This window comes from Scyliorhinus torazame, unplaced genomic scaffold (assembly GCF_047496885.1).
Source record: "Scyliorhinus torazame isolate Kashiwa2021f unplaced genomic scaffold, sScyTor2.1 scaffold_583, whole genome shotgun sequence".
Lineage (NCBI taxonomy): Eukaryota > Metazoa > Chordata > Chondrichthyes > Carcharhiniformes > Scyliorhinidae > Scyliorhinus > Scyliorhinus torazame.
Window position 1 is genome coordinate 1 of NW_027308310.1, and position 131000 is coordinate 131000.

A 131000-nucleotide genomic window follows, 5' to 3' on the forward strand; every position below is an offset into this window, starting at 1 on the left:
GGGTGGTTTATATAGAGATAACAGATACCCGGGAGTGAGTTACAGACTGGAATCTAATCGAGGCGTTCAGGGTGGTTTATATATAGCATAACAGATACCCGGGAGTGAGTTACAGACTGGAATCTAATCGAGGGGTTCAGGGTGGTTTATATATAAAATAACAGATACCCGGGAGTGAGTTACAGACTGGAATCTAATCGAGGGGTTCAGGGTGGTTTATATATAGAATAACAGATACCCGGGTGTGAGTTACAGACTGGAATCTAATCGAGGCGTTCAGGGTGGTTTATATATAGAATAACAGATACCCGGGAGTGAGTTACACACTGGAATCTAATCGAGGGGTTCAGGGTGGTTTATATATAGAATAACAGAAACCCGGGAGTGAGTTACAGACTGGAATCTAATCGAGGCGTTCAGGGTAGTTTATATATAGAATAACAGATACCCGGGAGTGAGTTACAGACTGGAATCTAATCGAGAGGTTCGGGGTGGTTTATATATAGAATAACAGATACCTGGGAGTGAGTTACAGACTGGAATCTAATCGAGGGGTCAGGGTGGTTTATATATAGAATAACAGATACCCGGGAGTGAGTTACACACTGGAATCTAATCGAGGGGTCGGGGTGGTTTATATATAGACTAACAGATACCCGGGAGTGAGTTACAGACTGGAATCTAATCGAGGGGTTCAGGGTGGTTTATATATAGAATAACAGATACCCGGGGGTGAGTTACAGACTGGAATCTAATCGAGGGGTTCGGGGTGGTTTATATACAGAATAACAGACACCCGGGAGTGAGTTACACACTGGAATCTAATCGAGGGGTTCGGGGTGGTTTATACATAGAATAACAGATACCCGGGAGTGAGTTACAGACTGGAATCTAATCAAGGGGTTCGGCGTGGTTTATATATAGAATAACAGATACCCGGGAGTGAGTTACAGACTGGAATCTAATCGAGGGGTTCAGGGTGGCTTATATACAGAGTAAGAGATACCCGGGAATGAGTTACAGACTGGAATCTAATCGAGGGGTTCGGGGTGGTTTATATATAGAATAACAGATACCCGGGAGTGAGTTACAGACTGGAATCTAATCGAGGGGTTCAGGGTGGTTCATATATAGAATAACAGATACCCGGGAGTGAGTTACAGACTGGAATCTAATAGAGGGGTTCAGGGTGGTTTATATATAGAATAACAGATGCCAGGGAGTGAGTTACAGACTGGAATCTAATCGAGGGGTTCGGGGTGGTTTATATAGAGAATAACAGATACCCGGGAGTTACAGACTGGAATCTAATCGAGGGGTTCGGGGTGGTTTATATATAGAATAACAGATGCCCGGGAGTGAGTTACAGTCTGGAATCTAATCGAGGGGTTCAGGGTTGTTTATATATAGAATAACAGATACCCGGGAGTGAGTTACAGACTGGAATCTAATCGAGGGGTTCGGGGTGGTTTATATATAGAATAACAGATACCCGGGAGTTACAGACTGGAATCTAATCGAGGGTCGGGGTGGTTTATATATAGAATAACAGATACCCGGGAGTGAGTTACACACTGGAATCTAATCGAGGCGTTCAGGGTGGTTTATATATAGAATAACAGATACCCGGGAGTGAGTTACAGACTGGAATCTAATCGAGGGGTTCGGGGTGGTTTATATAGAGAATAACAGATACCCGGGAGTTACAGACTGGAATCTAATCGAGGGGTTCGGGGTGGTTTATATAGAGAATAACAGATACCCGGGAGTTACAGACTGGAATCTAATCGAGGGGTTCGGGGTGGTTTACATATAGAATAACAGATACCCGGGAGTGAGTTACAGTCTGGAATCTAATCGAGGGGTTCAGGGTTGTTTATATATAGAATAACAGATACCCGGGAGTGAGTTACAGACTGGAATCTAATTGAGGGGTTCGGGGTGGTTTATATATAGAATAACAGATACCTGGGAGTTACAGACTGGAATCTAATCGAGGGTCTGGGTGGTTTATATATAGAATAACAGATACCCCGCAGTGAGTTACACACTGGAATCTAATCGAGGGTTCGGGGTGGTTTATATAGAGAATAACAGATACCCGGGAGTGAGTTACAGACTGGAATCTAATCGAGGGGTTCAGGGTGGTTTATATATAGAATAACAGATACCCGGGTGTGAGTTACAGACTGGAATCTAATCGAGGGGTCAGGGTTATTTATATACAGAATAACAGATACCCGGGAGTGAGTTACAGACTGGAATCTAATCGAGGGGTTCAGGGTGGTTTATATAGAGAATAACAGATACCCGGGAGTGAGTTACAGACTGGAATCTAATCGAGGGGGTTCAGGGTGGTTTATATAGAGAATAACAGATACCCGGGAGTGAGTTACAGACTGGAATCTAATCGAGGGGTTCAGGGTGGTTTATATATAGAACAACAGATACCCGGGAGTGAGTTACAGACTGGAATCTAATCGAGGGGTTCGGGGTGGTTTGTATATAGAATAACAGATACGCGGGGGTGAGTTACAGACTGGAATCTAATCGAGGGGTCAGGGTGGTTTATATATAGAATATCAGATACCCGTGAGTGAGTAACAGACTGGAATCAAATGGATGGGTTCGGGTGGTTTATATATAGAATAACAGATACCCGGGAGTGAGTTACAGACTGGAATCTAATCGAGGGGTTCAGGATGGTTTATATATAGAATAACAGATACCTGGGAGTGAGTTACAGTCTGGAATCTAATCGAGGGGTTCAGGGTGGTTTATATAGAGAATAACAGATACCCGGGAGTGAGTTACAGACTGGAATCTAATCGAGGGGTTCAGGGTGGTTTATATATAGAACAACAGATACCCGGGAGTGAGTTACAGACTGGAATCTAATCGAGGGGTTCGGTGTGGTTTATATATCGAATAACAGATACCCGGGAGTGAGTTACAGACTGGAATCTAATCGAGGGGTTCGGAGTGGTTTATATATAGAATAACAGATACCCGGGTGTGAGTTACAGACTGGAATCTAATCGAGGCGTTCAGGGTGGTTTATATATAGAATAACAGATACCCGGGATTGAGTTACACACTGGAATCTAATCGAGGGGTTCAGGGTGGTTTATATATAGAATAACAGAAACCCGGGAGTGAGTTACAGACTGGAATCTAATCGAGGCGTTCAGGGTGGTTTATATATAGAATAACAGATACCCGGGAGTGAGTTACAGACTGGAATCTAATCGAGAGGTTCGGGGTGGTTTATATATAGAATAACAGATACCCGGGAGTGAGTTACAGACTGGAATCTAATCAAGGGGTCAGGGTGGTTTATATATAGAATAACAGATACCCGGGAGTGAGTTACACACTGGAATCTAATCGGGGGGTCGGGGTGGTTTATATATAGACTAACAGATACCCGGGAGTGAGTTACAGACTGGAATCTAATCGAGGGGTTCAGGGTGGTTTATATATAGAATAACAGATACCCGGGGGTGAGTTACAGACTGGAATCTAATCGAGGGGTTCGGGGTGGTTTATATACAGAATAACAGACACCCGGGAGTGAGTTACACACTGGAATCTAATCGAGGGGTTCGGGGTGGTTTATATATAGAATAACAGATACCCGGGAGTGAGTTACAGACTGGAATCTAATCGAGGGGTTCGGGGTGGTGTATATATAGAATAACAGATACCCGGGAGTGAGTTACAGACTGGAATCTAATCGAGGGGTTCAGGGTGGCTTATATACAGAGTAACAGATACCCGGGAATGAGTTACAGACTGGAATCTAATCGAGGGGTTCGGGGTGGTTTATATAAAAAATAACAGATACCCGGGAGTGAGTTACAGACTGGAATCTAATCGAGGGGTTCAGGGTGGTTCATATATAGAATAACAGATACCCGGGAGTGAGTTACAGACTGGAATCTAATAGAGGGGTTCAGGGTGGTTTATATATAGAATAACAGATGCCAGGGAGTGAGTTACAGACTGGAATCTAATCGAGGGGTTCGGGGTGGTTTATATAGAGAATAACAGATACCCGGGAGTTACAGACTGGAATCTAATCGAGGGGTTCGGGGTGGTTTATATATAGAATAACAGATACCCGGGAGTGAGTTACAGTCTGGAATCTAATCGAGGGGTTCAGGGTTGTTTATATATAGAATAACAGATACCCGGGAGTGAGTTACAGACTGGAATCTAATCGAGGGGTTCGGGGTGGTTTATATATAGAATAACAGATACCCGGGAGTGAGTTACAGTCTGGAATCTAATCGAGGGGTTCGGGGTGGTTTATATAGAGAATAACAGATACCCGGGAGTGAGTTACAGACTGGAATCTAATCGAGGGGTTCGGGGTGGTTTATATATAGAATAACAGATACCCGGGAGTGAGTTACAGACTGGAATCTAATCGAGGGGTTCGGGGTGGTTTATATATAGAATAACAGATACCCGGGAGTTACAGACTGGAATCTAATCGAGGGTCGGGGTGGTTTATATATAGAATAACAGATACCCGGGAGTGAGTTACAGACTGGAATCTAATCGAGGGGTTCAGGGTGGTTTATATATAGAATAACAGATACCCGGGAGTGAGTTACAGACTGGAATCTAATGGATGGGTTCGGGTGGTTTATATATAGAATAACAGATACCCGGGAGTGAGTTACAGACTGGAATCTAATCGAGGGGTTCAGGATGGTTTATATATAGAAGAACAGATACCCGGGAGTGAGATACAGTCTGGAATCTAATCGAGGGGTTCAGGGTGGTTTATATAGAGAATAACAGATACCCGGGAGTGAGTTACAGACTGGAATCTAATCGAGGGGTTCAGGGTGGTTTATATATAGAACAACAGATACCCGGGAATGAGTTACAGACTGGAATCTAATCGAGGGTTTGGGGTGGTTTATATAGAGATTAACAGATACCCGGGAGTGAGTTACAGACTGGAATCTAATCGAGGGGTTCAGGGTGGTTTATATAGAATAACAGATACCCGGGAGTGAGTTACAGACTGGAATCTAATCGAGGGGTTCAGGGTGGTTTATATAGAGAATAACAGATACCCGGGAGTGAGTTACAGGCTGGAATCTAATCGAGGGGTTCAGGGTGGTTTATATAGAGAATAACAGATACCCGGGTGTGAGTTACAGACTGGAATCTAATCGAGGGGTTTGGGGTGGTTTATATAGAGAATAACAGATACCCGGGAGTGAGTTACAGACTGGAATCTAATCGAGGGGTTCAGGGTGGTTTATATAGAGAATAACAGATACCCGGGAGTGAGTTACAGGCTGGAATCTAATCGAGGGGTTCAGGGTGGTTTATATATAGAATAACAGATACCCGGGAGTGAGTTACAGACTGGAATCTAATCGAGGGGTTCGGGGTGGTTTATATATAGAATAACAGATACCCGGGGGTGAGTTACAGACTGGAATCTAATCGAGGGGTTCAGGGTGGTTTATATAGAGAATAACAGATACCCGGGAGTGAGTTACAGACTGGAATCTAATCGAGGGGTTCAGGGTGGTTTATATAGAGAATAACAGATACCCGGGAGTGAGTTACAGACTGGAATCTAATCGAGGCGTTCAGGGTGGTTTATATATAGAATAACAGATACCCGGGAGTGAGTTACAGACTGGAATCTAACCGAGGGGTTCGGAGTGGTTTATATATAGAATAACAGATACCCGGGTGTGAGTTACAGACTGGAATCTAATCGAGGCGTTCAGGGTGGTTTATATATAGAATAACAGACACCCGGGAGTGAGTTACAGACTGGAATCTAATCGAGGCGTTCAGGGTGGTTTATATATGGAATAACAGATACCCGGGAGTGAGTTACAGACTGGAATCTAATCGAGGGGTTCGGAGTGGTTTATATATAGAATAACAGATACCCGGGTGTGAGTTACAGACTGGAATCTATTCGAGGGGTTCAGGGTGGTTTATATAGAGAATAACAGATACCCGGGAGTGAGTTACACACTGGAATCTAATCGAGGGTCGGGCTGGTTTATATATAGAATAACAGATACCCGGGAGTGAGTTACAGACTGGAATCTAATCGAGGCGTTCAGGGTGGTTTATATATAGAATAACAGATACCCGGGAGTGAGTTACAGACTGGAATCTAATCGAGGGGTTCGGAGTGGTTTATATATAGAATAACAGATACCCGGGTGTGAGTTACAGACTGGAATCTATTCGAGGGGTTCAGGGTGGTTTATATAGAGAATAACAGATACCCGGGAGTGAGTTACACACTGGAATCTAATCGAGGGTCGGGCTGGTTTATATATAGAATAACAGATACCCGGGAGTGAGTTACAGACTGGAATCTAATCGAGGGGTTCAGGGTGGTTTATATATAGAATAACAGATACCCGGGAGTGAGTTACAGACTGGAATCTAATCGAGGGTTCGGGGTGGTTTATATATAGAATAACAGAAACCCGGGAGTGAGTTACAGACTGGAATCTAATCGAGGCGTTCAGGGTGGTTTATATATAGAATAACAGATACCCGGGAGTGAGTTACAGACTGGAATCTAATCGAGAGGTTCGGGGTGGTTTATATATAGAATAACAGATACCCGGGAGTGAATTACAGACTGGAATCTAATCAAGGGGTCAGGGTGGTTTATATATAGAATAACAGATACCCGGGAGTGAGTTACACACTGGAATCTAATCGAGGGGTCGGGGTGGTTTATATATAGACTAACAGATACCCGGGAGTGAGTTACAGACTGGAATCTAATCGAGGGGTTCAGGGTGGTTTATATATAGAATAACAGATACCCGGGGGTGAGTTACAGACTGGAATCTAATCGAGGGGTTCGGGGTGGTTTATATACAGAATAACAGACACCCGGGAGTGAGTTACACACTGGAATCTAATCGAGGGGTTCGGGGTGGTTTATATATAGAATAACAGATACCCGGGAGTGAGTTACAGACTGAAATCTAATCGAGGGGTTCGGGGTGGTTTATATATAGAATAACAGATACCCGGGAGTGAGTTACAGACTGGAATCTAATCGAGGGGTTCAGGGTGGCTTATATACAGAGTAACAGATACCCGGGAATGAGTTACAGACTGGAATCTAATCGAGGGGTTCGGGGTGGTTTATATATAGAATAACAGATACCCGGGAGTGAGTTACAGACTGGAATCTAATCGAGGGGTTCAGGGTGGTTCACATATAGAATAACAGATACCCGGGAGTGAGTTACAGACTGGAATCTAATAGAGGGGTTCAGGGTGGTTTAGAAATAGAATAACAGATGCCAGGGAGTGAGTTACAGACTGGAATCTAATCGAGGGGTTCGGGGTGGTTTATATAGAGAATAACAGATACCCGGGAGTTACAGACTGGAATCTAATCGAGGGGTTCGGGGTGGTTTATATATAGAATAACAGATACCCGGGAGTGAGTTACAGTCTGGAATCTAATCGAGGGGTTCAGGGTTGTTTATATATAGAATAACAGATACCCGGGAGTGAGTTACAGACTGGAATCTAATCGAGGGGTTCGGGGTGGTTTATATATAGAATAACAGATACCCGGGAGTTACAGACTGGAATCTAATCGAGGGTCGGGGTGGTTTATATATAGAATAACAGATACCCGGGAGTGAGTTACAGACTGGAATCTAATCGAGGGGTTCAGGGTGGTTTATATATAGAATAACAGATACCCGGGAGTGAGTTACAGACTGGAATCTAATGGATGGGTTCGGGTGGTTTATATATAGAATAACAGATACCCGGGAGTGAGTTACAGACTGGAATCTAATCGAGGGGTTCAGGATGGTTTATATATAGAAGAACAGATACCCGGGAGTGAGATACAGTCTGGAATCTAATCGAGGGGTTCAGGGTGGTTTATATAGAGAATAACAGATACCCGGGAGTGAGTTACAGACTGGAATCTAATCGAGGGGTTCAGGGTGGTTTATATATAGAACAACAGATACCCGGGAGTGAGTTACAGACTGGAATCTAATCGAGGGGTTTGGGGTGGTTTATATAGAGAATAACAGATACCCGGGAGTGAGTTACAGACTGGAATCTAATCGAGGGGTTCAGGGTGGTTTATATAGAGAATAACAGATACCCGGGAGTGAGTTACAGGCTGGAATCTAATCGAGGGGTTCAGGGTGGTTTATATAGAGAATAACAGATACCCGGGAGTGAGTTACAGACTGGAATCTAATCGAGGGGTTCAGGGTGGTTTATATAGAGAATAACAGATACCCGGGAGTGAGTTACAGACTGGAATCTAATCGAGGGGTTCAGGGTGGTTTATATAGAGAATAACAGATACCCGGGAGTGAGTTACAGACTGGAATCTAATCGAGGCGTTCAGGGTGGTTTATATATAGAATAACAGATACCCGGGAGTGAGTTACAGACTGGAATCTAATCGAGGGGTTCGGAGTCGTTTATATATAGAATAACAGATACCCGGGTGTGAGTTACAGACTGGAATCTAATCGAGGCGTTCAGGGTGGTTTATATATAGAATAACAGATACCCGGGAGTGAGTTACAGACTGGAATCTAATCGAGGGGTTCGGAGTGGTTTATATATAGAATAACAGATACCCGGGTGTGAGTTACAGACTGGAATCTAATCGAGGCGTTCAGGGTGGTTTATATATAGAATAACAGATACCCGGGAGTGAGTTACAGACTGGAATCTAATCGAGGCGTTCAGGGTGGTTTATATATAGAATAACAGATACCCGGGAGTGAGTTACAGACTGGAATCTAATCGAGGGGTTCGGAGTGGTTTATATATAGAATAACAGATACCCGGGTGTGAGTTACAGACTGGAATCTATTCGAGGGGTTCAGGGTGGTTTATATAGAGAATAACAGATACCCGGGAGTGAGTTACACACTGGAATCTAATCGAGGGTCGGGCTGGTTTATATATAGAATAACAGATACCCGGGAGTGAGTTACAGACTGGAATCTAATCGAGGGGTTCAGGGTGGTTTATATATAGAATAACAGATACCCGGGAGTGAGTTACAGACTGGAATCTAATCGAGGGTTCGGGGTGGTTTATATATAGAATAACAGATACCCGGGAGTGAGTTACAGACTGGAATCTAATCGAGGGGTTCAGGGTGGTTTATATATAGAATAACAGATACCCGGGAGTGAGTTACAGACTGGAATCTAATCGAGGGGTTCAGGGTGGTTTCTATATAGAATAACAGACACCCGGGAGTGAGTTACAGACTGGAATCTAATCGAGGGGTTCAGGGTGGTTTATATATAGAATAACAGACACCCGGGAGTGAGTTACAGACTGGAATCTAATCGAGGGGTTCAGGGTGGTTTATATATAGAATAACAGATACTGGGAGTGAGTTACAGACTGGAATCTAATAGAGGGGTTCGGGGTTGTTTATATATAGAATAACAGATTCCCGGGAGTGAGTTACAGACTGGAATCTAACCGAGGGGTTCAGGGTGGTTTATATATAGAATAACAGATACCCGGGAGTGAGTTACACACTGGAATCTAATCGAGGAGATCGGAGTGGTTTATATAGAGAATAACAGTTACCAAGGAGTGAGGTACAGACTGGAATCTAATCGAGGGGTTCAGGGTGGTTATATATAGAATAACAGTTACCCGAGAGTGAGTTACAGACTGGAATCTAAGCGAGGGGTTCGGGGTGGTTTATATAGAGAATAACAGATACCAAGGAGTGAGTTGCAGTCTGGAATCTAATCGAGGGGTTCAGGGTGGTTTATATATAGAATAACAGATGCCCGGGAGTGAGTTACAGACTAGCATCTAATCGAGGGGTTCAGGGTGGTTTATATAGAGAATAACAGATACCCGGGAGTGAGTTACAGACTGGAATTTAATGGAGGGCTCGGAGTGGTTTATATCTCGAATAACAGATACCCGGGAGTTACAGACTGGAATCTAATTAAGGGGTCAGGGTGGTTTATATATAGAATAACGGATACCCGGGAGTGAGTTACAGACTGGAATCTAATCGAGGGGTTCAGGGTGGTTCATATATAGAATAACAGATACCCGCGAGTGTGTTACAGACTGGAATCTAATCGAGGGGTTCAGGGTGGTTTATATAGAGAATAACAGATGCCCGGGAGTAAGTTACAGACTGAAATCTAATCTCGGGCTCGGAGTGGTTTATATATAGAATAACAGATACCCGGTAGTGAGTTACAGACTGGAGTCTAATCGGGGGGTCAGAGTTGTTTATATATAGAATAACAGATACCCGGGAGTGAGTGACAGACTGGAATTTAATGGAGGGCTCGGAGTGGTTTATATCTCGAATAACAGATACCCGGGAGTTCCAGACTGGAATCTAATTGAGGGGTCAGGGTGGTTTATATATAGAATAACACATACCCGGGGGTGAGTTACAGACTGGAATCTAATCGAGGGGTCGTGGTGGTTTATATATAGAATAACAGATACCCGGGAGTGAGTTACAGACTGGAATCTAATCGAGGGGTTCGGGGTGGTTTATATATAGAATAACAGATACCCGGGAGTGAGTTACAGACTGGAATCTAATCGAGGGGTTCGGGGTGGTTTATATATAGAGTAACAGATAACCGGGAGTGAGTTACAGACAGGAATCTAATTGAGGGGTCAGGGTGGTTTATATATAGAATGACAGATTCCCGGGAGTGAGTTACAGGCTGGAATCTAATCGAGGGGTTCAGGGTGGTTTATATATAGAATAACAGATACTCGGGAGTGAGTTACAGACTGGAATCTAATCGAGGGGTTCGGGGTGGTTTATATATAGAGTAACAGATACCCGGGAGTGAGTTACAGACTGGAAACTAATGGATGGGTTCGGGGTTGTTTATATATAGAATAACAGATTCCCGGGAGTGAGTTACAGACTGGAATCTAATCGAGGGGTTCAGGGTGGTTTATATATAGAATAACAGACACCCGGGAGTGAGTTACAGACTGGAATCTAATCGAGGGGTTCAGGGTGGTTTATATATAGAATAGCAGACACCCGGGAGTGAGTTACAGACTTGAATCTAATCGAGGGGTTCAGGGTGGTTTATATATATAATAACAGATACCCGGGAGTGAGTTACACACTGGAATCTAATCGAGGGTCGGGCTGGTTTATATATAGAATAACAGATGCCCGGGAGTGAGTTACAGACTGGAATCTAATCGAGGGGTTCAGGGTGGTTTATATATAGAATAACAGATACCCGGGAGTGAGTTACAGACTGGAATCTAATCGAGGGTTCGGCGTGGTTTATATATAGAATAACAGATACCCGGGAGTGAGTTACAGACTGGAATCTAATCGAGGGGTTCAGTGTGGTTTATATCAAGAATAACAGATACCCGGGAGTGAGTTACAGACTGGAATCTAATCGAGGGGTTCAGGGTGGTTTATATATAGAATAACAGACACCCGGGAGTGAGTTACAGACTGGAATCTAATCGAGGGGTTCAGGGTGGTTTATATATAGAATAACAGACACCCGGGAGTGAGTTACAGACTGGAATCTAACCGAGGGGTTCAGGGTGGTTTATATATAGAATAACAGATACCCGGGAGTGAGTTACACACTGGAATCTAAGCGAGGGGTTCGGGGTGGTTTATATAGAGAATAACAGATACCAAGGAGTGAGTTGCGGTCTGGAATCTAATCGAGGGGTTCAGGGTGGTTATATATAGAATAACAGATGCCCGGGAGTGAGTTACAGACTAGCATCTAATCGAGGGGTTCAGGGTGGTTTATATAGAGAATAACAGATACCCGGGAGTGAGTTACAGACTGGAATTTAATGGAGGGCTCGGAGTGGTTTATATCTCGAATAACAGATACCCGGGAGTTACAGACTGGAATCTAATCAAGGGGTCAGGGTGGTTTATATATAGAATAACAGATATCCGGGGGTGTATTACAGACTGGAATCTAATCGAGGGGTTCAGGGTGGTTTATATATAGAATAACAGATACCCGCGAGTGAGTTACAGACTGGAATCTAATCGAGGGGTTCAGGGTGGTTTATATATAGAATAACAGATACCCGCGAGTGAGTTACAGACTGGAATCTAATCGAGGGGTTCAGGGTGGTTTATATATAGAATAACAGATACCCGGGAGTAAGTTACAGACTGAAATCTAATCTCGGGCTCGGAGTGGTTTATATATAGAATAACAGATACCCGGGAGTGAGTTACAGACTGGAGTCTAATCGAGGGGTCAGGGTTGTTTACATATAGAATAACAGATACCCGGGGGTGAGTTACAGACTGGAATCTAATCGAGGGGTCGGGGTGGTTTATATAGAGAATAACAGATACCCGGGAGTGAGTTACAGACTGGAATCTAATCGAGGGGTTCAGGGTGGTTTATATAGAGAATAACAGATACCCGGGAGTGAGTTACAGACTGGAATCTAATCGAGGGGTTCAGGGTGGTTTATATAGAGAATAACAGATACCCGGGAGTGAGTTACAGACTGGAATCTAATCGAGGCGTTCAGGGTGGTTTATATATAGAATAACAGATACCCGGGAGTGAGTTACAGACTGGAATCTAATCGAGGGGTTCGGAGTCGTTTATATATAGAATAACAGATACCCGGGTGTGAGTTACAGACTGGAATCTAATCGAGGCGTTCAGGGTGGTTTATATATAGAATAACAGATACCCGGGAGTGAGTTACAGACTGGAATCTAATCGAGGGGTTCGGAGTGGTTTATATATAGAATAACAGATACCCGGGTGTGAGTTACAGACTGGAATCTAATCGAGGCGTTCAGGGTGGTTTATATATAGAATAACAGATACCCGGGAGTGAGTTACAGACTGGAATCTAATCGAGGCGTTCAGGGTGGTTTATATATAGAATAACAGATACCCGGGAGTGAGTTACAGACTGGAATCTAATCGAGGGGTTCGGAGTGGTTTATATATAGAATAACAGATACCCGGGTGTGAGTTACAGACTGGAATCTATTCGAGGGGTTCAGGGTGGTTTATATAGAGAATAACAGATACCCGGGAGTGAGTTACACACTGGAATCTAATCGAGGGTCGGGCTGGTTTATATATAGAATAACAGATACCCGGGAGTGAGTTACAGACTGGAATCTAATCGAGGGGTTCAGGGTGGTTTATATATAGAATAACAGATACCCGGGAGTGAGTTACAGACTGGAATCTAATCGAGGGTTCGGGGTGGTTTATATATAGAATAACAGATACCCGGGAGTGAGTTACAGACTGGAATCTAATCGAGGGGTTCAGGGTGGTTTATATATAGAATAACAGATACCCGGGAGTGAGTTACAGACTGGAATCTAATCGAGGGGTTCAGGGTGGTTTCTATATAGAATAACAGACACCCGGGAGTGAGTTACAGACTGGAATCTAATCGAGGGGTTCAGGGTGGTTTATATATAGAATAACAGACACCCGGGAGTGAGTTACAGACTGGAATCTAATCGAGGGGTTCAGGGTGGTTTATATATAGAATAACAGATACTGGGAGTGAGTTACAGACTGGAATCTAATAGAGGGGTTCGGGGTTGTTTATATATAGAATAACAGATTCCCGGGAGTGAGTTACAGACTGGAATCTAACCGAGGGGTTCAGGGTGGTTTATATATAGAATAACAGATACCCGGGAGTGAGTTACACACTGGAATCTAATCGAGGAGATCGGAGTGGTTTATATAGAGAATAACAGTTACCAAGGAGTGAGGTACAGACTGGAATCTAATCGAGGGGTTCAGGGTGGTTATATATAGAATAACAGTTACCCGAGAGTGAGTTACAGACTGGAATCTAAGCGAGGGGTTCGGGGTGGTTTATATAGAGAATAACAGATACCAAGGAGTGAGTTGCAGTCTGGAATCTAATCGAGGGGTTCAGGGTGGTTTATATATAGAATAACAGATGCCCGGGAGTGAGTTACAGACTAGCATCTAATCGAGGGGTTCAGGGTGGTTTATATAGAGAATAACAGATACCCGGGAGTGAGTTACAGACTGGAATTTAATGGAGGGCTCGGAGTGGTTTATATCTCGAATAACAGATACCCGGGAGTTACAGACTGGAATCTAATTAAGGGGTCAGGGTGGTTTATATATAGAATAACGGATACCCGGGAGTGAGTTACAGACTGGAATCTAATCGAGGGGTTCAGGGTGGTTCATATATAGAATAACAGATACCCGCGAGTGTGTTACAGACTGGAATCTAATCGAGGGGTTCAGGGTGGTTTATATAGAGAATAACAGATGCCCGGGAGTAAGTTACAGACTGAAATCTAATCTCGGGCTCGGAGTGGTTTATATATAGAATAACAGATACCCGGTAGTGAGTTACAGACTGGAGTCTAATCGGGGGGTCAGAGTTGTTTATATATAGAATAACAGATACCCGGGAGTGAGTGACAGACTGGAATTTAATGGAGGGCTCGGAGTGGTTTATATCTCGAATAACAGATACCCGGGAGTTCCAGACTGGAATCTAATTGAGGGGTCAGGGTGGTTTATATATAGAATAACACATACCCGGGGGTGAGTTACAGACTGGAATCTAATCGAGGGGTCGTGGTGGTTTATATATAGAATAACAGATACCCGGGAGTGAGTTACAGACTGGAATCTAATCGAGGGGTTCGGGGTGGTTTATATATAGAATAACAGATACCCGGGAGTGAGTTACAGACTGGAATCTAATCGAGGGGTTCGGGGTGGTTTATATATAGAGTAACAGATAACCGGGAGTGAGTTACAGACAGGAATCTAATTGAGGGGTCAGGGTGGTTTATATATAGAATGACAGATTCCCGGGAGTGAGTTACAGGCTGGAATCTAATCGAGGGGTTCAGGGTGGTTTATATATAGAATAACAGATACTCGGGAGTGAGTTACAGACTGGAATCTAATCGAGGGGTTCGGGGTGGTTTATATATAGAGTAACAGATACCCGGGAGTGAGTTACAGACTGGAAACTAATGGATGGGTTCGGGGTTGTTTATATATAGAATAACAGATTCCCGGGAGTGAGTTACAGACTGGAATCTAATCGAGGGGTTCAGGGTGGTTTATATATAGAATAACAGACACCCGGGAGTGAGTTACAGACTGGAATCTAATCGAGGGGTTCAGGGTGGTTTATATATAGAATAGCAGACACCCGGGAGTGAGTTACAGACTTGAATCTAATCGAGGGGTTCAGGGTGGTTTATATATATAATAACAGATACCCGGGAGTGAGTTACACACTGGAATCTAATCGAGGGTCGGGCTGGTTTATATATAGAATAACAGATGCCCGGGAGTGAGTTACAGACTGGAATCTAATCGAGGGGTTCAGGGTGGTTTATATATAGAATAACAGATACCCGGGAGTGAGTTACAGACTGGAATCTAATCGAGGGTTCGGCGTGGTTTATATATAGAATAACAGATACCCGGGAGTGAGTTACAGACTGGAATCTAATCGAGGGGTTCAGTGTGGTTTATATCAAGAATAACAGATACCCGGGAGTGAGTTACAGACTGGAATCTAATCGAGGGGTTCAGGGTGGTTTATATATAGAATAACAGACACCCGGGAGTGAGTTACAGACTGGAATCTAATCGAGGGGTTCAGGGTGGTTTATATATAGAATAACAGACACCCGGGAGTGAGTTACAGACTGGAATCTAACCGAGGGGTTCAGGGTGGTTTATATATAGAATAACAGATACCCGGGAGTGAGTTACACACTGGAATCTAAGCGAGGGGTTCGGGGTGGTTTATATAGAGAATAACAGATACCAAGGAGTGAGTTGCGGTCTGGAATCTAATCGAGGGGTTCAGGGTGGTTATATATAGAATAACAGATGCCCGGGAGTGAGTTACAGACTAGCATCTAATCGAGGGGTTCAGGGTGGTTTATATAGAGAATAACAGATACCCGGGAGTGAGTTACAGACTGGAATTTAATGGAGGGCTCGGAGTGGTTTATATCTCGAATAACAGATACCCGGGAGTTACAGACTGGAATCTAATCAAGGGGTCAGGGTGGTTTATATATAGAATAACAGATATCCGGGGGTGTATTACAGACTGGAATCTAATCGAGGGGTTCAGGGTGGTTTATATATAGAATAACAGATACCCGCGAGTGAGTTACAGACTGGAATCTAATCGAGGGGTTCAGGGTGGTTTATATATAGAATAACAGATACCCGCGAGTGAGTTACAGACTGGAATCTAATCGAGGGGTTCAGGGTGGTTTATATATAGAATAACAGATACCCGGGAGTAAGTTACAGACTGAAATCTAATCTCGGGCTCGGAGTGGTTTATATATAGAATAACAGATACCCGGGAGTGAGTTACAGACTGGAGTCTAATCGAGGGGTCAGGGTTGTTTACATATAGAATAACAGATACCCGGGGGTGAGTTACAGACTGGAATCTAATCGAGGGGTCGGGGTGGTTTATATATAGAATAACAGATACCCGGGAGTGAGTTACAGACTGGAATCTAATCGAGGGGTTCGGGGTGGTTTATATATGGAGTAACAGATACCCGGGAGTGAGTTACAGACTGGAATCTAATCGAGGGGTTCGGAGTGGTTTATATATAGAATAACAGATACCCGGGAGTGAGTTACAGACTGGAATCTAATGGATGGGTTCGGGGTTGTTTATATAGAGAATAACAGATACCCGGGTGTGAGTTACACACTGGAATCTAATCGAGGGGTTCGGGGGGGTTAATATAGAGAATAACAGATACCCGGGAGTGAGTTACAGACTGGAATCTAATCGAGGGGTTCAGGGTGGTTTATATAGAGAATAACAGAAACCCGGGTGTGAGTTACAGACTGGAATCTAATCGAGGGGTTCGCGGTGGTTTATATATAGAATAACAGATACCCGGGAGTGAGTTGCAGTCTGGAATCTAATCGAGCGGTTCAGGGTGGTTTATATATAGAATAACAGATACCCGGGAGTGAGTTACAGACTGGAATCTAATCGTGGGGTTCAGGGTGGTTTATATAGAGAATAACAGATACCCGGGAGTGAGTTACAGACTGGAATCTAATCGAGGGGTTTAGGGTGGTTTATATAGAGAATAACAGATACCCGGGAGTGAGTTACAGACTGGAATCTAATCGAGGGGTTCGGGGTGGTTTATATATAGAATAACAGATACCCGGGAGTGAGTTACAGACTGGAATCTAATCGAGGGGTTCAGGGTGGTTTATATAGAGAATAACAGATACCCGGGAGTGAGTTACAGACTGGAATCTAATCGAGGGGTTCAGGGTGGTTTATATAGAGAATAACAGATACCTGGGAGTGAGTTACAGACTGGAATCTAATCGAGGGGTTCAGGGTGGTTTATATAGAGAATAACAGATACCCGGGAGTGAGTTACAGACTGGAATCTAATCGAGGGGTTCAGGGTGGTTTTTAAATAGAATAACAGATACCCGTGAGTGAGTTACAGACTGGAATCTAATCGAGGGGTTCAGGGTGGTTTATATACAGAATAACAGATACCCGGGAGTAAGTTACAGACTGAAATCTCATCTCGGGCTCGGAGTGGTTTATATATGGAATAACAGATACCCGTGAGTGAGTTACAGACTGGAATCTAATCGAGAGGTTCAGGGTTGTTTATATATAGAATAACAGATACCCGGGAGTGAGTTACAGACTGGAATCTAATCGAGGGGTTCAGGGTGGTTATATATAGAATAACAGATACCCGGGAGTGAGTTACAGACTGGAATCTAATCGAGGGGTTCAGGGTGGTATATATATAGAATAAGAGATACCCGGGGGTGAGTTACAGACTGGAATCTAATCGAGGGGTTCGGGGTGGTTTATATATAGAATGACAGATACCCGGGGATGTGTTACAGATTGGAATCTAATTGAGGGGTTCAGGGTGGTTTATATATAGAATAACAGATACCCGGGAGTGAGTTACAGACTGGAATCTAATCGAGGTGTTCAGGGTGGTTTATATATAGAATAACAGATACCCGGGAGTGAGTTACAGACTGGAATCTAATCGAAGGGTTCAGGGTGGTTTATATATAGAATAACAGATACACGGGTGTGAGTTACAGACTGGAATCTAATCGAGGGGTTCGGGGTGGTTCATATATAGAATAACAGATACCCGGGAGTGAGTTGCAGTCTGGAATCTAATTGAGGGGTCAGGGTGGTTTATATATAGAATAACAGATACCCGGGAGTGAGTTGCAGTCTGGAATCTAATTGAGGGGTCAGGGTGGTTTATATATAGAATAACAGATACCCGGGAGTGAGTTACAGACTGGAATCTAATCGAGGGGTTCAGGGTGGTTTATATATAGAATAACAGATACCCGGGAGTGAGTTTCAGACTGGAATCTAATCGAGGGGTTCAGGGTGGTTTATATATAGAATAACAGATACCCGGGAGTGAGTTACAGACTGGAATCTAATCGAGGGGTTCAGGGTGGTTTATATATAGAATAACAGATACACCGGCGTGTCCATAAGACCATAAGACATAGGAGCAGAATTATGCCACTCGGCCCATCGAATCTGCTCCGCCATTCAATCATGGCTGATATTTTCTCATCCCCATTCTCCTGCCTTCTCCCCATAACCCCTGATCCCCTTATTAATCAAGAACCTGTCTATCTCTGTCTTAAAGACACTCAGTGATTTGGCCTCCACAGCCTTCTGCGGCAAAGAGTTCCACAGATTCACCACCCTCTGGCTGAAGAAATTCCTCCTCATCTCTGTTTTAAAGGATCGTCCCTTTAGTCTGAGATGGTGTCCTCTGGTTCTAGTTTTTCCTACAAGTGGAAACATCCTCTCCACGTCCACTCTATCCAGGCCTCGCAGTATCCTGTAAGTTTCAATAAGATCCCCCCTCATCCTTCTAAACTCCAACGAGTACAGATCCAGAGTCCTCAACTGTTCCTCATACGACAAGCTCTTCATTCCAGGGATCATTCTTGTGAACCTCCTCTTGACTCTCCAGATGTGATACAGCAGAAATGGACAAGTGGTTTTTAAAACAAAACAATGTTTATTCTATGAACTCAAGTTAACCTTTTAAAACACACATTGAATATCTTAACACCCATTACTTCAAAGATAACCCCAAAAGACTACAACACTAAATAATCCTTCAAACTGTTCCTTTAAACATCCAAAAGACTTCAAACCTTCAAAAATAGGAGCACATTAGGTTACATTCAATATATTTATAGTCTTTGGATTGCAGAAATCAACAGATCAGCTCTGTGTTTCTTCATGCAGCTCACAGCAAAACACACAGACACTCCCAGCTGCCTTCTCAAACTGAAACTCAAAAAGCAGAAGTGAGCTCAGCTCCCCCCACCCTCTGACATCTCTTCAGTAATATGATCAGCTCCATTTCTTAAAGGTACATTGCTTAAACATCCATTTCTTAAAGGTACTCTCACATGACACCTCCCCCCAAGAAAAAAAAACCCATCAACTTCAAGATGGTTTAATTTTTCACCTTTGCACCATCAATTAAGAAATGCACACAGTAAAAACACTTTACCGGTTCAAAAAAAATAACACACGCAAACAGGTATAATAATATAGTCCATTTTTTTTTTTTCCGTTCTTCTCCCTCCAACCAAAATCCTTCTCGATTGACCGTCTCTTTGAACAAGAAGGTCTCTGCATGATCTATCAATTCCTCTATGCCTCGGCATTTCTCTTTAAAGTTAGATACTTCAGTTCAATCTGATCACAGAGTCCCTTGCAATTCTCCAATACAGGAGCATCGGTTACCACAGCTTTCAGGCAGTCAAATGCCTGTTGAAACTCCGCTGTCCATTGAAATTTTTTAACGTTTCTTCAGCAAGTCCATCAGTGGAGCAACCACGCTACAAAACTCTTGCACAAATGTTCGATCAAATCCACTCATGCCAAGAAATCAAATTATTTCCCGTCGTGTCAAGGCTATTGGAAACCCCAATAACTTTTGTTCTCACATCCCGTGGGACCAATCAACCCTGTCCGATTGTATGGCAAAGGAAAGTGATTTTGACTTTTCCAAATTCACTTTTGGCTCGGTTTATCACCAAACCCGCCTCCTGAAGTCAATCGAATAACTCCAGCAGATGTTTCAAATGTTCTTTCCATGTCTGGCTGAAAACTAACTTAACAATTCATCCCAATTTTTAAGAACATCCTCATTTTCCAATTTAATTTGAGGTATGTCAAATTCACAGTCATCTGGATTTGGTTCGTCACTTTGAGTTAGAATCATTAAAACCTCCTTTTTCTCTCCTTCCCTTTCAAAGTACCTTTTAAGCATATTCACATGACACACTCGGTGAGTCTTCCTTCTATCTGGTGTTTTTACCACATAATTCACCTCACTGAATTTAATTTCAATCTGATACAGTCCACAAAACCCTAGCTTTTAAAGGCTCCCCTACCACTGGTAACAACACTAAAACTTTATCTCCCCTGGCAAAACTACGAACTTTGGATTTCTTGTCCGCTACTCGTTTCATCACATTTTGTGAAACTTTCAAATGTTGTCTAGCCAATTCACCTGCTCTATTTAATCGTTCCCTAAAATTTGAAACGTAATCCAAGAATGTAATTTCCGATTTCTCACCCACCAATTTTAAAAAATCAATTTAAGTGGTCCTCTTACCTCATGTCCAAAAAGTAGTTCAAAAGGACTAAATTTGGTTGACTCAATAGGTGCATCCCTAATTGCAAACAGTACGAATGGAATTCCTTTATCCCAATCCTCTGGATAATCTTGACAATAAGCCCTCAACATTGTCTTTAATGTCTGATGCCACCTTTCTAACGATTCTGGATGGTACGCAGCTGATTTAAATTGTTTTATTCCTAAGCTATCCATAACTTCTTTGAATACTTTGAGGTAAAATTTGATCCTTGATCCGATTGTATTTCTGTGGGTAGTCCATATCTAGTAAAGAATTTAAGTAACTCCTCCACAATCTTTTTAGCTGTAATATTACGTACTGGAATGGCCTCTGGAAAACTAGTAGACACATCCATTATAGTCAAAAGATATTGATTCCCACTTTTTGTTTCAGGAAGCGGTCCGACACAATCAATTAGGACCCTTGTAAAAGGTTCCTCAAATGCTGGAATGGGTATTAAGGGCGCTGGTTTTATCATTGCTTGAGGTTTCCCGATCACTTGACATGTGTGACATGATCGACAAAATTTAACTACATCTTTATGTAGTCCAGGCCAATAAACATGTTTCTGGATTTTAGCTTGAGTTTTCCTTTTCCCCAAATGACCTCCCACTGGTACCTCATGCGCCACTCGCAACACCTCCTTTCTATACCCTACCGGCAATACTACTTGATAAACCTCTGCCCACTTTTCATTCGCCTGCATATGTAAAGGTCTCCATTTTCTTATCAAGACATTACTTTTACGGTAATAACACTCTGGTATACACTCAGATTCCTCTTCCGTGTATGCTTTCTGATACATCCATTTTATTTCTACATCTTTCTGTTGTAACTCCGCCAATTTTCCTGAACTAAAAATATCCACCTCATCCTCCACCTGTTCTTGTTCTTTTTCCAACCATCTGATCGAAAATCATTTCTGATAATTGCACTTCAACTTCATCTTCACTCTTTGATTTCTCCTCTTGACTTAACCTGTGACTTTGCGACCTTGTTACGACACAATCCAGAAAAATCCCAGGATATTCGTCCTTCAACACGTCAGTTGTCTGATTTTCCACTGGCTTATAAACCACAGTAGGCATCACTCCCACTTGCGATCCAGCTATATCATTACCCAAGATAAACTATATTCCTGGACAAAATAGTTTCTCTATTACTCCGACTACCACTTCACCACTCTTCACTGGACTTTCCAACCTTACCTTATATAATGGAACGCTACTCCTCTCATCCTGAATTCCACATATTACCACCTTTTCTAGCAACATTCTTCCCAAACTACATAATTCCTCATCTCTTACCATTAAAGATTGACTAGCTCCTGTATATCTTAAAACTGTGACTTCTTTACCTGCTCCTCCTGATACACATGAGTAAACTTTACCCACACAAGTAAATTCTTGAAAGAGATCTGGCACCTTCTTATCAATCACCTCTTGAACAGGCTGTACAATCTTTTGCATCTCCTTCGCTTCCCTTGGGCTTTCCTTTACCACTCTAACAAACCCCACTGTCTTATCCTGTTTTACCACATCAGCCTTCCCAGTGCTTTTCTTCAACCACCAACACTGTGACTTTACATGGCCTAGTTTATTACAGTGAAAACATTTGAAACTTTTCATTTCTTTTCCACCCTCCTGGATTTCTTTTTTAATCTGAGGTACTCTCTCTTTATTATCTCCCATCAGATCACCTTTATCGTTACCACTTGAGTATTTCTCTTTTCCCCAGTTTCTATCCCTCACAGGCTGAAATTGATGTCGGAAACCAAACTTTGATTTATGAACTAATTCATAATCATCTGCCATTTCTGCTGCTAATCTCGCAGTTTTAACCCTCTGCTCTTCCACATGAGTTCTCACTACATCAGGAATTGAAGTTTTAAACTCCTCCAAAAGTATAATTTCTCTGAGAGCTTGATACGTTTGGTCTATTTTCAAAGCCCTTACCCACCTATCAAAATTACTCTGTTTGAGCCTTTCAAACTCCATGTATGTTTGACCAAATTATTTCCTTAAATTTCTAAACCTTTGTCTGTAAGCTTCAGGCACTAGCTCATATGCACCTAAGATGGGTTTTTTCACCTCCTCATACGTTCCAGATACCTCCTCCGGTAGTGATGCAAACACTTCACTAGCTCTACCTATCAGCTTTGTTTGAATCAGTAACACCCACATGTCCTGTGGCCATTTCATTTGTTTAGCTACCTTCTCAAATGAAATGAAAAAGGCTTCTACCTCCTCGTCAAACCTTGGCAATGCTTGGACATATTTGAATAGATCCCCCCCACGTCTTTGACTATGACGCTCTGTCTCACTATCCTCATCCATCTCATCCAACTGTATGTTTCCCTTTGCGTCTGCCAATTTTAACTGATTTTCATGTTTCACAGCCATTTTATGAAGTTCAAACTCTCTCTTTTTCCCTTTCCTTGCTATCTCTTTCTTTGTTTCTTTCTTCTCTCTCCTTTTCTTTTTCTCTCATTGCATATTCAAGCTGCTTTAATTCTTTTTCATGTTCAAATGGGTTAATCTGCAACTGGACCTTTGCCATTTCTAATGAGTCAGAATGTATCTCAGGCAAAATTAAATGCTCAGCTACCGTGGTAAGTACCTCATCTTTTCGCATTTTGCCAGGCAATGTTAATTGCAATGCTTTTGCCAAATCTAACAGTCTGCTTTTAGTCTCTGTCCGTAAGGTATTGCGTGTTACCATGTCCACCCCCAAAACCTCCTGAGTCTCTGAAAGAGCCATTGTCCACAACACCCCCCCCCCCCACTTAAACTAATATACCACACCTGAAAAGCAACCACAACATGCTCACCTCTCACTGTCTTTCAGTTCGTTAAGCCAATCCAATCGATAGACTTTTATCCCCCTCGAGCCCCCAATTGTTATGGGTCCGGGTTTACAGAACCCCAAAGAGTTTCATGGAGTTCAACCGACCCACAACTTTTAATAGATTGTGGTGTGGGAAGCACACGGCGTACTCTCCAGGTGTGATTCCCACACCACAATCTATTAAAAGTTGTGGGTCGGTTGAACTCCATGAAACTCTTTGGGGTTCTGTATCTCTAACTAAAATTAGTGGTAAAGCAAAAAGTGCAGAGGATACTGGAAGTCTGCAGAGGGATTTGGATAGTTTAAGTGAATGGGCAGATGGAATATAATGTTGACAAATGTGAGGTTATCGATTGTGTGCCTAAAATTGGCCGACTTCTGTTCCTAATTCTTATGTTCTTATGTGATACAGCAGAAATGGACACGTGGTTTTTAAAACAAAACAATGTTTATTCTATGAACTCAAGTTAACCTTTTAAAACAAACATTGAATATCTTAACACCCATTACTTCAAAGATAACCCCAAAAGACTACAACACTAAATAATCCTTCAAACTGTTCCTTTAAATATACAAAAGACTTCAAACCTTCAGAAATAGGAGCACATTAGGTTACATTCAATATATTTATAGTCTTTGGATTGCAGAAATCAACAGACCAGCTCTGTGTTCCTGCAGCTCTCAGCAAAACACACAGACACTCCCAGCTGCCTTCTCAAACTGAAACTCAAAAGCAGAAATGAGCTCAGCTGCCCCCCACCCTCTGACATCACTTCAGGAATATGATCAGCTCCATTTCTTAAAGGTACATTGCTTAAACATCCATTTCTTAAAGGTACACTCACATGACAAACTTTTGGAGTTCACCTATTCGTTCCATTGGACAGACGCAGCATGGGTTCAAAAGGGCAGGTTATGCCTAACTAATTTAGTGGAAATTTTGGAATTACCAGTGCGGTAGATAACGTGGAGCCAATGGATGTGGTATATCTGGATTTCCAGAAAGCTTTTGACAAGGTGCCACACAAAAGGTTGCTGCATAAGATAAATATGCATGGCGTTAAGGGTAAAGTAATAGCATGGATAGAGGATTGGTTAATTAAGAGAAAGCAAAGAGTGGGGATTAATGGGTGTTTCTCTGGTTGGCAATCAGTAGCTAGTGGTGTCCCTCAGGGATCAGTGTTGGGCCCACAACTGTTCACAATTTACATAGATGATTTGGAGTTGGGGACCAAGTGCAATGTGTCCAAGTTTGCAGACGACACTAAGATAAGTGGTAAAGCAAAAAGAGCAGAGGATACTGGAAGTCTGCAGAGGGATTTGGATAGGCTAAGTGAATGGGCTAGGGTCTGGCAGATGGAATATAATGTTGACAAATGTGAGGTTATCGATTTTGGTAGGAATAACAGCAAAAGGGATTATTATTTAAATGATAAAATATTAAAACATGCTGCTGTGCAGAGAGACCTGGGTGTGCTAGTGCATGAGTCGCAAAAAGTTGGTTTACAGGTGCAACAGGTGATTAAGAAGGCGAATGGAGTTTTGTCCTTCATTGCTAGAGGGATGCAGTTTAAGACTAGGGAGGTTATGCTGCAACTGTATAAGGTGTTAGTGAGGCCACACCTGGAGTATTGTGTTCAGTTTTGGGCTCCTTACCTGAGAAAGGACGTACTGGCACTGGAGGGTGTGCAGAGGAGATTCACTAGGTTAATCCCAGAGCTGAAGGGGTTGGATTACGAGGAGAGGTTGAGTAGACTGGGACTGTACTCATTGGAATTTAGAAGGATGAGGGGGGACCTTATAGAAACATATAAAATTATGAAGGGAATAGATGGGATAGATGCGGGCAGGTTATTTCCACTGGCGGGTGAAAGCAGAACTAGGGGGCATAGCCTCAAAATAAGGGGAAGTAGATTTAGGACTGAGTTTAGGAGGAACTTCTTCACCCAAAAGGTTATGAGTCTATGGAATTCCTTGCTCAGTGAAGCAGTAGAGGCTCCTTCATTAAAAGTTTTTAAGATAAAGACAGATAGTTTTTTGAAGAATAAAGGGATTAAGGGTTATGGTGTTCGGGCCGGAAAGTGGGGCTGAGTCCACAAAAGATCAGCCATGATCTCATTGAATGGCGGAGCAGGCTCGAGGGGCCAGATGGCCGACTCCTGCTCCTAGTTCTTATGTTATGTTCCTTGAATGCCTGTCATTGCCTGTCCACTGCACTTCCTTTCAGTAATGATGTGGAGATGCCGGCATTGGACTGGGGTGAGCACAGTAAGAAGTCTTACAACACCATGTTAAAGTCTAACAGGTTTGTTTCGAATCACGAGCTTTCGGAGCGCTGCTCCTTCCTCAGGTGAATGAAGAGGTGGGTTCCAGGAACATTTATATAGACAAAGTCACAGAAGGAATACGATACTTTGAATGTGAGTCTTTGCAGATAATTAGCAGCACGGTAGCATTGTGGATAGCACAATTGCTTCACAGCTCCAGGGTCCCAGGTTCGATTCTGGCTTGGGTCACTGTCTGTGTGGAGTCTGCACGTCCTCCCCGTGTCTGTGTGGGTTTCCTCCGGGTGCTCCGGTTTCCTCCCACAGTCCAAAGATGTGCAGGTTAGGTGGATTGGCCATGATAAATTGCCCTTAGTGTCCAAAATTGCCCTTTAGTGTTGGGTGGGGTTACTGGGTTATGGCGATAGGGTGGAGGTGTTGACCTTGGGTAGGGTGCTCTTTCCAAGAGCCGGTGCAGACTCGATGGGTCGAATGACCTCCTTCTGCACTGTAAATTCTATGATAATCTATGATAAGTCTTTACAGGTCCAGACGGCGCGACTGGAGATAGGGGTAACCCCAGGTTAAAGAGGTGTGAATTGTATCAAGCCAGGACAGTTGGTAGGATTTCGCAGGCCAGATGGTGGGGGATTAATGTAATGCGACATGAATCCCAGGTCCCGGTTGAGGCCGCACTCATGTGTGCGGAACTTGGCTATAAGTTTCTGCTCGGCGATTCTGCGTTGTCGCGTGTCCTGAAGGCCGCCTTGGAGAACGCTTACCCGGAGATCAGAGGCTGAATGCCCTTGACTGCTGAAGTGTTCCCCGACTGGAAGGGAACATTCCTGCCTGGCGATTGTCGCGCGCTGTCCGTTCATCCGTTGTTTCAGCGTCTGCAATGTCTCGCCAATGTACCACGCTTCGGGACATCCTTTCCTGCAGCGTTTGAGGTAGACAACGTTGGCCGAGTCGCACGGGTATGTACCACATACCTGGTGGGTGGTGTTCTCACGTATAATGGTGGTACCCATGTCGATGACCTGGCATGTCTTGCAGACATTACCATGGCAGGGTTGTGTGGTGTCGTGGTCGCTGTTCTGAAGGCTGGGTAGTTTGCTGCAAACAATGGGTTGTTTGAGGTTGCGCGATTGTTTGAAGGCAAGTGGGGGGGGGGGGGGTGACCTTGGCAAGATGTTCATCTTCATCAATGACGTGTTGAAGGCTGCGAAGAAGATGTCGCAGTTTCTCCGCTCCGGGGAAGTACTGGACGATGAAGAGTACTCCGTCAGTTGTGTTCCTTTCAGTAATGTTTCCCAGTCCACCATAGCAGGCTCATGCCTCGTACCATCATAGTTACCTTTATTAAAGTTCAGGACCCTGGTCTCTGAATCAACTACCTCACTAATCACCTTGATAAAGAATTCTACCATATTATGGTCACTCCTCCCCAAGGGTTCTCTCACAACTAGATTGCCAACTAATCCTTTCTCATTGCACAACATCCAGTCCAAGATGGCCTGATCCCTTGTTGGGTGGTGGTTAAGATCTCATGCCCAGCCGTGATTTTCAGCAAGAGGTTTTGAGTATAGAAGCAGGGATGTGTTGTTACAATTGTACAGGGCCTTGACAAGAGGAGATCATTTCTGTTATAACTGGCAGCATTGTTGTATCTGACAACCCCCTCCCATGCCCGATGATCTGCACCAACACTTTTACCGAAGTCACTAAGAATGATTCTCTTGTCTGGCTTTGGCATAGTGCCAATCAAGAAGTGGAGGTCATCAGTGAATTTAACCTCAAATTCATCAGGATGGTGATACATAGATACATAGCTATGTAGAAGATAGGAGCAGGAGGAGGCCTTTTGGCCCATCGAGCCTGCTCCGCCATTCATCACCATCATGGCTGATCATCCAACCTAATCCTGCTTTCTCCCCATAGCCTTTGATCCCATTCTCCCCAAGTGTTATATCCAGCCGCCTCTTGAATATATTCAAAGTTTTAGCATCAACTACTTCCTGTGGTGATGAATTCCACAGGCTCACCACTCTTTGTGTGAAGAAATGTCTCCTTATCTCTGTCCGAAATGGTTTACCCTGAATCCTCAGACTGTGACCCCTGGTTCTGGACACACCCACCATCGGGAACATCCTTCCTGCATCTACCCTGTCCGGTCCTGTTAGAATTTTATACGTCTCTATGAGATCCCTCCCTCCTCATTCTGCTGAACTCCAGCGCGAACAATCCTAACCTCGTCAATCTCTCCTCACATGACAGTCCCTCCATCCCTAGAATCAGTCTGGTAAACCTTCGCTGCTCTCCCTCGAGAGCAAGAACATCCTTCCTCAGAGAAGGAGACCAAAACTGCCCACAATACTCCAGGTGTGGCCTCACCAAGGCCCAGTATAATTGTAGCAACACATCCCTGCTCCTGTACTCGAAACCTCTCGCAATGAAGGCCAACGTACCATTAGCCTTCTTTACCGCCTGCTGTACCTGCAGCTTACCTTCAGCGACTGGTGCACAAGGACACCCAGGTCCCGCTGCACACTCCCCTCTCCCAATTTACAATCATTCAGGTAGTAATCTGCCTTCCTGTTTTTGCTTCCAAAGTCAATAACCTCACACGTATCCAAATTATACTGCATCTGCCATTGGTTTGCCCACTCGCCCAACCTGTCCAGATCATGCTGCAGGATCCCTGCATCCTCGTCACAATTCACCCTCCCACCTAATTTGGTATCATCTGCAAAGAACAAAGAAATGTACAGCACAGGAACAGGCCCTTCGGCCCTCTAAGCCTGTGCCGACCATGCTGCCCATCTAAACTAAAATCTTCTACACTTCTGGGGTCTGTATCCCTCTATTCCCATCTTTGAGATGTTATATTTTATTCATGCATTTTATGATGGTAGTGGTATCCACACTAATGAGAGTTACTTGCCTGTTGCCATCTAAAGGGAATTTAAGCACCATCATTCGATCATTAACACCCTTGAGAAGGAAGTCAACTGGCTGTCGAGATGGTTCATGACCACCAAAGGCCACACCAGCTTCGCACCCTTCCACAGCTGGGAATGTGTAACCTGCACCAATGTGCTTGAGCTGATCCTCCTCAAGTAGGTAAGCCTCGCTGAGGGTGGTCATCCTCAACGTAGCTAGCTCGCGACCAACAGGAGAAGTTCTCTCAGCGCTGTGGGCTGTGGGGTTCTCCATGAGGGTGCACATATTCCATGCACCCAATGGTGACCAGTGTCACTAACGAGGGCATTTGGACACATACACAGACAGGCAGGCGCAGAGGCAGACAGACACTGAAGACAGGTACAGGCACCAGATACAGACAGGCAGACACTGGAAGACAGGCAGACACAGACGGCAGAAAGTTGCCACCCAGGTTGAGAGGGTTGTTAAGAAGGCGTACGGTGTGTTAGCTTTTATTGGTAGAGGGATTGAGTTCCGGAGTCGGGAGGTCATGTTGCAGCTGTACAAAACTCTGGTGCGGCCGCATTTGGAGTATTGCGTGCAATTCTGGTCGCCGCATTATAGAAAGGATGTGGAAGCATTGGAAAGGGTGCAGAGGAGATTTACCAGAATCTTGCCTGTTATGGAGGGAAGATCTTGGGCGAAATTCTCCGACCCGCCGCCGGGCCCGGATGGGCCGAAGTCCCGCCGCTAAAATGCCTGTCCCGCCGGCGTAAATTAGACCACCTACCTTACCGGCGGGACAAGGCGGCGCGGGCGGGCTCCGGGGTCCTGGGGGGGGCGCGGGGCGATCTAGGCCCAGGGGGTGCCCCCACGGTGGCCTGGCCCGCGATCGGGGCCCACCGATCCACGGGCGGGCCTGTGCCGTGGGGGCACTCTTTCCCTTCCACCTCCGCCACGGTCTCCACCATGGCGGAGGCGGAAGAGACTCCCTCCACTGCACATGCGTGGAAATGCTGTCAGCGGCCGCTGACGCTCCCGCGCATGCGCCGCCCGGAGATGTCATTTCCGTGCCAGCTGGCGGGGCACCAAAGGCCTTTTCCACCAGCTGGCAGGGCGGAAATTCGTCCGGCGCCGACCTAGCCCCTCAATTTTGGGGCTCGGCCCCCAAAGATGCGGAGCACTCCGCACCTTTGGGGCGGCGCGATGCCCGTCTGATTTGCGCTGTTTTGGGCGCCATATTCGGCGGATATCGTGCCGTTTCCGGGGAATTTCGCCCCTGATGAGGAAGGCTGAGGGACTTGAGGCTGTTTTTGTTAGAGAGAAGAAGGTTAAGAGGTAACTTAATTGAGGCATACAAGATGATCAGAGGATTGGATAGGGTGGACAGTGAGAGCCTTTTTCCTCGGATGGTGATGTCTAGCACGAGGGGACATGGCTTTAAATTGAGGGGAGATAGATATAGGACAGATGTCAGAGGTAGGTTCTTTACCCAGAGAGTAGTAAGGGCGTGGAATGCCCTGCCTGCAACAGTAGTGGACTCGCCAACACTAAGGGCATTCAAATGGTCATTGGATAGACATGTGGACGGTAAGGGAATAGTGTAGATGGGCTTTCGAGTGGTTTCACAGGTCGGCGCAACATCGAGGGCCGAAGGGCCTGTACTGCACTGTAATGTTCTATGTTCTAAGATACTGACAGACACAGACAGGCAGACACTGACATACAGACACAGACAGGCAGACACTGACAGGCAGACACCGACAGACAGACACAGACAGGCAGACACTGACAGGCAGACACTGACAGGCAGACACTGACAGACAGACACAGACAGGCAGACACTGACAGGCAGACACTGCGGTAATAGTTGGGGACTTTAAACTTTCCCAACATTAACTGGGACAGCCATAGCACCAGGGGTTTGGATGGAGAGAAATTTGTTGAGCGTATTCAGGAGGAATTTCTCATTCAGTACGTGGATGGGCCGAATGGGGAGGGGGCAGGTGACAGAAGTGTTAGTGAGGGATCACTTTGGGACCAGCGACCATAATTCCATTAGTTTTAAGATAGCTCCGGAGAATGATAGTTCTGGCCCAAAAGTGAAAATATTAAATTGGGGCAAGGCCAATTTCGGGGGTATTCGGCAGGAACTTTCAGAAGTTGATTGGGGGGGAGCCTATTTACAGGCAAGGGGACAGCTGGGAAGTGGGAATCTTTCAAAAAGGTGTTAACTAGGGTTCAGGGTGAGCACATTCCTCTTAGAGTGAAGGGTAAGGCTGGTAGAGGGAGGGAACCTTGAAGACTCGGGATATTGAGGTCATCGTCAAAAAGGAAGGAGGCAGCACGGTAGCACAGTGGTTAGCACTGTGGCTTCACAGCTCCAGGGTCCCAGGTTCGATTCCCGTCTTGGGTCGCTGTCTGTGCGGAGTCTGCACGTTCTCCCCGTGTCTGTGTGGGTTTCCTCCGGGTGCTCCGGTTTCCTCCCACAGTCTAAAGATGTGCAGGTTAGGTGGATTGGCCGTGATAAATTGCCCTTAGTGTCCAAAAAGGTGAGGTGGGGCTACTGGGTTATGGGGATGGGGTGGAGATGTGGGCTTGAGTCTGCTGCTCTTTCCAAGAACCGGTGCAGACTCGATAGGCCGAATGGCCTCCTTCTGCACTGTAAGTTCTATCTTCTATATGGCATGCATAGGCAGCTGGGATCAAATGGATCCCTTGAAGAGTATAGGGCTTGTCGGAGTAGAGTTAAGAGAGAAATCAGGAGGGCAAAAAGGGGACATGAGATTGTCTTGGCAGATACGGCAAAGGAAAATCCAAAGAGCTTTTCCAGATGCATACTGGGTAAAAGGGTGACTGGGGACAGGGTGGGGCCTCTTCAGGATAAACAAGGTCATCTATGTGCAGATCCACAAGGGATGGGAGAGGTCCTAAATGAATATTCCTCGTCAGTATTTACTGTTGAAAAAGGCGCGAATGTTAGGGAAATTGGGGAAATAAAAGTGATGTCTTGAGGAGTGTCCATATTACAGAGAAGGAGGTGCTGGAGGTATTAAAGCTCATCAAGGTAGACAAATCCCCGGGACCTGATGAAATGTATCCCAGGACGTTGTGGGAGGCTCGGGAGGAAATTGCCGAGCCCCTGGCTGAGATATTTAATTCATCGACAGTCACAGGAGAAGTGCCTGAAGATTGGAGGGTTGCAAATGTTGTGCCCTTGTTTAAGAAGAGCTGTAGGGATAAGCCTGGGAATTACAGACCGGGTAGCCTGACTTCTGTAGTGGGTAAGTTGTTAAAGGTATTCTGAGGGACAGGATCTACAGGCATTTAGACAGGCAAGGGCTAATTAGGGAAGGTCAGCGTGGCTTTGTAAGGGGAAAGTCATGTCTCACCAATTTGAGTTTTTTGAAGGGGTAACCAAGAAGGTAGATGAGGGCAGTGCGGTCGACGTTGTCCAAATGGACTTTAGCAAGGCCTTTGACAAGGTACCGCATGGTAGGTTGTTGCAAAAGGTTAAATCTCACGGTATCCAGGGCGCAGTAGTCAATTGGATACAAAATTGTCTTGGCGACCGAAGCTAAAGGGTGGTTGTGGAGGGTTATTTTTCAAACTGGAGGCCTGTGAGCAGCGGTGTGCCTCGGGGATCGGGGCTGGCTCCACTGTTATTTGTTGTATATACTATTGATTTGGATGAGAATGTAGGAGGCATGGTTAGTAACTTTGCAGATAACACCAAGATTGGTGTCATAGCGGACAGTGAAGGTTCTATAAGATTGCAACAGGATCTTGACCAATTGGGCCAGTGGGCCGATGAATGGCAGATGGAGTTTAATTTGGATAAATGTGAGGTGATGCATTTTGGTCGATCGAATCGGGGCAGGACCTACTCAGTTAATGGTAGGGAGTTGGGGAGAGTTACAGAACAAAGAGATCGAGGGGTACAGGTTCATAGTTCCTTGGAGGTGGAGTCGCAGGTGGACAGGGTGGTGAAGGAGGCATTCAGCAAGATGGGTTTGATTGGTCAGAATATTGAATACAGGAGTTAGGGCGTCTTGTTGAAGTTGTAGCAGACATTGCAAAGACCACACATGGAATAATGTGTTCAGTTCTGGTCACCCTATTATAGGAAGGCTATTGTTAAACTAGAAAGAGTGAGAAGAGATTTACGAGGATGCTACCAGGACTTGATAATCTGAGTTATAAGGAGAGGCTGGAACTTTTTTTCCTGGAGCGTAGGAGGCTTAGGGGTGATCTTATCGAGGTCTATAAAATAATGAGGGACATCGATAAGGTAGATAGTCAACATCTTTTCCCAAAGGTAGAGGAGTCTAGAAAAGTCCAAAGACGTGCAGGTTAGGGGGATTGGCCTTGATAAATTGCCCTTAGTGATTAGGAGGGGTTATTGGGTTATGGGGATAGGGTGGAAGTGAGGGCTTAAGTGGGTCGGTGCAGACTCGATGGGCCGAATGGCCTCCTTCTGCACTGTATGTTCTATGTCTATGTGTAGAGGGCAGAGGTTCAAGGTGAGAGGGGAGAGATACAAAAGAGACCAGAGGGGACATTTCTTCACACAGAGGGTGGTGAGTGTCTGGAACGAGCTGCCAGAGGCAGTGGTAGAGGTGGGTACAATTTTGTCCTTTAAAAAACAGACAGTTCCATGGGCAGGGTGGGTAGAGAGGGATATGGGCCAAATGCGGGCAAGTGGGACCAGCTTAGTGATAGAAACTGGGCGGCATCAACAAGCTGGGCCGAAGGGCCTGTTTCCGTGCTGTAAACATCTATGACTCTATGACTGACAGGCAGACGCAGAGAGGCAGACGCAGAGAGGCAGACGCAGAGAGGCAGACGCAGACAGGCAGACGCAGAGAGGCAGACGCAGACAGGAAGACACTGACAGGCTGACACAGAGAGGCAGACACAGAGAGGCAGACACTGACAGGCAGACACAGAGAGGCAGACACAGAGAGGCAGACGCAGACAGGCAGACACAGAGAGGCAGACGCAGAGAGGCAGACGCAGAGAGGCAGACGCAGAGAGGCAGACGCAGAGAGGCAGACGCAGAGAGGCAGACGCAGAGAGGCAGGCACAGAGAGGCAGGCACAGAGAGGCAGACACAGAGAGGCAGACACAGAGAGGCAGACACAGAGAGGCAGACGCAGAGAGGCAGACGCAGAGAGGCAGACACAGAGAGGCAGGCACAGAGAGGCAGACACAGAGAGGCAGACACTGACAGGCAGACACAGAGAGGCTGGCACAGAGAGGCAGACACAGACAGACAGACACTGACAGGCAGAGGCAGAGAGGCAGACAGACAGGCAGACACAGAGAGGCAGACGCAGAGAGGCAGATACAGAGAGGCAGACACAGAGAGGCAGATACAGAGAGGCAGACACAGAGAGGCAGACGCAGAGAGGCAGACGCAGAGAGGCAGATGCAGAGAGGCAGACACAGAGAGGCAGACACAGAGAGGCAGGCGCAGAGAGGCAGACACAGAGAGGCAGACACAGACAGACAGACACAGACAGGCAGACACAGAGAGGCAGACACAGAGAGGCAGACACAGAGAGGCAGACACAGAGAGGCAGACACAGAGATGCAGACGCAGAGAGGCAGACACAGACAGACAGACACAGACAGGCAGACACAGAGAGGCAGACACTGACAGGCAGAAACTGAGAGGCAGAAACTGACAGGCAGAAACTGACAGGCAGACACTGACATGCAGACACAGATGGCAGACACTGACAGGCAGGCAGACAGCGTCAGGCAGACACCGAAGGCACACACAGATAGGCAGATACTAACAGGCAGACACAGACAGGCAGACACAGACAGGCAGACGCGGAGAGGCAGACGCAGAGAGGCAGACGCAGAGAGGCAGACGCCGAGAGGCAGACACAGAGAGGCAGACACAGAGAGGCAGACACAGAGAGGCAGACACAGAGAGGCAGACACAGAGAGGCAGGCACAGAGAGGCAGGCACAGAGAGGCAGGCACAGAGAGGCAGACACAGAGAGGCAGACACAGAGAGGCAGACACAGAGAGGCAGACACAGACAGGCAGACACAGAGAGGCAGACGCAGAGAGGCAGACACAGAGAGGCAGACACAGAGAGGCAGACACAGAGAGGCAGACACTGACAGGCAGACACAGAGAGGCAGACACAGAGAGGCAGACGCAGAGAGGCTGACACTGAGAGGCAGACGCAGAGAGGCAGACACTGACAGGCAGACACAGAGAGGCAGACACAGAGAGGCAGACACAGAGAGGCAGACACTGACAGGCAGACACAGAGAGGCAGACACAGAGAGGCAGACGCAGAGAGGCAGACGCAGAGAGGCAGACACAGAGAGGCAGGCACAGAGAGGCAGACACTGACAGGCAGACACAGAGAGGCTGGCACAGAGAGGCAGACACAGACAGACAGACACTGACAGGCAGAGGCAGAGAGGCAGACAGACAGGCAGACACAGAGAGGCAGACGCAGAGAGGCAGATACAGAGAGGCAGACACAGAGAGGCAGACACAGAGAGGCAGACACAGAGAGGCAGACGCAGAGAGGCAGACGCAGAGAGGCAGATGCAGAGAGGCAGACACAGAGAGGCAGACACAGAGAGGCAGACGCAGAGAGGCAGACACAGAGAGGCAGACACAGACAGACAGACACAGACAGGCAGACACAGAGAGGCAGACACAGAGAGGCAGACACAGAGAGGCAGACACAGAGATGCAGACGCAGAGAGGCAGACACAGACAGACAGACACAGACAGGCAGACACAGAGAGGCAGACACTGACAGGCAGAAACGGAGAGGCAGAAACTGACAGGCAGAAACTGACAGGCAGACACTGACATGCAGACACAGATGGCAGACACTGACAGGCAGGCAGACAGCGTCAGGCAGACACCGAAAGGCACACACAGATAGGCAGATACTAACAGGCAGACACAGACAGGCAGACACAGACAGGCAGACGCGGAGAGGCAGACGCAGAGAGGCAGACGCAGAGAGGCAGACGCCGAGAGGCAGACACAGAGAGGCAGACACAGAGAGGCAGACACAGAGAGGCAGACACAGAGAGGCAGGCACAGAGAGGCAGGCACAGAGAGGCAGACACAGAGAGGCAGACACAGAGATGCAGACGCAGAGAGGCAGACACAGACAGACAGACACAGACAGGCAGACACAGAGAGGCAGACACTGACAGGCAGAAACTGAGAGGCAGAAACTGACAGGCAGAAACTGACAGGCAGACACTGACATGCAGACACAGATGGCAGACACTGACAGGCAGGCAGACAGCGTCAGGCAGACACCGAAAGGCACACACAGATAGGCAGATACTAACAGGCAGACACAGACAGGCAGACACAGACAGGCAGACGCGGAGAGGCAGACGCAGAGAGGCAGACGCAGAGAGGCAGACGCCGAGAGGCAGACACAGAGAGGCAGACACAGAGAGGCAGACACAGAGAGGCAGGCACAGAGAGGCAGACACAGAGAGGCAGACACAGAGAGGCAGACACAGAGAGGCAGACACAGACAGGCAGACACAGAGAGGCAGACGCAGAGAGGCAGACACAGAGAGGCAGACACAGAGAGGCAGACACAGAGAGGCAGACACTGACAGGCAGACACAGAGAGGCAGACACAGAGAGGCAGACACAGAGAGGCAGACGCAGAGAGGCTGACACTGAGAGGCAGACACTGACAGGCAGACACAGAGAGGCAGGCGCAGAGAGGCAGACACAGAGAGGCAGACGCAGAGAGGCAGACACAGAGAGGCAGACGCAGAGAGGCAGACGCAGAGAGGCAGACGCAGAGAGGCAGACACAGAGAGGCAGACGCTGAGAGGCAGACGCAGAGAGGCAGACGCAGAGAGGCAGACGCAGAGAGGCAGACGCAGAGAGGCAGACACTGAGAGGCAGACACTGACAGGCAGACACAGAGAGGCAGACACAGAGAGGCAGACACAGAGAGGCAGACACAGAGAGGCAGGCGCAGAGAGGCAGGCGCAGTGAGGCAGGCGCAGAGAGGCAGGCGCAGAGAGGCAGGCGCAGAGAGGCAGGCGCAGAGAGGCAGACACAGAGAGGCAGACACAGAGAGGCAGACACAGAGAGGCAGACACAGAGAGGCAGACACAGACAGGCAGACACAGAGAGGCAGACACAGAGAGGCAGACACAGAGAGGCAGACACTGACAGGCAGACACTGACAGGCAGACACTGACAGGCAGACACTGACAGGCAGACACAGAGAGGCCGACACAGAGAGGCAGACACAGAGAGGCTGACCCAGAGAGGCAGACACAGAGAGGCAGACACAGAGAGTCAGGCACAGAGAGGCAGGCACAGAGAGGCAGACACAGAGAGGCCGACACAGAGAGGCCGACACAGAGAGGCCGACACAGAGAGGCCGACACAGAGAGGCAGACACAGAGAGGCAGACACAGAGAGGCAGACACAGAGAGGCAGACACAGAGAGGCAGATACTGACAGGCAGACACAGAGAGGCAGATACTGACAGGCAGACACAGAGAGGCCGACACAGAGAGGCAGACACAGAGAGGCCGACACAGAGAGGCAGACACAGAGAGGCAGACACAGAGAGGCAGACACTGAGAGGCAGACGCAGAGAGGCAGACACAGACAGGCAGACACAGACAAGCAGACACAGAGAGGCAGACACAGAGAGGCAGACACAGAGAGGCAGACACAGACAGGCAGACACTGACAGGCAGACACAGAGAGGCAGACGCAGACAGACAGACACAGACAGGCAGACACAGAGAGGCAGACACAGAGAGGCAGGCACAGAGAGGCAGACACTGACAGGCAGGCACAGAGAGGCAGACACAGAGAGGCAGGCACAGAGAGGCAGACACAGAGAGGCAGGCACAGAGAGGCAGGCACAGAGAGGCAGACACTGACAGGCTGACACAGAGAGGCAGACACAGAGAGGCAGACGCAGAGAGGCAGACACAGAGAGGCAGACACTGACAGGCAGACACTGACAGGCAGACACTGACAGGCAGACACTGACAGGCAGACACAGAGAGGCAGACACTGACAGGCAGACACAAAGAGGCAGACACAGAGAGGCAGACACAGAGAGGCAGACACAGAGAGGCAGACGCAGACAGACAGACACAGACAGGCAGGCACAGAGAGGCAGACACAGAGAGGCAGACACAGAGAGGCAGACACTGACAGGCAGACACTGACAGGCAGGCACAGAGAGGCAGACACAGAGAGGCAGACACTGACAGGCAGACACAGAGAGGCAGACACAGAGAGGCAGACACAGAGAGGCAGACACAGAGAGGCAGACACAGAGAGGCAGACACTGACAGGCAGACACAGAGAGGCAGACACAGAGAGGCAGATACTGACAGGCAGACACAGACAGGCAGACACAGACAGGCAGACACAGAGAGGCAGACGCAGACAGACAGACACAGACAGGCAGACACAGAGAGGCACACACAGAGAGGCAGACACAGAGAGGCAGACACAGAGAGGCAGACACAGAGAGGCAGACACTGACAGTCAGACACTGACAGTCAGACACTGACAGGCAGACACAGAGAGGCAGGCACAGAGAGGCAGACACAGAGAGGCAGACACAGAGAGGCAGGCACAGAGAGGCAGACACAGAGAGGCAGGCACAGAGAGGCAGACACAGAGAGGCACACACAGAGAGGCAGACACAGAGAGGCAGACACAGAGAGGCAGACACAGAGAGGCAGACACTGACAGTCAGACACTGACAGGCAGGCACAGAGAGGCAGACACAGAGAGGCAGGCACAGAGAGGCAGACACAGAGAGGCAGACACAGAGAGGCAGGCACAGAGAGGCAGGCACAGAGAGGCAGGCACAGAGAGGCAGACACTGACAGGCTGACACAGAGAGGCAGACACAGAGAGGCAGACACAGAGAGGCAGGCACAGAGAGGCAGACACAGAGAGGCAGACACAGAGAGGCAGACACAGAGAGGCAGACACAGAGAGGCAGACACAGAGAGGCAGACGCAGACAGGCAGACACAGAGAGGCAGACGCAGAGAGGCAGACACAGAGAGGCAGACACAGAGAGGCAGGCACAGAGAGGCAGACACAGAGAGTCAGGCACAGAGAGGCAGACGCAGAGAGGCAGACACAGAGAGGCAGACACAGAGAGGCTGACACAGAGAGGCAGACACAGAGAGTCAGGCACAGAGAGGCAGACACAGAGAGGCAGACGCAGAGAGGCAGACACAGAGAGGCAGACACAGAGAGTCAGGCACAGAGAGTCAGGCACAGAGAGGCAGACGCAGAGAGGCAGACACAGAGAGGCAGACACAGAGAGGCTGACACAGAGAGGCTGACACAGAGAGGCAGACACAGAGAGTCAGACACAGAGAGGCAGACACAGAGAGTCAGGCACAGAGAGGCAGACGCAGAGAGGCAGACACAGAGAGGCAGACACAGAGAGGCTGACACAGAGAGGCAGACACAGAGAGGCAGACACAGAGAGGCAGACACAGAGAGGCAGACACAGAGAGGCAGACACAGAGAGGCAGACACAGAGAGGCAGACACAGAGAGGCAGACACAGAGAGGCAGACGCAGAGAGGCAGACGCAGAGAGGCAGACACAGAGAGGCAGACACAGAGAGGCAGACACAGAGAGGCAGATTCTGACAGTCTCAAAACAGGGAGGTGTAGAGCTATCGGTACACAGGCACAGAGGGACACACAGCTCTTCTTTCACATTCAGCCTGGCACTGGTTATGATCGCAGATAACAATGAGTAACAGATCAGTCTCGGAGTAACTGAGGAGCTGTAGCACAGTGGTTAGCACTATGGCTTCACAGCGCCAGGGTCGCAGGTTCGATTCCCGGCTTGGGTCACTGTCTGTGTGGAGTCTGCATGTTCTCCCCGTGTCTGCGTGGGTTTCCTCCGGGTGCTCCGGTTTCCTCCCACAAGTCCCGGAAGACGTGCTGTCAGGTGATTTGGACATTCTGAATTCTCCCTCTGTGACCCGAACAGGCGTCGGAATGTGGCGACTAGGGGCTTTTCACAGTAACTTCATTGCAGTGTTAGTGTAAGCCTGCTTGTGACAATAAAATTATTATAATTATTGATGAGCCAATGATGAGACAATCAGGAGGTTAAAAGCTGAAGATATTTATTGCTTCAGCATTTCCCATGAGAACATTAGATAGTGCTGATGTGGAGAGCTGACAGAGCTACTCCCAGCAACATACATTCTTCAAACGTCAGAAAACGTTTTGGGCATTTGAATATTAGAAACAAACCAAGCGATTCTCTGAGCCAATTCTGACTCTTTGACATTAACGGACAATTAAAGGCTGAGATTACGCCTTCCTCATTCATGTTGCAGGTGGTTTGAGGCCAGCCGGCTTTCAATAAGAAATTTACAGCTCTCTGGGCAAACCACAGAAAATTGCGGCTATGTGGATCGTTCCTTCAGAGACTGAGCACAGTCAATATGGGCTGAATGGTCACCTCCTGTTCTGTAGCATTCAGTGATTCTGCATTATCAGCACTGCACACTGCAGATAACGGAATACAGTCCCACACACACTGCAGATAACGGAATACAGTCCCACACACACTGCAGATAACGGAATACAGTCCCACACACACTGCAGATAACGGAATACAGTCCCACACACACTGCAGATAACGGAATACAGTCCCACACACACTGCAGATAACGGAATACAGTCCCACACACACTGACTCTCACTGGGGTACAGTTCCACACACACTGACTCTCACTGGGGTACAGTTCCACACACACTGACTCTCACTGGGATACAGTTCCACACACACTGACTCTCACTGGGATACAGTTCCACACACACTGACTCTCGCTGGGATACAGTTCCACACACACTGACTCTCACTGGGATACAGTTCCACACACACTGACTCTCACTGCGAAACAGTTCCACACACACTGACTCTCACTGGGATACAGTTCCACACACACTGACTCTCACTGGGATACAGTTCCACACACACTGACTCTCGCTGGGATACAGTTCCACACACACTGCAGATAACGGAATACAGTCCCACACACACTGCAGATAACGGAATACAGTCCCACACACACTGCAGATAACGGAATACAGTCCCACACACACTGCAGATAACGGAATACAGTCCCACACACACTGCAGATAACGGAATACAGTCCCACACACACTGCAGATAACGGAATACAGTCCCACACACACTGCAGATAACGGAATACAGTTCCACACACACTGCAGATAACGGAATACAGTCCCACACACACTGACTCTCACTGGGGTACAGTTCCACACACACTGACTCTCACTGGGGTACAGTTCCACACACACTGACTCTCACTGGGATACAGTTCCACACACACTGACTCTCACTGGGATACAGTTCCACACACACTGACTCTCGCTGGGATACAGTTCCACACACACTGACTCTCACTGGGATACAGTTCCACACACACTGACTCTCACTGCGAAACAGTTCCACACACACTGACTCTCACTGGGATACAGTTCCACACACACTGACTCTCACTGGGATACAGTTCCACACACACTGACTCTCGCTGGGATACAGTTCCACACACACTGACTCTCGCTGGGATACAGTTCCACACACACTGACTCTCACTGGGGTACAGTTCCACACACACTGACTCTCACTGGGATACAGTTCCACACACACTGACTCTCACTGGGATACAGTTCCACACACACTGACTCTCGCTGGGATACAGTTCCACACACACTGACTCTCGCTGGGATACAGTTCCACACACACTGACTCTCACTGGGGTACAGTTCCACACACACTGACTCTCACTGGGGTACAGTTCCACACACACTGACTCTCACTGGGATACAGTTCCACACACACTGACTCTCACTGCGAAACAGTTCCACACACACTGACTCTCACTGGGATACAGTTCCACACACACTGACTCTCGCTGGGATACAGTTCCACACACACTGACTCTCACTGGGGTACAGTTCCACACACACTGACTCTCACTGGGATACAGTCCCACACATACTGAGTCTCACTGGGGTACAGTTCCACACATACTGACTCTCACTGGGATACAGTTCCACACACACTGACTCTCACTGGGATACAGTTCCACACACACTGGCTCTCACTGGGATACAGTTCCACACACACTGACTCTCACTGGGATACAGTTCCACACACACTGACTCTCACTGGGATACAGTTCCACACACACTGAATCTCACTGGGATACAGTTCCACACACACTGACTCTCACTGGGGTACAGTTCCACACACACTGACTCTCACTGGGATACAGTCCCACACATACTGACTCTCACTGGGATACAGTTCCACACACACTGACTCTCACTGGGATACAGTTCCACACACACTGACTCTCACTGGGGTACAGTTCCACACACACTGACTCTCACTGGGATACAGTTCCACACACACTGACACTCACTGGGATACAGTTCCACACACACTGACTCTCACTGGGATACAGTTCCACACACACTGACTCTCACTGGGGTACAGTTCCACACACACTGACTCTCACTGGGATACAGTTCCACACACACTGACTCTCACTGTGGTACAGTTCCACACACACTGACTCTCACTGGGATACAGTTCCACACACACTGACTCTCACTGTGGTACAGTTCCACACACACTGACTCTCACTGGGATACAGTTCCACACACACTGACTCTCACTGGGATACAGTTCCACACACACTGACTCTCACTGTGGTACAGTTCCACACACACTGACTCTCACTGGGATACAGTTCCACACACACTGACTCTCACTGTGGTACAGTTCCACACACACTGACTCTCACTGGGATACAGTTCCACACACACTGACTCTCACTGGGATACAGTTCCACACACACTGACTCTCACTGGGTTACAGTTCCACACACACTGACTCTCACTGGGATACAGTTCCACACACACTGACTCTCACTGGGGTACAGTTCCACACACACTGACTCTCACTGGGTTACAGTTCCACACACACTGACTCTCACTGGGATACAGTTCCACACACACTGACTCTCACTGGGATACAGTTCCACACACACTGACTCTCACTGGGGTACAGTTCCACACACACTGACTCTCACTGGGATACAGTTCCACACACACTGACTCTCACTGGGGTACAGTTCCACACACACTGACTCTCACTGGGATACAGTTCCACACACACTGACTCTCACTGGGGTGCAGTTCCACACACACTGACTCTCACTGGGGTACAGTTCCACACACACTAAGTCTCACTAGGGGACAGTGACTCACACTCACAGGAATATAATTATCATCCTAATTGACCCAGGGTCTCACCATAGTCACTGATGGGTAAAGTGCCCTCTTCACTCAGCCTGTCTCTGCTGATGTTGTCCTTCAGCCGGGTGATAGCAGCTTAAAATGGTAGAAAACATCAGTGTGGATCCTGAGAGTGACGAAGCTGGCAGTTCTACTGTTGGCCAGCCTGCCCTCTAATCTTCGTGCTCTCCTTCCCTTCCTTCGCTCTCCCACCTTGTTCCCTCCTTCGCCCTCCCTCGACACTCTCACCGTTGTACTGTCTTCCCTCCCTCTCCTCTCCCGGCTGAAGGAGAAAGTCAGGTCGATTTGAGGCAGCGAACTGAGTTGATTCCTCTGCTGACCGAGGTGGGGACTGTCTAGAGACGGGAGACGCACCAGGATTGGCCGGATCGATGGAAGAAGCCTTGGCCTTTGCCAGATCAATGGGAGTGTCCTGTGATTGGCGGGGTCAATGGGAGAATCCTGGGATTGGCCAGATGGAGAGGAGAGGTTGTGGAATTGGCTGGGTCAGTGCCTCTTCCTCCATTGCCGGAAAGCCTTGCTGTTGTGCGCAGACAATTCCAACACCTCACACCCGCCAAAAACCTTCTCCTGCAGCATGAAGAAGATGGCCACGATGGAGAGGTACCACCTGGCCAGGTTGTACGACCAGATCACCACAAACATGGTCAGCACAAAGACGGTCCAGTACACAATGGATAAGAACTTGATGAGGAACACTCGGCCTCTGGACTTACAGGGAGGCAGGGGCGCCTGACCTTCACCCCTGCCCTGACCCCAATCGTGAGCCGAAACTTGGACCCGACGCTGACGCCGGCTCCAGGCATTTCCCAGGAACGGCAATCGGAAAGGGCGTTTAGCCTGAACCCGGCTCTGATCGGGAATTTGACTCAGAACCTGGACCTGGCTCTGAATCAGGATTTGGGCCTGGCTCTGAATTTCGGCCTGATCGCTGAATGAGCGGTTGCCTTGGTAATAAGTGCGCAGCAGTTTCTCCTTGTCCTGCCACCTGAGGCAGCACCACTCCTTCAGCCCCTCCACCGAGGTGGGCAGGTAGGCGGCCGGGTACCGTCGGATGTGGAAGTGAATCTCCCTGGGAAAGTTGCCAGTGAACAGGTCCCTCTCATTCTGCGGGATGTTGTATGGATAAGCGACTGTCACGTCATGGATGGCATCCAGGTTGCAGCCTAGGACAGAATCAGAAACAGTTATTACCTTTTTCTGGAGACAGATGTTGCGGTTTCAAACTGGAATGTGTCCTGCAGAAATGGGAGAGGGCATTGCAATCTCAGAGGGTCAGGACTGAGGGAGTGCTGCACTGTCAGGGGGTCAGTACTGAGGGAGTGCTGCACTGTCGGAGGGTCAGTACTGAGGGAGTGCCGCACTGTCAGAGGGTCAGTACTGAGGGAGTGCTGCACTGTCAGAGGGTCAGTACTGAGGGAGTGCTGCACTGTCAGAGGGTCAGGACTGAGGGAGTGCCGCACTGTCAGAGGGTCAGTACTGAGGGAGAGCCGCACTGTCAGAGGGTCAGTACTGAGGGAGTGCCGCACTGTCAGAGGGTCAGTACTGAGGGAGTGCTGCATTGTCAGAGGGTCAGGACTGAGGGAGTGCTGCACTGTCAGAGGGTCAGTACTGAGGGAGTGCCGCACTGTCAGAGGGTCAGTACTGAGGGAGTGCTGCACTGTCAGAGGGTCAGGACTGAGGGAGTGCTGCACTGTCAGAGGGTCAGGACTGAGGGAGTGCCGCACTGTCAGAGGGTCAGTACTGAGGGAGTGCTGCACTGTCAGAGGGTCAGGACTGAGGGAGTGCCGCACTGTCAGAGGGTCAGTACTGAGGGAGTGCTGCACTGTCAGAGGGTCAGGACTGAGGGAGTGCTGCACTGTCAGAGGGTCAGTACTGAGGGAGTGCCGCACTGTCAGAGGGTCAGTACTGAGGGAGTGCTGCACTGTCAGAGGGTCAGTACTGAGGGAGTGCCGCACTGTCAGAGGGTCAGTACTGAGGGAGTGCTGCACTGTCAGAGGGTCAGGACTGAGGGAGTGCTGCACTGTCAGAGGGTCAGGACTGAGGGAGTGCCGCACTGTCAGAGGGTCAGTACTGAGGGAGTGCTGCACTGTCAGAGGGTCAGGACTGAGGGAGTGCCGCACTGTCAGAGGGTCAGTACTGAGGGAGTGCTGCACTGTCAGAGGGTCAGGACTGAGGGAGTGCTGCACTGTCAGAGGGTCAGTACTGAGGGAGTGCTGCACTCTCAGAGGGTCAGGACTGAGGGAGTGCTGCACTGTCAGAGGGTCAGGACTGAGGGAGTGCCGCACTGTCAGAGGGTCAGTACTGAGGGACTGCTGCACTGTCAGAGGGTCAGTACTGAGGGAGTGCTGCACTGTCAGAGGGTCAGTACTGAGGGAGTGCTGCACTGTCAGAGGGTCAGTACTGAGGGAGTGCTGCACTGTCAGATGGTCAGTACTGAGGGAGTGCCGCACTGTCAGAGGGTCAGTACTGAGGGAGTGCTGCACTGTCAGAGGGTCAGTACTGAGGGAGTGCTGCACTGTCAGAGGGTCAGGACTGAGGGAGTGCTGCACTGTCAGAGGGTCAGTACTGAGGGAGTGCCGCACTGTCAGAGGGTCAGTACCGAGGGAGGGCCGCACTGTCAGAGGGTCAGTACTGAGGGAGTGCCGCACTGTCAGAGGGTCAGTACTGTGGGAGAGCTGCACTGTCAGAGGGTCAGTACTGAGGGAGTGCCGCACTGTCAGAGGGTCAGTACTGAGGGAGTGCTGCACTGTCAGAGGGTCAGTGCTGAGGGAGAGCCGCACTGTCAGAGGGTCAGTATTGAGGGTGTGCTGCACTGTCAGAGGGTCAGTACTGAGGGAGTGCTGCAATCTCAGAGGGTCAGTACTGAGGGAGTGCTGCACTGTCAGAGGGTCAGTACTGAGGGAGTGCTGCACTGTCAGAGGGTCAGTACTGAGGGAGTGCTGCACTGTCAGAGGGTCAGTACTGAGGGAGTGCTGCACTGTCAGAGGGTCAGGACTGAGGGAGTGCTGCACTGTCAGAGGGTCAGTACTGAGGGAGTGCTGCACTGTCAGAGGGTCAGTACTGAGGGAGTGCTGCACTGTCAGAGGGTCAGGACTGAGGGAGTGCTGCACTGTCAGAGGGTCAGTACTGAGGGAGTGCTGCACTGTCAGAGGGTCAGTACTGAGGGAGTGCCGCACTGTCAGAGGGTCAGTACTGAGGGAGTGCTGCACTGTCAGAGGGTCAGTACTGAGGGAGTGCTGTACTGTCAGAGGGTCAGTACTGAGGGAGTGCCGCACTGTCAGAGGGTCAGTACTGAGGGAGTGCTGCACTGTCAGAGGGTCAGTACTGAGGGAGTGCTGTACTGTCAGAGGGTCAGTACTGAGGGAGTGCTGTACTGTCAGAGGGTCAGTACTGAGGGAGTGCCGCACTGTCAGAGGGTCAGTACTGAGGGGGTGCCGCACTGTCAGAGGGTCAGTACTGAGGGAGTGCTGTACTGTCAGAGGGTCAGTACTGAGGGAGTGCTGTACTGTCAGAGGGTCAGTACTGAGGGGGTGCCGCACTGTCAGAGGGTCAGTACTGAGGGAGTGCTGTACTGTCAGAGGGTCAGTACTGAGGGAGTGCTGTACTGTCAGAGGGTCAGTACTGAGGGGGTGCCGCACTGTCAGAGGGTCAGTACTGAGGGAGTGCTGTACTGTCAGAGGGTCAGTACTGAGGGAGTGCTGTACTGTCAGAGGGTCAGTACTGAGGGAGTGCCGCACTGTCAGAGGGTCAGTACTGAGGGAGCGCCGCACCGTCAGAGGGTCAGTACTGAGGGAGCGCCGCACTGTCAGAGGGTCAGTACTGAGGGAGTGCTGTACTGTCAGAGGGTCAGTACTGAGGGGGTGCCGCACTGTCAGAGGGTCAGTACTGAGCGAGTGCTGTACTGTCATAGGGTCAGTACTGAGGGAGTGCCACACTGTCAGAGGGTCAGTACTGAGGGGGTGCCGCACTGTCAGAGGGTCAGTACTGAGGGAGTGCTGTACTGTCAGAGGGTCAGTACTGAGGGAGTGCTGTACTGTCAGAGGGTCAGTACTGAGGGGGTGCCGCACTGTCAGAGGGTCAGTACTGAGGGAGTGCTGTACTGTCAGAGGGTCAGTACTGAGGGAGTGCTGTACTGTCAGAGGGTCAGTACTGAGGGGGTGCCGCACTGTCAGAGGGTCAGTACTGAGGGAGTGCTGTACTGTCAGAGGGTCAGTACTGAGGGAGTGCTGTACTGTCAGAGGGTCAGTACTGAGGGAGTGCCGCACTGTCAGAGGGTCAGTACTGAGGGAGTGCCGCACTGTCAGAGGGTCAGTACTGAGGGAGCGCCGCACTGTCAGAGGGTCAGTACTGAGGGAGTGCTGCACTGTCAGAGGGTCAGTACTGAGGGGGTGCCGCATTGTCAGAGGGTCAGTACTGAGGGAGTGCTGTACTGTCAGAGGGTCAGTACTGAGGGAGTGCTGTACTGTCAGAGGGTCAGTACTGAGGGAGTGCCGCACTGTCAGAGGGTCAGTACTGAGGGAGCGCCGCACTGTCAGAGGGTCAGTACTGAGGGAGCGCCGCACTGTCAGAGGGTCAGTACTGAGGGAGTGCTGCACTGTCAGAGGGTCAGTACTGAGGGAGTGCCGCACTGTCAGAGGGTCAGTACTGAGGGAGTACTGCACTGTCAGAGGGTCAGTACTGAGGGAGTGCCGCACTGTCAGAGGGTCAGTACTGAGGGAGTGCCGCACTGTCAGAGGGTCAGTACTGAGGGAGTGCTGCACTGTCAGAGGGTCAGTACTGAGGGAGTGCCGCACTGTCAGAGGGTCAGTGGTGAGGGAGTGACGCACTGTCAGAGGGTCAGTACTGAGGGGCTGCGGCACTGTCAGAGGGTCAGTACTGAGGGAGCACTGCACTGTCAGAGGGTCAGTACTGAGGGAGTGCCGCACTGTCAGAGGGTCAGTACTGAGGGAGTGCTGCACTGTCAGAGGGTCAGTACTGAGGGAGTGCCGCACTGTCAGAGGGTCAGTGCTGAGGGAGTGCTGCAGTGTCAGAGGGTCAGTACTGAGGGAGAGCCGCACTGTCAGAGGGACAGTACTAAGGGAGTGCTGCACTGTCAGAGGGTCAGTACTGAGGGAGTGCCGCACTGTCAGAGGGTCAGTACTGAGGGAGTGCCGCACTGTCAGAGGGTCAGTACTGAGGGAGTGCTGCACTGTCAGAGGGTCAGTACTGAGGGAGTGCTGCACTGTCAGAGGGTCAGTACTGAGGGAGTGCTGCACTGTCAGAGGGTCAGTACTGAGGGAGTGCCGCACTGTCAGAGCGTCAGTACTGAGGGAGTGCTGCACTGTCAGAGGGTCAGTACTGAGGGAGTGCCGCACTGTCAGAGGGTCAGTACTGAGGGAGTGCTTTACTGTCAGAGGGTCAGTACTGAGGGAGTGCCGCACTGTCAGAGCGTCAGTACTGAGGGAGTGCTGCACTGTCAGAGGGTCAGTACTGAGGGAGTGCCGCACTGTCAGAGGGTCAGTACTGAGGGAGTGCTGCACTGTCAGAGGGTCAGTACTGTGGGAGTGCTGCAGTGTTAGAGGGTCAGTGCTGAGGGAGTGCTGCAGTGTCAGAGGGTCAGTGCTGAGGGAGTGCTGCACAGTCAGAGGGTCAGTACTGAGGGAGTGCTGCAGTGTCAGAGGGTCAGGACTGAGGGAGTGCTGCACTGTCAGAGGGTCAGGACTGAGGGAGTGCCGCACTGTCAGAGGGTCAGTACTGAGGGAGTGCCGCACTGTCAGAGCGTCAGTACTGAGGGAGTGCAGCACTGTTAGCGGGTCAGTACTGAGGGAGTGCTGCAGTGTCAGAGGGTCAGGACTGAGGGAGTGCTGCACTGTCAGAGGGTCAGTACTGAGGGAGTGCCGCATTGTCAGACGGTCAGTACTGAGGGAGTTCTGCAGTGTCAGAGGGTCAGTACTCAGGGAGTGCCGCACTGTCAGAGGATCAGTACAGAGGGAGTGCCGCACTGTCAGAGGGTCAGTACCGAGGGAGTGCCGCACTGACAGAGGGTCAGTACTGAGGGAGTGCTGCACTGTCAGAGGGTCAGTCTGAGGGAGTTCCACACTGTCAGAGGGTCAGTCTGAGGGAGTTCCACACTGTCAGAGGGTCAATATTGACGGAGTGCTGCACTGTCAGAGGGTCAGTACTGAGGGACTGCCACACTGTCAGAGGGTCAGTACTGAGGGAGTGCTGCACTGTCAGAGGGTCAGTACTGAGGGAGTGCCGCACTGTCAGAGGGTCAGTACTGAGGGAGTGCTGCACTGTCAGAGGGTCAGTACTGAGGGACTGCCACACTGTCAGAGGGTCAGTACTGAGGGAGTGCTGCACTGTCAGAGGGTCAATATTGAGGGAGTGCTGCACTGTCAGAGGGTCAGTACAGAGGAGGTGCTGCACAGTCATCGGGTCATTACTGAGGGAGTGCCTCACTGTCAGAGGGTCAGTCCTGAGGGAGTGCCGCACTGTCAGAGGGTCAGTACTGAGGGAGTGCCGCACTGTCAGAGGGTCAGTACTGAGGGTGTGCCGCACTGTCAGAGGGTCAGTACTGAGGGAGTGCCGCACTGTCAGAGGGTCAGTACTGAGGGAGCACTGCACTGTCAGAGGGTCAGTACTGAGGGAGTGCCGCACTTTCAGAGGGTCAGTACTGAGGGAGTGCCGCACTGTCAGAGGATCAGGACTGAGGGAGTGCCGCACTGTCAGAGGGTCAGTACTGAGGGAGTGCTGCACTGTCAGAGGGTCAGGACTGAGGGAGTGCTGCACTGTCAGAGGGTCAGTACTGAGGGAGTGCTACACTGTCAGATGGTCAGTACTGAGGGAGTGCCGCACTGTCAGAGGGTCAGTACTGAGGGAGTGCTGCACAGTCAGAGGGTCAGTGCTGAGGGAGTGCCGCACTGTCAGAGGGTCAGTACTGAGGGTGTGCCGCACTGTCAGAGGGTCAGTACTGAGGGAGTGCTACACTGTCAGATGATCAGGACTGAGGGAGTGCAGCACTGTCAGAGGGTCAGTACTGAGGGAGAGCCGCACTGTCAGAGGGACAGTACTGAGGGAGTGCCGCACTGTCAGAGGGTCAGGACTGAGGGAGTGCTGCACTGTCAGTGGGTCTGTACTGAGGGAGTGCTGCACTGTCAGAAGGTCAGTACTGAGGGAGTGCGGCGCTGTTAGAGGGTCAGTACTGAGGGAGTGCCGCACTGTCAGAGGGTCAGTACTGAGGGAGTGCTGCACTGTCAGAGGGTCAGTACTGAGGGAGTGCCGCACTGTCAGAGGGTCAGTGCTGAGGGAGTGCTGCAGTGTCAGAGGGTCAGTACTGAGGGAGAGCCGCACTGTCAGAGGGACAGTACTAAGGGAGTGCTGCACTGTCAGAGGGTCAGTACCGAGGGAGTGCCGCACTGTCAGAGGGTCAGTACTGAGGGAGTGCCGCACTGTCAGAGGGTCAGTACTGAGGGAGTGCTGCACTCTCAGAGGGTCAGTACTGAGGGAGTGCCGCACTGTCAGAGGGTCAGTACTGAGGGAGTGCCGCACTGTCAGAGGGTCAGTACTGAGGGAGTGCTGCACTGTCAGAGGGTCAGTACTGAGGGAGTGCTGCACTGTCAGAGGGTCAGTACTGAGGGAGTGCTGCACTGTCAGAGGGTCAGTACTGAGGGAGTGCCGCACTGTCAGAGCGTCAGTACTGAGGGAGTGCTGCACTGTCAGAGGGTCAGTACTGAGGGAGTGCCGCACTGTCAGAGGGTCAGTACTGAGGGAGTGCTTTACTGTCAGAGGGTCAGTACTGAGGGAGTGCCGCACTGTCAGAGCGTCAGTACTGAGGGAGTGCTGCACTGTCAGAGGGTCAGTACTGAGGGAGTGCCGCACTGTCAGAGGGTCAGTACTGAGGGAGTGCTGCACTGTCAGAGGGTCAGTACTGTGGGAGTGCTGCAGTGTTAGAGGGTCAGTGCTGAGGGAGTGCTGCAGTGTCAGAGGGTCAGTGCTGAGGGAGTGCTGCACAGTCAGAGGGTCAGTACTGAGGGAGTGCTGCAGTGTCAGAGGGTCAGGACTGAGGGAGTGCTGCACTGTCAGAGGGTCAGGACTGAGGGAGTGCCGCACTGTCAGAGGGTCAGTACTGAGGGAGTGCCGCACTGTCAGAGCGTCAGTACTGAGGGAGTGCAGCACTGTTAGCGGGTCAGTACTGAGGGAGTGCTGCAGTGTCAGAGGGTCAGGACTGAGGGAGTGCTGCACTGTCAGAGGGTCAGTACTGAGGGAGTGCCGCATTGTCAGACGGTCAGTACTGAGGGAGTTCTGCAGTGTCAGAGGGTCAGTACTCAGGGAGTGCCGCACTGTCAGAGGATCAGTACAGAGGGAGTGCCGCACTGTCAGAGGGTCAGTACCGAGGGAGTGCCGCACTGACAGAGGGTCAGTACTGAGGGAGTGCTGCACTGTCAGAGGGTCAGTCTGAGGGAGTTCCACACTGTCAGAGGGTCAGTCTGAGGGAGTTCCACACTGTCAGAGGGTCAATATTGACGGAGTGCTGCACTGTCAGAGGGTCAGTACTGAGGGACTGCCACACTGTCAGAGGGTCAGTACTGAGGGAGTGCTGCACTGTCAGAGGGTCAGTACTGAGGGAGTGCCACACTGTCAGAGGGTCAATATTGAGGGAGTGCTGCACTGTCAGAGGGTCAGTACAGAGGAGGTGCTGCACAGTCATCGGGTCATTACTGAGGGAGTGCCTCACTGTCAGAAGGTCAGTCCTGAGGGAGTGCCGCACTGTCAGAGGGTCAGTACTGAGGGAGTGCCGCACTGTCAGAGGGTCAGTACTGAGGGTGTGCCGCACTGTCAGAGGGTCAGTACTGAGGGAGTGCCGCACTGTCAGAGGGTCAGTACTGAGGGAGCACTGCACTGTCAGAGGGTCAGTACTGAGGGAGTGCCGCACTTTCAGAGGGTCAGTACTGAGGGAGTGCCGCACTGTCAGAGGATCAGGACTGAGGGAGTGCCGCACTGTCAGAGGGTCAGTACTGAGGGAGTGCTGCACTGTCAGAGGGTCAGGACTGAGGGAGTGCTGCACTGTCAGAGGGTCAGTACTGAGGGAGTGCTGCACTGTCAGATGGTCAGTACTGAGGGAGTGCCGCACTGTCAGAGGGTCAGTACTGAGGGAGTGCTGCACAGTCAGAGGGTCAGTACTGAGGGAGTGCCGCACTGTCAGAGGGTCAGTACTGAGGGTGTGCCGCACTGTCAGAGGGTCAGTACTGAGGGAGTGCTACACTGTCAGATGATCAGGACTGAGGGAGTGCAGCACTGTCAGAGGGTCAGTACTGAGGGAGAGCCGCACTGTCAGAGGGACAGTACTGAGGGAGTGCCGCACTGTCAGAGGGTCAGGACTGAGGGAGTGCTGCACTGTCAGTGGGTCTGTACTGAGGGAGTGCTGCACTGTCAGAAGGTCAGTACTGAGGGAGTGCGGCGCTGTTAGAGGGTCAGTACTGAGGGAGTGCCGCACTGTCAGAGGGTCAGTACTGAGGGAGTGCTGCACTGTCAGAGGGTCAGTACTGAGGGAGTGCCGCACTGTCAGAGGGTCAGTGCTGAGGGAGTGCTGCAGTGTCAGAGGGTCAGTACTGAGGGAGAGCCGCACTGTCAGAGGGACAGTACTAAGGGAGTGCTGCACTGTCAGAGGGTCAGTACCGAGGGAGTGCCGCACTGTCAGAGGGTCAGTACTGAGGGAGTGCCGCACTGTCAGAGGGTCAGTACTGAGGGAGTGCTGCACTCTCAGAGGGTCAGTACTGAGGGAGTGCTGCACTGTCAGAGGGTTAGTCGTGAACACCGCCCAGTCCATCACACGAACCTGCCTCCCATCCATTGACTCCATCGACACCTCCCGCTGCCTGGGGAAAGCGGGCAGCATAATCAAAGACCCCTCCCACCCGGCTTGCTCACTCTTCCAACTTCTTCCATTGGGCAGGAGACACAGAAGTCTGAGAACACGCACGAACAGACTCAAAAACAGCTTCTTCCCCACTGTCACCAGACTCCTAAATGACCCTCTTATGGACTGACCTGATTAACACTACACCCTGTCTGCTTCACCCGATGCCGGTGCTTATGTAGTTACATTGTATACCTTGTGTTGCCCTATTATGTATTTTCTTTTTTTTTCATGTTCTTTATTACAAACATGCATCAAAAGAGCAAATAAACACCCCGGAAACATATCTTATGTATTTCTTTTTATTTTATTTTCATGTGTGAAATGATCATTTGAGCTGCTCGCAGAAATTTTTTTTTCATTATACCTCGGTACACGTAACAATAAACACATCCAATCGAAATGGAGCAGGGCCTGGACAATCCAGGCTTGACAGTGTAGAGTGGCTTTACTCTGTATCTAACCCCGTGCTGTACCTGTCCTGGGAGTGTTTGATGGGGGCAGTGTAGAGGGAGCTTTACTCTGTATCTAACCCCATGCTGTACCTGTCCTGGGAGTGTTTGATGGGGACAGTGTAGAGAGAGCTTTACTCTGTATCTAACCCCGTGCTGTACCTGTCCTGGGAGTGTTTGATGGGGACAGTGTAGAGAGAGCTTTACTCTGTATCTAACCCCGTGCTGTACCTGTCCTGGGAGTGTTTGATGGGGACAGTGTAGAGGGAGCTTTACTCTGTATCTAACCCCGTGCTGTACCTGTCCTGGGAGTGTTTGATGGGGGCAGTGTAGAGGGAGCTTTACTCTGTATCCAACCCTGCGTTGTCCCTGTCCTGGGAGTGTTTGATGGGGACAGTGTAGAGAGAGCTTTACTCTGTATCTAACCATGTGCTGTACCTGTCCTGGGAGTGTTTGATGGGGGCAGTGTAGAGGGAGCTTTACTCTGTATCTAACCCCGTGCTGTACCTGTCCTGGGAGTGTTTGATGGGGACAGTGTAGAGAGAGCTTTACTCTGTATCTAACCCCGTGCTGTACCTGTCCTGGGAGTGTTTGATGGGGACAGTGTAGAGGGAGCTTTACTCTGTATCTAACCCTGTGCTGTACCTGTCCTGGGACTGTTTGATGGGGACAGTGTAGAGAGAGCTTTACTCTGTATCTAACCCCGTGCTGTACCTGTCCTGGGAGTGTTTGATGGGGACAGTGTAGAGAGAGCTTTACTCTGTATCTAACCCCGTGCTGTACCTGTCCTGGGAGTGTTTGATGGGGACAGTGTAGAGGGAGCTTTACTCTGTATCTAACCATGTGCTGTACCTGTCCTGGGAGTGTTTGATGGGGGCAGTGTAGAGGGAGCTTTACTCTGTATCCAACCCTGCGTTGTCCCTGTCCTGGGAGTGTCTGATGGGAACAGTGTAGAGGGAGCTTTACTCTGTATCTAACCCCGTGCTGTACCTGTCCTGGGAGTGTTTGATGGGGACAGTGTAGAGGGAGCTTTACTCTGTATCTAACCCCGTGCTGTACCTGTCCTGGGAGTGTTTGATGGGGGCAGTGTAGAGGGAGCTTTACTCTGTATCCAACCCTGCGTTGTCCCTGTCCTGGGAGTGTCTGATGGGAACAGTGTAGAGGGAGCTTTACTCTGTATCTAACCCCGTGCTGTACCTGTCCTGGGAGTGTTTGATGGGGACAGTGCAGAGGGAGCTTTACTCTGTATCTAACCACGTGCTGTACCTGTCCTGGGAGTTTTTGATGGGGACAGTGTAGAGGGAGCTTTACTCTGTATCTAACCCCGTGCTGTACCTGTCCTGGTCGTGTTTGATGGGGACAGTGTAGAGGGAGCTTTACTCTGTATCTAACCCCGTGCTGTACCTGTCCTGGGAGTGTTTGATGGGGACAGTGTAGAGGGAGCTTTACTCTGTATCTAACTCCGTGCTGTACCTGTCCTGGGAGTGTTTGATGGGGACAGTGCAGAGGGAGCTTTACTCTGTATCTAACCCCATGCTGTACCTGTCCTGGGAATGTTTGACGGGGACAGTGTAGAGGGAGCTTTACTCTGTACCTAACCCCGTGCTGTACCTGTCCTGGGAGTGTTTGATGGGGACAGTGTAGAGGGAGCTTTACTCTGTACCTAACCCCGTGCTGTACCTGTCCTTGGAGTGTTTGATGGGACAGTGTAGAGGGAGGTTTACTCTGTATCTAACCCCGTGCTGTACCTGTCCTGGGAGTGTCTGATGGGAACAGTGTAGAGGGAGCTTTACTCTGTATCTAACCCCGTGCTGTACCTGTCCTGGGAGTGTTTGATGGGGACAGTGCAGAGGGAGCTTTACTCTGTATCTAACCACGTGCTGTACCTGTCCTGGGAGTTTTTGATGGGGACAGTGTAGAGGGAGCTTTACTCTGTATCTAACCCCGTGCTGTACCTGTCCTGGGAGTGTTTGATGGGGACAGTGTAGAGGGAGCTTTACTCTGTATCTAACCCCGTGCTGTACCTGTCCTGGGAGTGTTTGATGGGGGCAGTGTAGAGGGAGCTTTACTCTGTATCTAACTCCGTGCTGTACCTGTCCTGGGAGTGTTTGATGGGGACAGTGCAGAGGGAGCTTTACTCTGTATCTAACCCCATGCTGTACCTGTCCTGGGAATGTTTGACGGGGACAGTGTAGAGGGAGCTTTACTCTGTACCTAACCCCGTGCTGTACCTGTCCTGGGAGTGTTTGATGGGGACAGTGTAGAGGGAGCTTTACTCTGTACCTAACCCCGTGCTGTACCTGTCCTCGGAGTGTTTGATGGGACAGTGTAGAGGGAGCTTTACTCTGTACCTAACCCCGTGCTGTACCTGTCCTGGGAATTACTTAAAAACACATTGTTATGGTAGTGGCCCTTGCTGGCTCGGTCACCATTAATTGCTGTTGAGAAGGTGGGGGTGAGCTGCCTTCTTGAACCCGCTGCAGTCCATGAGGTGTAGGTACACCCATTGTGCTGTTAGGGAGGGGTTCCAGGAGGTTGCCCCAGCGACAGTGAAGGAACGGCGATATATTTCCCAGTCAGGGTGGTGAGTGACTGGGAGGGGAACCTCCAGGTGGTGGGGTTCCCAGGTATCTGCTGCTCTCGTCCTAGAGGGTAGAGATCGAGGGTTTGGAAGGTGCTGTCTAAGGAACCTTGGTGAGTTACTGCAGTGCATCCTGTAGATGGGACACACGGCTGCGACTGTGTGTCGGTGGTGGAGGGAGTGAATGTTTGTGGAAGGGGGAGCAATCAAGCGGGGCTGTTTTGTCCTGGATGGTGTCGAGCTTCTTGAGTGTTGTTGGAGCTGCGCTCATCCAGGCAAGTACACTCCATTACACAGGTACATTAAATTCCATTACACTCCTGACTTGTGCCTTGTAGATGGTGGACAGGCTTTGGAGGGGTCTACTCGCTGTAAGATTCCTAGCTTCTGGTCTGCTCTTGTACCCACAGTAGTTCTCTCTCGAACTGCTCCAGTTCAGGTTCTGGTCAATGGTCACCCCCAGAGAGACATGTTGCGGAAGTTTTTTATCTTGCACTCATTGGAACAAACACAAGAATACCAAATTTCAAACACAGCAATTTATTTTTGAGGAAGAAAGGGTGCTGATTGGTTGGCATGTCGACTCTGATTGGCTGAGGTGTTGCCGTGGAGAAACCCAACAGGCCACCATTGACTTCCCAAACTTCTGGGTATTTCAAGAACTGCTCAAGGCTTGCTTATATTCCTTTTGTTTGTGGAAAAGCTACTTGAATATCTATGTATGTCGCTTCCAGTAAACAGGAATGAGCTTCACCACGCTCAGTGGGTGGCTTTCCAACCTCTGCTTCTGGCTCATTCTGTTCCTGGTGTCGACTGAGGGGGGTATTGCCTGAGCCAATAGGCTGTCCCCCCCACCCCCCCTGAACAGATTGTTTACCGCCTGGGCCCGGTCCCATCACCAGGCTGCAAGTAATGAAGCTCATATTCAGATTGTTGTTGAAATCCTGGGAGATCCTGGAGAATGGTCTGTTTCAGATGCTGCTTTAACCTTGATGTATACATGGCCAATCCACCTAACCTGCACATCTTTGGACTGTGGGAGGAAACCGGAGCACCCGGAGGAAACCCACGCACACACGGGGAGAACGTGCAGACTCCGCACAGACAGTGACCCAAGCCGGGAATCGAACCTGGGACCCTAGAGCTGTGAAGCAATTGTGTTATCCACTGTGCTACCGTGCTGCCCTTATACAGCCTCAGAAGTACATCCCTGGTCTTGTATTCTAGCCCTCTTGACATGAATGCTAACATTGCATTTGCCTTCCTAACTGCCGACTGAACCTGCACGTTAACCTTAAGAGAATCGTGAACAAGGACTCCCAAGTCCCTTTGTGCTTCTGATTTCCTGAGCATCTCCCCATTTAGAAAATAGTCTATGCCTAAATTCCTCCTTCCACAGTGCATAACCTCACACTTTTCCACATAGTATTCCATCTGCCACTTCATTGCCCGCTCTCCTAGCTTGTCCAAGTCCTTCTGCAGCCCCCTTGCTTCCTCAATACTACCTGTCCCTCGACAGATCTTTGTATCATCTCCCAACTTAGCAACAGAGCCTTCAGTTCCTTCTTCCAGATCATTCATGTATATTGTGAAAAGTTGTGGTCCCAGCACAGACCCCTGAGGCACACCACTAGTCACCGGCTGCCATCCTGAATAAGACCCCTTTATCCCCACTCTCTGCCTTCTGCCAGTCAGCCAATCCTCTATCCATGCCCGGATCTTACCCTGAACACCATGGGCTCTTAACTTCTTTAACAGTCTCCTATACGGCACCTTGTCAAAGGCTTTCTGGAAATCTAAATAAATCACGTCCACTGGTTCTCCTTTGTCTAACTTCCGTGTTACTTTCTCAAAGAACTCTAACAGATTTGTCAGACACGACCTCCCTTTGACGAAGCCGTGCTGACTCAGTCCTATTTTACCATGCACTTCCAAGTACTCCACGATCTCATCGTTAATAACAGACCAATCTTACCAATGGCCGAAGTCAGGCTAACCGGCCTATAATTTCCCGTCTTCTGCCTCCCTCCCTTCTTAAACAGTGGTGTTACATTAGCCACTTTCCAGTCCTCTGGGACCCTTCCTGTCTCCAAAGATCATCACCAATGCCTCCACAATTTCCTCAGCTATCTCTTTTAGAACCCTGGGGTGTAGTCCATCTGGTCCAGGTGACTTATCCACATTCAGACCTTCCAGTTTCCCCAGAACCTTCTCCTTAGTGATGATCACTGCACTCACCTCTGCCCCCTGGAGCTCTGGCATCCCACTGGTGTCTTCCACCGTGAAAACTGATGTAAAGTAACTATTCAGTTCCTCTGCCATTTCTTTGTTTCCTATTATCACTTCTCCAGCCACATTTTCCAGTGGTCCAATGTCTGTTTTTGCCTCTCTTACCTTTTATATATTGAAAGAAACACTCTTCCTATCTTCCTTTATATTACTAGCTAACTTACACTCAGATTTCATCTTCTCCCCTATTGCTTTTTTAGTTGTCCTCTGCTCACTTTTAAAGGCTTCCCAATCCTCTGGTTTCCCACTAATACTCGCCACTTTGTCTGCTTTTTCTTTTTCTTTTATGCTGTCCTTGACTTCCCTCGTCAGCCATGGATGCCTTGTCCTCCCCGTAGCATGTTTCCTCCTCCTTGGGATGAATTCCTGTTGGGCTTCCCGAATAACCCCCCAAAAAACTACTGCCATTGCTGTTCCACTGTCTTCCCTGCTAGGCTCCTTTTCCAATCAACTCTGGCTCATTACACATCACCAAATCCAGAATTGCCTGTTCCCTAGTGGGCTCTGTCACAAGCTGCTCCAAAAAACATCTCTTAAACATTCCACAAATTCCTTTTCTCGGAATCCACGACCAACCTGATTTTCCCAGTCCACCTGCATATTGAAGTCCCCCATGATTATTGTAATATTGACTTTTCTATCTCCTGATTTATTTTCTGCCCCACATCCTGACTACTGCTCGGGGGCCTGTACATAACTCCCATCAGGGTCTTTTTACCTTTGCGATTCCTCAACTCTACCCAGAGTTCTATGCCTTCTGATCCTATATTGCTCCTTGCTATCGATTTAACTTCATTTCTTACTAACAATGTGACCCCACCCCCTTTTCACATATCCTGTCCTTTCGATAGGACACATATCTTGGATATTTAGATCCTAGCCCTGATCCCCTTGCAGCCACGTCTCTGTGACGCCCACAACATCGTACCGGCCAATTTCAATATGTGCAACAAGCTCATTTACCATGTTCCGTATACTGCGCGCATTTAGGTCCAACACCCTCAGTCCTGCATTGACCACCTCCCGTCTCACACTCGTCACCTTTTCTGCTCTGCCTGAGGTTGATGTTCTATTAGTTTTGTTCTCTATTTCCCCTTCAGTTCTGGCACCTTCTAAGCTCACGCTCTGGTTCCCTCCCCCTGCCATATTAGTTTAAATCCTCCCGAGTGACACGAGCAAACCTCCCAGCCAGGATATTGTTGCCTCCAGTTTAGATGTAACCCGTCCTTCTTGTCCAGGTCCCACCTGCCCCGGAAGAGATCCCAATGGTCCAGAAATCTGAAACCCTCCCTCCTACACCATCAGTTTAGTCACGTGTTTAGCTGCTCTATCCTCCTATTTCTAGCCTCACTGGCACGTGGCACAGGGAGTAATCCTGAGATTACAACCCTAGAGGTTCTGCTTTTTAGCTTACTGCCTAGCTCCCTGAACTCCTACGTCGTTAGGACCTCTTGTGTTCTGCGGCCTCTGGCTGTTCACCCTCCCTCTTCAGAATGTACTGTGTTCGTTCAGAGACATCCTTTACCCTGGCCCGGGTCCTCGGCACCGTGAGGCAGCAGTGCTAATCACTGTGTCACCGTGCTGCCCCGAGTCCCTGCCACCGCGAGGCAACAGTGCTAACCACTGTGTCACCGTGCTGCCCCGGGTCCCTGGCGCTGTGAGGGAGCAGTGCTAACCACTGTGTCACCGTGCTGCCCCGAGTCCCTGCCACTGTGAGGCAGCAGTGCTAACCACTGTGTCACCGTGCTGCCCCGGGTCCCTGGTGCTGTGAGGCAACAGTGCTAACCACTGTGTCACCGTGCTGCCCCGGGTCCTCGGCACCGTGAGGCAGCAGTGCTAATCACTGTCACCGTGCTGCCCCGAGTCCCTGCCACCGCGAGGCAACAGTGCTAACCACTGTGTCACTGTGCTGACCCGGGTCCCTGCCACTGTGAGGCAGCAGTGCTAACCATTGTCACCGTGCTGCCCCGGGTCCCTGCCACTGAGGCAGCAGTGCTAACCACCGTGTCACCGTGCTGCCCCGGGTCCCCGATGCTGTGAGGCAGCAGTGCTAACCACTGTGTCACCGTGCGGACCCGGGTCCCTGGTGCTGTGAAGCAGCAGTGCTAACCACTGTGTCACTGTGCTGCCCCGGGTCCCTGGTGCTGTGAGGCAGCAGTGCTAACCACTGTGTCACCGTGCTGTCCCGGGTCCCTGGCGCTGTGAGGCAGCAGTGCTAACCACTGTGTCCCCGTGTTGACCCGGGTCCCTGGCGTTGTGAGGCAGCAGTGCTAACCACTGTGTCCCCGTGCTGACCCGGGTCCCTGGCGCTGTGAGGCAGCAGTGCTAACCACTGTGTCCCCGTGCTGACCTGGGTCCCTGGCGCTGTGAAGCAGCAGTGCTAACAACTGTGTCCCCGTGCTGACCCGGGTCCTCAGTGCTGTGAGGCAGTAGTGCTAACCACTGCGACACCATGCTGCCCCAGGGTAGGTCTGAATGTTGAGCCCACTCTTTAGCCTTGGGTAATTCTTCCTGAGATGGGTCGACGTGACTTTTGGCTGCCCTCGTCTTTCTCTTGTCCGAATAATATGGATCCGAGGGTGAAGATGCTTTTCATCTTCATATATCTTCGGACTTGCCGAGGTGCCACGGGCATTATCTATGTTCCTCTTAATTTTGATGCCTTTGCGGGTTAGCAGTGGAACTGTTGTTGGTGGGCCTGGGTGGCACTGACAAACGGAGATGAATTTTTGTTGGCTTTTGTTAGTGGTTAACCTGCCGCTGTGCTGTGGGTTTCCCCCGTCCTTACGACAATATTCCTCTGGGGTCTTGGTGCCATGGCTGCCTGACCACCTTTTGGGGGTGGTGTTGGCACTGGTGGTTCGTTGCTCGGTTTTCTCCTGGCACCTGGGGTTCGGAGGCTTGGTGACTGTCAGCTTTATTCACTTTTTACTTCTTCTTCTGTGGATGATCTTGGATTGATCACCTAGGTCTAGTTGTGCCTCTGAACTCCCCATAGCTGTCGGGTATGGTTTTCCCCGTCTGTCATTCTGTTTTGAAGCTATGGGTGTGATGTGAGTTTAAAACGTTGCCTGTATCCTGTTTGGCTGCAGACGGGTCATTTATTCATGGAGGATAATCTGTTAGGGAATTTGTCCCTGATTCATCCGGTCTTGTTCCTAACGCAGTAATGACTGTAGTTTTGTGTTGTACCTGTTGCACACTGACACCTGAAGCTGTACCTGTTGTACACTTACACCTGTAGCTGTACCTGTCGTACACGGACACCTGTAGCTGTACCTGTCGCACACGGACACCTGTAGCTGTACCTGTTGTACACTGACACCTGTAGCTGTACCTGTCGCACACTGCCACCTGCGGCTGTACCTGTCGTACACTGACACCTGTAGCTGTACCTGTCGCACACTGCCACCTGCGGCTGTACCTGTCGTACACTGCCACCTGTACCTGTTGTACACTTACACCTCTAGCTGTACCTGTCGTACACTGACACCTGTAGCTGTTGTACACTGACACCTGTAGCTGTTGTACACTGACACCTGTAGCTGTTGTACACTGACACCTGTAGCTATACCTGTCGTACACTGCCACCTGTACCTGTGGTACACTGACACCTGTAGCTGTACCTGTGGTGCACTGACGCCTGCAGCTGTACCTGTCGCACACTGACACCTGCGGCTGTACCTGTTGTACACTTACTCCTGTAGCTGTTGTACACTGACACCTGTAGCTGTACCTGTTGTACACGGACACCTGTAGCTGTACCTGTTGCACACTGACACCTGTAGCTGTTGTACACTGATGCCTGCAGCTGTACCTGTTGTACACTGACACCTGTAGCTGTACCTGTCGCACACTGACACCTGTAGCTGTACCTGTCGCACACTGACACCTGCGGCTGTACCTGTCGTACACTGACACCTGCGGCTGTACCTGTCGTACACTGACACCTGTAGCTGTACCTGTTGTACACTGACACCTGCAGCTGTACCTGTTGTACACTGACACCTGTAGCTGTACCTGTCGCACACTGACACCTGCGGCTGTACCCGTCGTACACTGCCACCTGTAGCTGTACCTGTCGTACACTGCCACCTGTACCTGTCGCACACTGACACTGTAGCTGTACCTGTTGTACACTTACACCTGTAGCTGTACCTGTCGTACACTGACACCTGTAGCTGTACCTGTCGCACACGGACACCTGTAGCTGTACCTGTTGTACACTGACACCTGTAGCTGTACCTGTCGCACACTGACACCTGCGGCTGTACCTGTCGTACACTGCTACCTGTACCTGTTGTACACTTACACCTGTAGCTGTACCTGTCGTACACTGACACCTGCAGCTGTTGTGCACTGACACCTGTAGCTATACCTGTCGTACACTGCCACCTGTACCTGTGGTACACAGACACCTGTAGCTGTACCTGTCGCACACTGACACCTGCGGCTGTACCTGTTGTACACAGACACCTGTAGCTGCACCTGTTGTACACTGACACCTGTAGCTGTACCTGTTGCACACTGACACCTGTAGCTGTTGTATACTGACGCCTGCAGCTGTACCTGTTGTACACTGACACCTGTAGCTGTACCTGTCGTACACTGACACCTGCAGCTGTTGTGCACTGACACCTGTAGCTATACCTGTCGTACACTGCCACCTGTACCTGTGGTACACTGCCACCTGTAGCTGTACCTGTCGCACACTGACACCTGCGGCTGTACCTGTTGTACACTTACACCTGTAGCTGTTGTACACTGACACCTGTAGCTGTACCTGTTGTACACTGACACCTCTAGCTGTACCTGTTGCACACTGACACCTGTAGCTGTTGTACACTGACGCCTGCAGCTGTACCTGTTGTACACTGACACCTGTAGCTGTACCTGTCGCACACTGACACCTGTAGCTGTACCTGTTGCACACTAACACCTGTAGCTGTTGTACACTGACACCTGTAGCTATACCTGTTGTACACTGACACCTGTAGCTGTACCTGTGGTACACTGACACCTGTAATTGTTGTACACTGACACCTGTAGCTATACCTGTCATACACTGACACCTGTAGCTGTTGTACACGGACACCTGTAGCTGTACCTGTGGTACACTGACACCTGTGTCTGTACCTGTGGTACACTGACACCTGTAGCTGTTGTACACTGACACCTGTAGCTATACCTGTTGTACACTGACACCTGTAGCTGTACCTGTGGTACACTGACACCTGTAGCTGTACCTGTGGTACACTGACACCTGTAGCTATACCTGTCGTACACTGACACCTGTAGCTGTACCTGTCGCACTGACACCTGTAGCTGTACCTGTCGCACTGACACCTCCTGCTGTACCTGTCGTACACTGACACCTCTTGCTGTACTTGTCGCACAATGATACCTGTAGCTGTACCTGTTGCACACTGACGCCTGTACCTCTTGTACACTGACACCTGTAGCTGTACCTGTCGTACACTGCCACCTGTACCTGTCGCACACTGACACTGTAGCTGTACCTGTTGTACACTTACACCTGTACCTGTCGCACACTGACACTGTAGCTGTACCTGTTGTACACTTACACCTGTAGCTGTACCTGTCGTACACTGACACCTGTAGCTGTACCTGTCGCACACGGACACCTGTAGCTGTACCTGTTGTACACTGACACCTGTAGCTGTACCTGTCGCACACTGACACCTGCGGCTGTACCTGTCGTACACTGCTACCTGTACCTGTTGTACACTTACACCTGTAGCTGTACCTGTCGTACACTGACACCTGCAGCTGTTGTGCACTGACACCTGTAGCTATACCTGTCGTACACTGCCACCTGTACCTGTGGTACACAGACACCTGTAGCTGTACCTGTCGCACACTGACACCTGCGGCTGTACCTGTTGTACACAGACACCTGTAGCTGCACCTGTTGTACACTGACACCTGTAGCTGTACCTGTTGCACACTGACACCTGTAGCTGTTGTATACTGACGCCTGCAGCTGTACCTGTTGTACACTGACACCTGTAGCTGTACCTGTCGTACACTGACACCTGCAGCTGTTGTGCACTGACACCTGTAGCTATACCTGTCGTACACTGCCACCTGTACCTGTGGTACACTGCCACCTGTAGCTGTACCTGTCGCACACTGACACCTGCGGCTGTACCTGTTGTACACTTACACCTGTAGCTGTTGTACACTGACACCTGTAGCTGTACCTGTTGTACACTGACACCTCTAGCTGTACCTGTTGCACACTGACACCTGTAGCTGTTGTACACTGACGCCTGCAGCTGTACCTGTTGTACACTGACACCTGTAGCTGTACCTGTCGCACACTGACACCTGTAGCTGTACCTGTTGTACACTTACACCTGTAGCTGTACCTGTCGTACACTGACACCTGTAGCTGTACCTGTCGCACACGGACACCTGTAGCTGTACCTGTTGTACACTGACACCTGTAGCTGTACCTGTCGCACACTGACACCTGCGGCTGTACCTGTCGTACACTGCTACCTGTACCTGTTGTACACTTACACCTGTAGCTGTACCTGTCGTACACTGACACCTGCAGCTGTTGTGCACTGACACCTGTAGCTATACCTGTCGTACACTGCCACCTGTACCTGTGGTACACAGACACCTGTAGCTGTACCTGTCGCACACTGACACCTGCGGCTGTACCTGTTGTACACTGACACCTGTAGCTGCACCTGTTGTACACTGACACCTGTAGCTGTACCTGTTGCACACTGACACCTGTAGCTGTTGTATACTGACGCCTGCAGCTGTACCTGTTGTACACTGACACCTGTAGCTGTACCTGTCGTACACTGACACCTGCAGCTGTTGTGCACTGACACCTGTAGCTATACCTGTCATACACTGCCACCTGTACCTGTGGTACACTGCCACCTGTAGCTGTACCTGTCGCACACTGACACCTGCGGCTGTACCTGTTGTACACTTACACCTGTAGCTGTTGTACACTGACACCTGTAGCTGTACCTGTTGTACACTGACACCTCTAGCTGTACCTGTTGCACACTGACACCTGTAGCTGTTGTACACTGACGCCTGCAGCTGTACCTGTTGTACACTGACACCTGTAGCTGTACCTGTCGCACACTGACACCTGTAGCTGTACCTGTTGCACACTAACACCTGTAGCTGTTGTACACTGACACCTGTAGCTATACCTGTTGTACACTGACACCTGTAGCTGTACCTGTGGTACACTGACACCTGTAATTGTTGTACACTGACACCTGTAGCTATACCTGTCATACACTGACACCTGTAGCTGTTGTACACGGACACCTGTAGCTGTACCTGTGGTACACTGACACCTGTGTCTGTACCTGTGGTACACTGACACCTGTAGCTGTTGTACACTGACACCTGTAGCTATACCTGTTGTACACTGACACCTGTAGCTGTACCTGTGGTACACTGACACCTGTAGCTGTACCTGTGGTACACTGACACCTGTAGCTATACCTGTCGTACACTGACACCTGTAGCTGTACCTGTCGCACTGACACCTGTAGCTGTACCTGTCGCACTGACACCTCCTGCTGTACCTGTCGTACACTGACACCTCTTGCTGTACTTGTCGCACAATGATACCTGTAGCTGTACCTGTTGCACACTGACGCCTGTACCTCTTGTACACTGACACCTGTAGCTGTACCTGTCGTACACTGACCCTGTACCTGACGTACGCTGACACCTGTACCTGACGTACACTGACACCTGTAGTACACTGACACCTGGACCTGTCGTACACTGATACCTGTACCTGCCTCACACTGACACCTGTAGCTGTACCTGTTGTCCACTGATATCTGGACCTATCGTACACTGACACCCATACCTGATGTATACTGACACCTGTACCTGTCGTACATTGACACCTGGAGCTGTCGTACATTGACACCCGTACCTGTCGTACATTGACACCCGTACCTGTCGTACATTGACACCCGTACCTGTCGTACACTGACACCTGTACCTGTCGTACACTGACACCTGGAGCTGTCATACACTGACACCTGTACCTGATGTATACTGACACCTGGAGCTGTTGTACACTGACACCTGGACCTGTCATACCTGTACCTGTTGTACACTGACACCTGTCGTACATTGACACCTGTATCTGTCCATCTCAACACTACCCGTAATCCCATGCGCTTTAACTTTACATATTAATCTGCTATTTGAAACCTTGCCAGAAGCCTTCTGAAAGTCAAAATAAGCCACATCCAGTGGTTCTCCCGAGTCAACTCCACCAGTTACATCTTCAAAGAATTCTGGTAGATTTGTCAAGCATGATTTCCCTTTTGTAAATCCAAGCTGACTTTGTCTGATTACACCACTGCTTTCCAAATGCTGTGCTATGAAATCATGATAACTGACTCCAGCAACTTCCCAACTACCAATGTTATGTAAAGAGCAAGAGGGTAGCCAGAGAAAGGGTTGGTCTTTTCAAGGCTATAGGAGGGAATATATGTATAGAACCAGAGGAAATGGGAGAGATACTAAATTAATACTTTGCCCCACAATTCACCAAAGAGAAGGACTTGTTGGATGAGGAGTATAGGGTAGAGGGTGTAGATAGTCTGAAACATGTTGATATTAATAAAGAGGAGGTGTTGGGCATCTTAAAAAGTATTAAAGTAGATAAGTCCCAGGGCCTGATGGAATCTACCCCAGAATACTGAGGGAGGCAAGGGAGGAAATTGCTGGGGCCTTGACAGTATCTTTGCATCCTCATTGGCCACAGGTGAAGTTCCAGAGGACTGGAGAGGAGCCAATGTTGTTCCATTGTTCAAGAAGGGCAGCAGGGATAATCCAGGAAATTATAGGCCGGTGAGCCTTACGTCAGTGGTAGGCAAATTACTGGACAAGATTCTTAGAGATAGGATTTACTCACCTTCGGAAACAAATGGACTTATGAGTGATGGACAGCATGGTTTTGTGAAGGGGAGGTCGGGCCTCACTAATTTGATTGAGTTTTTCGAGGACGTGATGAAGATGATAGATGAGGGAAAGGTAGTAGATGTTGTCGACATGGACTTCAGTAAAGACTTCGACAAGGTCCGTCATGGTAGACTGGTACAAAAGTGAAGTCACACGGGATCAAAGGAGAGCTGGCAAGTTGGATACTGAACTGGCTTGGGCACAGAAGACAGAGGGTAGCTGTAGAAGGTGCTTTTCTGAATGGAAGGCTGTGACTAGCGGCGTTCCACAGGGATCAGGTCTGGGGCCTTTGTTGTTTGTGGTGTATATATATAATGTGGAAGAAAATGTAGCTGGTCTGATTAGTAAGTTTGCAGATGACACAAAATTGGTGGCGTTGCGGATAATAATAATAATAAACTTTTATTGTCACAAGTATGAAGTTACTGTGAAAAGCCCCGAGTCACCACATTCCGGCGCCTCTTCGGGTAAGTTGGTACGGGAATTGAACCCACGCTGCTGGCATTATTCTGCATCACAAACCAGCTGTCTAGCCCACTGAGCAAAACCAGCACTTGGATAGTGATGGTGAAGAGGATTGTCAGAGGATAGAATCATAGGATTCACAGTGCAGGAGGCCATTCGGCCCATCGAGTCTGCACCAGCCCATGGAAAGAGTGCCCTACTCAAGCTCACACCCCCACCCTATCCCCGTAACCCAGTAACCCCACTTAACCTTGTTGGTCACTAAGGGCAATTTATCCTGGCCAATCCACCTAACCTGCACATCTTTGGACTGTGGGAGGAAACCGGAGCACCCGGAGGAAACCCACGCAGACACGGGGAGAATGTGCAGACTCCGCACAGACAGCGACCCAAGCCGGGAATCGAACCTGGGACCCTGGAGCTGTAAAGCAACTGTGCTAACCACTGTGCTGCCCTGTAGGATCGGGTGGACGAGCACGGGACACCATTTCCGCAGCCGGCAAAGCAGCCATGCAGCTGCGTACACCACTGACTGCTCACTTTGAACCAGGTGCCACGGGTCATATAGGTGTCCCCCCCAGGGCACCCCCCTGGGTGCCCTCTGGCCCCAGCCGATCCATCAGCTGTACGGGCGCGATCCAGCACAACCAGTGCCGTCTTGTTGTCTGGGATGTGTGTGTGTGGGGAGTGTAATGTGTATGTGTGGCTGCAGCTTGTCAGCCTCCCGAGTGTCGATCACGGAGCCGGCCAATCCCGCTCCGTGTTTCACGGTGGAGTTGATTGTGTTGCACACTGTGCTGGTCGCGGAATCGGTCCAGGTGCGGCACTAGGGTTTCAGTCCTGAAAGTCCACAGATTCTGCGTTGGTGTCAACTCAGACTCCGAAACGGAGAATCCTGCCTCATCTCTTAGACATTCCACAAATACCTTTTCTTGGGATCCACGACCAACCTGATTTTCCCAGTCCACCTGCATATTGAAGTCCCCCATGATCATTGGAATATTGCCTTTTCTATCTCCTGATTTATTTTCTGCCCCACATCCTGACTACTGCGAGGGGGCCTGTACATAACTCCCATCAGGGTCTTTTTACCTTTGCGATGCCTCAACTCTACCCACAGAGATTCTCTGCCTTCTGATCCTATATCGCTCCTTGCTAGCGATTTAACTTCATTCCTTACTAACAATGCAACCCCGTCCCCTTTGCCCATCTGCCTGTCCTTTCGATAGGACACATATCCTTGGATATTTAGATCCCAGCCCTGATCCCCTTGCAGCCACGTCTCTGTGATGCCCACAACATCGTACCGGCCAATTTCAATATGTGCAACAAGCTCATTTACCTTGTTCCGTATACTGCGTGCATTTAGATACAGCACCCTCAGTCCTGCATTGACCTTCACAGAATCACAGAATAATAGTGCAGAAGAGGCCGCTCCGCCCATCGGGTCTGTACCGACACATGAAAACCCCTGACCTGCCCCCCTCATCCCACTTGCCAGCACTTGGCCCATCGCCTCGAACGTTCTGACGTACCAAGTGCCCATCCAGATACTTTTTAAAGGATGTGAGGCAGCCCACCTCTAACCCCCTCCCAGGCAGCGCGTTCCAGACCCTCACCATCCTCTGGGGAAAAACGTTTTTCCTCAAATCCCCCCTAAACCTACCGCCCCTCACCTTGACCTTGTGTTCCCCTCGTAACCGACCCTTCAACTAAGGGGACCAGCTGCTCCCTATCCCCCCTGTCCACACCCCTCATAATCCTGCAACCTCGATCAGATCGCCCCTCAGTCTTCTCTGCTCCAGCGAAAACAACCCAAGCCCCAACCTCTCTTCATAACTGAAATGTTCCGTCCCAGGCACCATCCTGGTGAATCTCCTCTGCACCCCCTCCAGTACAGTCACATCCTTCCTATAATGTGGTGCCCAGAATTACACACAGTACTCCAGCTGTGTCCTCACCAATGTTCTGTACAACTCCAACATCACCTCCCTGCTTTTGTAATCTCTGTCCCGATTGAGAAAAGCCAGTGTCCCATTTGCCTTTTCCACCCCCCTATTAACCTGCCTTCTACCTTCAGAGATCTCTGGACAAACACACCAAGGTCCCTTTGTTCTTCGGAACTTCCCAGTGGCGGATCTTCCACAGTATAATTCCTTGTTAAATTACTCCTTCCAAAGTGTGTCACCTCACACTTTTCAGGGTTAAATTCCATCTGGACAAATCCGCCCATTTGACCATCCCGTCGATATCTTCCTGTACCCAAGACACTCAACCTCACTGTTAACCACCCGGCCAGTCTTTGTGTCATCCGCAAACTTACTGATCCTACCCCCACATAGTCATTTAAGTCATTTATACAAATGACAAACAATAGTGGGCCCAGCACAGATCCCTGTGGTACGTCACTGGACACTGTCTTCCAGACACGAAAGTCTGTCATCACCCTCTGTCTCCTACAGCTCAGCCAATTTTGAATCCACCTTATCAAGTTCCCCTGTATCCCAGGAGCATTTGCCTTCTTTTTAAGTCTCCCATGTGGGACCTTGTCAAAGGCTTTGCTCAAATCCATGTAAACTACATCAACTGCACTACCCTCATCTACACACTTGGTCACATGCTCAGAAAATGCAATCAAATGTGTTAGGCGTGACCTCCCTCTGACAAAGCCATGCTGACTATTCCTGATCAAACCCTGCCTGTCCCAGTGGAGATTCGCTCCTTCAGAATCTTCTCCGGACGTTTCCCCACCACTGACGTCAGACTCACTGGTCTGTAGTTCCCTGGTTTGTCTCTACAACCTTTCTTTTTTTTAAAAATAATATTTTATTAAGGTATTTGAAAATTTTTATAACAGTAACAAAAACAATGACATCAACATGGTAAAATACACATTTCCCTCCCACCCAGCCCAACCTTCACACAACTCAACCAGACAAGAACAATCCACCCGCACCCCCCCCCTGGAATGCTGCATCTGCTGACATTTTTAATTTCCCCCGAGAAAGTCGACGAACGGCTGCCACCTCCGGGTGAACCCTAACATTGACTCTCTTAAGGCGAACTTTATTTTCTCGAGACTGAGAAACCCAGCCATGTCACAAACCCAGGTCTCTACACTCGGGGCTTCGGGTCCCTCCACATTAAGACGATCCGTCTCCGGGCTCCCAGGGAGGCAAAGGCCAGGACGTCGGCCTCTTTCACCCCCCTGAACTCCCGGCTCTTCCAACTCCAAAGATCGCTACCTCCGGACTCGGCACCACCCGTGTTTTTAGTACCGTGGGTATTGCCGTAGCAAAACCCTGCCAAAACCCTTTAAGCTGCGGGCATGCCCAAAACATGTGGACATGATTTGCTGGGCTTCCCGCGCACCTCGGACACCTGCCCTCTACCCTGAAGAACTTACTCATCCTAGCCACTGTCATGTGTGCCCGGTGGACTACCTTAAATTGTATCAGGCATGATGAGGAGGTATTAACCCTGCTTAGGGCTTCCGCCCATCGACCCGCCTTTATCTCTCCTCCTAGCCCATCCTCCCACTTGCCCTTAAGCTTCTCCACCGGAGTTTCCTCCGCCTCCGAAAGCTCCTGGTAAATATCCGATACCTTCCCCTCTCCCACCCAGGTACTGGAGACTACTCTGCCCTGTTACCCCTGTGGTGGCAGCAGCGGAGAGGCCGGCACCTGTTTTCTCAGGAAGTCTCGCACCTGCAAATACCTACAACCATTCCCTGCTGGCAATTTAAATTTATCCTCCAAAGCTTTCAAGCTGGGGAAGCTCCCGTCTATAAATAGATCCCCCATCCTTCTAATTCCTGCCCTCTGCTAACTCTGGAACCCGCCATCTAGCCTACCCGGTACCAACCTGTGGTGGTCATAAATCGGGGTCCAAATCGATGCTCCCCCCATTCTCTTATATCTCCTCCATTGCCCCCCAGATCCTCAGAGCCGCCACCACCACCGGACTTGTGGAGTATCGGGCCGGCGAGAACGGCAGAGGTGCCACTACCAATGCTCCCAGACTGGTACCTTTACATGACGCCACCTCCATCCGCTCCCATGCCGACCCCCTCCCCCACTACCCACTTCCTAATCATGGCTGTATTAGCCGCCCAGTAGTAATTGCAGAAGTTCGGCAGCGCCAACCCACCCTCCCCCTGACTGCGCTCCAGCAACACTTTCTTCACTCGCGGGGTTTTACTCGCCCACACAAAGCCCAAAATAATCTTATTCCCCCGCTTAAAATAGGCCCTCGGGATGAAGATGGGGAGACACTGAAAGATAAACAGAAATCTGGGGAGGACCGTCATTTTCACGGTCTGTACCCTCCCTGCCAGTGATAGCGGGAGCATGTCCCATCTCTTAAAGTCCCCTTCCATTTGTTCTACCAGCCGGGATAGGTTTAACTTGTGCAGTACCTCCCATTCCAGGGCCACCTGAATTCCCAGATATCGAAAGCTCTTCCCTACCATTCTAAGCGACAGCTCTCCCAGTCTCTTCTCCTGCCCTCTTGCCTGGATCGCAAACATCTCGCTTTTCCCTATGTTCAATTTATACCCTGAAAAACTGCCAAATTCCCCCAAGATTCGCATTACTTCCCCCATCCCCTCCAACGGGTCCACAATATACAAGAGCAGGTCATCTGCGTAGAGAGAGACTGGGTGTCCCAACCCCCACCCGAACCAGCCCTTTCCAGTTCCTAGAGGCTCTTAACGCCATGGCCAATGGCTCTATGTCCAGAGCAAACAGCAACGGGGAGGGGGGGCACCCTTGCCTCGTCCCTCGGTGTAGTTTAAAATACCCTGACCTCAGCCGGTTCGTACGCACACTCGCTACTGGTGCCTGATAGAGCAACCGCACCCAGTCAATAAAGCCCTCACCAAACCCAAACCTTCCCAGCGCCTCCCACAGGCAATTCCACTCCACCCGATCAAAAGCCTTCTCCGCATCCTCTCCTTCTGAGGGCATCATAATAACATTTAGAAGCCTTCGAACATTGGCCTCGAGTTGCCTGCCCTTTACAAATCCCGTCTGGTCTTCCCCCATCGCCCCCGGGACACAGTCCTCTATCCTTATGGCCAGTATCTTAGCCAGCAGTTTGGCATCCTCATTCAGTGGAGAAATCGGCCTGTAGGACCCGCATTGCTCCGGATCCTTCTCCCGTTTCAAGATCAATGAAATCGAGGCCTGCGACATTGTTGGGGGGAGGACTCCCTTCTCTCTTACTTTGTTAAATGTCCTCACCAGCAGTGGGCTCAATATCTCTGAAAACTTCTTATAGAATTCCACCGGGTAGCAGTCAGGCCCCGGGGCCTTGCCAGACTGAAAGCCCTCCAGCCCCTTGATTATTTCCTCAATCTCACTTGGGGCTCCCAGCCCCTCCACCAGGTCCTCCTCCACCCTCGGGAACCTCAACTGATCCAGAAATTGCCTCATTCTCCCTCCACCCCCCCCCCCCCCCCCCCCCCAGCCGGGAGCTCCGACTCATATAATTTACTATAAAAGTCCTTAAACACCTCGTGCACCCCCGCTGGGTCCAGGACAGTATTACCATCTCTACACTTTACTTTACCTATCTCCCTGGCTGCCTCTCTTTTCCTGAGCTGGTGCGGCAACATTCTGCTTGCCTTTTCCCCATACTCAGAGATCGCCCCCCCTTGCCTTCCTCAACTGTTCCACTGCTTTCAGTGTGGTCAACAGCCCAAACTCAACCTGTAACCTCCGCCGCTCCTGCCTGGGGCCTCCGAGTATCTCCTGCCCACCTGGAGTATCTCCTCCACTAATCTATCCCTCTCAGCCCGTTGCACCTTTTCTCTGTGGGCCCGTATCGAGATTAATTCCCCTCTGACCACTGCCTTCAAAGCTTCCCAGACCGTCGTGGCAGAGACCGCCCCCATATCATTTGTTTCCAGGTAGTTCTGGATGGACTTGTTAACCCGCCCACAGACCACCTCGTCCGCTAGCAACCCCACATCCAGTCTCCACAGCGGGCGTTGCCCTCTCTCCACACTAACCCATAGATCCACCCAGTGCGGGCATGATCCGACACTGCGATTGCCGAGTACTCAGTATCCACCACCTCCGGTATTAGCACCCTGCTCAGAACAAAAAAGTCGATGCGAGAGTATACCTTGTGGACATGTGAAAAAAAGGAAAACTCCTTCGTCCTCGGCCGTGCAAACCTCCATGGGTCTACTCCCCCCGCCCCCCCATCTGTTCTGTAAACCCCTTCAATTCCTTTGCCGCAGCCGGCCTCCTCTCCCTGTCCTGGATTTTGACCGGTCCAATTCCGGATCAATGACTGTGTTGAAGTCCCCTCCCATGATGAGGTTATGTGACTCTAAGTCTGGGATCTTACCTAACACCCGCCTCATAAATTCCACGTCGTCCCAATTCGGAGCATATACGTTCACGAGTACCACTCGCACCCCCTCCAGCTTCCCACTCACCATTATGTACCTACCCCCCCGTGTCTGACATGATTCTCCCTGCCTCGAATGCCACTCGTTTGCTGATCAAGATCGATACCCCCCTGGTCTGTGAGTCCAGTCCGGAGTGAAACACTTGGCTAACCCACCCCTTCCTCAATCACGTCTGGTCTGTAACCTTTAGGTGTGTCTCTTGCAGCATTGCCACGTCCGCCTTCAGTTGCGCGAACACGCGAGCCCTCTTGACCGGCCCATTCAGTCCTCTCACGTTCCATGTGATCAGCCTGGACGGGGGGCTTCCAACCACACCCCCTGCCAACTAGCCATCACCCTTTTTAGACCAGCCTCGAGCTCGCGCCCTACACTTCCTCGAGTCCCCACTCGGGCTATCGCCGTTCCCGACCTCCCATTTGTCCCCTAGTAACAGTTCCTCCCCTGTCAGCAAAGCAGCCCCCCTCCCTCGTAACATCACTAAAAACCCAATCCCCCAAATCAGGCTCCAGCTTAACACCTGTCCACCCCCCACTGCGCTTCCGAGAGTCAGCTGACTCGATAGCTCCCGCCCCGGCACCAAGCAGTCTGTCTCCCTATTGTACTCTCCTCTCTCCCCCCGCACATCAATAAACATTTTAAAAGCATCACATTCCCCAGTAAACAAACAGAAAAAACAGTGAAGAAAGTCACTTAAAAAAAATAGTCACCCAAAAAGCAGAACTAAATTCAAAGCCCCCCCCCCACCAGCAAGGTCCCTGCAAGACAGATCAACCTTTAACCATCCACACAGCCCATTATTTCACATGGAGCTACTTAAATTATTACAATCCAGCACCGCAAATCACTGCCACAGTACTTCTCCAAGGCTCAAGTGTCTTTTAATTCGCCTCCAGCTTCATTTCTTTAATAAAGGTCCATCCTTCGTCTGGCGTTTCAAAGTAGAAGTCCCGTTCCTCATGCGTGACCCACAGACGGGCAGGGTACAGCACCCCGAACTTCACCCCCTTCTTAAAGAGGGCCGTTTTTGCCCAATTGAACCCAGCTCGCCTCTTGGCCAAATCCGCTCCCAGGTCCTGATAAATGCGCAGCTCACGGTTCTCCCACTTACTGCTCCGTTCTTTCTTGGCCCACCGCAAAATGTGTTCCTTGTCCATGAGACGGTGAAAACGTACCACCGTGGCCCTCGGCGGCTCGTTCACTCTGGGCTTCCTCGCGAGGGCTCTGTGCGCTCTGTCCAATTCCAGGGGCCGAGGGAACGCCCCAGCCCCCATCAACTTTTCCAACATGTCCGTCACATAGGCCTTCACATCCGATCCCTCACTGCCTTCAGGGAGGCCAACAATTCTGAGATTCTGCCTCCTGGACCTCTTCTCCAGGTCCTCCAGCTCCTCATGCATTCTTTTCTGGCGGTCGTTCATCATCCCCACCTTGCTTTCCAGCACGGTTATATACACCTCGTGCTCGGACAACTTTTGTTCAATGCCTTGGATCGCTCTTCCGTGGGTTTCCCGATTCTGAACCACTTGATCAATCAAAGCCTTAATCGGGTCCAGCGTGTCCTTCAGCTTGGCGAAGCAATCCTTGAAAAACTTCACCAGCTGCTCCGTCGACCACTGTGCCGTCTCCCCGCGGCCCTTGCGCTCCGCCATGCTGTCCCGTGTTACCAGCTCTGCTTGCGTCTCCCTTATAGGACTTTGTCGTCTCACACATCCACGTCTGGTCCAATTTTCCATACACCGGAGGGGGATTTCTCCTTATGTCTCACTCTACACTGCTTTATCCCATAAAATCCGGAAAAAAACGGGGGAAAAAGGTCCAAAAATCCGTTACAGGCGGGAGCTATCAAATGTGCAACCTAACCCTCCATGGAAGTCCCTCTACAACCGTTCTTAAATAGTGGGACCACATGAGCTGTTCACCAATCCTCTGGCACCTCCCCCGTGGCCAGTGAGGAATTAGAAATTTGGGTCAGAACCCCAGCAATCTCCTCCCTCACCTCCCACAGCATCCTGGGACACAATTCATCCGGACCTGGAGACTTGTCCACTTTTAAGCCCGCCAATACCTTGTCACTCCCGATGACAATTTGCTCACGAGCCTCACAATCTCTCTCCCCGAGTTCTATAACTATCTCCTCATTCTCTTGGGTGAAGACAGATGTGAAATATTCATTCAACACCCTACCAATGTCCTCTGGCTCCACTCATAGATTTCCCCCTTGGTCCCTAATGGGCCCTATTCTTTCCCGGATTATCCTCTTCCCATTGATATACTTTTCGAATATCTTGGGATTATCCGTACCTTTACCAGCCAGAGCTTTCTCATATCCCCTCTTTGTTTTCCGAATGGTTTCTTAACTGATCCTGCATTTTCTGTGCTCCACTAATGCCTCTGCAGACTGGCTCCCCTTTATATTTGTTAAAAGCCTCTCTTTTCCTTCTCAATGTACCCTGAATGTATCTGCTTATCCGCTTTTCAGGGTTTGTTACACCTTCCTATTACCCTAGAGGGAACACATTGGGCCTTTTTGAAAGTTCCTTCCACTGCTCTTCTGCAGATCCTGCCTTATTTTCTATCATCCACTCCCACCTCAATCCAAAACCTTTTTTTGCAACTTGTCCATAACAAACATAAATTGTACCATGTTGTGATCACTATCACTAAAATGCTCCCCCATCAACACATCAACCACCTGTACGGCTTCATTCCCCAGAATTCCCCTTCTCAGAGATGTCCCGTTACGTGCTGTGCCTGAAGTTAGATTCCTGTCATTTTCCGCACTCTCTATTCTATTGCTTGTTCTGGAAACTACCCTCCTGCTTCTAACGAGATTAAAGTCCTTGTCATGAACCTGCACTCCAATCTTCTTCTTTAACTTTGATTTTCATTCAGAACAGCTCCCTCCGTCCCCAGTACTAGTTCCAATGGTCCCTTGAATTCTAACCCATTTCTCCCACACCAATCTTTGAGGCCACGCATTTACCTCCTTAATCTTGTTGACCCTGTGCCAATTAGCTCGTGGCTCAGGTCGTGATCCAGAGATTATTGCCTTTTTGTTTCTGCTTTTTAATTTAGCTCCCAGCTGTACATGCTCCCTGTATTTGTTCCACCTATGTCATTGGTACCAACGTGGACCACAACAACTGGATCTTTACCCTCCCACTCTAAGTTCCTCTGCAGCCTGATATCCCGAACCCTGGCACCAGGCAGGCAACGCAACCTATAAGACCATAAGACAGAGGAGGCACTAGTCTGCTCGTCCCATCGAGTCTGCTCCGCCATTCAACCATGGCTGATATTTTCTCATCCCCATTCTCCTGCCTTCTCCCCATCACCCCTGATCCCCTTATTAATCAAGAACCTAACTATCTCTGTCTTAAAGACACTCAGTGATTTGGCCTCCCACAGCCTTCTGCGGCAAAGAGTTCCACAGATTCACCACCCTCTGGGTGAAGAAATTCCTCCACATCTCTGTTTTAAAGGATCGTCCCTTTAGTCTGAGATTCTGTCCTCTGGTTCTAGTTTTTCCTACAAGTGGAAACATCCTCTCCATGTCCACTCTATCCAGGCCTCGCACTAACCTGTAAGTTTCAATAAGATCCCCCCTCATCCTTCTAAACTCCAATGAGTACAGACCCAGAGTCCTCAACTGTTCCTCATATGACAAGTTCTTCATTCCAGGGATCATTCTTGTGAACCTCCTCTGGGCCCTTTCCAAGGCCAGCACATCCTTCCTTAGATACGGGCCCCAAAACTGCTCACAATATTCCAAATGGGGTCTGACCAGAGCCTTATACAGCCTCAGAAGCACATCCCTGGTCTTTTATTCTGGGCCTCTTGACATGAATGCTAACATTGCAGTTGCCTTCTTAACTGCCGACTGAACCTGCACGTTAACCTTAAGAGAGTCGTGAACAAGGACTCCCAAGTCCCTTTGTGCCTCTGATTTCCTAAGCATTTCCCCATTTGGAAAACAGTCTATGCCTAAATTCCTCCTTCCAAAGTGCGTAACCTCACACTTTTCCACATTGTATTCCATCTGCCACTTCATTGCCCACTCTCCTAGCTTGTCCAAATCCTTCTGCAGCCCCCTTGCTTCTGTCATGTGAGAGTACCTTTAAGAAATGTTTTTTTATAAATGGGTATGCATATAAATATCTGTAGTGAGAGCACCTGCAAGAAATGGGTGTTTACTACTGCAGTGATGTCAGACTGTGGGTGGAGCTGAGCTGTCTGCCAGCTTTTTACTTTTGTTTTAGGCTGTTGCTGCAGGGTGTGTTTTAGTTTTGTTTTCAGTGTTGGAGCTGAAGCCAGACAGAGCAGGTGTACTGCTGTTCTCTCTGCCATCAAAAGACTATCTCTTGATCATTTTGTGAATTCAGAATTCTAAATGTTTTCAGTAGTGAATGTAAACCTAATGTGCTGCTGTTAAAAGGTGTTTCTTCTGCCTTCTGGATGTTGTTTGGGAAGTTATTAAGAATTACTTAGTGTTGTATTCTTTGGGGGTTGTATTTGAATTGATGGTTGCTAAGATGTTCACTGTATGTTTCAAAAAGGTTAAATTGAGATCACAGAATAAACATTGTTTTGCTTTGAAAAATCCTTTTCCATTTCTGCTGTGCCACACCTGTCGAGTGGGCCGTGTGCTCCCCGTACCACAATCTAGTAAAAGTTGTGGGTCAGGTGAACTCCATGATACACTTTGGGGTCCTCTAAACCCTGGCCCATAACACTTCCACAATACTACCTGGCCCCTCTACAGATCTTTGTATCTTTGGGACTGTCGATCTTGGTCACAGAGAACAGTGTGAATGCCCCTAACTATACTATCCCCAATTACGACTACATTTCTGCTCTCTCCTCGCCCACTTGAATGGCTCTCTGCACCACAAGAGCTGTGGTCAGTTTGCTCCCCCTCACTCCCCATTCCCGTCCACACAGGGAGCAAGAATCTTGAACCTGTTGGATAAGAACAAGGGCTGAATCTGCAACAACCCTACCTCCTGGATCTCTCTACCTGCCTCACTCACAGTCACACCCTCCTGTCCCTGACTGAATTCAAGGTAGTTGATCTAAGTGAGATTAGTCTCGATTATCAGCCCAAACCCGAATATGCCCAGGTCTTGCTGCGTGGATATTTCGCGTGTACCTCCCTCGATGTGCCTCACTCACTCTCTGCACGTCTCGGACTCTCTCCGCCGCCTCTCTGTTGAAAGACGTGGCGAGGATATCCTGCCCCAATGGGCCTGCGTCCTCAGCACTGAGCATCGCTGATTCGCAGCGGTCACGCCAGAACGTCTGGTAAACAGGACACAGGCTCAAAAGCAGCCAGCTTCAAGGAAGCGGAGGCAGACACGCTTTCCCTCCCTTGGCCACACAGGGGAGTCGGAGCCTGACACTCTCCTCAGCCTAAAACTTTAGAGTCTGTAAGTTTAAGGATTTGAATTCAGTCAAAAAATTGAATCAAAAGCCGAGATCAGTAATAGCGTCAGATCGTCATAAAATTCCAGCTGAGTATCCTCCAGGGAGGGAAGTGTGCTCCCCTTACCCAGTGTGGTTTACAGAACAGAGTGCAGAAGGAGGCCATTCGGCCCATCGAGTCTGCACCGACCCACTTAAGCCCTCATTTCCACCCTATCCCCGTAACCCAATAACCCCTCCTAACCTTTTTGGACACCAGGGGCAATTTATCACGGCCAATCCACCTAACCTGCACGTCTTTGGACTGTGGGAGGAAACTGGAGCACCCGGAGGAAACCCACGCACACACGGGGAGAACGTGCAGACTCCGCACAGACAGTGACCCAGCGGGGAATCGAACCTGGGACCCTGGCGCTGTGAAGCCACAGTGCTAACCACCTGTGCTACCGTGCTGTCCTTCCGTGACTCCAGCCCCAAACCAACTTCACCTGGTGCCGAGAAGGCCCAGGCATATTTCAGAGAATTTACAGTGCAGAAGGAGGCCATTCGGCCCATCGAGTCTGCACCGGCTCTTGGAAAGAGGAATCTACCCAAGGTCCACACCTCCATCCTATCCCCATAACCCAGCAACCCCACCCAACACTATGGGCAATTTTGGACACCAAGGGCCATTTAGCACGGCCAATCCACCTAACCTGCACATCTTTGGACTGTGGGAGGAAACCGGAGCACCCGGAGGAAACCAGCGCACACACGGGGAGGACGTGCATACTCCACACAGACAGTGACCCAGCGGGGAATCGAACCTAGGACCCTGGAGCTGTGAAGCAATTGTGCTATCCACAATGCTACCGTGCTGCCCAAACACAGTTAACCATGATCAATGTGGACAGAAGCTCACCTCGACTTCCATATGAGGAGAATGGACAATACATTGCAGCCTTATCAGCGGTACCCACATCCCGGGAATGAACATAGAACATACAGCACAGAACAGGCCCTTCGGCCCACGATGTTGTGCTGAACCTTTGTCCTAGATTAATCATAGATTATCATTGAATTTACATTGCAGAAGGAGGCTATTCGGCCCCCCGAGTCTGCACCGGCTCTTGGAAAGAGCACCCCACCCAAACTCAACACCTCCACCCAACACCAAGGGCAATTTGGACATTAAGGGCAATTTATCATTGGCCAATTCACCTAACCCACACATCTTTGGACTGTGGGAGGAAACCGGAGCACCCGGAGGAAACCCACGCAGACACGGGGAGGATGTGCAGACTCCGCACAGACAGTGACCCAAGCCGGAATTGAACCTGGGACCCTGGAGCTGTGAAGCAATTGAGCTATCCACAATGCTACCGTGCTGCCCTAAAAACAAATAAATCTACACTATATCATTTTACCATAATCCATGTACCTATCCAATAGCTGCTTGAAGGTCCCTAATGTTTCCGACTCAACTACTTCCACAGGCAGTGCATTCCATGCCCCCACTACTCTCTGGGTCAAGATCCTACCTCTGATATCCCTCCTATATCTTCCACCTTTCACCTTAAATTTATGTCCCCTTGTAATGGTTTGTTCCACCTGGGGAAAAAGTCTCTGACTGTCTACTCTATCTATTCCCCTGATCATCTTATAAACCTCCATCAAGTCGCCCCTCATCCTTCTCCGTTCTAATGAGAAAAGGCCTAGCACCCTCAACCTTTCCTCGTAAGACCTACTCTCCATTCCAGGCAACATCCTGGTAAATCCTCTTTGCACCTTTTCCAAAGCTTCCACTTCCTTCCTAAAATGAGGCGACCAGAACTGTACACCGTACACCAAATGTGGCCTTACCAAAGTTTTGTTCAGCTGCATCATCACCTCAGGGCTCTTAAATTCAATCCCTCTGTTAATGAACGCGAGCACACCATCGGCCTTCTTCACAACTCTATCCACTTGAGTGGCAACTTTCAAAGATGTATGAACAGAGACCCCAAGATCTCTCTGCTCCTCCACATTGCCAAGAACTCTACCGTTAACCCTGTATTCCGCATTCATATTTGTCCTTCCAAAATGGACAACCTCACACTTTTCAGGGTTAAACTCCATCTGCCACTTCTCAGCCCAGCTCTGCATCCTATCTATGTCTCTTTGCAGCCGACAACAGCCCTCCTTACTATCCACAACTCCACCAATCTTCGTATCGTCTGCAAATTTACTGACCCACCCTTCAACTCCCTCACCCAAGTCATTAATGAAAATCACAAACAGCAGAGGACCCAGAACTGATCCCTGCGGTACGCCACTGGTAACTGGGATCCAGGCTGAATATTTGCCATCCACCACCACTCTCTGACTTCTATCGGTTAGCCAGTTCGTTATCCAACTGGCCAAATTTCCCACTATCCCATGCCTCCTTACTTTCTGCATAAGCCTACCATGGGGAACTTTATCAAATGCCTTACTAAAATCCATGTACACTACATCCACTGCTTTACCTTCATCCACATGCTTGGTCACCTCCTCAAAGAATTCAATAAGACTTGTAAGGCAAGACCTACCCCTCACAAATCCGTGCTGACTATCCCTAATCAAGCAGTGTCTTTCCAGATGCTCAGAAATCCTATCCTTCAGTACCCTTTCCATTACTTTGCCTACCACCGAAGTAAGACTAACTGGCCTGTAATTCCCAGGGTTATCCCGAGTCCCTTTTTTGATCAGGGGCACGACATTCGCCACTCTCCAATCCCCTGGTACCACCCCTGTTGACAGTGAGGACGAAAAGATCATTGCCAACGGCTCTGCAATTTCATCTCTTGCTTCCCATAGAATCCTTGGATATATCTCGTCAGGCCCGGGGGACTTGTCTACCCTCATGTTTTTCAAAATGCCCAACACATCTTCCTTCCTAACAAGTATCTCCTCAAGCTTACCAGTCTGTTTCACACTGTCCTCTCCAACAATCTGGCCCCTCTCATTTGTAAATACTGAAGAAAAGTATTCGTTCAAGACCTCTCCTATCTCTTCAGACTCAATACACAATCTCCTGCTACTGTCCTTGATCGGACCTACCCTCGCTCTAGTCATTCTCATATTTCTCACATATGTGTAAAAGGCCTTGGGGTTTTCCTTGATCCTACCCGCCAAAGATTGTTCATACCCTCTCTTAGCTCTCCTAATCCCTTTCTTCAGTTCCCTCCTGGCTATTTTATATCCCTCCAATGCCCTGTCTGAACCTTGTTTCCTCAGCCTTACATAAGTCACCTTTTTCCTCTAAACAAGACATTCAACCTCTGTCAACCATGGTTCCCTCACTCAACCATCTCTTCCCTGCCTGACAGGGACATACATATCAAGGACACGTAGTACCTGTTCCTTGAACAAGTTCCACATTTCACTTGTGTCCTTCCCTGCCAGCCTATGTTCCCAACTTATGCACTTCAATTCTTGTCTGACAACATCGTATTTACCCTTCCCCCAATTGTAAACCTTTCCCTGTTGCACACACCTATCTCTCTCCATTACTAAAGTGAAAGTCACAGAATTGTGGTCACTATCTCCAAAATGCTCCCCCACTAACAAATCTATCACTTGCCCTGGTTCATTACCCAGTACTAAATCCAATATTGCCCCTCCTCTGGTCGGACAATCTACATACTGTGTTAGAAAAGCTTCCTGGACACACTGCACAAACACCACCCCATCCAAACTATTTGATCTAAAGAGTTTCCACTCAATATTTGGGAAGTTAAAGTCGCCCATGACTACTACCCTATGACTTCTGCACCTTTCCAAAATCTGTTTCCCAATCTGTTCCTCCACATCTCTGCTACTATTGGGGGGCCTATAGAAAACTCCTAACAAGGTGACTGCTCCTTTCCTATTTCTGACTTCAACCCATACTACCTCAATAGGGTGATACTCCTCGAACTGCCTTTCTGAAGCTGTTATACTATCTCTAATTAATAATGCCACCCCCCCACCTCTTTTACCACCCTCCCTAATCTTATTGAAACATCTATAACCAGGGACCTCCAACAACCATTTCTGCCCCTCTTCTATCCAAGTTTCCGTGATGGCCACCACATCGTAGTCCCAAGTACCGATCCATGCCTTAAGTTCACCCACCTTATTCCTGATGCTTCTTGCGTTGAAGTATACACACTTCAACCCATCTCCGTGCCTGCAAGTACTCTCCTTTGTCAGTGTTCCCTTCCCCACTGCCTCATTACACGCTTTGGCGTCCTGAATATCGGCTACCTTAGTTGCTGGACTACAAATCCGGTTCCCATTCCCCTGCCAAATTAGTTTAAACCCTCCCGAAGAGTACTAGAAAACCTCCCTCCCAGGATATTGGTGCCCCTCTGGTTCAGATGCAACCCGTCCTGCTTGTACAGGTCCCATCTTCCCCAGAATGCGCTCCAATTATCCAAATACCTGAAGCCCTCCCTCCTACACCATTCCTGCAGCCACGTGTTCAACTGCACTCTCTCCCTATTCCTAGCCGCGCTATCACGTGGCACCGGCAACAAACCAGAGATGACAACTCTGTCTGTCCTGGCTTTTAACTTCCAGCCTAACTCCCTAAACTTGTTTATTACCTCCCCACCCCTTTTCCCACCTATGTTGTTGGTACCAACGTGCACCACGACTTCTGGCTGCTCACCATCCCCCTTAAGGATCCTGAAGACACGATCCGAGACATCCCTGGCCTTGGCACCCGGGAGGCAACATACCTTCCGGGAGTCTCGCTCGCGACCACAGAATCTCCTATCTATTTCCCTAACCATTGAATCTCCTACAACTATTGCTTTTCTATTCTCCCCCCTTCCCTTCTGAGACCCAGAGCCAGACTCAGTGCCAGAGACCTGGCTGCTAGGGCCTTCCCCCGGTAGGTCATCCCCCCCCCCAACAGCATCCAAAACGGTATACTTGTTTTGAAGGGGAACGGCCACGAGGGATCCCTGCACTGTCTGCCTGTTTGTTTTTTTCCCCCTGACTGTAACCCAGCTATTCTTGTCCTGTGCCTTGGGTGTGGTTACCTCCCTGTAACTCTTCTCAATCACCCCCTCTGCCTCCCGGATGATCCGAAGTTCATCCAGCTTCAGCTCCAGTTCCCTAACACGGTCTTTGAGGAGCTGAAGTTGGGTGCACTTCCCGCAGGTATAGTCAGCGGGGACACCGGTGGTATCCCTCACCACCCACATCCTACAGGAGGAGCATGTAACTGGCCTAGCCTCCATCCCCTCTTACCTGACAGAATATAGCTGCCCTGTGGACTAACTAGATATCCGCCCTCCGACTCTGCTCCCAGTCAGCTACATTTTCTGTAAACTCCTAGCTCTCTTCTCACTCTTTGCAGAAATGTCGGAAACAAAATGAAAGGAGCACCTTACTCCCTCCTCACCTAACTCCCTCGGTCACCAAACTCTCATTATCGCACTCAAATGCACCAAATTCAGCACTCCCTCGGTCACCAAACTCTCACTATCGCACTCAAAAAGCACCAAATTCAGCACTCAGTGCAAACAAAGTCTGCACTGTAGGGGATCACTTTTATACGGTGAATCTAGCCTCTGAAAACTGGCCTAATCCAATTAACTAATTAACAAGCTCCAGCTGCAAGTGCCGACAAGTAGAAGCCTGGTTAAAGCTGATTGAAAATTCACCTTCTTCTAAACCAAACAGCAACTTTTAAGTTAATTAACTAAATAAAAGACTAAACTTTAGATAAAAATGAAGCCTTATACTCCCTCGGTCACTAAACTCTCACTATCGCACTCACATGCACCGAATTCAGCACTCAGTGCAAACAAAGGGAATTAAAACAAAGGGAACACCCGCCAGGTTGGGAAAGATTCCAGCATGGACTCCGGATCTATGGGTTTTGGTCAGGATGCTGAATTGATTTCCTTATAAGAGAGGAAAGACAAAAAAGTGCTTACTGCTCCTGATCTCTGTCCAGTGACCCCTGGGTTAGAGAGAGAGGGGAAATCAGCCAGGGTTTCTGCTCCTGATCACTGTCCAGTGATCCCTGGGTTAGAGAGAGAGAGAGAGAGAGAGAGGGGAAATCAGCCAGGGTTCCTGCTCCTGATCACTGTCCAGTGATCCCTGGGTTAGAGAGAGAGAGGGGAAATCAGCCAGGGTTCCTGCTCCTGATCACTGTCCAGTGATCCCTGGGTTAGAGAGAGAGAGAGAGAGAGGGGAAATCAGCCAGGGTTCCTGCTCCTGATCACTGTCCAGTGATCCCTGGGTTAGAGAGAGAGAGAGGGGAAATCAGCCAGGGTTCCTGCTCCTGATCTCTGTCCAGTGACCCCTGGGTTAGAGAGAGAGAGGGGAAATCAGCCAGGATTCCTGCTCATGATCACTGTCCAGTGAGCCCTGGGTTAGAGAGACGGGGGGAAATCAGCCAGGGTTCCTGCTCCTGATCACTGTCCAGTGATCCCTGGGTTAGTGAGAGAGAGGAAATCAGCCAAGGTTCCTGCCCCTGATCACTGTCCAGTGATCCCTGGGTTAGAGAGAGAGAGGGGAAATCAGCCAGGGTTCCTGCTCCTGATCACTGTCCAGTGATCCCTGGGTTAGTGAGAGAGAGGAAATCAGCCAAGGTTCCTGCCCCTGATCACTGTCCAGTGATCCCTGGGTTAGAGAGAGAGAGGGGAAATCAGCCAGGGTTCCTGCTCCTGATCTCTGTCCAGTGACCCCTGGGTTAGAGAGAGAGAGAGAGAGGGGAAATCAGCCAGTGTTCCTGCTCCTGATCACTGTCCAGTGATCCCTGGGTTAGAGAGAGATAGAGAGGGGAAATCAGCCAGCGTTCCTGCTCCTGATCACTGTCCAGTGATCCCTGGGTTAGAGAGAGAGAGGAAATCAGCCAGGGTTCCTGCTCCTGATCACAGTCAAGTGATCCCTGGGTTAGAGCGAGAGGGGAAATCAGCAAGGGTTCCTGCTCCTGATCACTGTCCAGTGATCCATGGCTAAGAGAGAGAGGGGAAATCAGCCAGGGTTCCTGCTCCTGATCACTGTCCAGTAATCCATGGGTTAGAGAGAGAGAGGGGAAATCAGCCAGGGTTCCTGCTCCTGATCATTGTCCAGTGATCCCTGGGTTAGAGAGAGGGGAAATCAGCCAGCGTTCCTGCTCCTGATCACTGTCCAGTGATCCATGGGTTAGAGAGAGGGGAAATCAGCCAGAGTTCCTGCTCCTGATCACTGTCCAGTGAGCCCTGGGTTAGAGAGAGAGGGGAAATCAGCCAGGGTTCCTGCTCCTGATCACTGTCCAGTGAGCCCTGGGTTAGAGAGAGAGGGGAAATCAGCCAGGGTTCCTGCTCCTGATCACTGTCCAGTGATCCATGGGTTAGAGAGAGAGGGGAAATCAGCCAGGGTTCCTGATCCTGATCACTGTCCAGTGATCCCTGGGTTTGAGAGAGAGGGGAAATCAGCCAGGGTTCCTGCTCATGACCACTGTCCAGTGATCCCTGGGTTAGAGAGGGGAAATCAGCCAGGGTTCCTGCTCCTGATCACTGTCCAGTGATCCCTGGGTTAGAGAGAGGGGAAATCAGCCAGGGTTCCTGCTCCTGATCACTGTCCAGCGATCCCTGGGTTCGAGAGAGTGGGGAAATCAGCCAGGGTTCCTGCTCCTGATCACTGTCCAGTGATCCCTGGGTTAGAGAGAGAGGGGAAATCAGCCAGGGTTCCTGCTCCTGATCTCTGTCCAGTGATCCCTGGGTTAGAGAGAGAGAGAGAGAGGGGAAATCAGCCAGGGTTCCTGTTCATGATCACTGTCCAGTGATCCCTGGGTTAGAGAGAGAGGGGGGAAATCAGCCAGGGTTCCTGCTCCTGATCACTGTCCAGTGACCCCTGGGTTAGAGAGAGAGAGAGAGAGAGAGAGAGGGGAAAATCAGCCAGGGTGCCTGCTCCTGATCACTGTCCAGTGATCCCTGGGTTAGAGAGAGGGGAAATCAGCCAGGGTTCCTGCTCCTGATCACTGGCCAGTGACCCCTGGGTTAGAGAGAGAGAGAGAGGGGAAATCAGCCAGGGTTCCTGCTCCTGATCTCTGTCCAGTGACCCCTGGGTTAGAGAGAGAGAGAGAGAGAGGGGAAATCAGCCAGGGTTCCTGTTCATGATCACTGTCCAGTGATCCCTGGGTTAGAGAGAGAGAGGGGAAATCAGCCAGGGTTCCTGCTCCTGATCACTGTCCAGCGATCCCTGGGTTCGAGAGAGTGGGGAAGTCAGCCAGGGTTCCTGCTCCTGATCACTGTCCAGTGATCCCTGGGTTAGAGAGAGAGAGAGAGAGAGGGGAAATCAGCCAGGGTTCCTGCTCCTGATCACTGTCCAGTGATCCCTGGGTTAGAGAGAGAGGGGAAATCAGCCAGGGTTCCTGCTCCTGATCTCTGTCCAGTGATCCCTGGGTTAGAGAGAGGGGAAATCAGCCAGGGTTCCTGCTCCTGATCTCTGTCCAGTGACCCCTGGGTTAGAGAGAGAGAGAGAGAGGGGAAATCAGCCAGGGTTCCTGTTCATGATCACTGTCCAGTGACCCCTGGGTTAGAGAGAGAGAGAGAGAGAGAGAGGGGAAAATCAGCCAGGGTGCCTGCTCCTGATCACTGTCCAGTGATCCCTGGGTTAGAGAGAGGGGAAATCAGCCAGGGTTCCTGCTCCTGATCACTGGCCAGTGACCCCTGGGTTAGAGAGAGAGAGAGAGAGGGGAAATCAGCCAGGGTTCCTGCTCCTGATCTCTGTCCAGTGACCCCTGGGTTAGAGAGAGAGAGAGAGAGAGAGGGGAAATCAGCCAGGGTTCCTGTTCATGATCACTGTCCAGTGATCCCTGAATTAGAGAGAGAGAGGGGAAATCAGCCAGGGTTCCTGCTCCTGATCACTGGCCAGTGACCCCTGGGTTAGAGAGAGAGAGAGAGAGAGGAAAATCAGCCAGGGTTCCTGCTCCTGATCACTGTCCAGTGATCCCTGGGTTAGAGAGAGGGGAAATCAGCCAGGGTTCCTGCTCCTGATCTCTGTCCAGTGACCCCTGGGTTAGAGAGAGAGAGAGAGGGGAAATCAGCCAGGGTTCCTGTTCATGATCACTGTCCAGTGATCCCTGGGTTAGAGAGAGAGAGGGGAAATCAGCCAGGGTTCCTGCTCCTGATCACTGTCCATTGATCCCTGGGTTAGAGAGAGAGAGAGGGGAAATCAGCCAGGGTTCCTGCTCCTGATCGCTGTCCAGCGATCCCTGGGTTAGAGAGAGAGGGGAAATCAGCCAGGGTTCCTGTTCATGATCACTGTCCAGTGATCCCTGGGTTAGAGAGAGAGAGGGTAAATCAGCCAGGGTTCCTGCTCCTGATCACTGTCCAGTGATCCCTGGGTTAGAGAGCCGGGTTCAATAATATTAATAATCTTTTATTGTCACTGGTATGAAGTTACTGTGAAAAGCCCCTAGTCGCCACATTCCGGCGCCTGTTGGGGTACACGGATGGAGAATTCAGAATTCTCAGCTGGTACGGGAATTGAACCCTCGCTGCTGGCCTTGTTCTGCATCACAAACCAGCTGTCTAGCCCCCCCGATCTAAACCAGCCCTGACGCTGATGGAGTCCTTCTGAAGCTTGCGGAAAGTTTTGCAAAGAAAGGCAGGCTTGCTCTCGAGTTGTGGTTTTGTGTTTGGGACAGAGTTGAAGAAGGCTTTTAGGTTTTCTCTCCCTGAAGGGGCTGGAGGCTCTGCTTTCTCCTCAGGTAGGCATTCTCTGTGAGACTGTTTCCCAAGTTAGTTTGCGGTTGGATCAAGAAGCTGGAGAGTGCAGGCCCTGATCTCGCTGTTCTGATGGGGCTGTGTCTGAAGGTGCAAAGTAAAGCCCGGCCTCTCTCTCTCTCTACAGTGGGATTGGTCTAGGGAGGTCAGTTCAGTAGCAACTGCGGGCCGGGCCAGTGGTTTAAAAACCCTCTCATGTTGAGAACTTCAGATTGACTCAGTAAGGACGGTAGTCCATTTGGTGGACGCAAGTTAGAATGGCATAGACCTTCACTGTGAAAGCCCAAATCAGTGGCTCTGAAGGCAACTGCAGAGGAAGTCTTACAGCCTGAGAGTTTGAACTGAAGGTAGATCCAAAATGATCCAGACAAACCGATGCTTTGCAACACTTCACATTCAGAGAAGGTCATCGCCTACAAAGACCACAACCTCAGCAGCCAAGATATGCATCTCTCACCCCCAGTTTAATCCCTGTTGTTTTGAACCTTTCCTACTGGTCCACCATGTGCCTGCCTCGGGCCCGCCTGCCTCGGGCCCGCCTGCGTGGAGAGTTAGACAGGGTTTGCGGAATAATTTGATTACCAGACCGTTGTTCTCTTATTACCAATACATGTTTATCTTTTCCCTTGTTATAAATAAAGTTTTAAAAAAAATTTTACGTACAAATTTGGTACCTGTTAAGTCTTTGGAGCAGTCGAGGGTCAAGGATTTTAGGAAAACATACAAATGATTGGTTAATTGACTTATGCTGGGGCTCGGGGGCCTGTGGGACTGGAATTGACCGCCACTCGCCCAGGGTGCCACAGCAAACGGGGGAGTGACAGAGTGTTTAAACAATGGATAGAACGAGTGTCAATATCACATATGGTACAGAGAAAGCCAGCAATTGTACCCACCTTTCCTTAGCTGCTCTACAATGAAGGAGAAGCCGTTAGTCCGGGGGTGGAGGACATACTCGTACGTCGGCAGCCCACGAGCCGCGGCAAACTCGTCACTCCGTGCTTTGTTAAAATCTAAGCAACAGGACAGAACAGCAGTATGAGCACATTCCAAAACCGAGTCAGTTAATCTTCATCGCCACTATCTGTGTGCTAGACGGACTGTTAAAATCCCTGAACCACGTGTGCGGAGAAGATGGGGAAAAGGCGAACAGGTCAACTTTCTGGGATTGATCAGAAATGGAACAGAACAATACTTTTCACTGTATCTCGATACACGTGACAATAAACAAATCCAAATCGACAAGATAAGTTAAGGTTGGTGAGGGTGGGGATAACGGGGAGACGGTGCGGTTGGTGGGGGTGGGGATAACGGGAAGACGGTGCGGTTGGTGGGGGTTACGGGGAGACGGTGAGGTTGGTGGGGGTGGGGGTTACGGGGAGATGGTGGTTACGGGGAGACGGTGAGGTTGGTGGGGGTAGGGGTTACGGGGAGACGGTGCGGTTGGTGGGGGTTACGGGGAGACGGTGAGGTTGGTGGGGGTGGGGGATACGGGGAGACGGTGCTGTTGGTGGGGGTGGGGGTTACGGGGAGACGGTGCGGTTGGTGGGGGTGACGGGGAGATGGTGCGGTTGGTGGGGGTGGGGGTTACGGGGAGATGGTGCGGTTGGCGGGGGTGGGGGTTATGGGGAGACGGTGCGGTTGGTGGGGGTTACGGGAAGACGGTGCGGTTGGTGGGGGTTACGGGGAGACGGTGAGGTTGGTGGGGGTTACGGGGAGACGGTGAGGTTGGTGGGGGTGGGGGTTACGGGGAGACGGTGAGGTTGGTGGGGATAAGGGGAGACGGTGAGGTTGGTGGGGGTTACGGGAAGACGGTGCGGTTGGTGGGGGTGGGGGTTACGGGGAGACGGTGCGGTTGGTGGGGGTGGGGGTTACGGGGAGACGGTGAGGTTGGTGGGGGTGGGGGTTTCGGGGAGACGGTGAGGTTGGTGGGGGTTACGGGGAGATGGTGAGGTTGGTGGGGGTGGGGGTTACGGGAAGACGGTGCGGTTGGTGGGGGTGGGGGTGACGGGGAGATGGTGAGGTTGGTGGGTGTGGGAGTTACGGGGAGACGGTGAGGTTGGTGGGGGTGACGCGGAGATGGTGAGGTTGGTGGGTGTGGGAGTTACGGGGAGACGGTGAGGTTGGTGGGGGTGGGGGTTACGGGGAGACGGTGAGGTTGGTGGGTGTGGGAGTTACGGGGAGACGGTGAGGTTGGTGGGGGTGGGGGTTACGGGGAGACGGTGCGGTTGGTGGGGGGTGACGGGGAGATGGTGCGGTTGGTGGGGGTGGGGGTTACGGGAAGACGGTGAGGTTGGTGGGGGTGGGAGTTACGGGGAGACGGTGAGGTTGGTGGGGGTGGGAGTTACGGGGAGATGGTGAGGTTGGTGGGGGTGGGGATACGGGGAGACGGTGAGGTTGGCGGGGGTGGGGGTTACGGGGAGACGGTGCGGTTGGTGGGGGTGACGCGGAGATGGTGAGGTTGGTGGGGGTGGGAGTTACGGGGAGACGGTGAGGTTGGTGGGGGTGGGAGTTACGGGGAGACGGTGAGGTTGGTGGGGGTGGGGGTTACGGGAAGACGGTGAGGTTGGTGGGTGTGGGAGTTACGGGGAGACGGTGAGGTTGGTGGGGGTGGGGGTTACGGGGAGATGGTGAGGTTGGTGGGTGTGGGAGTTACGGGGAGACGGTGAGGTTGGTGGGAGTGGGGGTTACGGGGAGACGGTGCGGTTGGTGGGGGTGGGGGTTACGGGGAGACGGTGCGGTTGGTGGGGGTGGGAGTTACGGGGAGACGGTGAGGTTGGTGGGGGTGGGGGTTACGGGGAGACGGTGAGGTTGGGGGTTACGGGGAGACGGTGAGGTTGGTGGGGGTGGGGGTTGCGGGGAGACGGTGAGGTTGGGGGTTACGGGGAGACGGTGAGGTTGGTGGGGGTGGGGGTTACGGGGAGATGGTGAGGTTGGTGGGGGTGGGAGTTACGGGGAGACGGTGAGGTTGGTGGGGGTGGGGGTTACGGGGAGACGGTGAGGTTGGGGGTTACGGGGAGACGGTGCGATTGGTGGGGGTGGGGGTTACGGGAAGACGGTGCGGTTGGTGGGGGTGGGGGTTACGGGGAGACGGTGAGGTTGGGGGTTACGGGGAGACGGTGCGGTTGGTGGGGGTGGGGGTTACGGGAAGACGGTGCGGTTGGTGGGGGTGGGGATTACGGGGAGACGGTGAGATTGGGGGTTACGGGTAGACGGTGCGGTTGGTGGGGGTGGGGGTTACGGGGAGACGGTGCGGTTGGTGGGGGTTACGGGGAGACGGTGCGGTTGGTGGGGGTTACGGGGAGACGGTGCGGTTGGTGGGGGTGGGAGTTACGGGGAGACGGTGAGGTTGGGGGTTACGGGGAGACGGTGAGGTTGGTGGGGGTGGGAGTTACGGGGAGACGGTGAGGTTGGTGGGGGTGGGGGTTACGGGGAGACGGTGAGGTTGGTGGGGGTGGGAGTTACGGGGAGACGGTGAGGTTGGGGGTTACGGGGAGACGGTGCGATTGGTGGGGGTGGGGGTTACGGGGAGACGGTGAGGTTGGTGGGGGTGGGGGTTACGGGAAGACGGTGCGGTTGGTGGGGGTGGGGATTACGGGGAGACGGTGAGGTTGGTGGGGGTGGGGGTCACGGGGAGACGGTGAGGTTGGGGGTTACGGGGAGACGGTGAGGTTGGTGGGGGTGGGAGTTACGGGGAGACGGTGAGGTTGGTGGGGGTGGGAGTTACGGGGAGACGGTGAGATTGGGGGTTACGGGGAGATGGTGCGGTTGGTGGGGGTGGGGGTTACGGGAAGACGGTGAGGTTGGGGGTTGCGGGAAGACGGTGCGGTTGGTGGGGGTGGGGGTTACGGGGAGTTGGTGAGGTTGGTGGGGGTTACGGGAAGACGGTGCGGTTGGTGGGGGTGGGGGTTACGGGGAGACGGTGCGGTTGGTGGGGGTGGGAGTTACGGGGAGACGGTGAGGTTGGTGGGGGTGGGGGTTACGGGGAGACGGTGAGGTTGGGGGTTACGGGAAGACGGTGCGGTTGGTGTGGGTGGGGGTTACTGGGAGACGGTGCGGTTGGTGGGGGTTACGGGGAGACGGTGCGGTTGGTGGGGGTGGGGGTTACGGGAAGACGGTGCGGTTGTGGGGGTTACGGGGAGATGGTGAGGTTGGGAGTTACGGGGAGACGGTGCGGTTGGTGGGGGTGGGAGTTACGGGGAGACGGTAAGGTTGGTGGGGGTGGGGGTTACGGGCAGACGGTGAGGTTGGGGGTTACGGGAAGACGGTGCGGTTGGTGGGGGTGGGGGTTACGGGGAGACGGTGAGGTTGGGGGTTACGGGAAGACGGTGCGGTTGGTGGGGGTGGGGGTTACGGGGAGACGGTGTGGTTGGTGGGGGTGGGGGTTACGGGAAGACGGTGTGGTTGGTGGGGGTCACGGGGAGACGGTGAGGTTGGGGGTTACGGGGAGATGGTGCGGTTGGTGGGGGTGGGGGTTACGGGAAGACGGTGAGGTTGGGAGTTACGGGGAGACGGTGAGGTTGGTGGGGGTGGGGGTTACGGGGAGACGGTGAGGTTGGGAGTTACGGGGAGACGGTGAGGTTGGTGGGGGTGGGGGTTACGGGGAGACGGTGAGGTTGGGGGTTACGGGGAGATGGTGCGGTTGGTGGGGGTGGGGGTTACGGGAAGACGGTGAGGTTGGGGGTTACGGGAAGACGGTGCGGTTGGTGGGGGTGGGGGTTACGGGGAGTTGGTGAGGTTGGTGGGGGTTACGGGAAGACGGTGCGGTTGGTGGGGGTGGGGGTTACGGGGAGACGGTGAGGTTGGTGGGGGTGGGGGTTACGGGAAGACGGTGCGGTTGGTGGGGGTGGGAGTTACGGGGAGACGGTGAGGTTGGTGGGGGTGGGGGTTACGGGGAGACGGTGAGGTTGGGGGTTACGGGGAGACGGTGCGGTTGGTGGGGGTGGGGGTTACGGGGAGACGGTGAGGTTGGTGGGGGTGGGGGTTACGGGGAGATGGTGAGGTTGGTGGGGGTGGGAGTTACGGGGAGACGGTGAGGTTGGTGGGGGTGGGGGTTACGGGGAGACGGTGAGGTTGGGGGTTACGGGGAGACGGTGCGATTGGTGGGGGTGGGGGTAACGGGGAGATGGTGAGGTTGGTGGGGGTGGGGGTTACGGGGAGATGGTGAGGTTGGTGGGGGTGGGGATTACGGGGAGACGGTGAGGTTGGGGGTTACGGGAAGACGGTGCGGTTGGTGGGGGTGGGGGTTACGGGAAGACGGTGCGGTTGGGGGTTACGGGGAGACGGTGAGGTTGGTGGGGGTGGGAGTTACGGGGAGACGGTGTGGTTGGTGGGGGTGGGGGTTACGGGGAGACGGTGAGGTTGGGGGTTACGGGGAGACGGTGAGGTTGGTGGGGGTGGGAGTTACGGGGAGACGGTGAGGTTGGTGGGGGTGGGGGTTACGGGGAGACGGTGAGGTTGGGGGTTACGGGGAGACGGTGCGGTTGGTGGGGGTGGGGGTTACGGGAAGACGGTGCGGTTGGTGGGGGTGGGGGTTACGGGAAGACGGTGCGGTTGGTGGGGGTGGGGGTTACGGGGAGATGGTGAGGTTGGTGAGGTTGGGAGTTACGGGGAGACGGTGCGGTTGGTGGGGGTGGGGGTTACGGGCAGACGGTGAGGTTGGGGGTTACGGGAAGACGGTGCGGTTGGTGGGGGTGGGGGTTACGGGGAGACGGTGAGGTTGGGGGTTACGGGAAGACGGTGCGGTTGGTGGGGGTGGGGGTTACGGGGAGACGGTGAGGTTGGTGGGGGTGGGAGTTACGGGGAGACGGTGCGGTTGGTGGGGGTGGGGGTTACGGGGAGACGGTGAGGTTGGTGGGTGTGGGAGTTACGGGGAGACGGTGAGGTTGGTGGGGGTGGGGGTTACGGGGAGACGGTGCGGTTGGTGGGGGTGACGGGGAGATGGTGCGGTTGGTGGGGGTGGGGGTTACGGGAAGACGGTGAGGTTGGTGGGGGTGGGAGTTACGGGGAGACGGTGAGGTTGGTGGGGGTGGGAGTTACGGGGAGATGGTGAGGTTGGTGGGGGTGGGGATACGGGGAGACGGTGAGGTTGGCGGGGGTGGGGGTTACGGGGAGACGGTGCGGTTGGTGGGGGTGACGCGGAGATGGTGAGGTTGGTGGGGGTGGGAGTTACGGGGAGACGGTGAGGTTGGTGGGGGTGGGAGTTACGGGGAGACGGTGAGGTTGGTGGGGGTGGGGGTTACGGGAAGACGGTGAGGTTGGTGGGTGTGGGAGTTACGGGGAGACGGTGAGGTTGGTGGGGGTGGGGGTTACGGGGAGATGGTGAGGTTGGTGGGTGTGGGAGTTACGGGGAGACGGTGAGGTTGGTGGGAGTGGGGGTTACGGGGAGACGGTGCGGTTGGTGGGGGTGGGGGTTACGGGGAGACGGTGCGGTTGGTGGGGGTGGGAGTTACGGGGAGACGGTGAGGTTGGTGGGGGTGGGGGTTACGGGGAGACGGTGAGGTTGGGGGTTACGGGGAGACGGTGAGGTTGGTGGGGGTGGGGGTTGCGGGGAGACGGTGAGGTTGGGGGTTACGGGGAGACGGTGAGGTTGGTGGGGGTGGGAGTTACGGGGAGACGGTGAGGTTGGTGGGGGTGGGGGTTACGGGGAGACGGTGAGGTTGGGGGTTACGGGGAGACGGTGCGATTGGTGGGGGTGGGGGTTACGGGAAGACGGTGCGGTTGGTGGGGGTGGGGGTTACGGGGAGACGGTGAGGTTGGGGGTTACGGGGAGACGGTGCGGTTGGTGGGGGTGGGGGTTACGGGAAGACGGTGCGGTTGGTGGGGGTGGGGATTACGGGGAGACGGTGAGATTGGGGGTTACGGGTAGACGGTGCGGTTGGTGGGGGTGGGGGTTACGGGGAGACGGTGCGGTTGGTGGGGGTTACGGGGAGACGGTGCGGTTGGTGGGGGTTACGGGGAGACGGTGCGGTTGGTGGGGGTGGGAGTTACGGGGAGACGGTGAGGTTGGGGGTTACGGGGAGACGGTGAGGTTGGTGGGGGTGGGAGTTACGGGGAGACGGTGAGGTTGGTGGGGGTGGGGGTTACGGGGAGACGGTGAGGTTGGTGGGGGTGGGAGTTACGGGGAGACGGTGAGGTTGGGGGTTACGGGGAGACGGTGCGATTGGTGGGGGTGGGGGTTACGGGGAGACGGTGAGGTTGGTGGGGGTGGGGGTTACGGGAAGACGGTGCGGTTGGTGGGGGTGGGGATTACGGGGAGACGGTGAGGTTGGTGGGGGTGGGGGTCACGGGGAGACGGTGAGGTTGGGGGTTACGGGGAGACGGTGAGGTTGGTGGGGGTGGGAGTTACGGGGAGACGGTGAGGTTGGTGGGGGTGGGAGTTACGGGGAGACGGTGAGATTGGGGGTTACGGGGAGATGGTGCGGTTGGTGGGGGTGGGGGTTACGGGAAGACGGTGAGGTTGGGGGTTGCGGGAAGACGGTGCGGTTGGTGGGGGTGGGGGTTACGGGGAGTTGGTGAGGTTGGTGGGGGTTACGGGAAGACGGTGCGGTTGGTGGGGGTGGGGGTTACGGGGAGACGGTGCGGTTGGTGGGGGTGGGAGTTACGGGGAGACGGTGAGGTTGGTGGGGGTGGGGGTTACGGGGAGACGGTGAGGTTGGGGGTTACGGGAAGACGGTGCGGTTGGTGTGGGTGGGGGTTACTGGGAGACGGTGCGGTTGGTGGGGGTTACGGGGAGACGGTGCGGTTGGTGGGGGTGGGGGTTACGGGAAGACGGTGCGGTTGTGGGGGTTACGGGGAGATGGTGAGGTTGGGAGTTACGGGGAGACGGTGCGGTTGGTGGGGGTGGGAGTTACGGGGAGACGGTAAGGTTGGTGGGGGTGGGGGTTACGGGCAGACGGTGAGGTTGGGGGTTACGGGAAGACGGTGCGGTTGGTGGGGGTGGGGGTTACGGGGAGACGGTGAGGTTGGGGGTTACGGGAAGACGGTGCGGTTGGTGGGGGTGGGGGTTACGGGGAGACGGTGCGGTTGGTGGGGGTGGGGGTTACGGGGAGACGGTGAGGTTGGTGGGTGTGGGAGTTACGGGGAGACGGTGAGGTTGGTGGGGGTGGGGGTTACGGGGAGACGGTGCGGTTGGTGGGGGTGACGGGGAGATGGTGCGGTTGGTGGGGGTGGGGGTTACGGGAAGACGGTGAGGTTGGTGGGGGTGGGAGTTACGGGGAGACGGTGAGGTTGGTGGGGGTGGGAGTTACGGGGAGATGGTGAGGTTGGTGGGGGTGGGGATACGGGGAGACGGTGAGGTTGGCGGGGGTGGGGGTTACGGGGAGACGGTGCGGTTGGTGGGGGTGACGCGGAGATGGTGAGGTTGGTGGGGGTGGGAGTTACGGGGAGACGGTGAGGTTGGTGGGGGTGGGAGTTACGGGGAGACGGTGAGGTTGGTGGGGGTGGGGGTTACGGGAAGACGGTGAGGTTGGTGGGTGTGGGAGTTACGGGGAGACGGTGAGGTTGGTGGGGGTGGGGGTTACGGGGAGATGGTGAGGTTGGTGGGTGTGGGAGTTACGGGGAGACGGTGAGGTTGGTGGGAGTGGGGGTTACGGGGAGACGGTGCGGTTGGTGGGGGTGGGGGTTACGGGGAGACGGTGCGGTTGGTGGGGGTGGGAGTTACGGGGAGACGGTGAGGTTGGTGGGGGTGGGGGTTACGGGGAGACGGTGAGGTTGGGGGTTACGGGGAGACGGTGAGGTTGGTGGGGGTGGGGGTTGCGGGGAGACGGTGAGGTTGGGGGTTACGGGGAGACGGTGAGGTTGGTGGGGGTGGGGGTTACGGGGAGATGGTGAGGTTGGTGGGGGTGGGAGTTACGGGGAGACGGTGAGGTTGGTGGGGGTGGGGGTTACGGGGAGACGGTGAGGTTGGGGGTTACGGGGAGACGGTGCGATTGGTGGGGGTGGGGGTTACGGGAAGACGGTGCGGTTGGTGGGGGTGGGGGTTACGGGGAGACGGTGAGGTTGGGGGTTACGGGGAGACGGTGCGGTTGGTGGGGGTGGGGGTTACGGGAAGACGGTGCGGTTGGTGGGGGTGGGGATTACGGGGAGACGGTGAGATTGGGGGTTACGGGTAGACGGTGCGGTTGGTGGGGGTGGGGGTTACGGGGAGACGGTGCGGTTGGTGGGGGTTACGGGGAGACGGTGCGGTTGGTGGGGGTTACGGGGAGATGGTGCGGTTGGTGGGGGTGGGAGTTACGGGGAGACGGTGAGGTTGGGGGTTACGGGGAGACGGTGAGGTTGGTGGGGGTGGGAGTTACGGGGAGACGGTGAGGTTGGTGGGGGTGGGGGTTACGGGGAGACGGTGAGGTTGGTGGGGGTGGGAGTTACGGGGAGACGGTGAGGTTGGGGGTTACGGGGAGACGGTGCGATTGGTGGGGGTGGGGGTTACGGGGAGACGGTGAGGTTGGTGGGGGTGGGGGTTACGGGAAGACGGTGCGGTTGGTGGGGGTGGGGATTACGGGGAGACGGTGAGGTTGGTGGGGGTGGGGGTCACGGGGAGACGGTGAGGTTGGGGGTTACGGGGAGACGGTGAGGTTGGTGGGGGTGGGAGTTACGGGGAGACGGTGAGGTTGGTGGGGGTGGGAGTTACGGGGAGACGGTGAGATTGGGGGTTACGGGGAGATGGTGCGGTTGGTGGGGGTGGGGGTTACGGGAAGACGGTGAGGTTGGGGGTTGCGGGAAGACGGTGCGGTTGGTGGGGGTGGGGGTTACGGGGAGTTGGTGAGGTTGGTGGGGGTTACGGGAAGACGGTGCGGTTGGTGGGGGTGGGGGTTACGGGGAGACGGTGCGGTTGGTGGGGGTGGGAGTTACGGGGAGACGGTGAGGTTGGTGGGGGTGGGGGTTACGGGGAGACGGTGAGGTTGGGGGTTACGGGAAGACGGTGCGGTTGGTGTGGGTGGGGGTTACTGGGAGACGGTGCGGTTGGTGGGGGTTACGGGGAGACGGTGCGGTTGGTGGGGGTGGGGGTTACGGGAAGACGGTGCGGTTGTGGGGGTTACGGGGAGATGGTGAGGTTGGGAGTTACGGGGAGACGGTGCGGTTGGTGGGGGTGGGAGTTACGGGGAGACGGTAAGGTTGGTGGGGGTGGGGGTTACGGGCAGACGGTGAGGTTGGGGGTTACGGGAAGACGGTGCGGTTGGTGGGGGTGGGGGTTACGGGGAGACGGTGAGGTTGGGGGTTACGGGAAGACGGTGCGGTTGGTGGGGGTGGGGGTTACGGGGAGACGGTGTGGTTGGTGGGGGTGGGGGTTACGGGAAGACGGTGTGGTTGGTGGGGGTGGGGGTCACGGGGAGACGGTGAGGTTGGGGGTTACGGGGAGATGGTGCGGTTGGTGGGGGTGGGGGTTACGGGAAGACGGTGAGGTTGGGAGTTACGGGGAGACGGTGAGGTTGGTGGGGGTGGGGGTTACGGGGAGACGGTGAGGTTGGGAGTTACGGGGAGACGGTGAGGTTGGTGGGGGTGGGGGTTACGGGGAGACGGTGAGGTTGGGGGTTACGGGGAGATGGTGCGGTTGGTGGGGGTGGGGGTTACGGGAAGACGGTGAGGTTGGGGGTTACGGGAAGACGGTGCGGTTGGTGGGGGTGGGGGTTACGGGGAGTTGGTGAGGTTGGTGGGGGTTACGGGAAGACGGTGCGGTTGGTGGGGGTGGGGGTTACGGGGAGACGGTGAGGTTGGTGGGGGTGGGGGTTACGGGAAGACGGTGCGGTTGGTGGGGGTGGGAGTTACGGGGAGACGGTGAGGTTGGTGGGGGTGGGGGTTACGGGGAGACGGTGAGGTTGGGGGTTACGGGGAGACGGTGCGGTTGGTGGGGGTGGGGGTTACGGGGAGACGGTGAGGTTGGTGGGGGTGGGGGTTACGGGGAGATGGTGAGGTTGGTGGGGGTGGGAGTTACGGGGAGACGGTGAGGTTGGTGGGGGTGGGGGTTACGGGGAGACGGTGAGGTTGGGGGTTACGGGGAGACGGTGCGATTGGTGGGGGTGGGGGTAACGGGGAGATGGTGAGGTTGGTGGGGGTGGGGGTTACGGGGAGATGGTGAGGTTGGTGGGGGTGGGGATTACGGGGAGACGGTGAGGTTGGGGGTTACGGGAAGACGGTGCGGTTGGTGGGGGTGGGGGTTACGGGAAGACGGTGCGGTTGGGGGTTACGGGGAGACGGTGAGGTTGGTGGGGGTGGGAGTTACGGGGAGACGGTGTGGTTGGTGGGGGTGGGGGTTACGGGGAGACGGTGAGGTTGGGGGTTACGGGGAGACGGTGAGGTTGGTGGGGGTGGGAGTTACGGGGAGACGGTGAGGTTGGTGGGGGTGGGGGTTACGGGGAGACGGTGAGGTTGGGGGTTACGGGGAGACGGTGCGGTTGGTGGGGGTGGGGGTTACGGGAAGACGGTGCGGTTGGTGGGGGTGGGGGTTACGGGAAGACGGTGCGGTTGGTGGGGGTGGGGGTTACGGGGAGATGGTGAGGTTGGTGAGGTTGGGAGTTACGGGGAGACGGTGCGGTTGGTGGGGGTGGGGGTTACGGGCAGACGGTGAGGTTGGGGGTTACGGGAAGACGGTGCGGTTGGTGGGGGTGGGGGTTACGGGGAGACGGTGAGGTTGGGGGTTACGGGAAGACGGTGCGGTTGGTGGGGGTGGGGGTTACGGGGAGACGGTGAGGTTGGTGGGGGTGGGAGTTACGGGGAGACGGTGCGGTTGGTGGGGGTGGGGGTTACGGGGAGACGGTGTGGTTGGTGGGGGTGGGGGTTACGGGAAGACGGTGCGGTTGGTGGGGGTGGGGGTTACGGGGAGACGGTGAGGTTGGGGGTTACGGGGAGACGGTGAGGTTGGTGGGGGTGGGAGTTACGGGGAGACGGTGAGGTTGGGGGTTACGGGAAGACGGTGCGGTTGGTGGGGGTGGGGGTTACGGGGAGACGGTGAGGTTGGGGGTTACGGGAAGACGGTGCGGTTGGTGGGGGTGGGGGTTACGGGGAGACGGTGTGGTTGGTGGGGGTGGGGGTTACGGGAAGACGGTGTGGTTGGTGGGGGTGGGGGTCACGGGGAGACGGTGAGGTTGGGGGTTACGGGGAGATGGTGCGGTTGGTGGGGGTGGGGGTTACGGGAAGACGGTGAGGTTGGGAGTTACGGGGAGACGGTGAGGTTGGTGGGGGTGGGGGTTACGGGGAGACGGTGAGGTTGGGAGTTACGGGGAGACGGTGAGGTTGGTGGGGGTGGGGGTTACGGGGAGACGGTGAGGTTGGGGGTTACGGGGAGATGGTGCGGTTGGTGGGGGTGGGGGTTACGGGAAGACGGTGAGGTTGGGGGTTACGGGAAGACGGTGCGGTTGGTGGGGGTGGGGGTTACGGGGAGTTGGTGAGGTTGGTGGGGGTTACGGGAAGACGGTGCGGTTGGTGGGGGTTACGGGGAGACGGTGAGGTTGGTGGGGGTGGGGGTTACGGGAAGACGGTGCGGTTGGTGGGGGTGGGAGTTACGGGGAGACGGTGAGGTTGGTGGGGGTGGGGGTTACGGGGAGACGGTGAGGTTGGGGGTTACGGGGAGACGGTGCGGTTGGTGGGGGTGGGGGTTACGGGGAGACGGTGAGGTTGGTGGGGGTGGGGGTTACGGGGAGATGGTGAGGTTGGTGGGGGTGGGAGTTACGGGGAGACGGTGAGGTTGGTGGGGGTGGGGGTTACGGGGAGACGGTGAGGTTGGGGGTTACGGGGAGACGGTGCGATTGGTGGGGGTGGGGGTAACGGGGAGATGGTGAGGTTGGTGGGGGTGGGGGTTACGGGGAGATGGTGAGGTTGGTGGGGGTGGGGATTACGGGGAGACGGTGAGGTTGGGGGTTACGGGAAGACGGTGCGGTTGGTGGGGGTGGGGGTTACGGGAAGACGGTGCGGTTGGGGGTTACGGGGAGACGGTGAGGTTGGTGGGGGTGGGAGTTACGGGGAGACGGTGTGGTTGGTGGGGGTGGGGGTTACGGGGAGACGGTGAGGTTGGGGGTTACGGGGAGACGGTGAGGTTGGTGGGGGTGGGAGTTACGGGGAGACGGTGAGGTTGGTGGGGGTGGGGGTTACGGGGAGACGGTGAGGTTGGGGGTTACGGGGAGACGGTGCGGTTGGTGGGGGTGGGGGTTACGGGAAGACGGTGCGGTTGGTGGGGGTGGGGGTTACGGGAAGACGGTGCGGTTGGTGGGGGTGGGGGTTACGGGGAGATGGTGAGGTTGGTGAGGTTGGGAGTTACGGGGAGACGGTGCGGTTGGTGGGGGTGGGGGTTACGGGCAGACGGTGAGGTTGGGGGTTACGGGAAGACGGTGCGGTTGGTGGGGGTGGGGGTTACGGGGAGACGGTGAGGTTGGGGGTTACGGGAAGACGGTGCGGTTGGTGGGGGTGGGGGTTACGGGGAGACGGTGAGGTTGGTGGGGGTGGGAGTTACGGGGAGACGGTGCGGTTGGTGGGGGTGGGGGTTACGGGGAGACGGTGTGGTTGGTGGGGGTGGGGGTTACGGGAAGACGGTGCGGTTGGTGGGGGTGGGGGTTACGGGGAGACGGTGAGGTTGGGGGTTACGGGGAGACGGTGAGGTTGGTGGGGGTGGGAGTTACGGGGAGACGGTGAGGTTGGGGGTTACGGGGAGACGGTGCGATTGGTGGGTGTGGGGGTTACGGGGAGACGGTGAGGTTGGTGGGGGTGGGGGTTACGGGAAGACGGTGCGGTTGGTGGGGGTGGGGATTACGGGGAGACGGTGAGGTTGGTGGGGGTGGGGGTCACGGGGAGACGGTGAGGTTGGGGGTTACGGGGAGACGGTGAGGTTGGTGGGGGTGGGAGTTACGGGGAGACGGTGAGGTTGGTGGGGGTGGGAGTTACGGGGAGACGGTGAGATTGGGGGTTACGGGGAGATGGTGCGGTTGGTGGGGGTGGGGGTTACGGGAAGACGGTGAGGTTGGGGGTTGCGGGAGGACGGTGCGGTTGGTGGGGGTGGGGGTTACGGGGAGTTGGTGAGGTTGGTGGGGGTTACGGGAAGACGGTGCGGTTGGTGGGGGTGGGGGTTACGGGGAGACGGTGAGGTTGGTGGGGGTGGGGGTTACGGGGAGACGGTGCGGTTGGTGGGGGTGGGAGTTACGGGGAGACGGTGAGGTTGGGGGTTACGGGGAGACGGTGCGATTGGTGGGGGTGGGGTTACGGGGAGACGGTGAGGTTGGGGGTTACGGGGAGATGGTGAGGTTGGTGGGGGTGGGGATTACGGGGAGACGGTGAGGTTGGGGGTTACGGGGAGACGGTGCGATTGGTGGGGGTGGGGGTTACGGGGAGATGGTGAGGTTGGTGGGGTGGGGGTTACGGGGAGATGGTGAGGTTGGTGGGGGTGGGGATTACGGGGAGACGGTGAGGTTGGTGCGGTTGGGGGTTACGGGGAGACGGTGCGGTTGGTGGGGGTGGGAGTTACGGGGAGACGGTGAGGTTGGTGGGGGTGGGGGTTACGGGGAGACGGTGAGGTTGGGGGTTACGGGAAGACGGTGCGGTTGGTGTGGGTGGGGGTTACTGGGAGACGGTGCGGTTGGTGGGGGTTACGGGGAGACGGTGCGGTTGGTGGGGGTGGGGGTTACGGGAAGACGGTGCGGTTGTGTGGGGGTGGGGGTTACGGGGAGATGGTGAGGTTGGGAGTTACGGGGAGACGGTGCGGTTGGTGGGGGTGGGAGTTACGGGGAGACGGTAAGGTTGGTGGGGGTGGGGGTTACGGGCAGACGGTGAGGTTGGGGGTTACGGGAAGACGGTGCGGTTGGTGGGGGTGGGGGTTACGGGGAGACGGTGAGGTTGGGGGTTACGGGAAGACGGTGCGGTTGGTGGGGGTGGGGGTTACGGGGAGACTGTGTGGTTGGTGGGGGTGGGGGTTACGGGAAGACGGTGTGGTTGGTGGGGGTGGAGGTCACGGGGAGACGGTGAGGTTGGGGGTTACGGGGAGATGGTGCGGTTGGTGGGGGTGGGGGTTACGGGAAGACGGTGAGGTTGGGAGTTACGGGGAGACGGTGAGGTTGGTGGGGGTGGGGGTTACGGGGAGACGGTGAGGTTGGGAGTTACGGGGAGACGGTGAGGTTGGTGGGGGTGGGGGTTACGGGGAGACGGTGAGGTTGGGGGTTACGGGGAGATGGTGCGGTTGGTGGGGGTGGGGGTTACGGGAAGACGGTGAGGTTGGGGGTTACGGGAAGACGGTGCGGTTGGTGGGGGTGAGGGTTACGGGGAGTTGGTGAGGTTGGTGGGGGTTACGGGAAGACGGTGCGGTTGGTGGGGGTGGGGGTTACGGGGAGACGGTGAGGTTGGTGGGGGTGGGGGTTACGGGAAGACGGTGCGGTTGGTGGGGGTGGGAGTTACGGGGAGACGGTGAGGTTGGTGGGGGTGGGGGTTACGGGGAGACGGTGAGGTTGGGGGTTACGGGGAGACGGTGCGGTTGGTGGGGGTGGGGGTTACGGGGAGACGGTGAGGTTGGTGGGGGTGGGGGTTACGGGGAGATGGTGAGGTTGGTGGGGGTGGGAGTTACGGGGAGACGGTGAGGTTGGTGGGGGTGGGGGTTACGGGGAGACGGTGAGGTTGGGGGTTACGGGGAGACGGTGCGATTGGTGGGGGTGGGGGTAACGGGGAGATGGTGAGGTTGGTGGGGGTGGGGGTTACGGGGAGATGGTGAGGTTGGTGGGGGTGGGGATTACGGGGAGACGGTGAGGTTGGGGGTTACGGGAAGACGGTGCGGTTGGTGGGGGTGGGGGTTACGGGAAGACGGTGCGGTTGGGGGTTACGGGGAGACGGTGAGGTTGGTGGGGGTGGGAGTTACGGGGAGACGGTGTGGTTGGTGGGGGTGGGGGTTACGGGGAGACGGTGAGGTTGGGGGTTACGGGGAGACGGTGAGGTTGGTGGGGGTGGGAGTTACGGGGAGACGGTGAGGTTGGTGGGGGTGGGGGTTACGGGGAGACGGTGAGGTTGGGGGTTACGGGGAGACGGTGCGGTTGGTGGGGGTGGGGGTTACGGGAAGACGGTGCGGTTGGTGGGGGTGGGGGTTACGGGAAGACGGTGCGGTTGGTGGGGGTGGGGGTTACGGGGAGATGGTGAGGTTGGTGAGGTTGGGAGTTACGGGGAGACGGTGCGGTTGGTGGGGGTGGGGGTTACGGGCAGACGGTGAGGTTGGGGGTTACGGGAAGACGGTGCGGTTGGTGGGGGTGGGGGTTACGGGGAGACGGTGAGGTTGGGGGTTACGGGAAGACGGTGCGGTTGGTGGGGGTGGGGGTTACGGGGAGACGGTGAGGTTGGTGGGGGTGGGAGTTACGGGGAGACGGTGCGGTTGGTGGGGGTGGGGGTTACGGGGAGACGGTGTGGTTGGTGGGGGTGGGGGTTACGGGAAGACGGTGCGGTTGGTGGGGGTGGGGATTACGGGGAGACGGTGAGGTTGGGGGTTACGGGGAGACGGTGAGGTTGGGGGGGTGGGAGTTACGGGGAGACGGGGAGGTTGGTGGGGGTGGGGGTTACGGGGAGACGGTGAGGTTGGGGGTTACGGGGAGATGGTGCGGTTGGTGGGGGTTACGGGAAGACGGTGAGGTTGGGGGTTACGGGAAGACGGTGCGGTTGGTGGGGGTGGGGGTTACGGGGAGTTGGTGAGGTTGGTGGGGGTTACGGGAAGACGGTGCGGTTGGTGGGGGTGGGGGTTACGGGGAGACGGTGAGGTTGGTGGGGGTGGGGGTTACGGGGAGACGGTGCGGTTGGTGGGGGTGGGAGTTACGGGGAGACGGTGAGGTTGGTGGGGGTGGGGGTTACGGGAAGACGGTGCGGTTGGTGGGGGTGGGGGTTACGGGGAGATGGTGAGGTTGGTGAGGTTGGGAGTTACGGGGAGACGGTGCGGTTGGTGGGGGTGGGAGTTACGGGGAGACGGTGAGGTTGGTGGGGGTGGGGGTTATGGGCAGACGGTGAGGTTGGGGGTTACGGGAAGACGGTGCGGTTGGTGGGGGTGGGGGTTACGGGGAGACGGTGAGGTTGGGGGTTACGGGAAGACGGTGCGGTTGGTGGGGGTGGGGGTTACGGGGAGACGGTGAGGTTGGTGGGGGTGGGAGTTACGGGGAGACGGTGCGGTTGGTGGGGGTGGGGGTTACGGGGAGACGGTGTGGTTGGTGGGGGTGGGGGTTACGGGAAGACGGTGCGGTTGGTGGGGGTTACGGGGAGACGGTGAGGTTGGTGGGGGTGGGGGTTACGGGAAGACGGTGCGGTTGGTGGGGGTGGGGGTTACGGGGAGTTGGTGAGGTTGGTGGGGGTGGGGGTTACGGGGAGACGGTGAGGTTGGGGGTTACGGGGAGACGGTGCGGTTGGTGGGGGTGGGGGTTACGGGGAGACGGTGAGGTTGGGGGTTACGGGGAGACGGTGCGATTGGTGGGGGTGGGGGTTACGGGGAGACGGTAAGGTTGGTGGGGGTGGGGGTTACGGGGAGACGGTGGGGTTGGTGGGTGTGGGAGTTACGGGGAGACGGTGAGGTTGGTGGGGGTTACGGGGTTACGGGCAGACGGTGAGGTTGGGGGTTACGGGAAGACGGTGCGGTTGGTGGGGGTGGGAGTTACGGGGAGATGGTGAGGTTGGTGGGGGTGGGGGTTACGGGGAGACGGTGAGGTTGGTGGGGGTGGGGGTTACAGGGAGACGGTGAGGTTGGTGGGGGTGGGGGTTACGGGGAGACGGTAAGGTTGGTGGGGGTGGGGGTTACGGGGAGACGGTGAGGTTGGGGGTTACGGGAAGACGGTGCGGTTGGTGGGGGTGGGGGTTACGGGGAGACGGTGAGGTTGGTGGGGGTGGGGGTTACGGGGAGACGGTGAGGTTGGTGGGGGTGGGAGTTACGGGGAGACGGTGCGCTTGGTGGGGGTGGGGGTTACGGGGAGACGGTGTGGTTGGTGGGGGTGGGGGTTACGGGAAGACGGTGCGGTTGGTGGGGGTTACGGGGAGACGGTGAGGTTGGGGGTTACGGGAAGACGGTGCGGTTGGTGGGGGTTACGGGGAGTTGGTGAGGTTGGTGGGGGTGGGAGTTACGGGGAGACGGTGAGGTTGGTGGGGGTGGGGGTTACGGGGAGACGGTGAGGTTGGGGGTTACGGGAAGACGGTGCGGTTGGTGGGGGTGGGGGTTACGGGAAGACGGTGCGGTTGGTGGGGGTGGGAGTTACGGGAAGACGGTGCGGTTGGTGGGGGTGGGGGTTACGGGGAGACGGTGCGGTTGGTGGGGGTGGGGGTTACGGGAAGACGGTGCGGTTGGTGGGGGTGGGGGTTACGGGGAGACGGTGAGGTTGGTGGGGGTGGGGGTTACGGGAAGACGGTGCGGTTGGTGGGGGTGGGAGTTACGGGGAGACGGTGAGGTTGGTGGGGGTGGGGGTTACGGGGAGACGGTGAGGTTGGGGGTTACGGGGAGACAGTGCGGTTGGTGGGGGTGGGGGTTACGGGGAGACGGTGAGGTTGGTGGGGGTGGGGGTTACGGGGAGATGGTGAGGTTGGTGGGGGTGGGAGTTACGGGGAGACGGTGAGGTTGGTGGGGGTGGGGGTTACGGGGAGACGGTGAGGTTGGGGGTTACGGGGAGACGGTGCGATTGGTGGGGGTGGGGGTAACGGGGAGATGGTGAGGTTGGTGGGGGTGGGGGTTACGGGGAGATGGTGAGGTTGGTGGGGGTGGGGATTACGGGGAGACGGTGAGGTTGGGGGTTACGGGAAGACGGTGCGGTTGGTGGGGGTTACGGGGAGACGGTGCGGTTGGTGGGGGTGGGGGTTACGGGAAGACGGTGCGGTTGGTGGGGGTGGGGGTTACGGGAAGACGGTGCGGTTGGTGAGGTTGGGAGTTACGGGGAGACGGTGCGGTTGGTGGGGGTGGGGGTTACGGGGAGACGGTGTGGTTGGTGGGGGTGGGGGTTACGGGCAGACGGTGAGGTTGGGGGTTACGGGAAGACGGTGCGGTTGGTGGGGGTGGGGGTTACGGGGAGACGGTGAGGTTGGGGGTTACGGGAAGACGGTGCGGTTGGTGGGGGTGGGGGTTACGGGGAGACGGTGAGGTTGGTGGGGGTGGGAGTTACGGGGAGACGGTGCGGTTGGTGGGGGTGGGGGTTACGGGGAGACGGTGTGGTTGGTGGGGGTGGGGGTTACGGGAAGACGGTGCGGTTGGTGGGGGTGGGGGTTACGGGGAGACGGTGAGGTTGGGGGTTACGGGGAGACGGTGAGGTTGGGGGGGGTGGGAGTTACGGGGAGACGGGGAGGTTGGTGGGGGTGGGGGTTACGGGGAGACGGTGAGGTTGGGGGTTACGGGGAGATGGTGCGGTTGGTGGGGGTGGGGGTTACGGGAAGACGGTGAGGTTGGGGGTTACGGGAAGACGGTGCGGTTGGTGGGGGTGGGGGTTACGGGGAGTTGGTGAGGTTGGTGGGGGTTACGGGAAGACGGTGCGGTTGGTGGGGGTGGGGGTTACGGGGAGACGGTGAGGTTGGTGGGGGTGGGGGTTACGGGGAGACGGTGCGGTTGGTGGGGGTGGGAGTTACGGGGAGACGGTGAGGTTGGTGGGGGTGGGGGTTACGGGGAGACGGTGCGGTTGGTGGGGGTGGGAGTTACGGGGAGACGGTGAGGTTGGTGGGGGTGGGGGTTATGGGCAGACGGTGAGGTTGGGGGTTACGGGAAGACGGTGCGGTTGGTGGGGGTGGGGGTTACGGGGAGACGGTGAGGTTGGGGGTTACGGGAAGACGGTGCGGTTGGTGGGGGTGGGGGTTACGGGGAGACGGTGAGGTTGGTGGGGGTGGGAGTTACGGGGAGACGGTGCGGTTGGTGGGGGTGGGGGTTACGGGGAGACGGTGTGGTTGGTGGGGGTGGGGGTTACGGGAAGACGGTGCGGTTGGTGGGGGTGGGGGTTACGGGGAGACGGTGAGGTTGGGGGTTACGGGGAGACGGTGAGGTTGGTGGGGGTGGGAGTTACGGGGAGACGGTGAGGTTGGGGGTTACGGGAAGACGGTGCGGTTGGTGGGGGTGGGGGTTACGGGGAGTTGGTGAGGTTGGTGGGGGTTACGGGAAGACGGTGCGGTTGGTGGGGGTGGGAGTTACGGGGAGACGGTGCGGTTGGTGGGGGTGGGAGTTACGGGGAGACGGTGAGGTTGGGGGTTACGGGGAGACGGTGAGGTTGGTGGGGGTGGGGGTTACGGGGAGACGGTGCGGTTGGTGGGGGTGGGAGTTACGGGGAGACGGTGAGGTTGGTGGGGGTGGGGATTACGGGGAGACGGTGAGGTTGGGGGTTACGGGGAGACGGTGCGGTTGGTGGGGGTGGGGGTTACGGGGAGACGGTGAGGTTGGGGGTTACGGGGAGACGGTGCGGTTGGTGGGGCTGGGGTTACGGGGAGACGGTGAGGTTGGTGGGGGTGGGGGTTACGGGGAGACGGTGAGGTTGGTGGGGGTGGGGGTTACGGGGAGACGGTGCGATTGGTGGGGGTGGGGGTTACGGGGAGATGGTGAGGTTGGTGGGGGTGGGGATTACGGGGAGACGGTGAGGTTGGGGGTTACGGGAAGACGGTGCGGTTGGTGGGGGTGGGGATTACGGGGAGACGGTGAGGTTGGGGGTTACGGGAAGACGGTGCGGTTGGTGGGGGTGGGGGTTACGGGGAGACGGTGCGGTTGGTGGGGGTTACGGGGAGACGGTGAGGTTGGTGGGTGTGGGGGTTACGGGGAGACGGTGCGGTTGGTGGGGGTGGGGGTTACGGGAAGACGGTGCGGTTGGTGGGGGTGGGGGTTACGGGGAGATGGTGAGGTTGGGAGTTACGGGGAGACGGTGCGGTTGGTGGGGGTGGGGGTTACGGGGAGACGGTAAGGTTGGGGGTTACGGGAAGACGGTGCGGTTGGTGGGGGTGGGGGTTACGGGGAGACGGTGAGGTTGGTGGGGGTGGGGGTTACGGGCAGACGGTGAGGTTGGGGGTTACGGGAAGACGGTGCGGTTGGTGGGGGTGGGGGTTACGGGGAGACGGTGAGGTTGGGGGTTACGGGAAGACGGTGCGGTTGGTGGGGGTGGGGCTTACGGGGAGACGGTGAGGTTGGTGGGGGTGGGAGTTACGGGGAGACGGTGCGGTTGGTGGGGGTGGGGGTTACGGGGAGACGGTGTGGTTGGTGGGGGTGGGGGTTACGGGGAGACGGTGAGGTTGGTGGGGGTGGGAGTTACGGGGAGACGGTGCGGTTGGTGGGGGTGGGGGTTACGGGGAGACGGTGTGGTTGGTGGGGGTGGGGGTTACGGGAAGACGGTGCGGTTGGTGGGGGTGGGGGTTACGGGGAGACGGTGAGGTTGGGGGTTACGGGGAGACGGTGAGGTTGGGGGGGGTGGGAGTTACGGGGAGACGGGGAGGTTGGTGGGGGTGGGGGTTACGGGGAGACGGTGAGGTTGGGGGTTACGGGGAGATGGTGCGGTTGGTGGGGGTGGGGGTTACGGGAAGACGGTGAGGTTGGGGGTTACGGGAAGACGGTGCGGTTGGTGGGGGTGGGGGTTACGGGGAGTTGGTGAGGTTGGTGGGGGTTACGGGAAGACGGTGCGGTTGGTGGGGGTGGGGGTTACGGGGAGACGGTGAGGTTGGTGGGGGTGGGGGTTACGGGGAGACGGTGCGGTTGGTGGGGGTGGGAGTTACGGGGAGACGGTGAGGTTGGTGGGGGTGGGGGTTACGGGAAGACGGTGCGGTTGGTGGGGGTGGGGGTTACGGGGAGATGGTGAGGTTGGTGGGGGTGGGGGTTACGGGGAGACGGTGCGGTTGGTGGGGGTGGGAGTTACGGGGAGACGGTGAGGTTGGTGGGGGTGGGGGTTATGGGCAGACGGTGAGGTTGGGGGTTACGGGAAGACGGTGCGGTTGGTGGGGGTGGGGGTTACGGGGAGACGGTGAGGTTGGGGGTTACGGGAAGACGGTGCGGTTGGTGGGGGTGGGGGTTACGGGGAGACGGTGAGGTTGGTGGGGGTGGGAGTTACGGGGAGACGGTGCGGTTGGTGGGGGTGGGGGTTACGGGGAGACGGTGTGGTTGGTGGGGGTGGGGGTTACGGGAAGACGGTGCGGTTGGTGGGGGTGGGGGTTACGGGGAGACGGTGAGGTTGGGGGTTACGGGGAGACGGTGAGGTTGGTGGGGGTGGGAGTTACGGGGAGACGGTGAGGTTGGGGGTTACGGGAAGACGGTGCGGTTGGTGGGGGTGGGGGTTACGGGAAGACGGTGCGGTTGGTGAGGTTGGGAGTTACGGGGAGACGGTGCGGTTGGTGGGGGTGGGGGTTACGGGGAGACGGTGTGGTTGGTGGGGGTGGGGGTTACGGGCAGACGGTGAGGTTGGGGGTTACGGGAAGACGGTGCGGTTGGTGGGGGTGGGGGTTACGGGGAGACGGTGAGGTTGGGGGTTACGGGAAGACGGTGCGGTTGGTGGGGGTGGGGGTTACGGGGAGACGGTGAGGTTGGTGGGGGTGGGAGTTACGGGGAGACGGTGCGGTTGGTGGGGGTGGGGGTTACGGGGAGACGGTGTGGTTGGTGGGGGTGGGGGTTACGGGAAGACGGTGCGGTTGGTGGGGGTGGGGGTTACGGGGAGACGGTGAGGTTGGGGGTTACGGGGAGACGGTGAGGTTGGGGGGGGTGGGAGTTACGGGGAGACGGGGAGGTTGGTGGGGGTGGGGGTTACGGGGAGACGGTGAGGTTGGGGGTTACGGGGAGATGGTGCGGTTGGTGGGGGTGGGGGTTACGGGAAGACGGTGAGGTTGGGGGTTACGGGAAGACGGTGCGGTTGGTGGGGGTGGGGGTTACGGGGAGTTGGTGAGGTTGGTCGGGGTTACGGGAAGACGGTGCGGTTGGTGGGGGTGGGGGTTACGGGGAGACGGTGAGGTTGGTGGGGGTGGGGGTTACGGGGAGACGGTGCGGTTGGTGGGGGTGGGAGTTACGGGGAGACGGTGAGGTTGGTGGGGGTGGGGGTTACGGGAAGACGGTGCGGTTGGTGGGGGTGGGGGTTACGGGGAGATGGTGAGGTTGGTGGGGGTGGGGGTTACGGGGAGACGGTGCGGTTGGTGGGGGTGGGAGTTACGGGGAGACGGTGAGGTTGGTGGGGGTGGGGGTTATGGGCAGACGGTGAGGTTGGGGGTTACGGGAAGACGGTGCGGTTGGTGGGGGTGGGGGTTACGGGGAGACGGTGAGGTTGGGGGTTACGGGAAGACGGTGCGGTTGGTGGGGGTGGGGGTTACGGGGAGACGGTGAGGTTGGTGGGGGTGGGAGTTACGGGGAGACGGTGCGGTTGGTGGGGGTGGGGGTTACGGGGAGACGGTGTGGTTGGTGGGGGTGGGGGTTACGGGAAGACGGTGCGGTTGGTGGGGGTGGGGGTTACGGGGAGACGGTGAGGTTGGGGGTTACGGGGAGACGGTGAGGTTGGTGGGGGTGGGAGTTACGGGGAGACGGTGAGGTTGGGGGTTACGGGAAGACGGTGCGGTTGGTGGGGGTGGGGGTTACGGGGAGTTGGTGAGGTTGGTGGGGGTTACGGGAAGACGGTGCGGTTGGTGGGGGTGGGAGTTACGGGGAGACGGTGCGGTTGGTGGGGGTGGGAGTTACGGGGAGACGGTGAGGTTGGGGGTTACGGGGAGACGGTGAGGTTGGTGGGGGTGGGGGTTACGGGGAGACGGTGCGGTTGGTGGGGGTGGGAGTTACGGGGAGACGGTGAGGTTGGTGGGGGTGGGGATTACGGGGAGACGGTGAGGTTGGGGGTTACGGGGAGACGGTGCGGTTGGTGGGGGTGGGGGTTACGGGGAGACGGTGAGGTTGGGGGTTACGGGGAGACGGTGCGGTTGGTGGGGCTGGGGTTACGGGGAGACGGTGAGGTTGGTGGGGGTGGGGGTTACGGGGAGACGGTGAGGTTGGTGGGGGTGGGGGTTACGGGGAGACGGTGCGATTGGTGGGGGTGGGGGTTACGGGGAGATGGTGAGGTTGGTGGGGGTGGGGGTTACGGGGAGATGGTGAGGTTGGTGGGGGTGGGGATTACGGGGAGACGGTGAGGTTGGGGGTTACGGGAAGACGGTGCGGTTGGTGGGGGTGGGGATTACGGGGAGACGGTGAGGTTGGGGGTTACGGGAAGACGGTGCGGTTGGTGGGGGTGGGGGTTACGGGGAGACGGTGCGGTTGGTGGGGGTTACGGGGAGACGGTGAGGTTGGTGGGTGTGGGGGTTACGGGGAGACGGTGCGGTTGGTGGGGGTGGGGGTTACGGGAAGACGGTGCGGTTGGTGGGGGTGGGGGTTACGGGGAGATGGTGAGGTTGGTGAGGTTGGGAGTTACGGGGAGACGGTGCGGTTGGTGGGGGTGGGGGTTACGGGGAGACGGTAAGGTTGGGGGTTACGGGAAGACGGTGCGGTTGGTGGGGGTGGGGGTTACGGGGAGACGGTGAGGTTGGTGGGGGTGGGGGTTACGGGCAGACGGTGAGGTTGGGGGTTACGGGAAGACGGTGCGGTTGGTGGGGGTGGGGGTTACGGGGAGACGGTGAGGTTGGGGGTTACGGGAAGACGGTGCGGTTGGTGGGGGTGGGGCTTACGGGGAGACGGTGAGGTTGGTGGGGGTGGGAGTTACGGGGAGACGGTGCGGTTGGTGGGGGTGGGGGTTACGGGGAGACGGTGTGGTTGGTGGGGGTGGGGGTTACGGGAAGACGGTGCGGTTGGTGGGGGTGGGGGTTACGGGGAGACGGTGAGGTTGGGGGTTACGGGGAGACGGTGAGGTTGGTGGGGGTGGGAGTTACGGGGAGACGGGGAGGTTGGTGGGGGTGGGGGTTACGGGGAGACGGTGAGGTTGGGCGTTACGGGGAGATGGTGCGGTTGGTGGGGGTGGGGGTTACGGGGAGACGGTGAGGTTGGTGGGGGTGGGGGTTACGGGAAGACGGTGCGGTTGGTGGGGGTGGGCGTTACGGGGAGTTGGTGAGGTTGGTGGGGGTGGGGGTTACGGGGAGACGGTGCGGTTGGTGGGGGTGGGAGTTACGGGGAGACGGTGAGGTTGGTGGGGGTGGGGGTTACGGGGAGACGGTGCGGTTGGTGGGGGTGGGGGTTACGGGGAGACGGTGAGGTTGGTGGGGGTGGGGGTTACGGGGAGACGGTGCGGTTGGTGGGGGTGGGAGTTACGGGGAGACGGTGAGGTTGGTGGGGGTGGGGATTACGGGGAGACGGTGAGGTTGGGGGTTACGGGGAGACGGTGCGGTTGGTGGGGGTGGGGGTTACGGGGAGACGGTGAGGTTGGTGGGGGTGGGAGTTACGGGGAGACGGTGAGGTTGGTGGGGGTGGGGGTTACGGGGAGACGGTGAGGTTGGGGGTTACGGGGAGACGGTGCGATTGGTGGGGGTGGGGGTTACGGGGAGACGGTGAGGTTGGGGGTTACGGGGAGACGGTGCGGTTGGTGGGGCTGGGGTTACGGGGAGACGGTGAGGTTGGTGGGGGTGGGGGTTACGGGGAGACGGTGAGGTTGGTGGGGGTGGGGGTTACGGGGAGACGGTGCGATTGGTGGGGGTGGGGGTTACGGGGAGATGGTGAGGTTGGTGGGGGTGGGGGTTACGGGGAGATGGTGAGGTTGGTGGGGGTGGGGATTACGGGGAGACGGTGAGGTTGGGGGTTACGGGAAGACGGTGCGGTTGGTGGGGGTGGGGATTACGGGGAGACGGTGAGGTTGGGGGTTACGGGAAGACGGTGCGGTTGGTGGGGGTGGGGGTTACGGGGAGACGGTGCGGTTGGTGGGGGTTACGGGGAGACGGTGAGGTTGGTGGGTGTGGGGGTTACGGGGAGACGGTGCGGTTGGTGGGGGTGGGGGTTACGGGAAGACGGTGCGGTTGGTGGGGGTGGGGGTTACGGGGAGATGGTGAGGTTGGTGAGGTTGGGAGTTACGGGGAGACGGTGCGGTTGGTGGGGGTGGGGGTTACGGGGAGACGGTAAGGTTGGGGGTTACGGGAAGACGGTGCGGTTGGTGGGGGTGGGGGTTACGGGGAGACGGTGAGGTTGGTGGGGGTGGGGGTTACGGGCAGACGGTGAGGTTGGGGGTTACGGGAAGACGGTGCGGTTGGTGGGGGTGGGGGTTACGGGGAGACGGTGAGGTTGGGGGTTACGGGAAGACGGTGCGGTTGGTGGGGGTGGGGCTTACGGGGAGACGGTGAGGTTGGTGGGGGTGGGAGTTACGGGGAGACGGTGCGGTTGGTGGGGGTGGGGGTTACGGGGAGACGGTGTGGTTGGTGGGGGTGGGGGTTACGGGAAGACGGTGCGGTTGGTGGGGGTGGGGGTTACGGGGAGACGGTGAGGTTGGGGGTTACGGGGAGACGGTGAGGTTGGTGGGGGTGGGAGTTACGGGGAGACGGGGAGGTTGGTGGGGGTGGGGGTTACGGGGAGACGGTGAGGTTGGGCGTTACGGGGAGATGGTGCGGTTGGTGGGGGTGGGGGTTACGGGGAGACGGTGAGGTTGGTGGGGGTGGGGGTTACGGGAAGACGGTGCGGTTGGTGGGGGTGGGCGTTACGGGGAGTTGGTGAGGTTGGTGGGGGTGGGGGTTACGGGGAGACGGTGCGGTTGGTGGGGGTGGGAGTTACGGGGAGACGGTGAGGTTGGTGGGGGTGGGGGTTACGGGGAGACGGTGCGGTTGGTGGGGGTGGGGGTTACGGGGAGACGGTGAGGTTGGTGGGGGTGGGGGTTACGGGGAGACGGTGCGGTTGGTGGGGGTGGGAGTTACGGGGAGACGGTGAGGTTGGTGGGGGTGGGGATTACGGGGAGACGGTGAGGTTGGGGGTTACGGGGAGACGGTGCGGTTGGTGGGGGTGGGGGTTACGGGGAGACGGTGAGGTTGGTGGGGGTGGGAGTTACGGGGAGACGGTGAGGTTGGTGGGGGTGGGGGTTACGGGGAGACGGTGAGGTTGGGGGTTACGGGGAGACGGTGCGATTGGTGGGGGTGGGGGTTACGGGGAGATGGTGAGGTTGGTGGGGGTGGGGGTTACGGGGAGATGGTGAGGTTGGTGGGGGTGGGGATTACGGGGAGACGGTGAGGTTGGGGGTTACGGGAAGACGGTGCGGTTGGTGGGGGTGGGGGTTACGGGGAGACGGTGCGGTTGGTGGGGGTTACGGGGAGACGGTGAGGTTGGTGGGTGTGGGGGTTACGGGGAGACGGTGCGGTTGGTGGGGGTGGGGGTTACGGGAAGACGGTGCGGTTGGTGGGGGTGGGGGTTACGGGGAGATGGTGAGGTTGGTGAGGTTGGGAGTTACGGGGAGACGGTGCGGTTGGTGGGGGTGGGGTTAGGGGGAGACGGTGAGGTTGGTGGGGGTGGGGGTTACGGGGAGACGGTGAGGTTGGTGGGGGTGGGGTTACGGGGAGACGGTGCGGTTGGTGGGGGTGGGAGTTACGGGGAGACGGTGAGGTTGGTGGGGGTTGGGGTTACGGGCAGACGGTGAGGTTGGGGGTTACGGGAAGACGGTGCGGTTGGTGGGGGTGGGGGTTACGGGGAGACGGTGAGGTTGGGGGTTACGGGAAGACGGTGCGGTTGGTGGGGGTGGGAGTTACGGGGAGACGGTGAGGTTGGTGGGGGTGGGAGTTACGGGGAGACGGTGCGGTTGGGGGTTACGGGAAGACGGTGCGGTTGGTGGGGGTGGGGGTTACGGGGAGACGGTGAGGTTGGGGGTTACGGGAAGACGGTGCGGTTGGTGGGGGTGGGGGTTACGGGGAGACGGTGAGGTTGGTGGGGGTGGGGGTTACGGGGAGACGGTGTGGTTGGTGGGGGTGGGGTTACGGGGAGACGGTGCGGTTGGTGGGGGTGGGAGTTACGGGGAGACGGTGCGGTTGGTGGGGGTGGGGGTTACGGGGAGACGGTGAGGTTGGTGGGGGTGACGGGGAGACGGTGAGGTTGGTGGGGGAGGGGGTTACGGGGAGACGGTGCGGTTGGTGGGGGTGGGAGTTACGGGGAGACGGTGAGGTTGGTGAGGTTGGGAGTTACGGGGAGACGGTGCGGTTGGTGGGGGTGGGAGTTACGGGGAGACGGTGAGGTTGGTGGGGGAGGGGGTTACGGGGAGACGGTGCAGTTGGTGGGGGTGGGGGTTACGGGGAGACTGTGATGTTGGTGGGGGTGGGGGTTACGGGGAGACGGTGAGGTTGGTGGGGGTGGGAGTTACGGGGAGACGGTGAGGTTGGTGGGGGTTACGGGGAGACGGTGCGGTTGGTGGGGGTGGGGGTTACGGGGAGACGGTGAGGTTGGTGGGGGTGGGAGTTACGGGGAGACGGTGAGGTTGGTGGGGGTGGGGGTTACGGGGAGACGGTGAGGTTGGGGGTTACGGGGAGACGGTGCGATTGGTGGGGGTGGGGGTTACGGGAAGACGGTGTGGTTGGTGGGGGTGGGGGTTACGGGGAGACGGTGCGGTTGGTGGGGGTTACGGGGAGACAGTGCGGTTGATGGGGGTGGGGTTCCGGGGAGGCAGTAAGGTTGGTGTATAATAAAAGCTGGAGGATTACTCGAAGGAGTTGTTTCGGGTAATCTCTCAGGTGGTGCATGTGAAACTGGACCCGGGCCCCCGGGAGGCCGTATTCGGGGTGTCGGACCAGCCAGGGTTGGAAACGGGTGCGGAGGTAGATGTTGTAGCCTTCACCTCAGTGATCGCCCGAAGGCGGATCCTGTTAGGGTAGAGATCAACCTCTCCACCCTGTACCCTGGCGTGGCGGGGGGACCTGCTGGAATTCTTCACTCTTGAGAAGGTTAAGTATGAACTGAGGGGAAGGATGGAGGGGTTCTACAATTCATGGGCATTATTCATTATGCACTTTCAAGAACTGGATAACATCGAACATTAGGAGGGGTTGGGGGGGGCTCGGAGAGTTGGGGGGAGGGGGGCTGTGTGTGTTAATGGTGACTATGGGTGATTCCGGATTCCTTTTTGTCATTTGTTTATGTGAACATGCGGGCTAATGTCTGGGGGTTTGGTGGGAGGATGGGATCGTTGTTATTGATATGGGGATTGACATTACATTCGTTACTGATTATTGTTTATTGTTGGGTGTATATTGAACAAGAGCAAAGAAAATTACAGCACAGGAACAGGCCCTTCGGCCCTCCCAGCCTGCGCCGATTCAGGTCCTTTATCTAAACCTGTCACCTATTTTCCAAGGATCTACTTCCCTCTGTTCCCCGCCCGTTCATATATCTGTCTAGATGCATCTTGAATGATGCTATCGTGCCCGCCTCTACCACCTCCGCTGGCAAAGCGTTCCAGGCACCCACCACCCTCTGCGTAAAGAACTTTCCACGCACATCTCCCTTAAACATTCCCCCTCTCACCTTGAAATCGTGACCCTTTGTAACTGACACCCCCACTCTTGGAAAAAGCTTGTTGCTATCCACCCTGTCCATACCTCTCATAATTTTGTAGACCTCAATCAGGTCCCCCCTCAACCTCCGTCTTTCCAACGAAAACAATCCTAATCTACTCAACCTTTCTTCATAGCTAGCACCCTCCATACCAGGCAACATCCTGGTGGACCTCCTCTGCACCCTCTCTCAAGCACTCACATCCTTCTGGTAATGTGGCGACCAGAACTGCACGCAGTATTCCAAATGTGGCCTAACCAACGTCCTATACAACTGTAACATGACCTGCCAACTCTTGTACTCAATACCCCGTCCGATGAAGGCAAGCATGCTGTATGCCTTCTTGACCACTCTATCGACCTGCGTTGCCACCTTCAGGGTACAATGGACCTGAACTCCCAGATCTCTCTGTACATCAATTTTCCCCAGGACTCTTCCATTTACCGTATTGGGGAGAAAATGTGAAAAAGGAGAAGTATAAAAAATATTAACAAAGATTTGTGTGTTTCTGCAGTGGTAAGATAGGAGTAGTTATACAGTTAAACATTTAGTCCCACATTCCCAAGCCCCTCCTCCTCAGGCAGGATGTGAAACCAGAATCTAAACTCTGACAGATTTGCGACTCATTTGCGAAGGTATTTGCTCCTTGGCTGGGAATCACGTAAACAGTTGTTAAAAATAACTTGGGTTATTAATCCTTGTCCCAGAGCCCATTTACTCATTCACAAAGCAACAACATTTCAACAAAATCTGCAGAAAACAGGAAGCAGAATGTCAGATTTATACGGAATGATTCGACCTTTAAACCCTCTGGGATTATCAGCAGAGACTGGGTAACAATCAGCAAACAGCCACCCGTTGATAGACAAGTAGGCACGAGGAAGAGGATTGGGTTTATTCCATTGGGATTGTGCACAGTGGGAGTGAACAGGAAGGGGGTTGGGTCCATTGGGATTGTGCACAGTGGGAGTGAACGGGAAGGGGTTTGGGTCCATTGGGATTGTGCACAGTGGGAGTGAACAGGAAGGGGGTTGGGTCCATTGGGATTGTGTACAGTGGGAGTGAATGGGAAGGGGTTTGGATCCGTTGGGATTGTGCACAGTGGGAGTGAACGGGAAGGGGTTTGGATCCATTGGGATTGTGTACAGTGGGAGTGAATGGGAAGGGGTTTGGATCCGTTGGGATTGTGCACAGTGGGAGTGAACGGGAAGGGGTTTGGATCCGTTGGGATTGTGTACAGTGGGAGTGAACGGGAAGGGGTTTGGGTCCATTGGGATTGTGCACAGTGGGAGTGAACGGGAAGGGGTTTGGGTCCATTGGGATTGTGCACAGTGGGAGTGAACGGGAAGGGGTTTGGGTCCATTGGGATTGTGCACAGTGGGAGTGAACGGGAAGGTGATTGGGTCCATTGGGATTGTGCACAGTGGGAGTGAACGGGAAGGGGTTTGGGTCCATTGGGATTGTGCACAGTGGGAGTGAACGGGAAGGGGTTTGGGTCCATTGGGATTGTGCACAGTGGGAGTGAACGGGAAGGGGTTTGGGTCCATTGGGATTGTGCACAGTGGGAGTGAACGGGAAGGGGTTTGGGTCCATTGGGATTGTGCACAGTGGGAGTGAACGGGAAGGGGTTTGGGTCCATTGGGATTGTGGACAGTGGGAGTGAACGGGAAGGGGTTTGGGTCCATTGGGATTGTGCACAGTGGGAGTGAACGGGAAGGTGTTTGAGTCCATTGGGATTGTGCACAGTAGGAGTGAACAGGAAGGGGTTTGATCCATTGGGATTGTGTACAGTGGGAGTGAACGGGAAGGGGTTTGATCCATTGGGATTGTGTACAGTGGAAGTGAATGGGAAGGGGTTTGAGTCCATTGGGATTGCATACAGTGGGAATGAATGGGACCCAAACCCCTTCCCCTGTACACAATGAATGGGAAGGAGATTAATCCATTGGGATTTTGGACAGAGTGAATGCGAACTGGTTAGGTCCATATACAGAGGGTAAAGCACAGAGACATGGCTATGGGCCCAGCCATTGTTGGCCTTTACCCTCCCCAGTAGCACACAGTTCCAATCATAGTTACCCTGTTCCAAAACCTTTTAACCTCTTTACTTCCACAACACTTCAACCTCATACGGGCAGCACGGTAGCACAAGTGGTTAGCACTGTGGCTTCACAGCTCCAGGGTCCCAGGTTCGACTCCCCGCTGGGTCACTGTCTGTGCGGAGTCTGCACATCCTCCCCGTGTCTGCGTGGGTTTCCTCCGGGTGCTCCGGTTTCCTTCCACAGTCCAAAGACATGAAGGTTGGGTGGATTGGCCATGATAAGGTGCCCTTAGTGTCCAAAAAGGTGAGGAGGGGTTATTGGGTTACGGGGATAGGGTGGAAGTGAGGGTTTAAGTGGGTCGGTGCAGACTCGATGGGCCGAATGGCCCCCTTCTGCACTGTCTGTTCTATGTTCTGTAACTCCAAGCCTCTGTCTCACCCACTCTTCAGATGTCACCTCACCCACTAATCCTGGAAGTGAGTCCCACAGTCTCACCTCTATCTCTGGCCCCTTGTTACATTCGCAACGACTGAAAACAATCTGCACACCCATCCTTTGAGGAGGTGAGGGAAGTGGGATGAGGAGGGGGATGGAGAGATGAGAGGCAGCGAGGAGCAGAGGAGGACAATGAGGGATTCATCGGAACTCAGTCCAGAATGGCAAGGTGGAGTTTCAAGCTCCACCCAAAGTTACGTGGATTATTCACACGACTCCGAGCTCGGGACTGTTCACGGACACCCCTCCCACAACGAGAGTCTGCGGTTCAGCGCGCCGACAATTCAAGTACAATTCTCAAAGCGCTTGCACAAGTCTCCCGAGTCTCAAAGCATTCCCCGAAATCTGAACATTCACAGCTCCTGGAAGCTATTTCAACATTGCCAAGAACTTCAACACAACCTTTTAAAATAAACACCATGATTCCTGATGCATCAGACAAAACGCACATTACCACAAAGTCCAAAACTGAGGCATGAAGCAGCTCAGAGTGAGGGATACGGGGGAGGGGGTCAGAGTGAGAGAGATACGGGGGAGGGGGTCAGAGTGAGGGATACGGGGGAGGGGGGGGGGTCAGAGTGAGGGATACGGGGGAGGGGGTCAGAGTGAGGGATACGGGGGGGGGTCAGAGTGAGGGATACGGGGGAGGGGGTCAGAGTGAAGGATACGGGGGAGGGGGTCAGAGTGAGAGAGATACGGGGGAGAGGGTCAGAGTGAAGGATACGGGGGAGGGGGGGGGTCAGAGTGAGGGATACGGGGGAGGGGATCAGAGTGAGGGATACGGGGGGGGTCAGAGTGAGGGATACGGGGGAGGGGGTCAGAGTGAAGGATACGGGGGAGGGGGGGGTCAGAGTGAGGGATACGGGGGAGGGGGTCAGAGTGAGAGAGATACGGGGGAGGGGGTCAGAGTGAGGGATACGGGGGAGGGGGGGGGTCAGAGTGAGAGAGATACGGGGAGGGGGGGTCAGAGTGAGGGATACGGGGGAGGGGGTCAGAGTGAGGGATACGGGGGGGGGGGGGTCAGAGTGAGGGATACGGGGGGGGGGGGTCAGAGTGAGGGATACGGGGAGGGGGGGGGGGTCAGAGTGAGAGAGATACGGGGGAGGGGGGTCAGAGTGAGAGAGATACGGGGAGGGGGGGTCAGAGTGAGGGATACGGGGGAGGGGGGGGTCAGAGTGAGAGAGATACGGGGGAGGGGGGTCAGAGTGAGAGAGATACGGGGAGGGGGGGTCAGAGTGAGGGATACGGGGAGGGGGGGGGTCAGAGTGAGAGAGATACGGGGGAGGGGGGGGGGGTCAGAGTGAAGGATACGGGGGACGGGGTCAGAGTGAGAGAGATACGGGGGGGGGGGTCAGAGTGAGGGATACGGGGGAGGGGGCCAGAGTGAGGGATACGGGGGAGGGGGTCAGAGTGAGGGATACGGGGGAGGGGGTCAGAGTGAGAGAGATACGGGGGAGGGGGTCAGAGTGAGGGATACGGGGGAGGGGGGGTCAGAGTGAGGGATACGGGGGAGGGGGGTCAGAGTGAGAGAGATACGGGGGAGGGGGTCAGAGTGAGGGATACGGGGAGGGGGGGGTCAGAGTGAGGGATACGGGGAGGGGGGGGGTCAGTGTGAGAGAGATACGGGGGAGGGGGTCAGAGTGAGAGAGATACGGGGAGGGGGGGTCAGAGTGAGGGATACGGGGGAGGGGGGGGGGGTCAGAGTGAGAGAGATACGGGGGAGGGGGGTCAGAGTGAGAGAGATACGGGGAGGGGGGGTCAGAGTGAGGGATACGGGGGAGGGGGGGGGGTCAGAGTGAGAGAGATACGGGGGAGGGGGGTCAGAGTGAGAGAGATACGGGGAGGGGGGGTCAGAGTGAGGGATACGGGGGAGGGGGGGGGGTCAGAGTGAGAGAGATACGGGGGAGGGGGGTCAGAGTGAGAGAGATACGGGGAGGGGGGGTCAGAGTGAGGGATACGGGGGAGGGGGGGGGGTCAGAGTGAGAGAGATACGGGGAGGGGGGGGGGGTCAGAGTGAAGGATACGGGGGACGGGGTCAGAGTGAGAGAGATACGGGGGGGGGGGTCAGAGTGAGGGATACGGGGGAGGGGGTCAGAGTGAGGGATACGGGGGAGGGGGGTCAGAGTGAGGGATACGGGGGAGGGGGTCAGAGTGAGAGAGATACGGGGGAGGGGGTCAGAGTGAGGGATACGGGGGAGGGGGGGGTCAGAGTGAGGGATACGGGGGAGGGGGTCAGAGTGAGAGAGATACGGGGGAGGGGGTCAGAGTGAGGGATACGGGGGAGGGGGGGGTCAGAGTGAGGGATACGGGGGAGGGGGGTCAGAGTGAGAGAGATACGGGGGAGGGGGTCAGAGTGAGGGATACGGGGGAGGGGGGGGTCAGAGTGAGGGATACGGGGGAGGGGGGTCAGAGTGAGAGAGATACGGGGGAGGGGGTCAGAGTGAGGGATACGGGGGAGGGGGTCAGAGTGAGGGATACGGGGGAGGGGGGTCACAGTGAGAGAGATACGGGGGAGGGGGTCAGAGTGAGGGATACGGGGGAGGGGGTCAGAGTGAGAGAGATACGGGGGAGGGGGTCAGAGTGAGGGATACGGGGGAGGGGGTCAGAGTGAGGGATACGGGGGAGGGGGGTCAGAGTGAGAGAGATACGGGGGAGGGGGTCAGAGTGAGGGATACGGGGGAGGGGGGTCAGTGTGAGGGATACGGGGGAGGGGGTCAGTGTGAGGGATACGGGGGAGGGGGTCAGAGTGAGGGATACGGGGGAGGGGGTCAGTGTGAGGGATACGGGGGAGGGGGTCAGAGTGTGGGGGATACGGGGGAGGGGGGGGTCAGAGTGAAGGATACGGGGGAGGGGGTCAGAGTGAGGGATACGGGGGGGGGGGGGTCAGAGTGAGAGAGATACGGGGGGGGGGTCAGAGTGAGAGAGATACGGGGGAGGGGGTCAGAGTGAGGGATACGGGGGAGGGGGGGGGTCAGAGTGAGAGAGATACGGAGGAGGGGGTCAGAGTGAGGGATACGGGGGAGGGGGTCAGAGTGAGGGATACGGGGAGGGGGGGGGTCAGAGTGAAGGATACGGGGAGGGGGGGGGTCAGAGTGAAGGATACGGGGGGGGGGGCGTCAGAGTGAAGGATACGGGGAGGGGAGGGGGGTCAGAGTGAGGGATACGGGGGAGGGGGGTCAGAGTGAAGGATACGGGGAGGGGGGGGGGTCAGAGTGAGGGATACGGGGAGGGGGGGGTCAGAGTGAGGGATACGGGGAGGGGGGGTCAGAGTGAGGGATACGGGGGAGGGGGGGTCAGAGTGAGGGATACGGGGAGGGGGGTCAGAGTGAAGGATACGGGGAGGGGGGGGTCAGAGTGAGGGATACGGGGGAGGGGGTCAGAGTGAAGGATACGGGGGAGGGGGGGGGTCAGAGTGAGGGATACGGGGGGGGGGGTCAGAGTGTGAGGGATACGGGGGAGGGGGTCAGAGTGAGGGATACGGGGGAGGGGGGTTCAGAGTGAGAGAGATACGGGGGAGGGGGTCAGAGTGAGGGATACGGGGGAGGGGGTCAGAGTGAGAGAGATACGGGGGAGGGGGTCAGAGTGAGGGATACGGGGGAGGGGGTCAGAGTGAGGGATACGGGGGAGGGGGGTCAGAGTGAGAGAGATACGGGGGAGGGGGTCAGAGTGAGGGATACGGGGGAGGGGGTCAGAGTGAGGGATACGGGGGAGGGGGGTCAGTGTGAGGGATACGGGGGAGGGGGTCAGTGTGAGGGATACGGGGGAGGGGGTCAGAGTGAGGGATACGGGGGAGGGGGTCAGTGTGAGGGATACGGGGGAGGGGGTCAGAGTGTGGGGGATACGGGGGAGGGGGGGGGTCAGAGTGAAGGATACGGGGGAGGGGGTCAGAGTGAGGGATACGGGGGGGGTCAGGAACGAGAGAGATACGGGGGGGGGGGGGTCAGAGTGAGAGAGATACGGGGGAGGGGGTCAGAGTGAGGGATACGGGGGAGGGGGGGGGTCAGAGTGAGAGAGATACGGGGGGAGGGGGTCAGAGTGAGGGATACGGGGGAGGGGGTCAGAGTGAGGGATACGGGGAGGGGGGGGGTCAGAGTGAAGGATACGGGGAGGGGGGGGTCAGAGTGAAGGATACGGGGGGAGGGGGTCAGAGTGAAGGATACGGGGAGGGGGGGGGGGTCAGAGTGAGGGATACGGGGGAGGGGGTCAGAGTGAAGGATACGGGGAGGGGGGGGGTCAGAGTGAGGGATACGGGGGAGGGGGTCAGAGTGAGGGATACGGGGAGGGGGGGTCAGAGTGAGGGATACGGGGGAGGGGGGGTCAGAGTGAGGGATACGGGGAGGGGGGTCAGAGTGAAGGATACGGGGAGGGGGGGGTCAGAGTGAGGGATACGGGGGAGGGGGTCAGAGTGAAGGATACGGGGGAGGGGGGGGGTCAGAGTGAGGGATACGGGGGGGGGGTCAGAGTGTGAGGGATACGGGGGAGGGGGTCAGAGTGAGGGATACGGGGAGGGGGGTCAGAGTGAAGGATACGGGGGAGGGGGGGGTCAGAGTGAGGGACACAGGGGGGGGGGGTCAGAGTGAGAGAGATACGGGGGAGGGGGTCAGAGTGAAGGATACGGGGGAGGGGGGGGGTCAGAGTGAGGGATACGGGGGGGGTCAGAGTGTGAGGGATACGGGGGAGGGGGTCAGAGTGAGGGATACGGGGAGGGGGGTCAGAGTGAAGGATACGGGGGAGGGGGGGGTCACAGTGAGGGATACGGGGGAGGGGGTCAGAGTGAGGGATACGGGGGAGGGGGTCAGAGTGAGGGATACGGGGGAGGGGGTCAGAGTGAGGGATACGGGGGAGGGGGGCAGAGTGAGGGATACGGGGGAGGGGGGCAGAGTGAGGGATACGGGAGAGGGGGGTCAGAGTGAGGGATACGGGGGGAGGGGGGGGATCAGAGTGAGGGATACGGGGAGGGGGGGGGATCAGAGTGAGGGATACGGGGGAGGGGGGGATCAGAGTGAGGGATACGGGGAGGGGGGGTCAGAGTGAAGGATACGGGGAGGGGGGGGTCAGAGTGAGGGATACGGGGGAGGGGGTCAGAGGGAGGGATACGGGGGAGGGGGTCAGAGTGAGGGATACGGGGGAGGGGGGTCAGAGTGAGGGATACGGGGGAGGGGGGGGATCAGAGTGAGGGATACGGGGAGGGGGGATCAGAGTGAGGGAAACGGGGAGGGGGGGGGATCAGAATGAGGGATACGGGGGAGGGGGGATCAGAGTGAGGGATACGGGGGAGGGGGGGTCAGAGTGAAGGATACGGGGAGGGGGGGGGTCAGAGTGAGGGATACGGGGGAGGGGGGGTCAGAGTGAGGGATACGGGGGAGGGGGGTCAGAGTGAGGGATACGGGGGAGGGGGGTCAGAGTGAGGGATACGGGGAGGGAGGTCAGAGTGAGGGATACGGGGAGGGGGGTCAGAGTGTGAGGGACACGGGGGAGGGGGTCAGAGTGAGGGATACGGGGGGGGTCAGAGTGAGGGATACGGGGGGGGGTCAGAGTGTGAGGGATACGGGGATGGGGGGGGTCAGAGTGTGAGGGATACGGGGGGGGTCAGAGTGAGGGATACGGGGGAGGGGGGTCAGAGTGCGGGATACGGGGGAGGGGGGTCAGAGTGTGGGATACGGGGGAGGGGGTCAGAGTGAGGGATACGGGGGAGGGGGTCAGAGTGAGGGATACGGGGAGGGGGTCAGAGTGAGGGATACGGGGAGGGGGTCAGAGTCAGGGATACGGGGAGGGGGGGGGTCAGTGTGAGGGATACGGGGAGGGGGTCAGAGTGTGAGGGATACGGGGGAGGGGGTCAGAGTGAGGGATACGGGGAGGGGGTCAGAGTGAGGGATACGGGGAGGGGGTCAGAGTGAGGGATACGGGGAGGGGGGTCAGAGTGTGAGGGATACGGGGGAGGGGGGGGTCAGAGTGAGGGATACGGCGGAGGGGGGTCAGAGTGTGAGGGATACGGGGAGGGGGGTCAGAGTGAGGGATACGGGGAGGGGGGGTCAGAGTGAGGGATACGGGAGGGGGGGTCAGAGTGAGGGATACGGGGGAGGGGGGGTCAGAGTGAGGGATACGGGGAGGGGGGTCAGAGTGAAGGATACGGGGAGGGGGGGGGGTCAGAGTGAGGGATACGGGGGAGGGGGTCAGAGTGAAGGATACGGGGGAGGGGGGGGGTCAGAGTGAGGGATACGGGGGGGGGGTCAGAGTGTGAGGGATACGGGGGAGGGGGTCAGAGTGAGGGATACGGGGGAGGGGGGTCAGAGTGAGAGAGATACGGGGGAGGGGGTCAGAGTGAGGGATACGGGGGAGGGGGGTCAGAGTGAGAGAGATACGGGGGAGGGGGTCAGAGTGAGGGATACGGGGGAGGGGGTCAGAGTGAGGGATACGGGGGAGGGGGGGTCAGAGTGAGAGAGATACGGGGGAGGGGGTCAGAGTGAGGGATACGGGGGAGGGGGGTCAGTGTGAGGGATACGGGGGAGGGGGTCAGTGTGAGGGATACGGGGGAGGGGGTCAGAGTGAGGGATACGGGGGAGGGGGTCAGTGTGAGGGATACGGGGGAGGGGGTCAGAGTGTGGGGGATACGGGGAGGGGGGGGTCAGAGTGAAGGATACGGGGGAGGGGGTCAGAGTGAGGGATACGGGGGGGGGGGGTCAGAGTGAGAGAGATACGGGGGGGGGGGGGGTCAGAGTGAGAGAGATACGGGGGAGGGGGTCAGAGTGAGGGATACGGGGGAGGGGGGGGTCAGAGTGAGAGAGATACGGGGGAGGGGGTCAGAGTGAGGGATACGGGGGAGGGGGTCAGAGTGAGGGATACGGGGAGGGGGGGGTCAGAGTGAAGGATACGGGGAGGGGGGGGGTCAGAGTGAAGGATACGGGGGGAGGGGGTCAGAGTGAAGGATACGGGGAGGGGGGGGGGTCAGAGTGAGGGATACGGGGGAGGGGGTCAGAGTGAAGGATACGGGGAGGGGGGGGTCAGAGTGAGGGATACGGGGGAGGGGGTCAGAGTGAGGGATACGGGGGGGGGGGTCAGAGTGAGGGATACGGGGGAGGGGGGGGTCAGAGTGAGGGATACGGGGAGGGGGGTCAGAGTGAAGGATACGGGGAGGGGGGGGGTCAGAGTGAGGGATACGGGGGAGGGGGGTCAGAGTGAAGGATACGGGGGAGGGGGGGGGATCAGAGTGAGGGATACGGGGGGGGGGTCAGAGTGTGAGGGATACGGGGGAGGGGGTCAGAGTGAGGGATACGGGGAGGGGGGTCAGAGTGAAGGATACGGGGGAGGGGGGGGGTCAGAGTGAGGGATACAGGGGGGGGGTCAGAGTGAGAGAGATACGGGGGAGGGGGTCAGAGTGAAGGATACGGGGGAGGGGGGGGGTCAGAGTGAGGGATACGGGGGGGGGTCAGAGTGTGAGGGATACGGGGGAGGGGGTCAGAGTGAGGGATACGGGGAGGGGGGTCAGAGTGAAGGATACGGGGGAGGGGGGGGGTCAGAGTGAGGGATACGGGGGAGGGGGTCAGAGTGAGGGATACGGGGGAGGGGGTCAGAGTGAGGGATACGGGGGAGGGGGTCAGAGTGAGGGATACGGGGGAGGGGGGCAGAGTGAGGGATACGGGAGAGGGGGGTCAGAGTGAGGGATACGGGGGGAGGGGGGGGATCAGAGTGAGGGATACGGGGAGGGGGGGGATCAGAGTGAGGGATACGGGGGAGGGGGGGATCAGAGTGAGGGATACGGGGAGGGGGGTCAGAGTGAAGGATACGGGGAGGGGGGGGTCAGAGTGAGGGATACGGGGGAGGGGGTCAGAGGGAGGGATACGGGGGGAGGGGGTCAGAGTGAGGGATACGGGGGAGGGGGGGTCAGAGTGAGGGATACGGGGGAGGGGGGGGATCAGAGTGAGGGATACGGGGGAGGGGGGGATCAGAGTGAGGGATACGGGGAGGGGGGGGGATCAGAATGAGGGATACGGGGGAGGGGGGGATCAGAGTGAGGGATACGGGGGAGGGGGGGTCAGAGTGAAGGATACGGGGAGGGGGGGGGGGTCAGAGTGAGGGATACGGGGGAGGGGGGTCAGAGTGAGGGATACGGGGGAGGGGGGTCAGAGTGAGGGATACGGGGGAGGGGGTCAGAGTGAGGGATACGGGGAGGGAGGTCAGAGTGAGGGATACGGGGAGGGGGGTCAGAGTGTGAGGGACACGGGGGAGGGGGTCAGAGTGAGGGATACGGGGGGGTCAGAGTGAGGGATACGGGGGGGGGGTCAGAGTGTGAGGGATACGGGGATGGGGGGGTCAGAGTGTGAGGGATACGGGGGGGGTCAGAGTGAGGGATACGGGGAGGGGGGTCAGAGTGCGGGATACGGGGGAGGGGGGTCAGAGTGTGGGATACGGGGGAGGGGGTCAGAGTGAGGGATACGGGGGAGGGGGTCAGAGTGAGGGATACGGGGAGGGGGTCAGAGTGAGGGATACGGGGAGGGGGTCAGAGTGAGGGATACGGGGAGGGGGTCAGAGTGAGGGATACGGGGAAGGGGTCAGAGTGAGGGATCCGGGGAGGGGGGTCAGAGTGTGAGGGATACGGGGGAGGGGGGGGGTCAGAGTGAGGGATACGGCGGAGGGGGGTCAGAGTGTGAGGGATACGGGGAGGGGGTCAGAGTGAGGGATACGGGGAGGGGGGGTCAGAGTGAGGGATACGGGGAGGGGGTCAGAGTGAGGGATCCGGGGAGGGGGGTCAGAGTGTGAGGGATACGGGGGAGGGGGGGGGGTCAGAGTGAGGGATACGGCGGAGGGGGGTCAGAGTGTGAGGGATACGGGGAGGGGGTCAGAGTGAGGATACGGGGAGGGGGGGTCAGAGTGAGGGATACGGGGAGGGGGTCAGAGTGTGAGGGATACGGGGGGGGGGTCAGAGTGAGGGATACGGGGGAGGGGGGTCAGAGTGAGAGATACGGGGAGGGGTGTCAGAGTGAGGGATACGGGGGAGGGGGTCAGAGTGAGGGATACGGGGAGGGGGTCAGAGTGAGGGATACGGGGGAGGGGGGTCAGAGTGAGGGATACGGGGGAGGGGGGTCAGAGTGAGGGATACGGGGGAGGGGGGGATCAGAGTGAGGGATACGGGGAGGGGGGGATCAGAATGAGGGATACGGGGAGGGGGGGATCAGAATGAGGGATACGGGGAGGGGGGGGATCAGAGTGAGGGATACGGGGGAGGCGGTCAGAGTGAAGGATACGGGGAGGGGGGGGTCAGAGTGAGGGATACGGGGGAGGGGGGGGGTCAGAGTGTGGGGGATACGGGGAGGGGGGTCAGAGTGAGGGATACGGGGGAGGGGGTCAGAGTGAGGGATACGGGGGAGGGGGTCAGAGTGAGGGATACGGGGAGGGAGGTCAGAGTGAGGGATACGGGGAGGGGGCCAGAGTGTGAGGGACACGGGGGAGGGGGTCAGAGTGAGGGATACGGGGGGGTCAGAGTGAGGGATACGGGGGGGGGTCAGAGTGTGAGGGATACGGGGGAGGGGTGTCAGAGTGTGAGGGATACGGGGGGGGGGGTCAGAGTGAGGGATACGGGGGAGGGGGGGTCAGAGTGCGGGATACGGGGGAGGGGGGTCAGAGTGAGGGATACGGGGGGGGGGTCAGAGTGAGGGATATGGGGGGGGGTCAGAGTGAGGGATATGG

At 54.5% G+C, this 131000-nt stretch overlaps 1 protein-coding gene across 1 annotated transcript; it reads right to left on the reverse strand.

Annotated features, from left to right (window-relative positions):
• Positions 1-39960: 39960 nt before the first annotated feature.
• Positions 39961-90469, reverse strand: LOC140406527 (lysocardiolipin acyltransferase 1-like; the record flags this gene model as incomplete). Its single annotated transcript, XM_072494530.1, has 2 exons — positions 39961-44382; positions 90353-90469. Coding segments are annotated over 2 exons (797 nt in total), but the record flags the coding sequence as incomplete, so codon positions are not given.
• Positions 90470-131000: the final 40531 nt, after the last annotated feature.